This window comes from Cricetulus griseus (assembly GCF_003668045.3).
Source record: "Cricetulus griseus strain 17A/GY chromosome 1 unlocalized genomic scaffold, alternate assembly CriGri-PICRH-1.0 chr1_1, whole genome shotgun sequence".
Taxonomy (NCBI): domain Eukaryota; kingdom Metazoa; phylum Chordata; class Mammalia; order Rodentia; family Cricetidae; genus Cricetulus; species Cricetulus griseus.
The window spans coordinates 216,520,111-216,642,006 of NW_023276807.1; the positions used below are offsets into that span (position 1 = coordinate 216,520,111).

Genomic DNA, 121,896 nt, shown 5'->3' on the forward strand with positions numbered 1-121,896 from the left:
TAAACAGAGAACTCTCAGCAGAGGAATCTCAAATGGGCGAAAGACATTTAAGGAAATGCTCAACATCCTTAGCCATCAGAGAAATGCAAATCAAAATTACTCTGAGATTCCATCTTACACTGATAAGAATGGCTAAGATCAAAAACATTGTTGACAGCTTATGCTGGAGAGGATGTGGAGAAAGGGGAACACTCCTCCATTGCTGGTGGGAGTGCAAACTTGTGCAGCTGCTGTGGAAATCAGGATGGTGGTTTCCCAGAAAACTGGGAATAGATCTATCTCAAGACCCAGCAATACCACTTTCTGACATATACCCAAAGGATACACACTCATCACAAGGACATTTGCTCAACTATGCTCACAGCAACATTGTAATAGCCAGAAGCTGGAAACAATATAGATGCCCCTCAACTGAAGAATGGATAAGGAAATTGAGGTACATTTACACAACAGAATACTACTCAGCGGTACAAAACAGCAACATCCTAAAATTTGCAGGCAAATGGATATAACTAGAGAATGCCATCCTGAGTGAGGTAACCCAGACCCAGAAAGACAAATATAATATGTTCTCACTTATAAGTGGATATTAGACATAAAGCAAAGGACAACCAAACCACAGGCCACAACCCCAGAGAACCTAAGTAACAAAGGACCTTAAGAGAGGCATATATGGATCCTCCTAGGATGGGGAAAAAGACAAGATCTGAGTAAATTGAGAGCATGGAGGGCAGGGAGGAGGTGGGCTGGGAGAGGAGAGGAGGGGAGGGGAGTGGAGAGAAATGTATAGCTCAATAAAATAAATTAAAAAAAAAAAAAAAGCAGGCTGAGCAGATCATGGAAAACAAGCCAGTAAGCAGCACACCCCTTCATGGTCTCTGCATAAGCTCCTGCCTCTATCAGTTCCTTCCCTGTTTGAGTTCCTGTCCTTCAGTGATGAACTGTGTTGTAGAAGTGTAAGCCAAATAAACCCTTTCCTGCCCAGTTTGCTTTTGGTCATGCTATTTCATCACAGCAATAGTAATCCGAAGACAGGGGCTGAGAGGCAGCTCAGCAGTTAAGAGTGCTTATTGCTTTTCTAGTGGGCCTGAGTTTGGTTTTCAGAACCCATGTCAAGTGGCTCACAGTTGTCTGTAATTCCAGATCCAGGGGGTCCAACGCCCTGGCCTCTTCCAGCACCTGCAGACATGTACACTTACACACACACACACACACACACACACACACACAATTATAAATGAGATTTCTTTTAAAATATAGGGTTTTATTCTGTAGCCCTGGAGGGCCTGGAATTTTCTATGTAGGCTGGACTTGAGACTTACCTTGAACTGACAGAGATCTGCCTGCCTCTGCCTCCAGAGTGCTGGAATTAAAGGCTTACACCAGCCCTAAAAATGAGATCACTCTTTAAAAAAAGTAAATCACACACACATACACACATACACACACACACACACACACACACACACACACACTCATGCATGTGTGTATATGTGTGTGTGTGTGTATGTATGTGTCATGCATTCATGAACATATGTTTGTACTAAAGAACAGGAAAACATGCCTATGGCCAAAATGTAATACTAGCTTTTTTTTTTTTCCTCTGCAAACATCTCTACTTCTTTCTGGTTTTGGAATTTTATAAACAAAGTATTTCAGACAGCTCACTTTTCTAAAGCTAATGTGCAGGTGGGATCAACAACACAAATTTGCTTCTCTTGCATACACTCAGAAAACTGCTAGGCAGCTTCTCACAGGTAGCCCTGGAATACAGTCAGGCATGCCAAGGGCAGCTCACACCCAGGAGAAAAGGTTCCCAGGCCAGGAGCACTGAGCTGTCCCTGCTCTGCAATTCCAGGGCAGAAGTTTTTTTGTTTTGTTTTGTTTTTTTGTTTTGTTTTGTTTTTAATGCTAGGCAAAATGTTACAGGAAGAGAAAAATATGAGGTTTCCCAGATTTCTTCTCTCTTCTAAATAAAAGTTCAAATACATCACTTCAGGAAGTTTGCTTTTTCTCATTCTTGGAGAGTTTGTGGTAGGGACAATCATTGTTGCTGTTCACAGTAGATGTTCCCACCCTGCAAGTGAATCAGAAGTTTTCTCTGCTGAGGTCACTCTCCTGCTTTGCTTGTGAGTATTGCCTGTCTGGAGCTGAGCATTCTTCTGTCTGATTCCCTGGGAGCTCCTTCCAGCCGAGGCCAATGTGAAAGGCCTTTGCTCTTTAAGATACTTGCCCATTAGGGCAGTGCCAAGTATGCTTTGCTACTGAATTTGACTCTGATGGGTAAAGGCTCCAAGAATGTTGATAAAATAGAAGGAAAAGAAATCAGGCCTAAAAATTTTGAATGTGTACCCAAATTTAAGAGAAGGAAATTTATGGTGATATTGACAGTCCTCAAAGGAAAGATATGCATACTTGGATATTATTTAGGGAAGGGTCCAGGTCTTCCCTGGCTTCCATCCCTCCTGGGAGCACAACCCATGAGACACCAACTTGTCAGTGTCTTCTGTCATACTTCAAAATGAACAGATAGTCTTTATCATTAGGAAATATCACTCTATTGTGAACAAAGCCTGGAAAGTGGTCTAAAGATTACAGTTCTCACAGCTGCGGAGATGGCTCTGCAGTGAAGAGCACTGGCTGTTCTTCCAGAGGAGCCTAGTTAGAGTTCCAGCCCCACGTGGTGTCTCACAAACACCTGTACCTCCAGTCCCCAGGCATCTAATGCCCTTTTCTAGTCACCTTTGTACCAGATATGCATATGTTATAGCCATACATACAGGCTAAACATCTACACACAATAAATAAATAAGTTAATAAATAATTTAAAAAAGATTACAGCTCTCGTCTTACTGTTGTTTAGTTCCATCCCAGGCCCAGAAGTATTGCTCACTGCAGCAGAAGAAATGTCCTGAGCTGAGTAGCAGACATCCGTGGTTGTCCAGGAAGATAGCACAGCCTTGAACATCAGTGCATCTTCATGGGGATGGGACCTCAGGGTGGCAGGGCTAGCAGCTGTGGTCAAAGGTAAAGGGGATGCCTCTACTTTAAGGACAGCTTGGCTTACAGAGGTCTGTAAGGTGGTCTGTACAGTATCATGGTGTTCCTAAGAGTAAATGAAAGAGGTGCTTCTAGAATTTTGCCTGGTCTACTAAAAGAAACCCTTCAGGTCAAGTAGCCACACACCTGGCCCGAGTACAGTGGACAGTCCTGGCCTCTGCTCCAGATCAGACCAGAGGTCCCAAGTTCCTTGAGTAAAGAGGAATGGGGGCCTTCTAGGGAAGACCCTTATGACATCCCACAAAGGTAGAATCATGAGTTCAGAATCAAGGGGAAGTGGGTCCAGCTCTTGCTGCTATTGTAACCAATAACACTTAACAGAGGATTTTCGTGTCTCCTCCTGGCAACGATGAGCTCTGCTGAATGTTAATTTCCAAAGAGAAAAATCTCTCCACTCTGCCTCAAAATGGAATGAGGGGCAGCCACTTGGTCATTAAGGTTCCTTGTGCTACTGAACCAATAGGCAGAAAGGATTGGGCTGGACTGATTATCTTAGTCACCAAAGAGAAGTGTGCACAAAGAGAAGTATGTCTTCCTGGGGTTTCTTTTAATATTCCCATGCCCAGTGACCATCATAGAAACAAGCAAACAAAACCCCAAGACAACAGAGTCCCCAGTTCTTTGAGAGTGAGGGGTTGGGGAAATCCAAAATGGGTGATAGAGACAGCAGTGATGATCTCATGGTCAATTAAAGAAACGAAAACACATGTATATTGCATGTTTTCTCTGTGCTTGTTACATGTACATGCACATGGAGACCAGAGGCTGACATCTTCCTCAATCATCATCCACCTTTATTTTTTTAAATGTCTTTCAGTGAACAAGAAGCTCACTGATTCAGCTAACTGGATGGCCAATGAACTTCAGGGTTCCAGCTTCAGGCATTCATCTCTCTCCATTCCACCCAACTATCTTGTCCTTGGGTCTTACCTAGTATAAAAAAATGTTCATCACACAAACACTTGTGCAATATGTTCCTAGTATTTCTATTATAATAGTCCTATGGTAGTTTGAATTTAATTAGGCTCATAGGGAGTGGCACTATTAGGAGACGTGGCCTTGTAGAGTAGGTGTGGGCTTATGGGAGGAAGTGTGTCACAGCGGGGGTGGGGTGGGGTGGACTTTGATGTCTCCTATGCTCAAGCTACTCCCGGTGAGACAGACCATTTCCTGTTGCCTGCAAGACGTAGGACTCTCAGCAACTTCTCCAGCACCACCTCTGCCTGCACACCACCATGTCCCACCATGATGATGAAGGACTAAACCTCTGAACTGTAGGTGAGTCACCCCAGTTAAATGTTTTCCTTTGTAAGAGTTGCTGTGGTCATGGTGTCTCTGCACAGCAATAGAAATCCTAACTAAGACAGGCCCCAAAGTGGAAAAAACCCAGATACCTGACAAGTGGTTGAGCAAATTGTGACATAGCCACGTAATGGAACAAAGCTCGGAGTGGGGCGGAAAGGACATCCATGATGTCCACCAACAGAGAAATCTCAAAATAATTATGTAGACGAAAAGAAACCAGAAGTTATACTGTACTATTCCATTGATACTCAATCCTGGAAAACAGAAGCTAATGTATGCATGCAGACTACAGATCACTGGCTGTGTAGGGGTCAGGTTGTTTAGAAACAAGTGGAAGGAAGGGCTAGAAAAGAGATGGAGAAGACTTTAGGGGTTTTGGATACGTTCAGCAATCTCCTTTGTGGTAGTGGTTTATGGTAATATATATTTACCAAAACTTATCCAAAGGCCTGCTTTAAATCTGACCTCCAAAATCAAAACATAAGAAGACACTTTAGAGTTTGAATCTGAGTTGGCAAAATTCAGCAAATGGCAAACCTTTCCCTAAAGATCAGTTTAATGGAAGGAACAATCTAGGAGAAATTTCTAAACTACAGATGTGGAAATGTATTGTCACAGACTTATTTAAAGCTTCTGGATTGTAATATAGTTTCAGATACTGGACAGCTGGAGTATGGGAATACAAATACAAAACCCAAATATTTTCTTCTTACCTGCCTTTGGGCCATCCCTCTGACCAAAAATGACGGTGAATAATCAGCTGCGATGTATCTGTGCTGACAGAGAGAGGTCACATGGATAAAGCACAGGTTTGGTGACTCTGGGCACTTCTACAGGACCAGCGAGAGCATGAGTAACCAAGTGCCATCTCTGATGGTCTTTCCTGGCTCTGCTCTGGCACCAGTGTTGTGTGAGGGTTTGTTTTCTTAAGTTTATGAATCTGTCCAGCAGACTGTCGACATTCAAAAGAAGATACTCCCAACCTCCTAGTTTCTATGGAGACCCTGAAGGAGTTACAGATGGATTTATGTAATCACACAGCAAGGTCAGATGAACCCTAATGGTGCAGCAGATTTTATGTAATGAACATTGGAATTCCTGGAATTTGCTGTGTCACCTTGGCCAACATACCTAGCCTCACTCAAGTTACTTTCCTAATTTGTGAAGTAAAGATTTGGGACAAAGTAGCATGGCTTCTTGCTTCACCATACACTTTCAAAACTCTGAGACTAGAAGTGTAACTCAGTGGTGGGATGTTTGCTTAGCATGAGTGAGGCCTGAGTCTAGTCTCCAGCGTTCCAGACAAAACTATTGTCTTTCCCTGCCAGCCTTGGCTGGAACAGTTCTATCCCTTAACACACGTGAAAGTAACATCAGCCTCTTTTTCTCCAAACATTCGTTTGTATTTGGAGGGTGTGAGGGGTACATGAACATTTTTAGGTCTCAGAAACCCAGGACAAATGGCTAAGTGAGGTCCCCATTTATATAAGCCGCTGGCCAGCTCTCCCAACATCAGTATCTGGGGCTACTCCCAGCACTTCTCACCCCGCCCCCTACCCTAAGCCTCTCCCTCTCAGGAGCTGGGCTTCCACTTCCTTTCCCCAGCCAGATTCTATATAACTCAGCCACCTTTGGCTCTTAGTGGGTGGCTCCTATCTCCCTCTCCCTCTCCCTCTCCCTCTCCCTCTCCTCTCCCTCTCCCTCTCCCTCTCCCTCCCTCTCCCTCTCCCTCTCCCTCTCCCTCTCCCTCTCCCTCTCCCTCTTCTAGTCAGCTTTAGTCTGATGGCATTGTTCAGCTTGGACTCTTCCCCCATATTTACAATAAAAATCTTCTCCATACTTTAGCAATAGTCATGTTATCCTCATTTTATTTCATTTATTTCCTTCAAACATGAGTTTGTGTACATGTGGAGGCCAGAGGTCAACCTTGGGTGTCATTGCTCAGAAGCTCTCTCTCACTAGGACCAGGGGCTTCTTGATTCAGCTAAACTGGCTAGCCAGTGAATCTTAGGGATCCTCCAGTCTGTGCCTCCCCAGCGTGGGGATTACAGATGCTCTGCTTTGCTGTCTTTTACCCATGGGTGCTGGAGTGGGAACTCAGATCCCCATGCTTGCATGGAAAGCACTTTTACTAGTGGGCTATCTATCCATTAGCAGAGCTATAGCCTCTGAAAAAACATTTTATTTTATTGAGGCAGGGTCTCACTACATCGCCCCAACTGTCCTGGACTTGACTTTACTATGTAGACCAGGTTGCCTGATCTCCACAGGCATCAACCTGCTTCTGCCTCCTGAGTGCTAGGATTAAAGATGTATGGCACCACACCCAGCTCTTTTTATTCTATTTATTTATGCGAATATACGTATATAAATATATGTGAGTACAGGTGTCCATGGAGGCCAGAAGAGTGTTGGCTCCCCTAGAGTTGTTATTATAGGCCATTGTGAGTCACCCAACATAGGGGCTGAGAACCGAACTCCAATCCCCTGCAAGGACAGTGTGTGCTCTTAACCACTGAGCCATCTCTCTAGCCCCAAGATGTGGTGATATTTTGTTTATGATTTAACAAATAAAGCTTGCCTGAAGATCTGAGTGCAAAGCTAGCCACACTAGTTAGCTATAGAAGCCAGGCACTGGTGGTACACACCTTTAATCCCAGCACTCAGGAGACAGAGGCAGAGGGATCTCTGTTAGTTCAAGGCCACCCTGGGCTGCACAAAATTGATCCAGTCTAAAGGAGAAACAGAGCTCACACAAAGGTGATCCCAGCACTTGGAGTGACAGGCCTTTAATCCCAGAACTAAGGAGGTAGAGACAGGAGTGATATGCAGGGTAGAGAGAGGAATATGAGGTGGGAGAAGACAGGAGCTCATGGAAGTCTGAGGTTTCAGAGAAACAGATGCAGTAGTCTGTGGACAGGATCGCCCCGTTGTTCTGAGCACTGGTAGAGGTAAGAACTCTAGTGGCTGACTGCTTTTCTTCTCTGATTTTCAGAATAACTCCCTAATAGCTGATCCCAAGTTTTTATTATTAAGTACAATTAGAATTCATGGTACACCAAGATTTGTCATTTTATAGTTTCAGGATTTTTGTTTGTTTGTTTGTTTGTTTTTCAAGACAGCGTTTCTCTGTGTAGCTTTGGCGCCTATCCTGGCACTCCCTCTGAAGATCAGGCTGGTCTCAAACTCACAGAGATCCGCCTGCCTCTGCCTCGCCTCCCGAGTGCTGGGATTAAAGGCGTGCGCCACCAACGCTCGGCTAGTTTCAGGAATTTGATAATTCTAAATTCACTCATTCATCAACACGTAGTGGTTGAGTTCTGATTGTCAATCTGATTGGAATAAGGAAGGAACAACTAGGGCATTAATGCATTGTACTGTTTCTTGTGTCTCTCCAGAGAAGATTAGTCAAAGGAGAAGTGCCTTCCTTGAGTATGGGTGGCAATGTCCCATGGCTGGAGTCCCAGACTGGTGAAGAGAGAAAGATGACAGAGCCAGCCAAAGCACCAAGATTTCCCTTTGTTTCCTGACTCTCTAAAAGGTGAGAAGAGCTTGTGCTTGTATTCCATGGCGAGGAGCATCCTTGCCCCATATCTCCCTGCCAAGGTGGATTGCACCCTCAAATGTGAGCCACAACAAGCCCCTCCTTTCTTGTTTCTTGCCTGGTGTGTGGTCATAGCAACAGAAAAGGAACTAATGAACTCCTAGGTTGTCATAGGTCTGCTCAGAATCGTTTTGAGTCTCGACACTCAGACTGAAAGCTTTGCCTGCTTAATGGCACACACTTTTTTCAATCACTTTTGATATTTTCCCCCTGGGTTTTCACTGGAAATGTCATAAAAAAAAAAGTCCAGAAAAACAAAGGTGGGAAATGTTAGTTTATGTCTTGTTGCTTATAATGGTTAGTAAGATTTTCCACTTAATTTACAAACTTCCTTCCTAATTGGGTTCAATGGATACTTTGGATGATCATTACAAATTGTACTGGTAGTTTTGGGACCTCCCCCTGAAGTCAGAACACCCAGGAGATCATCTGTGTTACTTCTGCATTGCTCTAACAAAAATACTTCAAAGGAGGAAATTGCTGTAGAATAATCCTTCTATACACTGTGTGAATGTGTCACTGTGATTGGTTTCATAAACAAGCTGACCGACCAATAGGTAAACAGAATAAAGTTCATCGGGAAAGCCAAGTGGAGAATGATGGGATAAGGAAGGTTGGAGTCAGAGGAGTCACCAGTAAGATGAAGAACAAGTCAGACACATAAAATGGGATAGAGGTAAAAGCCACGAACCTTGGGGCAGCACATAGATGAATAGAAATGGGTTAAGTTGTAAGAGCTAGCAAGTAACAAGCCTGAGCTATTGACTGAGCATTTGTAATTAATATAAGACTCTGAGTGATTATTTGGGAAGCTGCTGTGGGACAGGAAAACACCAAAAGGGAATACTTATTTGGGCTCATTGTTTCAGAGGATTCTCATGCTGACGTAGCACACACTGTACCAACTGAGCTACCTTCCCAGCCCCTTTCATTTATTTAAAGTAATTTCCTAACTCAAAACAAGTGATTTAAGGGGGCTGGAGAGATGGCTTAGTGGTTAGAAGCACTGACTGCTCTTTCAGAGGACGTGGGTTCAATTTCCAGCACCCACATCATGGCTCACAACTGTCTGTAACTCCAGTTGCAGGGGACCTGACACCCTCACACTGACATACATGTAAGCAGAATAACAATGCACATAAAAATAAATAAAACAAAAAACAAATTAAAAACACCCAAGTGATCTAAAAAATGATCAGGTAACAAAGGAGAGATCAGCTAATAAATGAACCTGTAATCTCATCAAAGATAAAATATTTTGGGTCAAATTACTTCATACTATTTCCTATGCAAGAGGCTCTAGGTTTTCAACAAATGGTTCAGATTTTACATACTGATATTTAACAACTTGTACTTTCATATACTAATATAACTTGGAAACTACAGCCATATTTATGAATGAATTAGTTACCATGCTGTGGTAGTTTATGAAACACTGTGCATAGTTAATTGATAAATGACTTCATTGTGATGACTTATAAGGAGCTACAGATTACACATTTCAACTAATCATGGAACAAGTTTTCCTTTAAATTTCCACATTACTCTTAGATGTTGTGTGATTTATCTACACTGCTAATTATAGACAAGTCACTTTATGCTGTTACTGATTTAGTTCCAATTATTGACAAAAAGCAGGTTGAAAGGAAACTTCATATCTGATCCAGCAAATGGCAGAACAACGATTTACTATTGTTTTCATTTATTCATTTGAATAGTCCAGTCAGCTCTTACCAGTGTTTCCTGTAAGTTTCATAAATGTCAATTAACATAAGTGGCAGTTGATTATACTGTACTTATGACTCTGACAATTGGCTATATCTATATAAAATAAAATTCTACTTGGATTCTCCATCCTACAATGTGTTACTGTATTATATGTTAACAAAAGAAATTACCAGTTTAATGGCACATCAATTTCACTCACATTTCAAGGCAGGTGGTATTTGGGTCAGTGCTGAGAAGTGGCAAGAAAACATAAGCTGAAGGAGTTCCCTACTCCTCAAAAATAACTACCTAGGAAAGTGTATCTGTTGGGTCAATGAACAGCCGGAAGCTGATATAGCTGTGGTTCAAGGGTATTGGGCAACATCTACAATAGGCAGCAGAACTTAACCTGACAGTGTCTTAAGCATTCTGCACATGATGCTGGCTTTGAAGGCATGAAATATGAAAGGGAAAACAAACATAAGGATGATGGAAATGATAATGACAATCCAGGCCTTAAGAACGGAATTCAATAAGACAACAGAAACATTGAAGGGCAATCAAGCCAAAATGAAGATGGAATTGAAAAACCCAGTAACTCAATGAGAAAACTCAAGGAAAAGCCTTACAATTAGAATGAATTAAAAAGACAGAATGTCAGGACTGAAAGATATAGTATCTATGCCAAATAAGCAAGGAATGTGAAAAATTAAAACACACATGCAGGAAAAGAACATAACAGGAAATGTGGGACCCCTCATTAAAAACAACAAAATTCAAAACAAAATGAAAAATATTGAATTATAACTATAGATGAAGGAGAAATTCCCAAGTCAATGGCACTGAGCAGACAGACTATCAACATGATCATAGAAGAAAATTTCCACAAACTAAGGAAAAATATTAATCATACAGATACAAGAAGCACATAGAACACCAAATAGACAAGACCAGAAAAGAAAATTCTCATGGCATATCATAGTTAAAACACTAAGTATACAGAGCAAAGAAAGTGTATTAAAAGCTGTAAGAGGAACAAAAACATAAGTCATATATAAAAGAAAATCTTTAAGAGTAACATGATTTCTCAATGGAAACCTTGAAAGCCAGAACACATTGGAGCAATGTGTTACAAGTCCCAAAAGACTATGAAGACCATTTCAGACTAATATAGACAGCAAAACCTATCTAACACAAATGAAGGCGAAAGAAAAGCTTTCCATGGACATAAATACCATAAACATTTTATATACAACAAACTAAAACCCAAAGAAAACACAGGAAGCAGCATTTTCAGCTGAAAAGAGGAATGAACATAGCAGAGAGACTGTGAAAAGAAATATGAAGCCACAATTATTATAATTATTATAATACAAACAAACTACCACTGAGAACAGAAACACCACCAAAAATCAACACCACCATGACCACAATTAACACACATATTTCAATAACTTTGAATATCAATGGACTCAATTCTCTAATCAAAAGACACAGGCTTACTGAATGCATCAGGAAACAAAATCCATCAGTGTCTACAAGTAACGCATCTTAGCTTTAAAGAGAGGCACAACCTTAGAGTAAAATGATGGATCAGGAAGTAAGCAGGCATCGTTATCCAAATATCTGACAAAACATACTTCAAATTAAAGTAATAAGAAGACATGAAGAAAGATACTTCATTCTTATCAAGGGAACAGCTAGTCAAGAAGACATTGCTATCCTAAACATAAATGTACCAAACTCTGGTGCAGTCAGTTGCATAGAAAAATCTACTACTAAATTTAAAGACAGATTAGCATCAACTCTTTCTTCCACAAAACTTCTAGAATGATAAATACAGCAATGTGGCAGGATACACATTCAGCTTGCATAAATCAAAAGCTTTTCTACACATCACCAACAAGTATACAGAGAAGATCGTGGATACACCACCATTCACAAAAGCATCAAAATAAAATATTTAGGATATATATATAAAATATATATATATATAAACCTAACCAGGGAAGTGGTGGACCTCTATAATGAAAACTTTAAATCTCTGAAAAACGTGGTAGAGAAAGACACTAGAAATGGAAAGACATCTCATTTCCACATATCAGTAGAATAAATATTGTGAAAATGACCATCTTACCAAGAGCTGTTTACAAAATCAATGAAATCCCAAATCACCAAAATACTCTTTTCATTCTTCACAGAAATAGAAAAATCCACCATAAAATGCATATAGAACCACAAAAGACCCCAGAGAGTCAGAATGATCCTGAACAACAATAACAACAAAACAATGCTGGAGGGATTGCATTTCCAGATCCTAATATATATTACAGTGGGGCTGCTCTTCTAGAGGTCACGAGTTCAATTCCCAGCAGTCACGTGGTGGCTCACAACCATCTATAATGAGATCTGGTGCTGTCTTCTGGTGTGCAGGCAGGCACGCATGCAGGGAGAACATTGTATACATAATAAATAAATAAATAAATAATATCTTTAAAGAAAGATATTACAGAGCCATAGTAATAAAAGCAATATGGTATTGCACAGAAATATAGATCAATGGAATATCCAAACACAAGCACATGTTAATTTCAGCACTTAATTCCAAACACATAAGTTGGAGAAAAGAAAGCATCTATAACAAATGGTGCTGAGAGAACTGAAAGTCTACATACAGAATGAAATTAGACCAGCATCACACACAGAAACTAACTCCAATGGGATCAAAGTAAAACCTGACGCACGGAAACTGTTAGAAGAAAACAGGCAATACCCTCCATGTTACATGTAGGAAAGGGCTTCCTGGGTAGGACTCCATTTACCTAAGGATTAAGGCCAACAACTGACAGGACTTTATAAAACTATTATCCCAGTAGTCAGAATAGCAAAGATCAACAAAACAACCAATAGATGCTAAAGGGGATATGGGCAAAAGGGAAGCCTCATCTACTGTTGGTGGACGGCAAACTGGTGTAGCCACTATGGAAATCAGCATGGTGACCTCTCAAAAATAATCTAAAATAAATCTACCATATGACCCAGTTACACCACTCCTTGGCATGTGCCCAAAGGACTCTACATCCTACTCCACAGATAATTGCTCAGGCATGTTCATTCCTGCTCTATTTACAATAGCTAGTATATGGATACAACTTAAATGCCCTCAAACAATGAGTGCATAGTGAAAATGTGGTACACTATGGGAACACTATTCAGATGTAAATAAAATGAAATCATTAAGTTTGTAGGCTAAATGGATGGAAAGATCATATTGAGTAAGGTAACTCAGACCCAGAAAGACAAATGTTGCATGTTCTCACTTATTGGAGTCTCCTAGTTCTAAATCTTCAGATATGAGTATAGTCCTCATTCCTCAGCAGAACTTTTCTTTGAAATAGATGGATACCATTACAGAAAACTACAACAATGGAAATGCAGAGTTGTGGAATACAGTCCCAGTGGATATACATTTACAAGACAACTCACACACCTATGGCTTAGTGAACATTGTTCTCTGAGAGAGAAGGGAGTGAAAAGATTGTAAGTTGGAGGATCAGGGAGTTTGCTGTGAGACTGTGTCTCCTAGCAATGTCAGAAGCCACACCCTGAGAGTCTCATCAACATGACTTTGTGTTGAACAAAGACAACAGATATGCCAAAGTGGACAAGGGAAAGACCACATGGCCTCATCCCTACACAAAGAACTACAGACAACTAAGGAATGCTGAGACTGGGAGAAATAAGTATTCCCCAAGGGAGAGCACACTATTTGGTTATCCAGTTCCAAGTGGTCAGCCCTGAAAACATGCACAGATGAATTATATAGACTGAGGGGATTATATAGTTAGGAATATACATGTATATACATATATGCATGTAACAACAATTAATGAAAAAAAGGCCATGAATTTGAAAAAGCACAAAGAGGGTACACAGATTTGGAGGAACAGGAAGGGGGAAATGATGTGATTATATTACAATCTTAAAAATAAAACTGGTAACAAAGATACAATGTATATATACATGTATAAAATTGTCAAAGAATAAATACAGTATTAGAAAAAGAGACTAATGACCACATCAGGCTTCCAGAAGTCCAGGCTGGTACCTAGCTCAATCATCATTAAAGAGGCTTCCACAGACAGCTAATGGGGGCATTAGATGAAGAAAAAGCCAAAATTGGAGATCTCCCTCAGGTCTCTCCCCTTGGAGTTTGGGGAACCCCATGGAAGAGGGGGAGAAAGAATTGTAGGAGCCAGTGGGGTGGCAGACAGCAGGAGAACATGGCCCACAGACATCACCTAAGTAGGGCTTACAGGGGCTCACAGAGACTGAAGCAGTAATCACAGAGCCTGCATGGGTCTGCAGTAGGTCCTCTGTGTAGATGTTGTCAGCCTTATATTTTTGTGGGAGTAGGGGAATCTGCTCTTTTGCCTGCTCTTGGGACCATTTTCCTCCTACTGGGTTGCCTGGCCAAGCCTTGATATGAGGGTTTGTGCCCAGTCTTACTATTGTATCTTGTTAGGCCATGTTCAGTGACTATCCCTGGGAGGCCTGCTCTTTTCTGAAGGAAACCAAGGAGTAGATCTGGGGGGAAGGGTGGGAAGGACGGAAAACTGGTTGGGATATATTGAAAACAATAAATAAAACAAAAAGTAATACAGTAATTTTAAAAATTTAGCTTTTAAAAATATAACTAAAAGTTTGGGGGCTGGTCAGCTGGCTCAAGCCATTAAAAACACTAGATCCACAGCTAAGCACTGAGCCAAATTCCTGGAATCCAGTTGTAGAGAGGGAGGAGTGATGAGCAAAGGGGTCAAGACCATGCTGGGGAAACTCACAGAAACAGCTGACCTGAGCAAGGGGGAGCTCATGATCCCCAGATTGACAGCTCAGAAACCAGCATAGGGCAGAACCAAAGCCCCTGAACATAGGTGTCAGTTAGGAGGACTGGGCAGACTATGGGGCCTCTGGCAGTGGAACCAATATTTATCCCTAGTGCATGAATGGACTTACGGAGCCCATTCCCTGATGGAGGGTTACTCTCTCAGCACAGGGGGTGGGACTAGGTCCTGCCCCAAATGATGTGACAGACTTTGATGATCCCCCCTGGAAAGCCTCACCATCACTGGGGAGTGGATGGGGGGTGGGATGGGAGGGTCAGTGGGGGGGCATGGGAGGATGGGAGGGAGAGGGAACTGGGATTGATATGTAAATATATATATGCACTTGCTGCTCTTGCAGAGAACTGGAATCTGGTTGCCTTGATCCATACTGGGCAACTCACAACTGCATGTAACTTCAGCTTGAGGGAGTCTGTTGCACTCTTTGGACTATTGTGGGTACCTGACTGCAAGTGCATATATACACAGGTAGACAAACATAAATCAAAAGACATGTAAAAACATAACTAGAAGTGGATACATTAGGACCACAGAAAGTAGTATACAAAGTAGAGAATTCTCTTTTCCATATACCCCCTTTTTTTGGGGGGGGGGTGTCTTTTGAGACAGGGAGCATTACATAGTCTAGTCTGGCCTTAAATTTGTGAGCCTCCTTCCTTAGTTTCCCAAGTTCTGGGTTACTGTCCTGTGTCACTATATCCAGTTAAACGTGTTCTTTGGGATTTTTTGTTTGTTTTGTGAATCAAATTATTAAAACAGGAAGTCAGATGAAAATGAATACATAACATGTACCAATCTGAATTCTATATATCTTCAGAGATAAAATGTGGGTTTAGTAAATACATGTTTACAAAGCACATTGCCAACTGTTTGTCTGGCAAATAACAAATATACACTGTTCATAACTCAATAGCTTCTGGGATACAGGCTACCTTACATGTTTGGAAATTTTACATCATGTAAACCCTCTCAAATCTAGTATGTTCCTGAATGCCTACCCTAAGTCTCTGCTTTAGGAGGCTGGGTTGCTTCTGAGAATGTCCTCTATTCTAATGCATTCCCCAGTGATACTTCTGGTCTGAGACACCATGAAAACCACTGCTTCACAGCAAAGGCAGCTATGGTTTATTAACTGTCCAATAATTAAAGCATTTTACACAACTATCAACTAGTTACAGGTTCTCAGCAAATCAGCATGATTACCCATTGTGTAAGGTGGGAAAACTGAAGACCCAAGGCTCTAAGAAATTCAGCAGAGGACAAGAGATTGGGCAGCTGTGCTTTGCATTCCAGCACTCATGTGTTCCTTGTTCCATGCACATGCCATACCACTTGTTGCAATGCATGGGGACTCTGCTCATCAGAAAAAGAATGTACCTGGAGATGTGGTTAGTTCAGTCAGGGTGTTGACTAAGGACAGGGACTTACTGAAGATCAAAGGCTCAGGGTTATCAGGACTCATTCATCTCAAAACTTCTAAAATTATCACCATGTAATTAATGAAGCAGGAAGAATGTTTTAAATACAATGCTGAATAACCCTTATTAAGTGTTTATTATTCCTTACAGCAAACATACAATTAGATTTTTTTTTGGTAGGGTTTCCCTACATAGCCCTGGTTGTCCTGGTACTCATACCCGCTATACAGACCAGGCTAGCCTCAAAATTACAGATATCTGCCTGCCTATCTCCCAAGTGCTGTGTGCTGCCACACTTTAGATTTAAAGCATCACAACTCTGTGAATGTATGTCAGTGTATTATGCACAATCAACCGTTAGCTTAATGGTCTTCAACAAGATGGTCTGATAACTAGAGTCTCTCACCTTTCAAAATGGCAACAGAAAGCAGTGATATAACACAACAAAAGAAGCAGTTTAAGTTTTAAGAAAAGTGGTCCATGAACAGAGGAAATATGTTAGCAAAACTAAGCTGCCAGGTATATAATAAGTTCCTGCCAGTTCAATTTATCAAAAAGGACAAGGAACACAAAATTATTGGCTTACAGATGTGATGACAAGTTCAAAATGACAAAAAATAAAATTATAAAAAGAACCAAAACACCCAATTACACATCACTGTCAAACAAATACTTTATATAAGAAAAATTCCCTTTAAATATTTATATACATGTTAGCATGTAATACTGTTAATCAAAACCATGGTTTGTTTGTTTAAATAAGATTAAATAAGTGGCCACAAATGCTGATTTTTCTATCACAATGCCCAGCTATTTTAAACCAAACTACATTATGGTATAATGAATACATGGGTTCCTTAGACAACAATAAGAAGAGCAATTTTCAGAATGTGTTCTCATGTCTAGATAAGGGAGAGCTTTATTAAGAGGCAAACACTTGTGTAATGGTGCAGAAGTGCAAGTTTTGAAAACAAACACACTCAGAAGATCTGCTGCTCAAATAATATTTTTTCAAAACCAGGTGGAGGAGTATGATAAAATTCACTGAACTGGCAATCCAAAATTGCACTGTCATCAACTAGAAGGGAGAAAAAGAAAGAAATTAAATTAGAAGGATATTCAAATGCACACATAATTATAAATCATACTGTTTTCAGGCAGGGGTGTAACTCAGTGATAGAGCACCTGCTTAGCAATATTGTTGAGTTCTAGCACCACGAAGAATTTAATTATAAACTATTTTCCTAATATAATATTTTAATTAAAAAACTTATGTGCATGGGTATTGGCTTACATGTATGTCTGTGTACCACCATGCATGCCTGGTGCCTGCGGAGGCCAGAAGAGGGCACTGGGTCCCCTGGAACTGGAGTTACAGATGGTTGTGAGCTGCCATATAGGTGCTGGGAACTGAACCAGGTCCTAGCATGAGCAGCAGTTAGTGCTCTTAAACCCCAAACGATCTATGCAGTCCTTAATATCATATTGTCAATAAGAGTAAAAACACCTGCCATCTGGGTTATAAAGTCTTCAAAAATTGTTTTTTTTTTTTTTTTTTTTCAGTGTGTGTGTGTGTGTGTGTGTGTGTGTGTGTGTGTGTGTGTGTGTATTCATGTGTGCATTCCATGGTACACACTCAGAGGTCAGAGGAAACTTGCTGGAGTCAGGTTCTCTCCTTGCATCATGTGGGTCCTGAGGATCTAACGTCGCTGTCAGGGTTGGCAGCAAATGTTTTCATCCACTGAGCCATCTAGCTGGCCTTGGGTTGTAAAATCTTTAGGTAAAAATACCCACAAAATCTGCCAAAAACATATGAAGGAGGTTATCAAAACATTATTAATAATGATCCCAGCCATATACGGTGGATATGTCTGCAGTCTCAACTATGTGGAAGGCTGAGGCAGGACAATCTCCTGAGTTCAGGAGGTTGAGGCCATCTGAGACAATGTGATAGGACTTCATCTCTCCTCTCCCCCTGCCCCTTCAGGATTTCTCTGTGTAACAGCCCTGGCTGTCCTGTGGTCCTGGAACTCACTCTCTAGACCAGGCTGGCCTTGAACTCACAGAGATCTGCCTGCCTTTGCCTCCTGAGTACTGGAATTAAAGGTAGGTGCCATGACTGCCTGGCGGACACTCCATCTTAAATATAAACAATAATAATGGTCTCTCAAAGTTATAAATATCAATAATCTGAATTTTTCACTTGCCTATGTTTTTCTCCATTTTATATGGTGAACATGTATTAGTTTATTTGAAATTTTTAATTTTATTATTATTATTATTTTTCTTGTGGCTCAGTTGGCAAAGTTCTTGCCTACTATGCACAAAACCCTGGATCTGGGTTCATGTAAAACCAGGAGTGGTGGTACACACAGGATCTGGGTTCATGTAAAACCAGGAGTGGTGGTATACACACACATCTGTAATCTCAGCACTGAGAAGGTGGATGAAGGAAAATCAGATTGAGGACACCCTGGGCTACAAGAGATCAACCTGGGCTACAAGAGATCAATCTGGACTACAAGAGATCAACCAACAAAACAAATAAAAGCAAGCAAGCAAACAAAAACAAAACATTGGTCCAGAAAGATGTATCAGTGGGTAAAGACACTTGCAGCTACATCTGATATCTTGAGTTTGAATCCCATAATCAAATGATTCCCAGATGTGGCTGCGTGTGTGTGTGTGTGTGTGTGTGTGTGTGTGTGTGTGTGTGTGTGCTGCGTGTGTGTGTGGTGTGTGTGTGTGTGTGTGTGTGTGTGTGTGTGTGTGTGTGTGTGTGTGTGCACCAGATCCTGTGATACTGCAGTTACAGTTGTGAGCACCTAATATAGGTGCTAAGAACATAACCTGTGTCCTCTGCAAGAACAGAAAGCACTCTTCATAGCTGAGCCAATTCTCTAGCCCCTGGAAGTACTTTTGAATAACTATTTTATACACTCACTTGTATTAATTAGCTATTCATTTTTAATTTCCCAGGCTAACTTGTTTAAGATATTAAGCTACATTTACATTTATTTAAGCAAATAAAAGATTTTTTAAGCTTATTTAATATGTAAGAACACTAACCTACGTTGAATTTAAAAACACACTTTTTGTTTTGTTTTTCAAGACAGGGTCTCTCTATATAGTCCTGGTTGTTCTGAAACTCATTATACCTTGAGCTCAGAGAGATCTGCCACCCTGTACCTCTCAAGTGCCAGGATTAAGAGTTTATGCCACCATGTCCAGTTCATCTCTCCTCCCCTCTCCTCTCCTCTCCTCTCTCCTTCCCCCTCCCCTCTCCTCTCTTCTCCCCTCCCCTCTCCTCCTCTTCTCTCCCTCCTTCCCCTTCAGGATTTCTCTGTGTGACAGCCCTGGCTGTCCTGCGGTCCTGGAACTCACTCTCTAGACCAGGCTGGCCTTGAACTCACAGAGATCTGCCTGCCTCTGCCTCGTGAGTGCTGGGATTAAAGGGAGGTGCCATGTACTCAGGTAGTACTCATACTAAAATTGGATGGATACAGAGATTAGAATGGCCCCTGTGAAAAGACAATATGCAAATTCTGAAGCACTCCATTCTCCTTAAGATGGGGCCACATATGGAAAGGGATCATGAGTCCCCCATCTCTCCCTGAATGGTGAGGAAGGGGAGGTCATTCTTCAGTGGTGTTCCACTGGCAAGTTCTAACTTACCCAGTCACTAACCCACATCCCATGCTCATGTGAGCCACCCTAATGAAACTCAGTGGGTCACAAAACAGCAGAGGCAAGTGGATCTCTGTGCATTCAAGGCCAGTCTGATCTACAGAGTGAGTTCTAGGACAGGCTCCAAAGCTATAGAGAAACTCTGTCTCAAAAAACCAAAAAAAAAAAAAAAAAAAAAAAGGAATCAACTTTTACAGAAATGATAGTTCTTGTATGTATACATACCCAGCTATCAAAAACAAAGAAGTTAATCTGAAACTATTCTAATTTATAATTTCTCTCAGAAAAGTGATAATGTTTAGGTAATTTTATAAAGACAATGATGCTCAATTCACATAAAATTCCCTAGTTCCAAAATATTTGTTACAATTTTATTTCTTTGTCATCTAATCTTCACTAGTAATTAGTAGAAAAACCTTTGTAAATTCAGTGAAGTTTGAACTTTCTATAATACAAAACTACACCATAAGGGGCTGGAGAGATGGCTTGGTGGTTAAGAGTACTAGCTGCTCATCCAAAGAACCAGGGTTCATTCAGTTCCCAGCACCCAACTGGCAGCTCACAACCATCTGTAACTCCAATTCTTCTGGTATCCTCTAGCACCAGGCACACAGGTGGTACACAGACACACACACACAGGCAAAACACACATCACATAAAATTATAAACAAATGATGTGATAAAAGAGGACATGGTCATGGATAGTTAACTACAACCATTTTATTTAACCAATTTTGTTAATATGTAGGGAATAAAGCTGGGTGGTGTTGGCACACACCTTTAACCCAGCATTTGGGAGGCAAAAGCAGGTGGATCCCTGAGAGTTTGAGGCCAGCCTGGTTTACAAAAGTGAATCCCAAGCATAGGTTGTTACACAGAGAAATGCTAACTTGAAAAAAAACAACACACACACACGTATATGAACTAAATATTTAATACTGCAGAGATAATGTAACAGTCTGAGTACACTCTACTCGAAATATCCTCATCAGCAAATCGTTCAGACTTCTGAATGATAACTACAAAATTAACATAAATGCCAAATAACAATTAATATGTATCTATTGATAGATGAATAACATATTAGCTTACCATATACAACTGGATACACTGTCCCTCGTATACCTGATGCTGGACAATGCATGTTTTTTCCATTCAAATACACATTTAATTCTACATGGTCATACGTGATACCCTAGGAAGGAAAGAAAAAAATTTTAAAGGATCAAAATAGAAATGTTGTACAAAAACCTGAATAAGCCAAAGCACTGATTGAGAAGCAAGCAAATAGAAACGAAGTGTGGGGTCACAGCAGCTTTTATCAGGCCTGACAATCTGGCAGACCACTTTAACTAAAACATCACTAGAGATTACTGGGGAGGGGGGCTTACAATGTAAAATCCCACTTAGAGGCAAAACAAAGAGTTTAAATCATAGTATTATATTTGGATAACCTGGATTTTATTATTTAAATAATAAAAATAAGCCCATATGTCATAAAGACTATTTTAAATTCATAAAGAACTTTTAAACCCTGGTCTTTCTCTAGAATGTTATCTAATGGGAAAAACACTCTTCCCCATTAGGGACTACCTGTCACTCTTTTCAAGCTATGAAGAGATGAGATGACACTTATTATTTATTTTTTATACTTTAATCTTTTTTGTTTTTTTTTTTTTTTTTTGAGACAGGTTTTCTTTGTGGCTTTGGAGACTGTCCTGGAACTAGCTCTTGTAGACCAGGCTGATCTCGAACTCACAGAGATCTGCCTACCTCTGCCTCCCAAGTGCTGGGACTAAAGGCGTGCACCACCAATGCCCAGAAACTTTAATCATTTTTTAAACTTAGAAACATTATTATTTTTGTATCTGCTTGTGAATGCTCACACATGCAGGTAGGTATCCAAGAAGGCCAGAAAAGGGTGTTGAATCCCTTGGGGCTGGAGTAGTTGTAAACCCCCCAACATGGGTACTAGGAACTGAACTCAGGTCTCTAGAAGGACAAGTACTCTTACCCACAAAACCATCCCCAGACAAGTTGTTCCTAAGAAATCATACATTTCTCTTTCTTTACCCTGGTTTCATGGTAAAACCAATGTGTATAATTCAATATGAATGACACTGAGTGTCCAGTTAAAAAGAATAGGTTAAAAGTTAAAAAAAAAAAAAAACAGAATAAAATGCATTGCTGAATACACAAATGACAGCTAAAAAGTGACATTAATCATATTGTTAAGGTGCTGGAGGTCACTTGAGACAGCCTGCACTGTGAAACATTATTGTAGGCATTTAATACTTAGTTATTTAATGCTCACAAGAAAGTTATATCCACTTAACAGATGAAGCAGCTGCAGTGGAGAAAGGTTCAGTAACTTATCTAAGGTTGCACAGCAGAAAGTGGCAGAACTGAAACTTAACCCATAAGGTTGTCTTCAGAACACCATATACTACTTTTCTTTAAAATTTTGTACAATACAGGTTGGAATCCCTAGTCAGAAATACGAAATTCTCCAAAATCTGAGACCTTCTGAGCTCTGAGATTACACTATTATACCACACAGGGAAAATCCAGAAACTGATCCCATATGATGGATCACAGTGAAAATAAAGGTACACTAAAAATATATATATTGTGCAAATTAGGACAGCAAAATGGCTCAGCACGGGAAACATACTTGCCATAAAACCTGCATCTGACCCTGGGCCCAAATGGTAGGAGGAGAGAACTCTTACATGTTGTCCTCTGATGGCCAACAGTTCCATGTGACCTGAAAGTCACCCCATAATACAATGTAAATAAAGTTCTAAAAACCTTACATTGGCTGGGAATGGTGGCACACGCCTTTAATCCCAGCACTTGGGAGGCAGAGGCAGGGGGATCTGAGTTCGAGGCCAGTCTACAGAGTGACTCCAGGGCTACACAGTAGGATCCTGTCTCAAACAAAACAAAACAAAACAAAACAAAACAAACAAAGCCACTTTATACTGCAAAGATGCTCAGTGGTCACACTGGCTGCTCTTGCAGAGGACTGGGTTTGGTTCCCAGCACCCACATGGTAGCTTTAACTCCAGACCCAGGGGATCTGACACCCTCTTCTGATCTCCATGGGTAACAGGAATGTATGTATACATACACGCAGGAAAAACACTCAGACACATAATAAAATGAAACAAACTATATAATACAAATAATCTCTCAGCTGAGTATATAGGTTAGTTCCATGCTTACCCTTCCTTGGGTCCAGACATATCAAGAACTCTCACTGTGTATATATAAAAATTACAACATCAAAAAATACTTCTGGTCCCAAGTATTTCAGATAAGGCATATTGACCCTATAGTTACTAACTAGTGGCAACATCAGATCTTTCTCTTGAAGAATTAAGAACATAAATACCAGGGGCAGGGAGGTAGCCTAGCATATGTGAGACCTGAGGTTTGAGACCCAGTACAACAATAACAGTCATTTTTAAAATGAAAGAGTAAATAGAGGCCAAATAGCTTAATAAACCACACACACACACACACACCAAAAACAAACAAACAAACAAACAAACAAACAAACAAAAACAAAAGACAAGGAGCAGACTGCTTTTGTAGATTTCTGGATAACTAAATGTGGATTAACTATAGCAATGGACCAACAACTTCACAGATACATTACCTAGCCTTAACTCCCTTTCTTTCTAGGTAAGTCTGAAAAGGTTCAGGAGAGTAGGTGTGGTAAGGGCTGTAAGGATAGCAAAGCTAGAGTTAAACAATGGCTTCAGAACTAGGAATGTAGCTCAGTTGACAGAATGCTTTCCAGTATGCCCAAAGCTCTAAGTTTGATCCCTGATACCACTGAAGCTGGGTGTGGCAGCATACGCCTGTAAGTCTAGAACATGGGGTGAGACAGTCTCTCAGGAGCTAAAGGTCATTCTATGTAGCTACCTAAGTAAGTTTGTGGACAGCCTGCGCTATATGAGACCCTCTGTCAATAAACAAACAAATATACACTGAATGATTGATTTGAGGCAGAGTCTCACCCAGTAGCTCTAGCTGATCTGGAACTCAGTATATAGAGCTCAGGCTGACCTTGAATTTGAGGTGATCATCTTATTCTGTCCCTCCAGTGCTGTGCTTATAGGCATGAACCATCAATCCTAGCTTAAACAATGACCTAGTGATAGCTTCTGTTTCATTCTAGTTTAAAAACACTGAAAACACATTTGTCACGTTTTTAGTAAAGAGGTCTGTTTTAATCTTTAAAAAAAATCAAAGCATAATTACATTAAAAAATAATGTGTGTGATCCTCTTTATGGGACTGTAGTCCAGGTACCCTTCACCACCTTATGGTACCATAATCTACTGCAGCTTAAGTTATAAACCAGACATCTATCAGGATAACAGAACTTAAAAAACTTGGAAGGATATAAGAATCCCCATTTCCTTCTATAAAACACAAGAGTAGTTTTCTGTTTTATAATCGGCCCTTCTGCTGTCACTGTTGACAGTCAGTTAGTTCATCTGCAAGTGTTCAGATCAGAAAGATTATATGCACAGCTTTCTTGATTCTTCATAGACTTCATGTTTTTAGGTCTTTTTTTGTTTTTTAATCAGAATGGGCTGAAAACTCAGTCTAATAATAATGTTGATAGACTACAAGTGTCATTCTTAGATCTGTTAATTTGTGATATCAGTCATCTTTATGAATGAAATGGGACAGGAAGACAAAATATACATCAGTTCAATATCACAATGAAGAAAATACATCTGTTTCAATTTCATCTTTTATTATAACTAGGTTGACAGCTTCAACTTGAAAGCAAAATTCTCTTTTAAGAAATAATTAGTTAGCTGGGCATAGTAGCATACTTCTTTGATGTGTGCTAGCACTTAGAAGGCAGAGAAGCAGGTGGACCTCTGTGATTTTTAGGCTACACAGTGAGTTTCAGGTCAATTAAGACTGCATCGTGAGACCCTACCCCCAAAAAATATTATATGAGGATGCTCTATATTATGGATATCTGGTAATGACTTAACCATACAAAATCAACTAGTCTTAGTTTGCTTTTTATTGCTGTGATTAACAACATGACCAAAAGCAACTTGAAGACAAAAGGGTTTATTTTATCTTACAGCTTACTGAATCATAATGGGAAGTCAGGGCAGGAATTGAAGTAGAGGCATGGATGAATGTTGCTTACTGGCTTGTTTTCCATGGCTCACTCAGCTTGCATTTTTATATGATATACGACCCAGGAACAATTGTGTTGTGGCACCACTGTCCACAGTGGGCTGGACCCTTACACACCCTCAATTGAGGTGTTCTCTTCCCAGATGACCTTGCTTGTGTCAAGTTGACAAAACAACAAAAAACCAACCAGCACACAACTACTTTAAAAAAGAAACACAGATTTTGAAATAGTTTATGCTTTTTGTTTCCTTTTCTTTAGCAGGTAACTTTTTTTCTCTTTTGAGACAGGATTTTGCTATATAAGCCAGGCTTATGAAACTTGCTGAAACTTGCTAAAACTACAGCACCACCAACAACAAAACCTGAAACAAAAAAAAGCTTCTGTAAAGCCTGGCGTTGGTGGCACATGCCTTTAATCCCAGCACTTGGGAGGCAGAGGCAGGCGGATCTCTGTGAGTTTGAGGCCATCCTGGTCTACAGAGTGAGCTCCAGGACAGCCTCCAAAACAATACAGAGAAACCCTGTCTTGAAAAAGAAAAGAAAACAAAACAACAACAACAAAAAAACAAAACAAAAGCTTCCAAAAGCAAGTTTTAAGGTTAATTGTTTTTGGACAAGTTCTTACTATGTACTCCTGGTTGGCCTGGAACTCACTATATAGAGTAGGCTGTCCTTGAACTCAGAGACGCCCGTCCCTGCCTCTCTCTGCCTCTGCCTGAGTGCTGGGATTAAAGGAGTGTGTCACCATGTTCTGTTCTAACCTTGGGATTTTTGAGTCCAGTTCTTTGAAAGGTTCTAAAAGTAGAGGCATTTAGTAAGATTAACTTTAATAAGAATCAGTACTTGCAGTAAAACGCTGTAAACATTTAATTTGGGTGGCTTACATTTTTCAGAGATTTAGTCCATTATCATTATGGTGCAACATGGTGGTGTGTAGGCAGACATGGTGCTGAAGACTCTGAGGGTCCTGCATCTTGACTCAAAGGCAACAGGAAGTGGTCTGAGACACTGGGTGTGGCTTGAGCACATATAAGACCTCAAAGCCCACCTCCACAGTGACACACTTCCTCCAACAAGACCATACCTATTCCAACAAAGCTACACCTCCTAATAGTGTCACCCCCAATGAGCTTATGGGGGTAATAACATTCAAACTATCACAGTTCCTAACATTAATAAAAGTGAAATATTTTGAGAGATCTCTGGCTTCAAAAATACCTAATAATATGATCAGAAAAACTTTAAAAAATTGTATGTAAAGATTTGCCTGTGACAGTAGGATATTGCTTAGAAGCCAATCTGTAAATGATCTTGCCATATGGAGATATAGGGCCAATCACCCTCATGTCCTAGTCTGCTAGCTATTCCAGAAAGGACAGGGCAATGAAGTGAGGTAGCAGTATTCGACGAGTGTTCTCTATGGAAATGGTACTACCTCACTAGATTCAATCCCAGGGCTTTGGAATAAAAATTACAACCCAGAATGTAAAACCATGTCTAGTCAAAACAGCTCAAGTTTAATAATTGACAGTGGATAGGAGCTCTACCAGGAGACTCACCACTACATCTCCTTCCTGAGGAAGGTTGTTTGCTGGCAGCCTGTTTTTTTCTTCGTTGTTGTGGTATAGGGCTCCATCATTTCTCATCACCAAACTGTGCATGTCTCGGCCAAGAGGAATCTGGTTCAAGTTAACTTTCTGAGTTGCAACACCTATACCCCAGATTCCTAAAAATACAAATGTAAATACATCATAAATTTGAAGAACACAAATATAAAAATTTTTAATTATTTCCCCCCCACCCTCTCTCTCTCTCTCTCTCTCTCTCTCTCTCTCTCTCCCAGTCAGCTCTCACTCTGTAGCTCTGTTGGCTTGGATTTAGAACTCACTATTTGTAATGACCAGGTTAGCCTCAAATTCAGAGAACTACCAGCCTTGGATTCATGAGTGCTGGGATTAAAGATATATCCTTAATCCTTAATTAAGGTATATCCTTGTTTTTGTTTTGTAAAACAAACTTTTAAAAAAGTAGATTACAGGGCCAGTGTGATGGCTCAGCAGATAAAGTGACAAGCTTTGATCCTCAGAACCCAAGTGAAAGTGGAAGGATAGACCCACAGATCCTATAAAAGCTGAACTTTGATGTTCACACACCCCACCAGAATCATATACACACACAATAATAACAAAGTTTCTCCGAAGTAAGCTGAAAGTATACAATGTTCTCTGTAAGTAAACTAGGAGGTTAAAAGTTGTATTTCTGGTGTTTAAACAATCATAGCTATGTTATTTTGGGCAAAGTACTTAACTTCCCTATTTCCTCATCTGTTGGGTCTAATAGTACTTACAAGGTGTGGTGGTTTAAATGAGAAGGGCCCCCATAGGCTCATATATTTGAATGCTTGGTCTGCAGTTGGTAGACTGTTAAGGCAGGATTAGGAGGTGTGACCTTGTTGGAGGAGGTGTGTCACTGGGGGCAGGCTTTGAGGTTTCAAAAGCCCACACAGGCCCAGTCTCTCTCTGTCTTTGCCTCCTGCCTGTGGATAAGATGTAAGCTCTCAGTACTGCTCCGGCACCATACCTGCCTGCCTGCCACCATGCTCCACTCCATGATCACCCTCCAAAACTGTAAGCAAGTCCCCAATTAAACACCTGCTTTTATAAGTTACCTTGGTCATAGTGTCTCTTCACAGCAATAGAACAGTAGCTAAGACACAAGGTAAGGAAAAGACATGGGACTACCCAAAAACAGCAATTAGGATAGGTCAAGAAGTTTTTAAAAATGAGCAAGTAAAGCACACACTGAGAATTTTAAAAATGCTAGCTATTACCATTACTACTTTCTCTTAAGGTTTTTTTTTTTTTTTTTTTAAAGCACTGTAGGGCTAGGGGTAGGAGTACATACAGCTTTGTGGTAGTCTTGGCCTTGGGCCCAATTCCAAGCAAAACTATCTCTCTCTCTCTCTCTCTCTCTCTCTCTGCTCTGGTTCTGAGAAATGGGAGGATACTGTCTTTAGTTATATTTATAATGAGTAACAAGTAACAAGAAGATTGATACTGGGGATCTAAATTCAGCACTTCATGCTAGGTAAGTGCTCTACCACCAGCCTGTATCTTCAGAAGCAGGGATTCTCTTCTCCAGCCAAACAAAATATCTAGTGTCCTGGACTTGTTCTCAAGATGCTACTTTTTCAGTCTTCATTAAAATCAAAAGAAATGCTACACATGGAAGGAGGTTTGAATTCTATGCTGTTAATACTCTTTCTGGATTGGCTGAATCCATCAGAAAGTTGCACGCATGTCTGGATTTGACTATCTTGACATCAGAAATACTTTGACCTATGTATAGTTCATCTCCCCTAAGAGACAACTATGACAATGATAGTAGGTGACAATAATAATTTCATAACATTTGCAGATAGGGTTCTGCAGTTTCCCTACCACGAAAGAATTGTGTACAGGATTACTAACACTCCAATAACCCATATGTCCTAGGGATAGCATTGAGGAGTATCCATGACAGAAAAAGCTACATCTAATTTTTTATTAAGTTTAAGGCTCAAACACTATTTTCTCCTTTTAAGAAGAAAATAGGGGCTGGAGAGATGGCTCAGCCATTAAGAGCACTGGCTGTTCTTCCAGAGATCCTGAGTTCAATTCCCAGCAACCACATGGTGGCTCACAACCAACTACAGTGGGATCTGATGCCTTCTTCTGTCATAAAGGCATGCATGCAGACAAAGTACTGGTATGCACTAAGTAAATAAATAAATCTTTAAAAAAATAGGAAGAAAATATATATTTGAGAAGACAACAGTAATTAGGACAGTAATTAACCAGTGAGGTAACTTACAATAGCACAGTGGACAGACGTGGATTTATGCTTCACTTAAAACACAAAACAAAATAAAACCAGTATTAAACCACTTTAAGAAACCAGCTTTGGAAGTACCATATTGTCCGGGGAACAGGATTCACTTATTTCATTATAGTCTTGAGTACTTATAAGATTTCACAGCTTTTTCTAAAAACAAAAATCCATTGATCTCTTCATATGTAATACTGCTACAAAGTTATGATCCTGATAGACAGACTTGCCATATAATTCAAGAAACTCCATAAAATTGCAACAGAGAAGTCTACGGTTTAGATGTGAAATGTCCCTCCCAAAGGCCAATGGGGATCCCTGGTGGATTCAATCATGGAGAGGTGACTGCATCTGCAGGGTTCTACTTTCATCAAGAGGTTGATCCCTTGGTGTATTCACAGTATGATGGGATTATTAAAAACTGATAAAAAAAAAAAGTAGTAAGTGGGACTTGTTTGGGAGGAAGGAGGCTATTGGGAACAAGCCTTAGCAGAGTATATCTTGTCCCCTGCCTCTTCCATATCATTACTGTTTCCTGACTCTCGTGAGGTGGGTAACTTTGCAACACCATGGTCTTCCCCCCATGACTTTGTGCCTCACTGTGGCTGGAAAACAACAGAGCCACTGACCATGAACCTCAGAAATGAGAACCAAAATAAACCCTTCCTCTTTAACCTGTTTTCTGGGGTGGGGTGTTGCAAAGTTACAACTTAGCAAACTGACTAATTTAACTTGGATCACAAGAGGGATGACTCGGCCCTGTATATAAGAGTTTGGGACTTTTCCTTAATCATCTCCTGAATTTTTTTCATAATCAAAATTATCTTTGGTAATAGTTAAGTACAATTATAAATTATACTAACCAGTAGACTGGATTTTGAACTCAAAGTAGCTTTTGTTCTGATGTAAAGGTGCACTGGCTAAACAACCTCCAGTGCCACAGATTCTTCTTCCATTCTTCACAATGACAACATCTGTTCCTAAACAAAACACACAGACACATTAACACATTAACATCATGGTTAATTTGTGTATTAACTGTGTATGTGTAGAACAGGGGCCAGGAGTGGAGAGAGGGAAGATATGTGCACAGGTGTGGTTATTAAAGATCAGTATCAATATCAGTATCCATAGCTTCCCACCTTATTTTTTGAGATGGAACCTGGAGGTCACTGATTAGTAAGACTAGCTGGCCAGTGAGCCCCTTGGACCTTCTTGTTTTGGGCTATCAGTGCCTAAATTATAGACATGTACTGTCATGCTCAGCTTGTTGTGTGGGTGCTGGGGAATGCAAACACAGCAAGCACTTTACCCATGAAGCCCCAGGCTCTGTTCAATAATTCAGTCAACAACAACAAAAAAACAGGAACATTTTAAGTCTTTTCAGATATGGTAATATTGATAGATCATTTTAAATATTTAATTTTCTACTTTTTAAGATACTGATTATATATAATATTCATTTGAATCAAAAAGTCTTTGTGGTAAAAATAAAGATTGCCTGAAGATAAGAATGCAAAGCTAGCCACACTAGTTAGCCATAGAGGCCAGGCAGTAGTAGCACACACCTTTTATCCCAGCAGTCACACAAGTTAGCCATACAAGAGGCCAGGCAGTGGTGGTACACACCTTTAATCCCAGCACTCAGGAGAAAGAGGCAGATGGATCTCTGTGAGTTCAAGGCTACCCTGGGCTACATGAGAGTGAATCAGCCTAAAAGAGAAACAGAACTCATGTCTTTGATTTCAGCACTTTGGATGACAGGCCTTTAATCCCAGTACTAAGGAGGTGGAGACAGGAATGATATGGCTAGGCTAGAGAGGAATGCAAGGTGGGAGGAGACAGGAACTCATTGCAGTCTAGGCAGTCTGAGGAGCATTGCGGTTTGGAGAGGACACAATGCACCCACGGAGCATTGGTAGAGGTAAGAACTCTCAAGTGGCTGGCCATTTTGCTTTTCTAGTCTTCAGCTTTAACTGCAATATCTGTTTCTGGGTTTTTATTATTCATATTACAAGTCTTTTTCAATTAAGTTGTTCCAAATAAACCAAATTATGTTGAATATTTAAATTATTTGTAAGGGGTCAATGAGATGGCTTATGTGGCAAAGGCACTTTCCACCAAGCTTGATGATCACCTGGGTTTGATTTCAGGAACCCAGAAAGTGAACTGACTCCCAGAAGTTCTCCTTGGACTTGATATGTAAGTCATGGCATGTGTGCCCTCATAAATGCATGCAAAATAAATAAAATGTAAAACATTTATAAGGTAAAAGGAGACTAACTTTTAACCAACAAACAGATTAGATAAATTAACAATTTTCACTTAAGTCAAGCCATAAACACTTAAGAAACTTAGTATAGTGGTACAATTTCAATTCTAATCAAATGGATTAAGACAATCTATTAAAAGACAGTTGAGGGTCTATTAGATAGTAGCCATTACCACCAGTCTTATACTTACTACTACTCATACTGGAGTGGTCAAGTAAGTACATGTTTTCTTTGTTTGTTTTGAGACAGGGTCTCTCTGTATTGACTGTACTAGTCTCATCTCCTAAAGGGGATTACAGATGTGTGCCAAAATGACCCATTCTAAATAAGATCTTAATATCATTAAACACACTTTATTTTCATAAAAAATTTAGTTTCATCTCAAACAACTTCATAGATGACTGCAAGAAAAATACTACTTTTGAAATGTGAACCTATTAGTACTTTGTTTCTGAATTTTGGCTTAGGAAAGCAAGTCCATCACAAATCATGAAGAGCCAGCTCAATTCCTATATGTAAGAAAGATTTAACATTATTAATACACATGACTCCCAAAGTCTATGGCCATTATTATCTCCTCACCTGTAATAAAGTCATAAGGCAAGCAGACACAAACATTAGGACTAGGTGGCAGTCCTCCAGAAGGGGCTAATAAAGCTAGGCAATAGTAATAAAAAACAATCACTCTAAAATGGTCCTTTTAAAATCCTACACTGTTAAGGTTAAGTACATTTTTATTTGTTTAAAGATTTCAAGGGCTGACACTTTGTGACAGGCTTGTCACAAAGATTGAGGAGACATGAGTTTAGCCCCTGGAACATACATGAAAGGAGAAAGCTAATTCCTTTAAGTAGTCCTCTGACCTCCATGTACACACACACACTTTTATAAAATGTTAAAACCCAATTTCTGAGCTGGGCATTGGTGGCGCATGCCTTTAATCCCAGCACTCGGGAGGCAGAGGCAGGCGGATCTCTGTGAGTTCGAGGCCAGCCTGGTCAGAGCCAGTGCCAGGATAGGTTCCAAAGCTACACAGAGAAACCCTGTCTCGAAAAACCAAAAAAAAACCCCAAAAAACAAAAAACAAACAACAACAACAACAAAAAAAAACACCAAAAAACCAAAACCAAAACAAAAAAACAATAATTTCTGGGCTGGAGAGATGACTCAGCAGTTTCAGACACTTGCCACCAAGTCTAACAACCTTCCATGTGTGGGAAGAATATACTTCCACATCACAATGCACATAAAAGGAAGACAGGCAGGTCCTTCAGGCAGGAACCTGGAGGCAGGAACTGAAGTAGAGGCCATGGAGGAGCTCTGCTTACTGGCCTGCTCCTACCTATTTGCTCAACCTGCTTTCTTATGCAACTTGGGATAACCTGCCCAGGGATGGCATCACCTTGTCATGGGCTACGCCCATCCACAACAATCATTGGTCAAACAAACAAACAAAAACCCTACAGGCAATCTGGATGGAAGCATTTTCTCAACTAAGGGTCTTCCCAAGTAACTTTAGCTTATGTCAAGCTGCCAAAAATAAGTAACAACGTTAACAAAACACAAACAGAACAAGTGCTGTCCCTTTCAAAATAGCTACCTTGAAAGGCATCTGTTTCTAAAAGACTAATTTACAATTAAGAGAAACAATGAAAATATTTACAAAACTCCAACATGGTTTTAAGTAATACAATATCATTGCTTGTATATTTTCTTTAAAAAAAAAAAAAAAAGGAAAGCAAGTTGGACATGGCTGAAGTATAGGGTGGCTGGAGTCCAGGAATTGTACACAATCTGAGCAATATAGAGACTACCCTCTTTAATAACAAAACAACAACAAACCAAAAGAAAAGGCATGAATCAAACAAAAAAGCCCAAATATATTCTTTAGATTGTATCATATCATTTTGCCATATCCAAATACACACAGTATGTTTCTCATGTTTTCAATTTAAGATCAACTCATATTTGAATCACCCTTCTAAACTCAGCACTCCTTTCTTTTCTTGTGGTTCTCATATGGAGCTTTTCTGTGTTTGAAGAATTTGAATTTATTAGAAGAGTTAAAAAAACTTCCATGGAAGGAAAGAAATTGGGAGATGCTACCACTGTACTACACTCACTACCTGAGGGTGCTAGCTAGACAGTACTGGACAAAGAGAAACAGAAGAATGATGATACAAGGTATTAGTTAGTTCTTCCTACAGAAGACAGAGACCAAAGATCAAGAATGTTCTACAGAACCCACAGCACAGCAGGGGCTCAAAAGTCCACTATAGTCCTCTACTGTTATCACAAAACACTGTCTTGTCGCCGTATTTGTTCAGTGAGTAAGTAAATTAAATTGAAATGTTTCCTGAAAGAAAGTACAATATCTGAACACCCACTGTCTATAGTGATGGGTAAGAAAGAATTTGTCAGGGAAGTAGTGTTGCACACTTTCGATCCCACCATCTGGGAGGCAGAGGCAGCTGGGTCTCTATGAGTTCAATGCCAGCCTCCTCTAAAGATAGAGTTCCAGGACAGCCAAGGCTACACAGAGAGACTGTCTGGAAAAAAAAGAAACAAACAAAAGGAGTTTAAAGGTATTTATTTAAGTACTGAGGATCTGTACAACACTAGAGACTTAGGAATTAAAGCACTGTAAATTTGTATTGGTATTGTACGAGGTACTAAACAATGATTGCATATAGTATTGCAATAGAAAGTAGAATGGGCAATGTTTCCATAATTGTAGATTATCTGCGCAGAAGAGAGCTTTGCTATAAATCTTAAGAATGCATGTGTTACTTAAATACACTGTCCTTTAGACAATGAGGTATTTGGGTAAATCAAAAGTACAGTAGTTTATTGTATAACCCACAAAAAGACAGTACTCTGATATAATTATATGAGAAATCTCTCCGGCCTGGACAATATTCCAGAAGCTTGGAAATGTATAGGAGGGAGGGATCTAAAAGTGAAGTAATGGTGTGTGGGAAAAGATGCAACAGAGGGCGTGGATGAGAAATTATTAAGTCATTGGGAACTGGGAAGAAAAAAATGTGGAGAAGGAGCAAAGAGCTGTTCTATTTTGCAATCGCTTGATCCGATGGCAAGAGGAGAGTCAGATGAAATTACAGCGATCCCAACAGTGACTAAGGAGTCCAGCAATGGAGATTTTCGTGGAAGCAGTGTGTTAGGATCTGAGGTGCTACCCCTGGTTTCTGCGACCGGCCTTGTTCGGACTTCAGGAAGTGAGGGGGAAATGACTGCCTCAGAACAAGCTTCAGCCTGTATCTGATAGTGCTGAAGACAGGATTCTGCAAACAGTGACACTCGACACCCGGACACGGAGGGCGGGCGCCCCCGCGTTCCTCACCTGGGAACACCTGACTCCTCAGGAGGCGATGGAGTCAACCACCCTCTGACGCTGACACGGCCCCGGCCTAGTGGCCGCAGCCAGCCAGGCCACAGGGTGTCGGGCGGCTGCGTGGTCACGTGGTCCCCGCCCCCTTCCCTCGGCCCCCGGGGGCCGTTGGGTCCAGTCGAGAGGCCCTTACCCATGTGCTGCGTGTCCAGCTGTACGGCCGGCATCTCCTTGAGAGGAATGTGGCCGGTCCCGCCGTCCCTGCAGCAACGCAGGCAACACCACGCCGACGCGGACATGGCGCAGCTCCACAGCCCCGCCACGCCGCCCGCGCCCGAGTGTTTTGGGGTCGCGGGAGCTCCGCAACCCGCACACAAATGCCGAGGCGGAGAGGCGAAGCCGAAGCTGAGGCAAAATCCCCGGCGAAGAAGCGAGGACCGCCCGCTGGGGCGGGGCGGGGCGGTGTCGGGGGTGGGCGGGGCCAGCTGCTGACTGATTAACAGAGGGCGTGGCGGGCGGCGGGCGGGCGGCAGGGCGGTGTCGGGAGCTGAGCGGCAGTGGCCTGACTTACTGGGAGAGGGCGGGGCCCGTGGCCTGACGGATGGGAGAGGGCGGGGGCTGCCGTAGTTCCGGAGGGAGGCGGGGCCAGTGGCCTGACGGACTTAGGGCGGGAGGGGCGGCGTGCGCCTGCGTATTGCGGCGCTACCCTCTCCGCGGCCGCCCCTAACACTAACAGGTGAGTCGATGTGAGTCGCTCCGGTTCTCCGGGTTCTCCGGGCTCTCAGAGGCTGTGATTCTGTTGGTTTTTTTTTTTTTTTTTTTTTAGAAGGAGCCTTGCTGTTCGGACCAGGGTCTGGAACTCGCGGCCACCATTGTAGCTCCATACATAGTAGCTCCGTGCTGACTCGGTGTTCAGTACTGGTAGCTGCCCAAGTCTGGGGGGAGGGGGGTCGCGCCCAGGGTGTGCGTGCGTGCATGTGTGTGTGCGCGCGCGCGCGCGCGTGTGTGTGTGTGTGTAATACTCGGCGAGCGCTCGGCTCTCTCGCCTACCACGCTGACGGGCACACGGTCCTAGTCCTGTGCACTGCACTGTGCTTGTGCGGCTGGGGTCTTCGTTGGTGTCGTAGCACTTTATAGCACTTTCCGTGCAAAGGCACTCATGTCTGAGCTTGTTGCCTTGCGGACCCGGGATTCGCAGGCGGCCACCCTTATGAAGGGACCACGGAGGGCTGGGGACAGGGCCGGAGGACGACTTTTTTAAAAACTCGCAAGACGTGTGTGTGAGTTCAGGCGCTCTCGTGCCAAGGCGAGGTCAGAGAACAACTTTGGGAAATAGGTTTTCTTTTCCCGCCTTGAGGATCCGGGGATGGAATTCAGGCCTTCGGGCGGGCTTGTCTGAGCCGCAGAGCCATCTCGCCAGCCCCTGATAGGCCACTGCCACGCTCAGATCTCTTGTGCGCCGAGGGTTACTAAACGTGGGAAAGGAATACCGGGACGCTGTAAAGGAAACCCGGAGTTCTTCCTAGGGTTTGCTGCTTTCTGATGCCACATAGAAGGCCCCGGTGGTGGTCACTTGTCATCTCCATCATCATTTAGATCATCCTGCAGACACCGTCAGGTGTCCAAAAGAATCTCGCTCAAACTCCTCTTACCAGATAACATTTCCACCCTGAAAGTTTTCCCAGGCACTCTCAAATCCCGGGAAACTGAACATAAGTTCTCATTTTTATTTATTTGTTTGTTTGTTTTTATTGGTTTTTGAGACAGAGTTTCTCTGTGTAACAGTTCTGGCTGTCTCTGGAACTCACTTTGTAGACCATGCTGGCCCGAAACTCAAAGAAATCCGCCTGCCTCTGCCTCTGAATGCTGGGATTAAAGGCTTGAAGTCGTCCCCCACCCCCCACCCCACCCCCGGCAAATTCCCCATTGTTTTTTTTGGTTTTTCAGACAGGGTTTCTCTGTGGCTTTGGAGGCTGTCCTGGAACTAGCTCTTGTAGACCAGCCTCTGCCTCCCGAGTGCTGGGATTAAAGGCGTGAGACAACAATGCCTGGCCCAAAATTCCCCATTCTTAAGAAACGGTTTCCCATACATAACTTTTTAGTCACCTGAGTATAAATATCCTTTATGGATATTTTTAGTCGTAGAATGAGGGGAATTTTTAGGCTTTGGTCTGTTTTCATTATAACATTAAGGAAACTATCCAAGGCTTGTACTTTGAGATTTAGTTACCACAGAATTAATATCCAGAGTAATTGCTAAAATTATTTATTGAGGGCTATCCCTGCCCATCACTGCCCATGTGTCTTTGAAGTTCTCTCTTGGTAATCAACCCCCCCCCCCACAACACACACACATACATATGTGTGATAGAATCCTTGCAAGATTTCAAGGCAGGTACTGCCCCCACTTTACAGTTGAAGAAACTGAGTTAGATTAAATGACTGCAATTTCACAGGGGTAGAAAATATACACAGTATTGTTCAAAACCCTGGGGTCTGACTCCAAGCCTGTATTTACTTCTCCAGATCTTGTTGCTTCTGGAATTATGAAATTTGAACTTACAATTCAAATACAACCTTCTGAAAATGTTCATTTTAAAAAGCAAATTTGCACTTCATCTTTTGTGTGTTTTATTAGTCTCCACTTTAGCTAATCTGCTATAACTTAAGTGTAAGGAATAAAATTGTTTTATAAACTAAACCTGTTGCTTAGAAGTGTTATTAAAAGTTGTACCCCGGGCGGTGGTGTTGCACGCCTTTAGTCCCAGCACTCGGGAGGCAGAGGCAAGAGGATCTCTGTCAGTTCAAAACCAGCCTGGTCTACAAGAGCTAGTTCCAGGACAGCCTCCAAAGCCACAGAGAAACCCTGCCTCGAAACTGCTCCCTCCCATAAAGTAAAATAAAAGTAGTACATTTACAGAGAAACCCTGTCTCAAAAAACCCCCCAAGACACCTCACCCCCAAAGTAGTACATGTATTAGATATGTAATCACCTGCCACATCTTCAATTAAAGACTGTTAACTAGCTGTGAATAGTCCACTAATGTAGAGAGGCGGAAATCCAATAGTCTTCCCTGGTTGGAAAAAAATTTGTTAGGGTGTTGCCCAACATACTTTGCCCTTAACTATCGAAACTCAGGTGTACTCAGTAGAATGAAGCAAGCAAAACTGGTTAGTGCCTGGAGCAGACTTTCCAGTCTTGGTAGATTGAATGACGATGAGCTCATAGACTTTCTTATGTCTGGCTTCTGTTCTTTTCATTACTTTCAAAGGTATTACTAGTTCTTTTTGAAAAACAGGTGTTTTGACAGTCTTCACCATCACTTTAAATAATAATCACAAATAAAAACCTACAAAAGTTTTTCCAGCAGTTAGAAAGTTGTTTATCTAAGTCAAAAGCAGAAACAGAGAATGATAACCAGGCAAAAAATTCTGCCTGTCTCTCTGATGTGTGCTCCGAACAGGTGAACTGATAGGATAATAGTGTACAGCATGTGGCTAAAAGTCAAATTTAAACATGCTCAGGGTTTTCTCTGATGGTTTTTGTGGAAGGCAAACAGACATCTGCTGAGTTTCACACTCTGTACTGATTCATACAAAATATTTTCACCATTTATCAGTTTTTAACTTTGTGGAGTAATCCAAACCATGTTTTAGATTCTTAAAACTTATGAATAGTAACAAACAAACCCCTTCTTCTGTAAACTAGTATGTTTCTGGTGTCTGTGACCTATTCACAGATATGTTTTAGAGTAAGGTTAGCTGACCTTTCCTGCTTCGATTGTTAGGCATTGATGAAATGCTTTCTGTAAACTAACCCTTATAACAGCCCCCTATGGGGGAAGTTATTCTTTGTTATAGAGATGAGGAGTCTGGGAAGCACACCCAAAGGCCCATCCCCAAAGGGACAGCACTGCATTCAAACCATGCAGTGTGGTTTTCATGCCTTTATTCCTAGTATCTTTGCAGACTGTCTCCCCTAGGGTACTTACTATGTTTAAAGATACATTCTGTCACTGGGCGGTGGTGGCACATGTCTTTAATCCCAGCAGCTGGGAGGCGGAAGCAAAGGCAGGTGAATCTCTGAGTTCAAAGCCAGCCTGGTGTACAAAGTGAGTTTCAGGACAGCGAGGGCTACACAGAGAAACTCTGTTTCAAAAAAGAAAAAAAATACATTCTATCATGGTTTGAATATGAAATGTACCCCCACAGTCTTACATGTTTGGACACTCACCCCTGCCCCCAAATTGGTCACTCCATTTTAGGAGTGTGTAGAGCCTTCGAGACTTGACCTAGCTAGCAGAGGTGGGCTGCTGTGGGAGGCACTTGAAGGTTCCATCTAGATCTGTCCTTTTCCTCATCTGTATCCTCAGACTCCTGCCACCACAAATGGAACTGCCCAGGCCTATACCCTCTGTACCCTCCTGAACAATTAGCAAACTAAATCCTTTCTTCCTGTGTTGTGCCTGTCAGATATCTTGTCACAGCAACACAAGAGGTGGTGAAAATGACATTTTTTTCTCTTCAAGTCTTTACCCCAAATGTTGACATTTAAATTTATCTGGTTAATTATTCACATTTAATTCAAATATATATATATGTATATATATATATACATATATATATATTTGAATTTGGTTGTGAGCCTAGCCTTTATTGGCTGAGTCATCTCTCCAGTCCCAAAATATAAATTTTAAAATGAATATTTTTTTAAAGATTTATTTATTATGTATACAGTGTTCTGCCTCCATGCCAGAAGAGGGCACCAGATCTCATAACAGATGGTTGTGAGCCACCATGTGGTTGCTGGGAATTGAACTCAAGACCTGTGAAAGAGTAGCCATTGCTCTTAACCAATGAAAATTTTTGCTGCAGTGCATTACTATCATTAATTGGCTTGAAAGTTCTCTATTAGCAGAGCCATTGGACATTACTCATTCCTCACAGGATGTCTTTAAAGGTTACTTAGATTTTTTAAAATGCTAAAACCATTAAGCAAGATTGGTGACTTAGAAAACCCAAAGATTAATCACTAGGAATAAAAGAGAAGATTGGGTAAAAATAAAGGATTTTGAAAAGGGTACAGAAAAATTAGAGGGTACAGCAAAATGTTTTTAGTATAAAAAATAAGAAAGCAATTGGTGGGGGATGTCCTTCTGAATATATGTTTCTCTTATTGTTGATGAATAAAACACTGACTGGCCAGTAGAGGAAGGATAGGCGAGGCTAGGAGATAAGGAGAATGTTGGAGAGAGAGAAGAAAGAGGCCAAGAAGAGATGCCATGCTGCCCAAGGAGTAACATGCCTGATGATGGGTAAACTACAGCCTCATGGCAACCCATAGACTAATAGAAATGAGTTAATATTTAAGACAGAGCTAGCCAATAAGAAGCCCTAGCCATCAACCAACAGTTTTATAATTATAATTAATATAGTGTCTGTGCATTTATTTGGGCCAAAGAGGCCATGGGACCAGGCCAGACAGAAACCTCCATCTTCAAGCAATAGCAAAGGCTCTTTAAGGAAGGCCCTATGAAGTTTTTTATAGTATCATTTACTCAAGACCTTAAACCATATTCCCTCCAGTAGAAGGTAAAGCAGGCTATTACAAATCAAAGAGAGCTGTGACATCCCTGCCCAGCCACCAGTGACCTTATTCTAAATCGGCTACCACTTTTGGTAAATCCTTACCATTTTTTGCTGAGCACTGCTTCTAGAATAAGATTCATGAACAGGCTATTGAGGAGACAGAAGGGAAGTGTGGTGGCTAGTCTTGATTGTTAGCTTGACTACATCTAGAATGGACTACAGTCCAGAAATGAGGGCATACCTGCAAGAGATTTTTTGCTTGGTTAAAAGTGATGAATCCACTTCTAGTCCAGACCTTTGAGATGGAAAACACAGTTTGAAGTAGATGAATCCACATCTAGTCCAGACCTTTGAGGTGGAAGACACAGGCCTTTAATCCAGATCTTGAAGCAGAAAGACATGCTTTTAATCTGAGCCATACCTTCTGCTGATATAAGGAATAGAAGAAAGAAGCTTTTGTTCTTGCCTTGCTAACACATCCATTCCTTCACCTGCATTGGAGCCTACTTCTTTGGGATCCCAGCATATACATGAAGACCAGCCTTGTGGACTGAGCAACTACTAGATTATTGGACTTTCTGTTCATAGCCATTGTTGGATTAGCTGGACTGCAGTCGTAAGATGTTCCAATAAATCCCCTTTATATATATATATAGACAGAGATTCAATCTATAAGTTTTGTTACTCTAAAGAACCCTGACTAGGGGCTGGAGAGATGGCTCAGAGGTTAAGAGCACTGGCTGCTCTTCCAGAGGTCCTGAATTCAATTCCTAGCAAACACATGGTGGTTCACAACCATCCATTATGAGATATGGTGCTCTCTTCTGGTGTGCAGATATACATGGAAGCAGAATGTTGTATACATAATAAATAAATAAAATCCTAAAAAAAAAAAAAAAGAAAAGAAAAAAAGAACCCTGACTAGTACAGGAAGCAAAGCAAAGTAATTCCAGAGTTGGTTTTACATCCATAGAAGGGATAAAGGTGATTAGGTGGGGCTCAGTAACACTGATTCTCAGATCCGCACTCCCTGTCTATGGGTAGAGGGCCTTTCAACCTGTGGCTTGCCTGCAAAGGTCAGATAATGTTCTGGACAGCATTTATAACAGGTAAGACAACATACATCATCTAGTATTTCAGGAAAATCTACAAATGTGCCAAATAATCAAAGGCTTCCCAAAGTAACTCAAATATTCAAGTGACATGTGTCTTTGACCCACATTAGGGCCAGTGAGCAAGAGGTCACTATGTCCATGTGTGTAACCTAGTACTTAGAAAGCTGAGGCAGCCTGGGCTACATAGCAAGATCCTCTCTCAAAATTTTTTCTTTTGAATTTGCAAGCCAAAACCAACCAAACAAACAAAAAAACCTTCTTAGTGTATATATAATATTTACTACAAAACAAAATTATGTATAGGTGATTGAGATTGGGAAAAAAACTTAAAATGTTTCTAATAACAAGGAAGGGCACATGTATTATAAGTTAAAAGCATATTAAACATAACTAATTTAAGATATGTAACAATGTCATCATCTATAATTCTATTTTGGAAATGTAAAAAATACAGATTATCCAAATTTTGAGGGTTATCAGAAGCCTGATTTTGTTCTGAGAAGAAACTGTCATATGTTAGTGAAGACACTTGTCTGTGTTGTAGATGTGCTTGGTAGGGAAGTGTAGTTTTGTGGAACTGTGTGATCACTACATTTTTATAGCCTGAGTCAGAGAATGTGAGACTACTGGAAATTGCTTAATGTGTATTAAACTGTTTTAATGCACAAGGCCCTAGGTTTGACCTGTAGTATCCCAAAAGCAGAACACAACAGAACCATAACTCTTAACATGTTTGAAGCACCCTGGGACTACCAACAGTGAAAAGATGCTCTGGGGATTGGCCAAGAGAACTTTAATGTGGTGAGTGGACCTGCCAAGAATGAATGCTATTAAAGCTTTTTATTTTTCTCATCCTTGTCCTCATCCTCTTCTTCTTCATTGCTGTTGGTTTGGGGTTTTAGTTGTTTTGTTGTTGTTGTTGTTTCTTTCTTTGTTTTTGAGGAGGTCTCTTGCTATAGCCCTGGTTCACCTGGAACTCACCTCACAACTATCTGCTTGCGCTGTGTCCCAAATACGAAGAACTTTTTCAGTGGCAGAGAGCTTGCCCAGCATGCTCTTGGTCCAATTTCCAGTAACACAATTTTTTCCTATTCTAAAATTTAATCACATGCTTTAGTAATTATTGTATAGCCTGAGTGTAGATGTAGCTCAGTGGTCAAGTTCTTGCCAATCATGGTTGGAGCCCTTGTAACAAAACTGTATACAAGGGGGGGGGGGGCAATAAAGAAACTGCCTACATGACCACTTTGTAACACGAATTAATAAAAGACCCAGAGACTGATATTGGGGTTCAAACTTCAAGCTGACCATCAGAAAGGCAAAGCAGGTGACCACTAGCTTCTTACCTCTACCTCAGGCTGAATGGGCTGATCCTGTCTCAACTAGCTCTCACCAAGAGTTGCTGGAGAATGAATGCCTCCTACTAACTACTTGCTCCTGTCTTTTCATACCCCTCTAGTGCTGGGATTAAAGGTGTGAGCTATAATTCTCTTTTAGACTGATTCACTCTTGTGTAGATCTGGGTGGCCTTGGACTCACAGAGATCCATCTGCCACTTAATCCTGAGTCCTAGGGTTAAAGGTGTGTACCACCACCACCTGATCTCCATAGCTTGAGGCTGACTTTGCTTCTCTGAATCCTCAGTCAAGTTTTAATAAATCATAAATAATATATCACTACACCACTCCATTAGGGGGAAGGTTTTTATTGTAAGAGAGAGAAAATATCCAGAGGCACCTGGAGGAGTCCAGAGCACAGAAAGAAAGTCAGACTGGACATAGCTAGGGAAAAAGGAGAGAAGAGTGGAGAGAGCAAGAGACAGCACAGTAAGAGCAGGGATGACAAATCATGTGAATTATAAGGAGGATGAGTAGCTGGGCAGAGGACTCCTTTGGGGACAAAAAACCCATTTCATAAGTTTCTGAGGAATGCTGGCTTTTATCTAACTTCGAGAAATCCTTCCATAGTCCAGCTAGAGCTCATTTCTGAATACATGGACTTCCTGAGACCTAACAGAAACCCCAGGACTTCTTATTTTTAGAAATAATGACTAGTAGTTAATGTAGACATCAGTTTCCATTAAACGTGTAGTCTATAAAAAGAGAAGGGAAGAGAAAGGAAGACACTTGAAATTTCCTACTTTTTGAGGAAAAAAAAAGAACTGCATTTTATCTATCTTGATTCATTGTTGCCTACTGTAGTGATCACTCGGTAAATTATTTATTTTAGAAGGAAAACATGGAGTACTTTGTGAGGGGGCAGCAGGCTGAGCAGTAACTAGAGTGCCCAGCTGTAGTAATGGTAAGTATTAAATGAAGTCATGAAGCCCTTGATAACTAAACAGATAGTCATGTTTCGTTTCATCTTGTATAGCAAAGTAGCATGTGAGCAGATTCTTAGAGACTATATTCAATGCACTGAGACAGGTTGCAGTATAAGGGGATCCTGTATACAGAAAATTGTTAACAAAAAAACCGATTTCATTGAGATTCAGTTCTCATGCTACAGAATTGAACCAGATTTCCAGTATAGTCATAGAGTAGCATAGGTACTCTCAGCCTCCAAAAGACTCTGTGCTCATTAGTAGCTACTCCCTATTTTTCCAGCTCTAGCCCCAAGTAACCACCAATATACTTCCAAACTCAGAGGTTTATGTCTTTCTTGGACATTTCATATAGTGTGTGGTCTTTTGAATACTTGCTTACTTAGTATGGTTTCATGTTCTTTTCTGCGTTGTAACATGGCTTCTTCCTATATATACTCAAGTAATATTCTACTGCATGTAAAGACCACTTTTTTGTTTCTCTGTTGTACATTCAAGTTTCTACTTTGGGGTTAACTATGAATAATATTGCTATGAACATTCATTGTATAGGTTTTTAAGTAGACATATTTGTAAGTTTTCTGGATTATACACATAAAGATCTGAATTGCTGAGTCATGGTATTTCATATATAAATGTTTGGAGATCTGCAGAGCTATTTTTCTAGTGTAGTTCCATTATCTATAATCCCCCCAATTATGGGGTTTCACTCTCACTGTATCTGCTAATGCTTATTATCATCTTTTTACAATTTCAGCTGCCCTGATAGCTATATAAGAGTATCTCATTGTGGATTTGCCTTTCCCAAGTGACCAATAACACTAAGTAGCTTTCCATGTACCAACCAGCTATTCATATATGTTTGGAATAATCTCTATGTGGGCCTTTATTTATTTATTTATTTATTTTGAGAGGGTCTCACTATGTAGCTCTTGCTGGCCTGGAACTTGCTACAGGTGTGTACCACCACACTGGCTATTCAGATCTTTAGCCATTTAAAAACTGGATTAAATTTTGTTCTTAAGTGGCAGTAGTATTTTTGTTTTGTTTTGTTTTTGAAACAGGATCTTATGGATCTGTGGCTAGCTTCTAACAATATGTAGCTAAGGCTAACCTTGAACTTATGATCATCCTGCTTCCAACCCTCAAGTGCTAGGACTACACGTGTATACCACCATTCCCAACTAAAATGACACTGTTAGAGTAGGCTCTAATTCATGCTAAATGATTTTTTTTTTAATGTTTTGGGTTGAACTTTGTAATACCAGGGATGGAATCCAGGGCCTTGGGCATGTTGAGCAAGCACTATGCCACTGAGTAGCATCCCCGTCTTGGGATATAGCAGTTCTTACACAATTCTTTTCTGTTGTGGGGTCTTCACTATGCATTCCAGGCTTACCTGGAGCTCTCTGTTTAGCCCAACCTGGCTTTGAACTCATATTTTCCTGCCTTGGCCTCCTGTGTGCTGGAATTGTCACTGTGAACCACCGTGCCCAGCTATAATTCTAGTGGATGTATTAAAAACCTTAGTCCTTTCATCAGATAGATAATTTGCAAACGTTTGGTCCATTCAGTCAATTATCTCTTCACCTTCTTGGTGGTGTTCTTTGAAGCACAAAAAAATAATTATAATGTAGCTTTATGTATTTATTTTCTTTTGTCACCTGTGCTTTTGGTGTTTGTGACAGTTTTTTTGTTTTTTGATTTTTTTGTTTTGTTTTGTTTTGTTTTTTTGGTTTTTCGAGACAGGGTTTCTGTGTGTAGCTTTGGAGCCTATCCTGGCACTTGCTCTGGAGACCAGGCTGGCCTCGAACTCACAGAGATCCGCCTGCCTCTGCCTCCCGAGTGCTGGGATTAAAGGCGTGCGCCACCAACGCCCGGCTGTTTGTGACAGTTTTATATCTCAGATTGACTGGAATAAGGGATGCCCAGACAGCCAGAACATTTTTTTCCAGATGTGTTTAGGAGGGTGTTACTGGAAGAGATGATGTGCCCTCACCAAGAGGCTGGGCATTATCAATATGTGGTTGGATGCAAATAGGTCTAAAAGGTGGAGGAATGGTAAGTTTTCTTCTGATCTATACTTTCTTTTGCCTTTAGACTCCAGGATTGTCCTGGCTAGTCTTTTGTCAACTTGATACAAGCTGGAATCATCTGGGAAAAGGGACCCTCAGTTGAGAAATGCCTCCATCGGATTTGCCTGTGAGCAACTCTGTAGGGCATTTTCTTGATTAAATGATTGTGGGAAGGCCCAGCTCACTGTGGGCAGTGCCACCTTTGAGCTGGTGGCTCTGGGTATAAGAAAATAGGCTGAGGAAACCGTGGCAAGCAGGCCAGTAAAACAGCATTTCTCCATGGCCTCTCCACCAGTTCCTGTCCTGACTGGTTCCTGTTCTGTGTATGTTCCTGCTTTAGCTTCTCTCAGTGATGAATTGTGATTAGGATGTGTAAGTCAAATAAATGCTTCCCTCTCTAAGATGTGTTTGTTCAGTGTTTTATCACAATAGGAAGCAAAGGAGGACAGAAATTGATGCTGGGATTATTGCTGTGACAGACCTGACCATGTTGTTATGGTTGAATTGCAAAGGATTTTAGAATGTTGGGCTGGAAAGGCCCATGAGGGTTCAGAGTTTAATGAACTTTAGTGGGAACTTGAAAGATAGGAACACTGAACGCACTGGAAATGATGGAACCCTGGCTTGTGAAGTTTCAGAGAGAAGTTTGAGAGTCTTTTAAAGACTCTGTTGGGTCCTTCATGTGATATTTTGAATTAAGATTCTATGATTCTCGTCAACTGAGGCTGAAGAATCAGCCAGGCTGTGGTGGCACATGCCCTTAATCCCAGCACTCCAGAGGCAGAGGTAGGCAGATCTACAAATTCTAGGCCAGCCTGGGCTACAGAGCAAGTTCCAGGACACCCAGGGTTACATGGAGAAACCCTGTCTTGAGAAACAAAAACAAAACAAGCAAGCAAACAAACAAATAAACAAACAAAAAGAGTTCAGTATCACTGAGGTAAAAACTTGTGGGAATGTTTCCTTAAGGTCAGCACACAGAAGCTGTGGTCCAGAGTAGGCCAAGGCTGCAGCTCAAGCTCATACGTAGCTTGCTGATGTATAAGAGTCTCATACATGGTACTGATTTGGGTACTGATTTTAAAAGCATGAAGGGGTCTTGAATAGTAACTGAGGCTTGGCCCTCTGAGGGTCCAAAAGAGGCCTATAGCCAGAGGCTTTTATGTGTCTCTCCCAATCCTGAAGCCACTTATAAAATAATCACTCAGGGCTTAATATTAATTATAATTGTTTGGCTGGTGACTCAGGCTTATTTCTGGCTAGCTCTTACATTTAAATTAACCCATTTCTATTATTCTATGTATTGCCACATGCCCCCTGGCTTACCGGTAATGCTCAGACATCTTTCTCCTTTGGTGGATGGATGGCATCTCCTCAACTCTGCTTTCTTTCTTTTTGCATCTCTGCTTGGATTTCCTGTCTAGCTATATTCTGCCTTGCCATAGGCCAAAGCAGCTTTATTCATCAACCAATAATAGCAACACATATTTGCAGTGTACAAAAGGACTTCCCACATCAGAGGCCACTTGTGAAGATAGCAAACTCAGTTGTAGTGGAAATACAGGATTTAAGGTATCAAAGAGAGAAGTTAAGGATTGGCACCATCTGGCAGAGTCAAAGTCCCTGAAGAGAACCTAGGAGAGGCTATTGGCAAATTGCAAAACCTGTTTTAGATATTTAAGATAAATTCATCCTTACAATTTTGTTTCTCTAGAACCACTCCTGGTACCACAACTGTATTAATCAAGTAATAGCAAAATGTAAGGTGAGTCTAAGACCATAAGACAAATTCAGGTAATGAACCTGCTTTTATGCACAACTATAGTAATCAAAAGTGACACTTCTTTTTTAAATTTAAATTAAAAACAATCTTATTTTAAATACCAATCCCAGTTCTCTCTCCCTCCAGTCTTCCAATTCCTTTCACCATCTCCCCATCCACTCCTCAGGAGGGTGAGGCCTCCCTGTGGGGGATCATCAAAGTCTGTCACATCATTTGGGGCAGGACAGAGGCCCTCCTCCCTGTATCTAGGCTGAGAGAGTATCCCTCCGCAGGGAATAGGCTCCGAAAGTCCATTTGTGCACTAGGGATTAATACTGGTCCCACTGCCAGTGGCTCCAACTGACACCCATGTTCAGGGGGCCTGGTTCGGTCCTATGCTGGTTCCCCAGCTAAAAAGTTATACTTCTAAAGCAGCATTAAGTTTTGTATGTATGGCTGGGCTTTGGTAGCGCATGCCTTTAATCCCAGCACTCGGGAGGCAGAGGCAGGCGGATGAATCTCTGTGAGTTGGAGGCCAGCCTGGTCTCCAGATCAGAGTGCCAGGATAGGCTCCAAAGCTACACAGAGAAACCCTGTCTCGAAAAACCAAAAAAAAAAAAAAAAAAAAAAAAAAAAAAAAAGTTTTGTATGTATGTATATACATATATATGTATATGTATGTATGTGTGTATATGCATTATGTATAATTATGTGTGGTGTGTGTTCTATAATCTGTAAGAGATGAGATAATTTTATTGGCTTTTTCCACCACCCACCCCCATACTAGGGAGTGAATCCACATTCAAGGTGGGTTTTCCTTTTTCAGTTAATCCTTTCTAAAAATGTTGTCATAGTTAGATCTGTGTGTTTTCATGGTGAGACTAAACAAGCCAAGATGGCAAAGAAGGTTAACCACTAAAGGAGCTGTTTCAGTTACTGTTTTATTGCTGTGTAGATTCCAGGACCATGACAGTTTAGAGAAGAGCTTATTGAGCTTACAGTTTCAGAAGGTGAGTGAGTTCATGACCATCATGGCAGTGAGCATGGAAGCAGACAGGCAGGAATGGGACTGGACCAATAGCTAAGAGCTTACACGTAAAGACAACAACCATTAAGCAGACAGAGAACTAACTAAAGCTCTTGAAACCTTAAAGCTCACCCCCAGAGACACACCTCCTCCAATAAGGCCACACCTCCTAATCCTCCCAAATAGTTTACCAACTGTTGACCAAGCATCCAATACATGAGCCTATGAGAGCTATTCTCATTTAAACCACCACAGTGGCATTTCAGATTCACAAAAATTCCCACCGATGTAACAATTTGAACATAAAAAGGGGTGAATGAGAGAAATTGATGGAAACATGAAGTTTATAAAGTCCTGTTTGTTACTGTTCAGAATGATACTGAAAAAAAGTCACTACTCACAAAGACTATTGCTAGGGTTTCAGCTTGTTATTTGTTTTGCTGTTGCTGGATTTTTGTTTGTTTGTTTTTGGTGTATACTAGGCAAGTACACTTCTACTGGGCAACCTCCCCAGTCCTCACTACTGTTGAAGAAGCCATGTTTCCTGCCTTTCTATTAAAATGTTTTTCAGGCAGGGTTAACTCCAGAGGATGTGAGGCTCTGGGTAAACACTTTTATGGGACCCTGTCTATATAACATAGAACATATAATACAAAATTCATGGGCACCCATGAGGGATAGCAATGTATTTATGAAGATGAAAAACAATTGATAGGTACTTATATATTTTATTCCATATATATATATATATATATATATATATATATATATATATATGAAGAAATTGGGGGTGGGACTTTCAGACAGGATCTTGTTATAAAGATCTTCCAACTCACTAGTCCAGGCTGGCCTCAACCATGTAATCCTCCTGCCTCAGTCTCCCAATTGCTGGGATTGTAGGTATGCCACCATACTGAGCTTTCTTGTAGATACTCTGGTTAGAGGCCAAATGATACTTTAATAATTCATTAAAATATTTTCTATAAAGAAACATTAATAAAACAATAGCTCTTTTTATAATTGCATGAAGGATATTCTGTGCTTACTTATAAATATTACTCAATATAAAATAGTATTATTACATCAATACACACATTTGCATAGTGTAGATATTCACTTAAGAGTCAAAAATAAGGAAGAAGTGTCAAGCTGGGAGGAGCAAGGAGTTGCATTTCTACCAGTGCACTGAGCTATCTGGCTTAGGGTCACAAAAAACATAAATTCTTCCAAAAGAAACACTCAGTGTTTACATGGAAACTGGTAATCCATACAGACTATTAACTGGCAGTGAAGAGACAGATTAATTCATCTGGTATAGGTGAATCTTAAAGATATCAAGACTATTTTGGGGGCTGGAGATGGAAATATGGGGGTTCATTATTGTCCTATTTTTTATGTGATTGAAATTTTTTAAAATAAAAATATTAAAAAGGTATTTTAATGACATCACAATGTCTAGGGGCAGCACAGATGGAACAACTGGAGTTCCATGTTCTAAAGCCAGAAACTGCAACGTAAATGAAGACAAGTATGTTAGTGTAAATAATTTTGTTATTTTATGAGGGATGATTATAAAATATTTTTGAATGATTTCTAATACAACATTAGGAGAAATGACCCATTGGTCTTGAGAATTTAACTTGCCTGAGTAGTAGAAAAAGAATTGCAGAAAACAGCCCTACCCAGAAGCCAGCCCCCATGCAACCTGAGTGGGCTAGAGGAAGATGGGAGCACAGGAGTATGTTTCCTTCTGAGTGTTGGTCAGTGGAGAGTGAAAGGGAAGGGAAGGGCTCTGCTAAAGCTGTGTGCTCACATTTGTCTTTTCTGTAATCTGACACTCTCTGAGGTCTGAGAACAGCATTCAGCTATTTGCCTTGATCTAGTGACTTCAGGTTATTTCCTACGACAATGTTGTATAGTTTTGTTTACCTCTAATGTGACACTAACTGTGAATTCCCCTAGATGTTTCACGCTGTACTCCAAGCACACTGGAATTTCAAAACTTTGTTGTCCTCCTCCCACACAAAAGCATACCTTCTTAAAGTTAGGCAAGAGTTGGGTTGTAGTTCTATGGAAGAGCACTAGCCTAGCCAACTCTAGGTTTGATCTTTAGCATTGCCCAAATGAATGGATGGATGGATGGATGGATGGATGGATGGATGGATGAATAAAATTACAGGGATTTTTTGATGTGATAGTAATAACATTCAGTGTCTTAGCAGGAATTTGGAATACACAGATACAAAAGTTTATTATGAGTTACACAATTAAGTATATATAAATATAATTTCAGAAGAAATAATTAGCATATGTTTAGCTCTAGTTTATAACATACATAATTATTTAGGGAAATGTCTTCTGGTGACTATAATTTACTTTTGAATGCATAAAAATAATATGAATTGATGAATACAGAGGAAAATTAATAGATATGATAATTCAAGAAGAATTACATTTATAGGCTAGATGGTATGTACAATAAAAATCCTTCAGCTTTGCCTATATTTGTAACTTTCTGTTTGTTGGTCTTGAGACAGGGTCTTGTGTAGTCCAGCCTGGTCTTGAACTTACTATGTAGCCAAGGATAACCTTGAATTCCTGATCCTGTTGCCTGTGCTGTCCAGGTATTGGATGACATGTGTGCATGACTGAGCCTGACTTGTGTTTGCAAATTTTCATTAAAATGTTGGGAAAAGACCTAGAAATATGATTTCACCTTGGATGAGCAGGAAGAAGAGGTCATGGAAGCTTGTAGATTGTCTTCTGCTTACAAGGGCTCTGGACATTCTGTACTTTGTGAATTGCAAGTGCTGATCTCTTACAACAAGTCTAGTTACCTTCTCCCCTTTTTTCTTTGGGTTTTCTGGCTTATCTACTGATTGTTAATGGTCAAGAACTACTTGACCATTAACAGGGTCTTGGGTATATATTAGGAGTATGGTTCTCTTTGTATTCCCATAGAGCCTCTGTCTATGGTTAATCCAGTGACTAGTACCACTGAGTCCTTAGAACTGGAAGAATGCTGGTTTCTACATCTTTGAATGAAGCTGTTTGACAGACAGAGCCATTTTTTAATTAAATTTATTTTTATTTGGGGCTGGAGTGATGTCTCAGTGGACAAGAGCACATTCTGTTTTTGCAGAGGACCCGAGTTCAATCCTCAGCGTTTAGTTGTGTACTTACAACATCCTGTAATGCCAGCTCCAGCATATCCAACGCCCTCTTCTGACCTCTACCTGCATCTGCACATATTTGTGTTTATGTGTGTGTGCCTGCTTGTCTGTATGTGTACCATCTGATTACCTGTTCACCAACCAAGAGCTCCTCTGATTCCCAGGATGCTCTCAGAAAAGGAACATGGTATTTCTGGTCTCTACTATGGTGGTTTCTCAGGTAGCTAATAAAGTCTCTGTGACTAACTGCTTTGTGAACTACAGAGGTCTAGCTCTAGGAAGAACAGTTCTGGTATCCTTTCCCTGTATAAAGGAGACTAATGACAGTGCCTTAAAATGCCAAATTGACTCTGAGTCTTCATGAACCTTTCCACCTCTATTCTGCTGTACTCATTTGAATGGCGATGAAGACAATGTGACGTTTCTCTGATGGAGTTCCACACATCTCACAGCACAGGGCCCACCCCATTTCAAGCCTGGATAAAATGAAAGGTTTGGTTTCACCACCAAAGGAAAATAGAAAGGTGTCTTTGGTATTTTGGATGGAGAGTTTTGTTTTTGTTTGGCAATATGTCTCAGCTTTGCTAAGGGATAGGTTAAGTGTTTTTAGGGGCAGGAAGCCAGTGGCTGCAAACACTTGGTTTTAGCCACACATGCACAGCTGCTCTGGGGCTGATCAGTGTGCAGGGTTCTTCACTGAGTGTTGTAGTTTGAATGTAATTGAGCCTCATAATCTCATAGCGAGTGGCACTATCGGAAGGTGGGGCTTTGTTGGAGGAAGTGTGTCACTGTGGAGGTGCGCTTTGAGGTTTCCTACACTCAGGATACTGCCCAGTGTTTCAGTCTGCAAGATATAGGGCTCTCAGCTACTACTCCAGTACCACATCTGCCTGCATGCCACCATGCTCCCCACCATGATGATAATGGACTGAACCTCTGAATCTGGAAGTGATTAAATGTTTTCCTTATAAGAGTTGCTGTGGTTATGGTGTCTCTTCACAGCAATAGAAACCCTACGACAGGTGTGTTCCACCTCCTCCTTCTGCTGACCCTGACCTCTGTGCATCTGCTAGTGGGTGTGCTGTGGGAGTCTCTGACAGACTACTTTATGTTTTACCCTACACTCTTTCATAATGTCTGCCTTCTTAAATATATGCATTTCTTACATTTGAATTGTAAATTTAAGATGTTTTGGATAGTGCAAGCCCTGCCCCATAAACTTATGTATCTTCACTCTTCTATTTTCCAACACTCTCCCTCTTTCCTTTTTTCCTTCTTACTTTAGCTATCTATATTTACCACTCCTATTTTTCCAGCCCTCTCCTTCCTTCCTACTTTAACTATTCATTTCCCTACCCTTCTATTTTCTAACCCTCTCCTTTTTTTTTTTTTTTTTTTTTTTTACTCTGCTTTTTAAAAAAAGAAAGTGTTAAGCCGGGTGTTGGCGGCGCATGCCTTTAATTCCAGCACTCAGGAGACAGAGGCAGGCGGATCTCTGTGATTTCAAAGCCAGCCTGGTCTACACAGTGAGCTCCAGGACAGGCTCCAAAGCAATACCAAGAAACCCTGTCTCAAAAAAACCAAAAAGAAAAGAAAAAAAGGAAAAAAAAGAAAGAAAGTGTTAGGGTTCTTTGTTTGTTTGCTTCTTTGTTTTCAGACAGGTCTCACTGTGGCCCTGGCTGGCCTGGAAATCTCTTGCTTTGTAGACTAGGCTGGCCTTGAACTCATAGAGACCCACCTATTCCTGCTTCTGGAGTGCTGGGGTTAAAGGTGTAAACCACCACACCCAGCTATTCTCTCCCTTTTATGAGTGTGTTAGCCAGGGTCCTCTAGAGGAACAGAACTGATAGAGGAATTCCTTAGGTTGGCTTACACAATATGGTCTAGGTAGTTGTGCAATGATTGTTTCACACTGGGGAGGCCATGAAGCCTCGGCCAGTGAGGCTGAAAAATCCCAGTATGGTACTCATGACATGGAGGATCCTTGGAGAGCTCTTATCTTTAGTCTATGCTAGAAGCCCAAAGAAGTTGGTTCTGCTATCTGTGGAAGCACGCAGCAGCAACAAGATAGCAAGAGTGAGGACAAGCAGGCTAAAAGCGACATTTTCCCTCTTCCATCAGAAAGTGCCACCCACATTTAGGGAATGTCTTCCCACTTCAAGTAATCTGATCAAGATTTTAGTTTACACCAGACATTATCAGGTTGACACCAAGATTAATATCACCCCCATACACAACTCTTTAACAGCTGGATTATCTCCCTAGTCCCTATGGACATCTAACCTTTCTCTGCAGTGCTTGTGTCTGTCCTAGGGGGCTGACTACCGGGACTGCTCCCAGGTAACCTGGCTCTGCAGGCTAGCACCTATGAGCTGTGTTGCTCTTGGGCAGCATGAGTCATCATTCCTAGCAAGAGAGCCCTGTATTGAGCTGTATGGTTCTTGTGTAAACTTAGGGTAGAAAACTAATGGGAATATGAGAGTCATTGCTTGCCCTAACTCTCAAGTGGCATGATGTTTGGATTGGGTGTGTCCCAATACACTGTGAGTCCTTTTAGGGCTGGGGAGCTTTCATTTGTCTTTGTATGCTCAGCCCTAAACCTGCCTCCCTAGCTTTGGGAGTGATAAGTCACTCACTGTTGCTTGAAGGCAAAGTGAAAATTCTTTGTTCTCTGGAGCCAGGCCCCTTGCTGGTTGAATGTGGCCGGCAGAGGGCGTGCTTGCACCAGTAGCAGAGGATCTACTTGAGCATGTTAAACCCAACCAACTGAAGCTGCCCAGAAATCTAATGTAAACCTTCACAAATGCATTAGAATATCGTCAGTGTACATAGCAAACACAAATTATGGTTAGTCTAAAAGACACAAGATCCTTACAGGATTGATTATCTTAGAGACAGAAAGCCATGACATCTCACAAAGTGCAATATAAAGTTTCCAGGTCACTCTCCCTGGAGATTTTAATTTTTAAATTGGAAAGTTCTTGACATTGTCTTGATGAGCCCCTTCATCTTACTGGGGTTTGTGAAGCTTGTCCTTTAAAGTCAAAAGGATGTGGCTACAAAAAGAAGGAGAAGGAGGAAGAAGTGGAGGAGAAGGAAGAAGAAGGCTGTTCTCTGAAGTAGGGAGAGGTGGTTAGCAGGAGAAAAAGGCAACTGAGTTCCCCATTGCTGTTCTCTGTATATGTGCATTTACGTGGAAAGATTTAGGACCTGGGTGTTGAAATACGAATTTGTGTGTGTGTTATACATTCAAATGTGTAATTTTCAGGACCTTATCCAGGGGTTCCCAGCCTTCCTACCACTGTGATCCTTTAATACAGTTCCTCCTTATGGTGACACTCAATCATAAATTATTTTGTTGCTACTTCATAATTGTAATTTTGCTACTGTTATGAATCATAGTGTAAATATTTTTGGAGATAGAGGTTTGTTGAAGGGGGGTCACGATCCACAGGTCGAGAAGCCATTCACACTGTCTGGGCTACAGTTGAAATTTGTCTTAAAACTTTCTGTGCCTTTATCTCCTTCCTATCTATGAAGTTAATAATTACCCACTTCATTGGATTATTTTTAAAGGTTAAATGAGTTAGTCTTTGTAAAACTGTGGCTTGTGACAAGACTTCCTGGAGAGATGCCACACTCGTGTCTACTCACCCTAGATAGGCAGCCCATGACAGCCCAAAGCATGGATACTGCCAAAGTCCAACTTGGTGAATCAATGAGTTTTATTGGGGTTACTCACAGGAATGTGTGAGAGGGGTTATGTAAAGGAGAAGCTACCACTCAAAGACAGATTAGCACCAAAGGCTACCCCAGCATGGGTGACAGCTCACAAAGCTGGGAACTTGGAACAGGTAGCTCAACAGATTGGAGAGTGTTCCAGGCGACTTGGTCTAACCCTCATCCAGGCTGCTTGGAGGGTTCTCTGCTTCTTCAGACAGCTGGACTCTTGGATAGAGACTCTAAGTTTGTCTTTATTGTTTATTCTTGGGAGAGAGGGGCCTAGTGAATCTGGTCATTTTCAAGGACTTCCTGAAGCAATTTTGAGTTATTTACTTTCTGAGTTATGGAGCTTTCATGAAGGATAGAGTATTTCAGTTTTGGAGGAAAATGGTTACACAAGAGCTATCAGGACAGTGATATTATTATCATCATTATTATTAATTGACTATCAAATAAAACACACAAAACTTTGGGAAGACACTATTTTAATCAATATAGGCATTATTCCAAGGATACTGTTTAACTTGAATATATGGTCAAGGGAGTGCATCAGATCAGAGTCAGCCATAGGAATTCAGCCCATGAGAGACTCATGAGAGCACACATCCTAGAACTTGGGGCTTCACAGTCAGGGGCTCAGCTCCAAGGCTCTCCTAATCAGACTGAAGTAGCTCAGAGATAGGCCACAGAGGCAGTGATTTGGTTGGTATTAGAAGTCCTACTTGGGAAGAAACACAGCAAAAACTCAGTCCTTAAAGAAATGCTACTGTCAAGAGATGAGTTTTAGCCTGCGTGGGGGAGTCAGAAGCAGCCTGGTGGAAGGGAATGGGGCAGGACAGAGAGGGTGCTAGAAGGAAATGACTTGGAATTCATTGGAAAGCAAGGGCAGTGAGGTTGGAGATGAACAGGACTTAAATAGGACAGGTGTGGTGGATTGTATAGGAATGGCCCCCATAGACTCAAGTGTTTGAATGCTTGACCCAAAGGGAGTGGCACTATTAGGAGGTGTGTCCTTGTTGGAAGAAGTGTGTTAATGTGGAGACAGGCTTTGTGGTCTCATATAGGCTCAAGCCATTCTCAGTGTGACAGTTTACTTCCTGCTGCCTGTAGGTCAAGATGTAGGAGTCTCAGCTTCTCCACCACCTGTGTACCTGCTTGCTGCCATGGTTCCCACCATGATGATAATGGACTAAACTCTGAACCTGTAAGTCAGTCCAAATTAAATGTTTTCCTTTATAAGAGTTGCCATGGTTATGGTGTCTCTTCATAGCAATAGAAACCCCAAGACAACAGGTTATAAGAACCCTTTTCTGCCAGATGGTGGCAATGCACACCTTTAATCCAAAAGTACTTGGGAGACAGAGGCAGGTGGATCTCTGTGAGTTCAAGGCTAGCCTGGTCTACAGAGGGAGTAGTTCCAGGACAGGCTCCAAAACAATACAGAGAAACCCTGTCTCAAAAAACCAAAAAAAAAAAGTTGAAGAATAAACTAGAGGCATTCAGTATTCACTGGATTGTTCTGACTCTATTCTGTGTCTTTGTCTGTCTCTTAATGTCTATACTTACCCTTTCTCTCAGGTATGAACTGGGCAAGTCGGTTGGCTCCGACTGTAGCACCACAAACAGCATCCCAGTTTCCCCTTTCTGGGTCTTGACCCTTTGCTCATATTATTGCTCCTCCCTCTCTTCTACTGGTCTCTAAGAGCTCAGCCCAGTGGTTAGTTGTAGATCTCTGCATCTGCTTCCATCGGTTACTGGACGAAGGTTCTATGATGACAATTACAGTAGTGCTCAATCTGACTATAGTGGAAGGCCAGTTCAGGCACCCTCTGCACTATTGCTTAGAGTTTTATCTGGGTTCATCCTAGTGCCAGGTTTCTCCCTAATCCTATAATGGCTCCCTCTATCAAGATATTTCTTTCCTTGCTCTCCCTCTCTGTTTTTTACCCAACTTGACCATCCCATTCCCTCAAGTTCTCCTCCCCACTCCTCTTCTTTCCTCCCCTCTCCTCTTCCTCCCTTCTTCCCTTAAACCTTCCCCCTCCCTCCCACACTTGCAATTTTCTCTGGAGATCTTGTCTATTTCCCCTTCCTAGGCAGATCCATATATCTCTTAGGGTCCTCTTTGTTTCCTAGTTTCTCTGGGGTTGTGGACTCTAGGCTGGTTATCCTTTGCATTTTGCCTAATATTCACTTATGACTAAGTACATACCATATTTCTGGGTCTGGGTTACTTCACTCAGGATGTTTTTTCTACTTTTGTCCATTTGCCTGAAAATTTCAAGATGTCTTTTTTTTTTTTAACAGCTGAGTAGTACTCCATTTGTAAATGTACCACATTTTCTTTATTCATTCTTCAGTTGAGTTGCATCTAGGTTGTTTCCAGATTCTGGCTATTATGAAGAATGCTGCTATGAACATTGTTGAGCAAATGTCCTTGTGGTGTGAGTGTGCATCCTTTGGGTAAATGCCCAAAAGTGGTATTGCTGGGTCTTGAGGTAGATTGATTCCCAATTTTCTGGGAAACCACCATACTGATTTCCAAAATGGCTGTATAAGTTTGCATTCCCACCAGCAATGGAGGAGTGTTCCCCTTTCTCCACATCCTCTCCAGCATAAACTGTCATCAGTGTTTTTTATTTTAGTAATTCTGACAGGTATAAGATGGTATCTCAGAGTTGTTTTGATTTGCTTTTCCCTGATGGCTAAGGATATTGAGTAATTCCTTAAATATCTTTCAGCCATTTGAGTTTATTCTGTTGAGAATTCTTGGTTTAGCTCTGTGCCCCCATTTTTAAATTGTATTATTTGGTATTTTGATTTCTAATTTCTTGAGTTTTTTGTATAATTTGGAAATTAGCCCTTTGTCAGATGTGGGTGAAGATCTTTTCCCATTCTGTAGGGAGCTGTTTTGTCTTGTTGACCATGTCAAGCTTCTCAGTTTCAGGAGGTTCCATTTATTAATTATCGATCTCAGTGTCTGTGCTACTGGTGTTTTATTTAGGAAGTTGTCTCCTGTTCAAATGTATTATTTCCCACTTTCTCTTCTATGAGGTTCAGTGTGATTGGATTTATGTTGAGGTATTTGATCCATTTGGAATTGAGTTTTGTGCATGGCAATAGATATGGATCTACCTGCATTTTTCTACAGTCCACCTCCACCAATTGGAGCTTTTAAATAGAGAAGAGGGTCAGGGCAAGAAGTGTCCATAAGTGAGCAGTCTTGCTGAAGGTGTGGCCCATGGATCCTTGGCAGGTGGTCCAAAGAGGTTGTCTCTGTCATCACTTGGGGCCAGTTTAGTTCCCATAGGATCACTGCTGCTGTTTGGGGCTGATATAATAGGGTGATCTGTCTGTGAGGCTGTGCTACTCCAGATTCCCGAGGTAGGTGCAGGCCTGAAGACCCTGAGGCACCTTCTCAGTGTCTGGAGTAGGACCTTGTAAAACAGATGTAAGAGGTCTGATTTACTCTCTGCACAGTCAGCCTTGAAGAAGGATGAGCTAGGACAGGCAGTCCAGCTTTCAGAAGCACACATCAATGGTCAGGTGACTGACCCTAAATAGAGATAGAAAATGAAGGCAGTCATGTCAGGTTTTCAGCCTTGTGGGTTCCTGTGAGGAATCAGCACTTTCCAATCAAAGCTGTTGTAACTGGCTGTTTTCAAAGGATTTGAAAGGGCAGGGCAAGTACAGGAAGGGATCCTGGATTTATTGACTCCCTCTGTTACCTCTCTAGGGCTGAAAAGAAAAATGACTGCTTTTGTTGTAGGGGAGCCCAGATCTGCAATAGTTAGGGAGCTCTGGTGAAGCAGAGAAAAATTCTAAGCCACCAGACATGGTGGCTGGTGTCTGTAATCCTGGCTGGGAGAAGAGAGAGGAACTGAGGCAGGAGGATCAAGAGTTTGAGGACAGCCTGGACAGTAATGTGAGACCCTGTCTCAGAAAGAGGGGGAGGGGAAGCCTTTCAAGGATCTGCTCTCAGAAAGAAAGAATGGAAGAGAAAGTAGGTCTCTCAAGGGCCCAAATACTGCTGAAAGTCCATACAGGCAACAATGGGGAGGTTTGAAACTTTCAGGGTTACCCCAATCAAGCTCTTGCCAAGTCAGATGGCCTTCTAAGAAGCAGCTAATGGCAACGCAGACTGCAAGTTATTGCACTAACTTTAGAACAGTGTTCAGGGGGAAATGAGGACAAGCCAGTGCAGCCAGGCAGGCTGGGTGATGGAGCGCAGAAGGCTGACATATACTCAGGAGCAGGGCAGCCAGCCATCCTGAAGTGAGCTGGACAATGTGCTGTTTTAGCTTTTAGCTTACTCAATGCAGTCGATGCCTGTTTTAAAGTCTCATTATCATTTCAGATGTACTTTATCTTATGTTTTGGTTGATTATTTTTTTAGTCAGCAGAAGTTTGTAATTTCAGCTTTTAGTTATTCCTCCTAAGAGCTGAATGAACAAACATGACCTGAAAGAGCCTGCAGAGCCTTCCGAAATGTGAGGAGGCCTTTTATTTATCTGTGTGAAAGTTAAATGTTGCAAAACTACCGTTGAATACAGTAGAAATATACTCTTGAGGAGGAGAGGGCACACAAAACAGCAGAGAGCTACTCTCCCCTCAGCTAGCTTGGGATGAATATTTCTGTTCTGTTTACTGAAGAAGCAGGGAAGACACATTTCTTGTTGGGGCAACAGTGGCTATGGAAGGTTTTCTACCTCCTTTCCCACAGCAACCAAGCTCATCAAGATTCAGGACTAAGGCCCAACCTGGAAGATGTTAACTCTTCTCCTCTTAGGCCCCAACCAACTTCCTAACAAGTCCTGTCAGTTGTTACCTCAAAATACAACTTGAAAACTTGACCTTTCTCTCACTTCGGATCAATCCTTCCTTCTTTTTCTTGCTGTTCTCCAAGCTGCTCCTCCATGCTGCCCTCAGCAGCATCTGCTCTCCGATGTGGTCAGAGAGGTCTTTCAAACTGTAAATCTGATCAGATGCCCTGATGTCTTCCTTCAAACGCACAATAAAACCAGTCACTAGTAACAGGATGGCAGGGCAAGAAACACCCCCTCTGCTGTCTGTTGACCTGAGACACTCATGTAATCTTTTAGGCCCTCCAATCAAGTAGAACTGGATCTGTGGCTTGAACACAGAAAAAAAATCTTCAAGTGTAGAGTGTGAATTGTGTTGGGGTTTATTAAGATTTTTTTTTGGTATTTATTTTTATTTTCCTTATATGTATGTTTGGCCTGATGTGTCTGCATACCACATGTGTGCAGGATCCCAAAGAAGTCAGAAATCCCTGGAACTGGAGTTACAGAGGGTTCTGAGCTGTCAAGAGGGTGCTGGGAAGCAAACCTAGGTCTTATGCAAGGGCATTAGTTGCTCTTAACTGCTAAGCCATCTCTCTGGCCCCCTTAAAATGTTTTAAATATAGATTTTAAGCATGAGGATTAGGAAAAAGAAGCCTTGGGAAGAAGGTGAAATGTGGGAACCTGGGTGTGGGCCTCTCTGGCTTATAAAGCATTTGAATGGGTTTTGAGGCTGTTGTCTTCAGCGATTTGTTAGGAACCTAAATGAGATCACAGGGTGGTTCCAGAGGCATGCCTGATAGAGTTACAACTGCTAGAGCAATACTCTGGGTCTCAGGGATGCAAAAAGGAGACACAGCTCCACTGGAAGCAGTCTCGGGCCTCACAGTGGCTCAGCAGGTAAAGGTACTTGCCACATAAGCCTGGCAGCCCAAGTCCATCCCTAGAACTTGTATGAAGCTGCAATGAGAAAACTGACTACACAGTTGCAAAATTGCCAGAAAATCCCTGGGGAAAGAAGGCTGCATGCATGTAGGCATTAAGCCTGGTTCGTTGGTATTTTAATATAAAACACCTATATATGAAAGAAATATCTGTCAGCAACCTTTACAACAAATGATAATTGTATGATTATATGGAATTTTTCTGATCTACTACTATTCTTTTTTTAATTGACAAAGTTTTCCGTTCAATGTACTTTGATTACGTTTCCCCTCCCCAAAGTTGCTCCCAGATCTCCCTCATCTTTCTACCCACCCAACTTTATATTGTTTTTCTCCTCTCTTAAAAGCCAGATATATCAAACAAACACATAAAATCACCAGGAGAACTCAAAAACAGAAATCGAAAGAAATAAGTAAAAGAACAATAAGATAAAAAATGTCCAAACAATGCATATGAGACAAAAAGTCTACAGAAATACCATTGAGTTCATTTTGTGTTGGCCACTTCCTGCAGGGCATGAGGTCTGCCCTCAAGTCTGGTCAATATACCCAGTGAGACTCCATTGCAGAAAAGTGAGTTTTCCTTTGTCAGTAGGTGTCAATTGCAGATAGCTTCTTGGTTGGGGTGGGAACCCATGTCTACTTCCCGCTCAGTGCTAGGACCCTATCTGGATTGAACCATTACCTTTGATGGTTTTTCTCTCTCTCTCTCCCTGTCTCTCTCTCTCTTTCACTCTGTCTCTTGTTTTTTTTTTTTTTTTTTTTTTTTTGAGACAGGGTTTCACTGTGTAGCCCTCATAGTCCTGGAACTCACTCACCTTTGGCTCTTACAGTCTTTCCACCTCTTCTGCATAGACCCCTGTGCTTTGGGCGGGCTTTGATGAAAATGTTCCATTTAGGATTGAGTGCTCCAAAGCCCCTCACTCTCCACATTGTCCAGCTGTGGGTCTCTGTGTTAGTTGCTATCCTTTAGTAGAATAATAGTATCATGCTTTCCCCTAGGCCTATGATCTGTCTAGTCTTAGGGTCTTGGCCATGTTAGCAGTGTCAGGTATGGGTTCTATCTCATGAAGTAGGCCTTAAATCCAATCAGAAAGTAGTTGGTTACTCCATTAACATTTCTGTCACTATTGCACTGGTATATCTATCTGGCTAGTCACTATTGCAGGTTACAGGGCTTGTAACTGAAGATTACCTTTTCCTCTCATTAGTCTGAAGAGTGCCTTCCAGGACCATGAACACTAGTCAGTAGGGGTGAAGCTTCTAGTTAGACACTAGCTCTACTGACCCATATTCATTGACATATGCGAGTTTTGTATTCAGCAATAGGGCCTTCCCATCAGCTTGTAGAGAGTAACCAAAAGGCTTGGCAATAGCCTGTGTTATGTGGGAGTCTCTGTATTGGCTCCTTTGGCCAGCACCTCAACAAGATGTAACTCCAGGTACTGGAGGTTTTACTTAGTGCTATAAAATAGCTAATTGGCATGTTGTTGCCCATATTATTTGGTGACTCCATTTAGATTCCTATCATATATGTATATGTTTTAGGAAACTGCTAGAGTAGTAGGTTTTAAAAATGGCCTTTAATGTCAGTTGTCTCCCTCCTTTACCCTTCTCTTCCATTCCCTACCCTATTTAATCCTCGTATTCTAGCTTCCCGTTGCCTCTCTATAACAATATTATTCTATTTCCACTTCATTGGGAGATTCTTTCATTCCCTGCAGTCCCTTACAAGGTATCTAACCCCCATGGTTATTTGTGTTGTAACACACATGTCTAATGCTTAAAACCTATCATCCAAATATAAAAGAAAACATGCAATATTTGTCTCTCTGGCTCTGTGTTACCTCACTAAGGATGATTTTCTCTAGTTCCTACCATTTACCTGCAGATTTCATAATCCCATTTTTCTTAGCAGATGAATAATATTTTATTACATAAATGTACCAGTTTCTCATTAGCCATTCCTCAGTTGGTGATCTAGGCTGCAATGAACATGGATGAACACGTGTCTCTAAAATAGATTGTAGAGTCCTTTGGGTGCTCAAAAGTGGTACAGCTGGATCTTGAGGTAGATTGATTCCCAGCTTCCTAAGGAACCACCATACTGATTTCCATAGTGGCTGTACATGTTTGTACTCCCACCAGCAATGGATAAGTGTTGTTCCCTTTTCCCCACATCCTCAGCAGGATGTGATATCATTTGTTTTAGTGACCTTGACCATTCTGACTGGTGTGAGATGAAATCCCAAACTAGTTTTAATTTACATTTCTATGATGATAATGATGTGGAACATTTCCTTAAGTGTTTTTCTGCTATTTGTGTTTCATCTTTTGAGAATTCTGTTTAGTTCTGTACCCCATTAATTGGTAAAGCTCTTTTCTCATTCTGTAGGCTGCTGTTTTGCCTGAATGATGGTGTTCTTTGCCATGCAGAAGCTTTTCAGTTTCATGAGGTCTTAGTGTCTGGGCTACCAGTGTCCTGCTAAGAAACCCTTTCTTGTGCCAGTGAGTTCAAGACTGTTCCCTACTTTCTCTTCTGTCATATTCAGGGTATCTTGTCTTATGTTGAAGATTGATCCATTTGGAGTTGAGTTTTGTGCAAGGTGATAAGTATGCATTTTTTTTCAGATACTTCTGCATGCAGCTGTCCAGGTTGCATTAAACAAAAAAGAAAACACACAGGTTGTGACTTTAAATTATCCCTTCTGGGAGAGAACCTAAATTAGAAGATTAATGTAGCATGAATTCTAATTAGTCTTAATAATAAAAACTCAGAGTCATCGATCAGGCGGTGAAAGCTAAAGGCTCAGAGAAGCAGAGTGGCTAGCCACTAGAGTTCTTACCTCTACCAATGCTCAGACTGCTTTAGTCTCTACGAATCCTCAGACTGGCTTTTCTCTATAAAACCTCAGACTGCCCCTGAGCTCCTGTCTTCTCCCGTCCTATATTTTTGTGTCTGCCCAGCTATATCACTCCTGTCTCCACCTCCCTAGTGCTGGGATTAAAGGTATTTCTTTTTTTCTTTTTAAGATTTTATTTATTATGTATACAACTTTCCTCTTCCATGTATATCTGCACACCAGAAGAGGGCACCAGATCTCATTACAGATGGTTGTGAGCCACCATGTGGTTGCTGGGAATTGAATTCAGGACCTCTGGAAGAGCAGCTGGTACTCTTAACCTCTGAGCCCTCTCTCCAGCCCCCAGATTAAAGCTATTTCATCCCAAGTGCTGGGCTCACTTTTGTGTGAGCTTTGTTTCTCTTTTAGACAGACTGAATCTTGTGTAGCCCGGAGTGGCCTTGAACTAACAGAAATCCCTCTACCTTTCTCTCCTGAGTACTGAGATTAAAGGTGTGTGCCATCACTGCCTGGCCTCTGTGGCTAACAAATGTGGCTAGCTCTGTACTCTGATCTTCAGGCAAGCTTTATTTGTTATAGCAAAAACAAAATACCAAAAGATTAAGGCTCCAACCACCCCTGCTCCCTGGTCTGTTAGGACATCTTCAGCTTCCTCTGGGGTGGGGGGTGACTTGAAGGCTACTCTTACTGCAGTGCAAAGCCTACTCCAAGTTCTATTTTCCATGTGCCATCAGCTGGATGCACTCCAGTCCTGTCTCTGTAGACTTGCTTGCTTCTTTTGGAAGTGTTTCTTCCTGAAGTTTCAGAGACCAGAGCCGAGTGCTACAGCTGCAGAAAGCACATTTCTCCTTCCAGATTGAAGATGAAAACCATGACTATTCAGAGGATTGCTTCCATATTGAAACTGACCAACTTGGTTAAGTTCTATTTCTTAACACAGCAAACTGGGGGTAGAGTGTCCACATATCCCAAGGAGTCAGGGAGGTCCCATTAAGATCAGGAAGGCAGAGAGATACTTGGCCTGTTAACTTTCCTATTCTGTGATGTTTGTGTCTCCCAAATGAGGGATCCTTGTGATTAACTGGAAGGCTGTGTTGTGTTACAGGGTGGCTTGCTGGTGAAAGTCATTGGCAGAGCTCATCTTGCTTTGCTCTCACTGTTGTTTAAAGCCTGGGTCCTGACTCTAACTTACTCTCCATTAGGACTGAATGAAAGAGAATGGCAGACACAAGCCACAGTGCTAGCTGGGCAAAGAGGACAGGACTCTGTCTATGTGAAACTGGTAGTATGGTCACTCCTGAAGACTAACTGCTGGCTGCTCTCATGAACCCACACAGCTGGAGGACAAGAAAGAAGCAGATGGGTTGGATAAGTTGTAGCTGTGTTGTAACTTGCTGTTGGCTAGTTAGTAAATGTGGTAGTTAAGAACTAAGAACTTCCTCTTTGAAAAATACTGGGAATGGAAAGTGTTTTTTTTTTTTTTTTTTTTTTTTTTTTTCCTTTCTTCTAATTCTCTTCCTCCACCTTGTAATTTGGTAACAGGCCTCTCTGTGGGGTCCAAGTTTTTCCTGAGGAGATAAGTATAGCTGGCAGGTGCCAAGATGACATGAATCCCCAGGGCTAGGCTGAGATCCCAGCATGGAGTTATAGGAAGGCCTTTTCTTGTGAGCCAGACCACAGAGGTTCATATGGCCATGCTTATTTCTTTTTGTTACTTTCCAACCTAGTGAAATTCAAACTTAACAGGAATCTAAAGATAATTGGCATTATTTTAAAATACATATTCCAAGGCCCCCACTGCAGATCTTCTGACTCCCAAGTTCTCAGGAATTCTGTTTATTCAAATGTATCAAGGACAACCCTGTATGACTTTGCAAGGTTGAGAGGATGTTGCCTTAGTGTGTGTGTTTGTGTGTGTGTGTGTGTGTGTGTGTGTGTGTGTGTGTGTGTGTGTGTGTGTGTATTTATGTGTCTGTGTGTACATGTGCCTATGTGTACATGTGGAGGCCAGAGGTTGATGTGGGATGTCTTTCTTGATCACTTTCCACCTTATAAACTGTTGACACAAAGAGTAAAACTCTACCTTAAAGGGGCTAAGAGAGTTTATTTCGGAGTTAAATATGAGTAACCCTGGCCCGGGAACATAGGTTACCCAAAATTCCATATTTTAATATGGTAACAATTTGATCAAGTTTTTACTGTAATAGGACAAGTTTTTGCCATAATAGAACAAGGAAATCAAGGTACTTTTCAAATACATTTGTGGAAATATTAATTAGATGGTTACAGCACAGCAGAGAAACTCTCAGATATAGCCTCAGATGCTGTCTGATTACATTCTTAGCTGTTTGGTGGGTGGAAATTAGGGTTTGTTAACATTCCAAACAGTTTTCTTAAAGGCACAGGCTGTTAACTGAAGAGCAGACAGAGTGGATAGGGATGGCTTTGAGGATGAGGACCTGCTGCAGAATTTATTAGTCCAGTGCCCTTCCTTTCTTAGGACTTACATTCACATTCCCTGACTCCCAGTGGACATCACATTTTGTGCTGCAGGGCCAGGGAGAAACACATAATATTTGTCAAATATTAATATTCCATTTACAAGGAAAGGCTTCCTAGGATCTGATACAGATGAAGCTAAGTGGCAGGTGGGAAAGTGGTCTTTAGGAGGGAAGAATAACTGGTAAAATCATTAAGGAAGAAACTTCTGGATCATATCATTAAAATCTACTAGCCTTTATGATCCAGATCTTTTTAATTCTTTTTATTTGATACAACATGACATACATTAAGAGTAAAATATTAAAAGTTAATCAAGAATACTGCCTAATGCATTGAAGGTAAAAAAAAAATAAAGGAAACAGGCATTTAAAGAACTACAATTTACACTAAAAAAATAAATAAAACAACTAGATTGAGAAGCTAGAGAGAGTTTTGTTCCCAGTGCCCACACAAGGCCAGTCAGGCCTATATAATGAGCTCTAGACTGAATGAGACTTTGTCTAAATCAATCAATCAATCAACCAATCAAAAAGTAGACTCCTTAAGAGACTAGACTGTGTGTCCCCTGTGTGTATTAGAGTCACATGCACTCCATGACTTCATCACCATGCTATGGAAATAAAAGCTGAAATATACCCTTTTCCAACCCAAGTCTTGTTTGGTCATGGTGTTTACCACAGCAATAGAAATACAACTAAGGCCAGGTGCTGGTGGTATACACCTTTAATCCCACACTTGAGGAGGCAGAGGCAGGCGGATCTCTGTGAGTTCGGGGCCAGCCTGATCTACAAAGCAAGTTCCAGGACAGACTGCAAAGCTACAGAGAAACCCTGTCTTGAAAAACAAAACAAAAACAAAACAAAAAAAGAAATGCAACTAAGACACATAGTTAAGGATGTGGAATTTTGTTGTTGTTTTGTTTTTTTTTCTTAATTTTCCAAATGTTTTTGTATCTTGGAATTAGTTTTTTTTTACTAATTTCTGTACCTCAGAGGCAGAAGGCCCTTGAGCTCAGTGGCCTTCTCCTTCCTCTTCTTTTACCCTGAGGGCAACTAACAAGAGATCATCTTGCTTATACAGGAGTATGTAAACAACCAGTTAGCTTTTCATTTTAGTTTTTCTTTTGTCCTGCTTGATCTTATAGTTATAACTACATGTGGAATGGCTAGCTCTAACTGTTAGGAAAAAAATTAGTCTTTAAATTTTAAATTATCTTAATTCTTATCTGTGGATACTGATTTGATTTGTTGTTTTATGTTGGTATTATACCGGGTTTAATTTGGAAAAGTGGAAAACTACATTGTAGAAGAAATTAGAGAAGAATATAGTATTCTTTAAATTTCTTCAAACAAGGTTGTGTTTTATACTATGACAATACAAATACCAGTGATAGAAACAAGAGCTCAGCCTGTTAGAACTTTATAGTGCTTAGAGACACAACCAAAACTTATTTCTTATTTTAGCGCTTAGAATTGAAAATGGGGTTTGAGAAGGAGTCACTTCATGCCTGGTCCCTGAGAAGTTCAAAAATGGGCATCAGATACCCCTGGAATTGAAGTTACAGATGGTTATGAGCCACCATGTGGATGCTAAGAATCAAACCTGGTCCTCTGCAAGAGCAATAGTGCTCTAAACTGCTGAGCCATCTCTCCACCTATGTATCACATAAAAAAGATTTTTAAAATTTAAATTTAAGAACTCGTGTTAATTCCCCCAAAGGATGTTCTAAGACTATTACTTCTACTGGTTTTTACCAAAGTTGTCATTGATTATTGTGATGGCTATTCTTAGTTGTCACTTGACTATATCTGGAATGAACTGCATTCCAGAGATGGAGGGCTCACCTGTGATCTGGATTTTGAGACAGGAAGACAATACACCTTTGATCCAGATCTTGAGATAGGAAGACACACCTTTAATCTGAGCCATCCTTCTGTTGGAATTCTGTATAAGGACAATTCCTGCTTGCCCTCACCTTGACAGCACATCTATTACTTCACTAGTGTTGAAGCCTACCAGGATATACAGAAGACCAGCTGAGACACCCAGCTTCATGGAACTAAGCAACTACTAGATTCTTGGACTTTATATTCACAGTTAGCCATTGGTGGATTAGTTGAACTGTAACTTGTAAGTCATTCCAATAAATTCCATACACAGACTATAGAGAACCCTGACTAATACAATTATCTTTAGCTGTTATTTTATCCCTTTAATTGGCATATTGGACATGTGGCCAAGCTACTGAGTCTGTTTGGACAATTGGGGTTGGAATTTTTTTTCCCTTAAAATTTTACTTTACTATAAACCAAAAGGAAGCAAGGATAATTTAACAACTTTTGTTTACATGGCACTTACAAGCCAATTTAGCATTGAGTAGATATAAAAAAACAAACACATATAGACAGTCCAAATATGCACAATCATATATAAGGATAGTTTTTTTTTTACATTATCAGTTATATATGAGGAATATATATATTGAAGCCTCAGCCACCACTGAGATTATTAAGGAAAGGACAGTACTGTGGGCTGGGTCAGGGTGGTTGGCTCTATTGTTGACCTGTGCAGTCACTTGGGAATACTTTTCCAAGTGCTACCTTGGAGCCAGCCTCAACTATAAACATTATGATGTCCCTATATGTCACCATATGTTGCTGTCTCTCTCCTGCTATTCTCCCAGGAAGGGCATTCATATTCTGTGTCTTGCTTCTATGTCCTTAATCTTCCTTTGCCTATCACAGTGGAATAAAGAAAGACTGGCCTGTGTGACTGAGTAGGTCAAGAGGCCTTCCAAACTGTTTCCCCCTGCTGCGATCTCTACCCAAGCACAGCCTCCACTACAGTCCTTGTCTGTAGTAAGCTTGTCATATTAATACTTCATAGTCACAAACCTACTTGTAGTCTCAGTTCTAGATACGGATTTTGCTTCTTCTAAAGCCACCAGTAACATAACTGGAAAGTTTTAGTCACTTTTAAGGCTCAATTTCCTTTTCTTCTTTTTGTATTTTTAAATTTTAATTAAAAAAGAATAGATCTGTGTATGTACATATTCCTGTGGCTCCATCAGGTAACTATACCATTTTCCCTAAGCATTTATGGCAATAGTCTCCACCCTTTGAAGTTCACTCTGCATCGTTGTTAACTGTAGTCACAGACAAGATGACAGAGCTCAGCTCCTTCTTGACAACATTTAATACTACACTCAGCCCTGGGCACTCTGGTTCTTTCCCTACTTTATGCTGCCTTCTCCCGTTTCTTCTCCCAGGTTCCAAGACTATTCCCAAGCCTACTCAGCAGATCACTCATTATAACTTTTAAATCTTTTGCCACATGAGTTTTAAAAGGCTATATCAATGCTTTGTTTTGCACATGATTATCAGGGATAAAGAACTGCTTTCCTCATGATTTTTGGTGATTTATATTTTTATAGGCTTTGTGTGATTGATTTATTTTTCAAAACTTGGCCTTTATTTTGTCAACCATTTAGCAAAGTTTTAATATATAATATATATTTATTCCATTTGAATTTGTCCTTTTTCTTTTACAAATTTACCTTCCTTTTTTGTTTACATTGCAAAAGTAGTAGATTCTTTTTTTGTTTTTTGGGTTTTTTTTGCTTTTTTTTGTTTTTTTGTTTTTCAAGACAGGGTTTCTCTGTGGCTTTGGAGGCTGTCCTGGAACTAGTTCTTGTAGACAAGGCTGGTCTCAGACTCACAGAGATCGGCCTGCCTCTGACTCTGAGTGCTGGGATTAAAGGCGTGTGCCACCACTGCCCAGCAAAAGTAAGATTCTGAATGCAAATTTTTGTTTATTTGTTTGAGACAGTGTTTCACAATACAGATCTGACAGGCCTTAAACTCAGAATTGTGCCTGCCTCTGCCTCCTGAGTGCGGGGATTAAAGGAGTGTACTGCCATGACCATATTTAAAGATAAAAACAACAACAACAAAACAGGTCAGGCTAGTAGTAGTGCACACTTTTAATCCCAGCGCTCAGCAGAAGCAAGCAGATGTCTGTAAGTTCAAGGACGGCTTGGTCTACAGAGTGAGTTCCAGGACAGCCAGGTCTACACAGAAAAACCCTGTCTCAAAATACTGAATGGATATTGAAACTGTCCCACATTTAGTATAATTTTTTAAGGTTTAGCATATATTCCTATATAAGTTTTTTACCACCCACATTCTACCAATTACATTTCTTTTCAAAAATGGAATTACAGTATAGCTTTTAACTTGAATCTTCACTGTCTCATCTATCTCTGATTTGTGGAGCTATGCCTTGTTTCTTTTGTTTTGTTTTTTTGTTTTTTGAGACAGGGTTTCTCTGTATTGTTTTGGAGGCTGCCCTGGAACTCCTTCTGTAGACCAGGCTGACCTGGAACTCACAGAGATCCACCTGCCTCAGCCTCTGAGTGCTGTGTGTCACCACCGCCTTGGCTCATCTTGTTTATTTAAATATGATTACTAATGTGTGCATGAGTGTGTGCCATGGTACAAGTGTGGAGGTCAGAAGACTTTCTTTTCCATTTTTTTATTTGAATTAGAAACAAGATTGTTTTACATGTCAGTTCCAGTTCTCTCTCCCTCCCCTCCTCCCCAACCACCCCCCCTCAACTAAAACCCTACCTGTCACATACTCTTTCTGCTCCCCAGGGAGGGTGAGGCCTTCCATAGGGGTCTTCAGAGTCATATCCTTTGGGATAGGGCCTAGCTTCCCCACCCCACCCCACCCCCACTGTCTTGGCTCAGGGAGTTTCCTCTATGTGGAATGGGCTCCCAAAGTCCACACCCATGCTTGGGATAAGTACCAATCTACTAGAGAAGGTCCTGTAGATTTCCGTGGTCTCCTCACTGACACCCATGCACATGGGGTCTGGATCAGTCCTATGCTGGTTTCCCAGCTATCAACCTGTTAGGTCAGCTGTTTCTGTGGGTTTCACCAGCCTGGTCTGGACCCTTTGCTCATCACTCGTCCTTCTCTGCAACTGGATTCCAGTTCAGTTCAGTGATTAGTTGTGGGTGTCTGCTTCTACTTCTACCAGCTGCTGGATGAAGGGTATAGGATGGCATATAAGTTACTCATCAATCTCATTATCAGGGAAGAACATTTAAGGTAGCCTCTCCTTTGTTGCTTAGATTGTTAGTTGGTGTCATCTTTGTAGATCTCCAGACATTTCCCTAATGCCTGATTTCTCTTTAAACCTAAAATGTCTCCCTATATTATGGTATCTCTTATCTTGTTTTCTTCTATTCTCGCCCCCCCACTCAACCTTTCTGCTTGATCATGTCCTCCTCATCCCTCCTCTCCTCATTCTTCTAGCTCCCTCTCCCCTCCCCCCATGCTCCCAATTTGCTCAGATTTTGTCCCTTTCCCCTTCTCCAGGGGACCATGTATGTTTCTCTTAAGAGTCCTCCTTGTTACCTAGCTTCACTGGCTGTGTGGATTGTGGGCTGGTAATATTTTGCTCTATGTCTAAGATCCCTATATGAGTGAGTACATACCGGTTGTCTTTATGTGATTGGGTTACCTCGCTCAGAATGGTTTCTTCTAGTTCCATCCATTTGCCTACGAATTTCAAGATTTCATTGTTTTTTTCTGCTGAGGAGTACTCCATTGTATAAATGTGCCACATTTTCTCTATCCATTTTTCAGTTGAGGGGCATCTAGACTGCTTCCAGTTTCTGGCTATTACAAATAATGCTGCTATGAACATCATTGAACAGATGTCCTTATTGTATGAATGTGCTTCTTTTGGGTATATACCTAAGAGTGGAATTGCTGGATCTTGTGGTAGACTGATTCCCATTTTCCTGAGGAGTCACCATACTGATTTTCAAAGTGGCTGTACAACTTGGCACTCCCACCAGCAGTGGAGGAGTGATCCCCTTTCTCTACATCCTCTCCAGCATAAACTGTCATTGGTGTTTTTTATTTTAGTCATTCTGACAGGAGTAAGATGAGATCAAGGGGATACAAATTGGAAAGGAAGAAGTCAAACTTTCACTATTTGCAGATGATATGATAGTCTGCATAAGTGACCCGAAAAACTCTACCAGGGAACTCCTACAGCTGATAAACACCTTCATCAAAGTGGCAGGATACAAGATTAACTCAAAAAATATCAGTAGCCCTACTATATACAGATGATACATTCTCGGAGAAAGAGAGAAACATCACCCTTTACCATTGTCCCAAACAAGATAAAATACCTTGGGGAAACACTAACCAAAAAAGTGAAAGACCTGTACCGTAAGAATTTTGAGTCTTTAAAGAAAGAAATTAAAGAAGATACCAGAAAATGAAAAGATCTCCCATGTTCTTGGATAGTTAGGATCAACATAGTAAAAATGCCAATCTTGCCAAAAAGCAATCTACAGATTCAATGCAATCCCCATAAAAATCCCAGCACAATTCTTCACAGACCTTGAAAGAACAATTCTCAACTTTATATGAAAAAACAAAAGACCCAGGATAGCCAAAACAACCCTGTACAATAAAGGAACTTATGGAGGCATCACCGTCCCTGACTTCAAAGCTCTATTACAGAGCTATAGTCCTGAAAACAGCTTGGTATTGGCACAAAAATAGACAGGTAGACCAATGGAATAGAGTTGAAAACCCTGATATTAACCCACACACCTACGAACACCTGATTTTTGACAAGCTAAATTTATACGATGGAATAAAGAAAGCATCTTCAATAAATGGTGATGGCATAATTGGATGCAGGCATGTAGAAGACTGCAGATAGATCCATGTCTACCGCCATGCACAAAACTTAAGTCCAAATTGATCAAAGATCTCAAGGTATATCCAGCCACACTGAACCTATTAGAAGACAAAGTGGGAAATACCCTTGAATTAATTGGTACAGGAGACCGCTTTCTGAACGTTACACCAGTAGCACAGTCATTGAGATCAACAATTGGTAAATGGGACCTCCTGAAACTGAGAAGCTTCTGCAAGGGAAAGGACACAGCAATACAAAACATCAACCCACAGACTGGGAAAAGATATTCACCAACCCCACATCTGACAGAGGGCTGATTTCCAAAATATACAAAGAACTCAAGAAGCTAGTCTCCAAAATACCAAACAAGCTAATTAAAAAGTGGGGTACAGAATTAAATAGACAATTTTCAATAGAGGAATCTAAAATGGCTGAAAGACACATAAGAAAGTTTCAACCTCCTTAGCCATCAGGGAAATGCAGATCAGAAAACTTTTAATAACTGATTCTCCATACTGTGGTTTCTAGGGAATGGACTCAGGTCAGCATCCTTAGTGGCAAGTACTCTTAACCTGAAGAGTCAGTCACCTCATGGACCCTTTATATTCTTTTTAATGGTTGTATACTATTATATGATATATTGTAGTTTTTTGTTTGTTTTTTGTTTTTTTTTGTTTTTTTTTTTTGTTTTTTTGAGACAGTGTTTCTCTGTACCTTTGGAGTAGACAAGGCTGGCCTCTAACTCACAGAGATCCACCTGTCTCTGCTTCCTGAGTGCCATCAACACCCGGCTTTGTGGTTGGGTTGTTTTTTTTTGTTGTTTGTTTGTTTGTTTGTTTTTTCAAGACAGGGTTTCTCTGTGTAGCTTTGGAGCCTATCCTGGCACTTGCTCTGGAGACCAGGCTGGCCTCGAACTCAGAGATCGCCTACCTCTGCCTCCTGAGTGCTGGGATTAAAGGCGTGAGCCATCAACGCCCGGCGGTTGGGTTGTTTTTTGTTTATTTGTTTTTGTTTTTTGCTGTTGAGAAAAAGTCTCCAGTATCCCTAACTAGCCTTGAACTGTATGTTGGAGAGTGACCTTGAACGTCAGAGCATCCTTTACCTCCCTAGTACTGGAATTACAAGCCTGTGCTACCTACATTAGGTGTAGGTGATGCTAGGATCAAACCCAAAGCTCTGCATTCTAGGCAAGAACTCTGCCAATTAAGTGATATCCCAAGGCCGGTTAAGGATTCTCTCTACCTAGCTGTTAAGTGTGCAGTCTCATTGCTGGCTTTGTGACTAGCATCAGTAAGAACTCTTAGAAATGTTCTATAGAGGGTCACACACAGCACAAACCATATACCCGGAAGGCAACAGGTTTCTGTCTCCTGACTCTTTGCCCTTTGAACCTCTCCCATAGGGTACCATGACTACACACTGACATGACTTAAAGGCTATGGCTCTTAAGTCACATAGTCTGGCTACTTGGAAGACCTCAGACATCAGTCACCAAGCTTCTAGCCCAGACCACTATGGCCATTGCTCTATATCCCATCCATCTCATCCTAGAGGCCCCAGTGGTTTCTCTGAAATGTGACATGTTCTTTCCAACCAAACTAAGATTTGTTGTTGTTGTTGTTGTTGAGACAGGGTTTCTCTGTATTGTTTTGGAGGCTGTCCTAGAACTCCATCTGTAGACCAGGCTGGCCTTGAACTCAGAGATCCACCTGCCTCTGCCTCCCAGCACTCCAAACTAAGATTTTTGTCCTTATCTCCCACCTGAGACCTAAGCAGCTATTCCAGTAAAAAGCCTCCCTCCTCCCTCCCCTAGGCAATGCTACAGATTTGAATCTTCTAGATGTTTTTCTAATCTGCCCTGTCTCTTTCTCAGTCCCCACCCTAGCCCCTCTACTTGGAGACTAGCTATATTGTAGTTTTTAACATGTTTTTTATATTTTACCTCATTATGTCATTCAGTGTTCATGTCATTCAGGAGATCAATTCAGGGCCTGAAATCCCTGGAAGCACTCATTCAGCCTTTTTTGTTTTGTATTTTGAGACAGGGTCTCACTTAGGTAATTCTGGCTGTCCTGGAACTCTATGTAGACCAGGCTGGCCTCAAACTCAGAGATGTGCCTGCCTCTGCCTGCCTTTGCCTCCCAGCCCTGGGATCTAAGGCATGTGCCACTATGCGCTTCTGCCAGCATATGTGTAGTGACTCCAGTTTTGTGCTGGTCTGGGATGAAGTTTTCTTTTTGTACTGACATTTTTGATACTGTAGAAAAGAACGTGTGCATGGAATTTGATGTCCTCCGAGCTGCCTCTTGTTTTTCCGCCTTGTAGAAAATGTTCGTTTAAAGGATAAACTCTTGATTCCATTGTACAGTGCTCTCATGAGGACTAAGCTAGAAATTACAGGGATTGCTCTGCGAAGTGGTGCTGCCTGGGATCCATGCAACGGCGTGGGCGGGGAGTGAGAGGGCCTTTTTATTGACTCAAAAACGCACTTTTCCCAAATTTGCCCTCCTAAAAGCCCAACAGGAGTGGACGTGCTCCTCTGGCATACTCACTCTACGTTACCTCATTTCCTCAGGCTTTCAAGTTTGGATAGGAGCCATTTTTTTCATTCTTTGTAACCACAATGACGTCCCCACACTGGAGGTGGACGTCAAAATAGTCAGGGCAGTTGCTACCTACAGATATTTAAAAAACAAAAGTTCTTTCTTGTCTCCGAGGGGAACGGCAGTAGTGCTTTTTTCCTACAGTTGGGCCCGCGGGTCCTGAGAAGCAGGCAAAGTGGAGTGAACGGTTGGGCCTTGTTTTTGTTGCCCCCCTCCCCCCAAAGCAAGGAACAGCAACAAAAACCACAACAATCCAAGCCCACCACCTGTCGGGTGGGTCACTGGAGCGCTTCCCGGTGGCCGGGCGACCAGGACGCTGCGCAGGCGCGGGGCGGAGTGCGACAGAGGGCGTGGCCGCCGAGTCCATTTTACAGCCTCGCTGCCGGGCCGCAGCCCGCCGAGGTGAGCGCGCGCGCTGAATTCGCGGCTGGATCCGCTGAGCCGCGCGCCGGCCGCGGCGGACACCTGCGTGGGCGGAGGCAGGCAGCACGGCGTGGCCGCGGTGGCCCGGTGTGCGGCCAGGAAGGTCCGCGCGCCGCAGGGGAGGCGCCCTGCCTAGGAAGCGGAGGCACCGCAAGCTGGCTCTTTTGGTGGGGTTGTTGGGAGGGGAGATTGCGAAAAAAATTTTTTAAATGGAGGTTAACAAAGCAGATCTCTGTGTATAACACCCTTTCTCCTTTCTCTACAGCATTCTCTAGTTTTACAGTCAAAACGTGGAGGAAAAACAACAACCGGCTTTTCCCAGAGAAATAGTAACCTTGCCAAAAGCACCTGCTTGCCGGGGACAGAGGTAAACATTAGTATATTCCTTTATGTTCTGGCATTTATGGGAAAAATGTCCGATTTTACTAGTCTTGGGACCATTCCAGATCCGACTACAGAGAATATGTCCATATCCACGCTCCATCAGTAATAGGTGGTCTTTGTTCTTTTTATATTTCAAAACTCAAGACAGAATCCATGCTGGCCGTTCCTTTCTTTGGCAATTGTTATACATAATTTAATACAATTATGCTGTAAAGGAAGAAAAGGGATTGGACAGCATTTTCTTTGGTAGGATTTGTCTAAGTTGTCCTGTAGTGGGGCGGGAGAAGGGCGAGTTCCCTGCAGCTCCCTAGACCTTTGCATGTCAGACATTTTAAAAACAATGCCATTATATAGGCATTGGTTCTGCTTAGAACTGGATGAGCTGTTGGCAAATTATGCCTCTTTCATAGTTTTTTGTTGTTGTTGTTTGTTTTAAAATTATGTGGTGCTGGGGAAATAACCCAGGACATCTTGGGGGATGCTAGCTAGCCAAGTACTCTACCCCTGAAGCACACCTCTACCCTACTTATTACTGAGTATCAGTTTGACACAGCCTAGGATCACCTGAAAACAACCTCAATTTAATTGTTTTTTTTCGGTTGGTCTGCGGATATATCTGTCTTAATTTACATCGAAGGGGAGGGCCCAGCACATTGTGGGCAGCCCTATCCTTAGGTAGATTAACTTGGGCACTATAAGAAAGCCAGCTAATTATGAGCCTGTTATGGGCCAGAGCACAGCCAGCAGTCCACTGGATTTTTGATGGTGTCTGTTGTACTTTATTGAATGTGAGTGAGTTACAAGGTAGAAGGCAGTGTTGTGTGGAATAAATAACATGCAGTTTCGCCTTGAGTGCCTGCCCTGATTTACCTCATTGATGGGTTGTGACCTGGAAGTGGTTATTTGCTTTTAGTCAGTGTTTTATCATAGTGATAGACATGGCAAGCCCCAGAAGATACATTTCTTCAGGCCTCCTTCCTCCCCTAGTACTTCCTTAATTTATGTATTTCTTTATCTACTTTGGTACCAATTAGCTTAATTACAGTTACATCTTTCAGTAATAACCAGATTGTTCTTTTCATCTGTGTGCTTATTTTTGGTGGTGCTGGAAATTTCTCACATTATGCAGGTACTTTCCTCAGCCTCAGCCCCCTCCTGAGGTCATGCTTCTCTATATCTGGTGCCCAATGATTTTGCTTTGGAATCATTGTCCAGGAGAATTAAACTCATTTGAGCTTATTCTCATCTTCTAATATAGCCCCTTAAATGTGTATTTATAATTTCCATAGTATTTGTAATAGTTTAAGTTTATATTATGGTTTATGTAAATTTATGAAATTTGTACTTTTCAGAAATATAAAGATCCTCATTTTATGAAAGATAAAACAGTTGTTTATGAAAACCAGAATTTTAGAAGAGATTTTTAGAAGTTTATGAAATAAAATTTGTTTTTTCTGGATAGTGCTTCATCCTACAACTTTGAAAACTCAATGCTTGTGCTTTAGTGGTGGAAGAGCAAAGTAAATTGGGCTCCATGTTTTTACTTATGAAGTTAGGGGCCTAGCTACTTTGGTTTTGAATCTATAACTTTCATTTCATTCCTACCCTTTTGTTCTCAAGATATAGAATACTTAGATGCATACTAATGGCAACTTATTTAAATTGTTTTAAATTTTAAATCCAGGTGAGTAATCTAAGTGCTGGGATTAAAGACATGTACCATCATGCCCAGCTATACACACCCTCTTTAGAAAGACTCTTGGCCATCTTTAGAGTTTTAAACTGACTCAGCCAGGTAAAGGGCTTGCTAACACTGACAGGACCTGAGTTCCAACTACAGGACTCACATGCTAGATGAGGAGAACCAACTCCCATATAAATTGCCCTCTTACCTTGGTACATATGCAACATACATACACACACACACTTTAAAGATAGGTTCATTCCTTGATCTAGTATTGCCTCTAAGGGAACTATTTAAGGAAATGGTTAGAAATTAAGAGGTTTTAATTAAAACTTTGCTATAAAGCTGTTACATAAACAGTACCATTCTAAAAACAGACAAAATGACAGATAAACAATTTGGAAGCCTATCCCTAAGGTGAACTATCATGTGTTTGAAGAACAACTACTGATAGGGAAAATGTATATTTGTAATTAAATTTATCATTCAGGAGAGGATCTTGGAAAATAACTAAGTCAATAAAGTGCTTGGCTTATAGAATAAAGGACTGAGTAGAATTCCCAGAACACATTGATAAACAAAAAGCCACTTGTAGTGATATGTACTTGTAATCCTAGGACTACAGAAGCCAGCCGATCTGGCCTACTTAGCCTAGCTCTAAGCCAGTGAGAAATTCTGGCCCCCCCAAGACAAAACAAAAAAAACATAAACATAAAATAAAAAAGCTAAGACAGTGAATAATAAACTCTTCACAGCCCCCAACTCATGGTAAGCCTACTGGTCTAAGAACCACTAGTCTTACCTTGGCATGCTTACAAGAAAAGTTTACATTTTTTTAAAGATTATTGTTATATTTAATTATGTGTCCGTGTGTGCATAAATGAAGGTGCCTTCAGACACCAGAAGTCCTAGTTCCCTCTGGAGCTAGAGTTCCCTGAAGTTGTAAGCTGATATGGGTCTTCTGCAAGAGCATTATGTGCTCTTCACTGCTGTGCCACCTCTCCTGCCCAAGTGTACTTTTATTTTAAAAGGCTACAGGCCAGGCGTGATGGTTCTTAACTTTAATCCCAGGACTGGGTAGGCAGAGGCAGGAGCATATCTGTGAGTTCAAGGTCAGTCTAGTCTACATAGCAAGTTCAGGACAGCTAGGACTACATATGGAGACACTATTTTAAAAAACAAATAAAATGTAAAATTATAAACATAAAGGCAACTTCTCAATTCATTAGTTAATCTTATTTTCAAATCACATACTATATACTTGCTACTTAGTATGAGATTGTCCTAATACATACTAGCTATTGAATCTACTTGGGGGCATGCCAATACAATACCTGCTATCCCAACATTCAGTAGCCTGAAGCAAGAGGATTTTTGTGGCTACCATACTATGTAGCAATATCCTGCCTCAAAAATGCAAAAAAGTCAAGCTGGGAGGCAGAGGCAGGAAGATCTCTGAGTTTGGGGCCTGCCTAGTCTACAGAGTGAGTTCTAGGACAGCCAAGACTACACACACTAAGAAAAGAAAAAAGAAATTGAACAGTCCCCAGTCAGCCCAGCTGAGTCAATGAGTTTCAGCTTCAGTAAGTCCAGTGCAAAAAAATAAAGGTGGAGGACCAAGGAAAGACACCTAGTGTTGACTTTGACCTGTAGCAAGGCTTTCTCTGTCCTACCAACCAGCTCCCAAATAATGGCATAGAGACTTAATAAAAAGGAAAGCTTGGCCTTAGTTTAGGCTTGTTTTTAACTAGCTCTTATAACTTAAATAACATTTCTATTCATCTCTGTTCTGTTAAATGCTGTATGTATATCCTTCTGCGTCTCCTGGTGCCTGCGTACTGAGTGCCTAGATTCATCTCCAACTTCCTCTTTTCTGTCCAGAAGTCCCGCCTCTACCTCCTCCTAGCTGCTGACTATTCACATCTTTATTAAATCAACCACAGCAATATATCTTCGTCCAGTGTACAAATATCCCACAACATTGGCCCTTGACAGGCATGTGGGTGTGTACCTGCGCACATACCCACAGAGAGAACTACTGAGGCTGGGCATGCGTGCAGCTCACTGATAGACTCTGCTCAGCATGTCCTTACCGACAACCCCAAATTATTATCTGATGGCCACAGAGTACAGAGTGTTCCATCCTATTTTATTATTTTGGTAGTATTTATGTATCCTGAATAAACTTGAATAAAGAAATACTGATTAGCTGGGTGGTGTTTGCCCACTCCTTTAATCCCAGCACTTGGGAGGCAGAGGCAGATGGATCTCTGAGTTCAAGGCCAGGTTTACAGGGTGAGTTCCAGTATAGCTAGGGCTATACAGGAAAAGGAAAGAAAGACTGCTTATTTTGGTTTTAAGTCTTTAGGGATTAAGGTTCATTAGCAAATTTTCACTGAGAAATAGTGTTTTCTGCATTAGTGATCAACACCCTCAAGACTGAGGATGCCAAGAGCTTTGAGATGTATGTATGTATATATGTATGTATGCATGCATGATGCATTCATTCTACTTAGAAATGAAAACTGAGGACTTTAAAACACATTAACTCATCTAAAATAACACTGATAAAATCATTGTATGTTACCAAATAATTCAGTAAAAATACCCCTCCTACATTGTGATAGAAGTGGCATTCAATCTATAGCTTTCTGTCTTTAGGGGAGTCCCTGGGGGGCTGCACTAAAATAGCCTAGGGCCTTGTATATGTCAAGTGTGCTTTTTACCAACTTCTGAGCTATATTCCTGGCCCTGTTCTAGTTACTTTGACATATACAAAAAAATTGGCATTACCTGGATTTGTGGTTGGTAAAGGAGGTAGATAATATTTTAGTAGCTTTTTGACATAACTTGCTCTTCAGTACTGTGCCACACCTCAACAAATGGTATTTTTTTTTATCATACTGTAGTACATGAGATCATATTTATTTTGAGCCTGTTTTTGTTACATTTTTATTTATTGCTTTTGTTTTGTTTTGTTTTTGAGACAGGGTTTCTCTGTATAACAGCCCTGACTGTCCTGGACCTCATTCTGTAGACCAGGCTGGCCTTGAACTCACAGAGATTTGTCTGCCTCTGCCTCCCAAGTGCTGGGATTAAAGGCATGCGCCACCACCGCCCCGCTTCTGTTACTTATGTTTTATTTCTGCAGTGTTGGGAATTGAACTCAGGGTCTTGGCAAGTGTTCTACCAGTGAGCTACACTTGAGCCCATTCTAATATTTTAAGAGTCTTCTATGAACGATTTATAATATTGACTTGAAAAACAGTTTATTGTTTTGTAGACCTCCAAATATTGACATTTCATTTTATAGTAGCCTTCACATTTATTAACTTCACCATTTATCAGAATCTTTAATGGGAAGCTTACAAGTGGTAGATACAATTTGCAAAAATACAAATTTTAACACTTTTCATTGTCAGGAAGTACTGTGTTCTGGAAGTAGCAAGCTCATTTTTACTTGTTTTCAAGATGTCTGTGAGCTACCTAAATCTGCATAGTGCTGGCTTACATTGTTTTCCTAATAAAACAGCTGGCTTCTCCTGTAGCTTAGTCACGTGAGTCTGCTGCTCCCTTAGATAACATTTGCTGGCCTGCATGAGTGCTTCTTGTAGTTCTTATTTTACCACACATATTTAAAAGGCATGTATACAAGAATCAGGATTTGACCAAACGAGTAATCTTTGCTGTTTCATCGGGATTTTATTATTTATTTGTTTTTGAAATAGGGTCTCATAGTCCAGACTGGGGTGGAATTTGCTTTGTAGCCATGTTGCTTTGAATTCATATCCTTCCTTCTCTGAGTATTGAGGGATTGTGGGTGTGTGCTTTAGTCAGCTTGGCTAAGGGCACTTCTCACTGAAAGTGGCTCCTTCCCCTTCCCCTCTTGTGTGCTAAAGAACACTGAGTAGTGTGGTACAGCTCAGTGCTTCTTACAGCCTTGCTTGATTCCTGTTAAAAAGTTCCAGCAGAATATACCTTCTGTTGCTTTGGCAGTTGGTGCAAATATCAGTCAGCATGGCAGGCACATCATTATGAAATGCTTTTGGCTTCACCAATTCTCTGAAAAAGGGACATTTAGGTTTCTGCCCGTCATAGAGAGAATTACCGTGGTAGTGTAAAGGATATAGGATGAATTTAATTGTTTAAAAACTATCAACCACCCGGGCTCGAGAGATGGCTCAGGGGTTAAGAGCACTGACTGTTCTTCCAGAGGTCCCGAGTTCAATTCCCAGCAACCACGTGGTGGCTCACAACCATCTGTAATGAGATCTGGTGCCCTCTTCTGGCAAGCACTGTATACATGATAAGTAAATCTTTAAAAAAAAAAAAAAAGAGTTCTTCCAAACAGCAAAAATCTAGCTCATTTAATTCCCTAGGCAGGCAAGGTTGAATTACAGTTCTTTGGTGCTTTTTAAACTATGATTCTGTTAAATAATTGTAATTGTGTCTTTGAAATTGGAAAAAATGCCAATTTCCAGTAATAGTTGGACTAGAATCCATGCTTGGATTTATGTTGTGTGCTTCTGTCTTTAAGTAGCATACCATTTCATAGTTGTGGGCCCAAAGTAAAGAGACCATTCTGTTACAGACACTGGGACTCTTTGTTTCTGACATCTAGTAGTCAGCTCTGTTTAAAACAATGTTGGGTCCTGTTGGCTCAGTTTGCAGTTGTCCCAGTGCTAACCCTGTCTTAGCAAAGGCTGTTGTTGGGAAGCCCTCACAAAGGCTTTGTGTACAGGAGTGTGTTCTTGTCCCAGAGTTAAATATGCGTTAGTATGCATTTCTTCCCTATATGCTTTGATTATGTCAACAGGAGATGATTCTATTGGGAAGATGGTGTCTTGTTATTAGAGAGGCTTACCAGAGCTAAACATTTCTTTCTCTGTGGCAGGATGTGATGGAGCTGCTTGAGGAAGACCTCACGTGCCCAATTTGTTGCAGTTTGTTTGATGATCCCCGAGTTTTGCCCTGCTCACACAACTTCTGCAAAAAATGTTTAGAAGGGCTCTTAGAGGGGAATGTGCGGAATTCATTGTGGAGACCATCTCCATTCAAATGTCCTACTTGCCGTAAGGAAACTTCAGCAACTGGAGTCAATAGTCTACAAGTTAATTACTCCCTAAAGGGCATTGTAGAGAAATATAACAAAATCAAGATTTCTCCCAAAATGCCAGTGTGCAAAGGACACTTGGGACAACCTCTCAACATTTTCTGTGTGACTGATAGGCAGCTGATTTGTGGGATGTGCGCTACTTGTGGCGATCACACTAAGCATGTCTTCTCTTCTATTGAAGATGCCTATGCTCAGGAAAGGGATGCCTTTGAGTCCCTCTTTCAGAGTTTTGAGACTTGGCATCGGGGAGATGCTCTTTCCCGCTTGGATACTTTGGAAACAAACAAAAGGAAATCCCTACAGTTACTCACTAAAGATTCAGATAAAGTAAAGGAGTTTTTTGAGAAGTTACAACACACATTAGATCAAAAGAAGAATGAAATCCTGTCAGACTTTGAGACGATGAAGCTTGCAGTTATGCAATCCTATGACCCAGAGATCAACAAACTCAACACTATTTTACAGGAGCAGCGGATGGCCTTTAACATTGCTGAGGCTTTTAAAGACGTGTCAGAACCTATTATATTTTTGCAACAGATGCAGGAGTTCAGGGAGAAAATCAAAGTAATCAAGGAAACTCCTTTGCTACCCTCTAATTTGCCCACAAGCCCTTTAATGAAGAACTTTGATACCAGTCAGTGGGAAGACATTAAACTAGTCGATGTGGATAAACTTTCTTTGCCTCAAGACACAGGTGTGTTCATTAGCAAGATTCCCTGGCACTCCTACCAGTTGTTCATGGTGGCAGTTCTGCTGGGTCTCCTCATATTCTTTGGTCCTACCATATTCCTGGAGTGGTCTCCATTTGCTGAATTGGCAGCTTGGAAAGACTATCTTTCAAGTGTCAGTTCTTATCTGCCTAAATCAGCTGATTTTGTAGAACAGTCTGTTTTTTTCTGGGAACAGATGACAGATGGGTTTTTCATTTTTAGTGAAAAGGTAAAAAATTTTAGTTTGGTGACACTGAACACTGTGGCAGAATTTGTGTGCAAATATAAACTACTATAAAATCTTTCAACTACACAGTTTTGTTTCTTGATGGGATTGTTGGGGAACACAGTAATGATTCAGATTTGGTTAAGATTCCAGTCCAGTGTTTCTTTTAAGAGTATTCCTTTAATAATGCCTTTTATATATTACCCAAATATCAGCATAAAAATAAAAGTGATGTTTTACTAGTCCCAATTCTTCTCTTCCTTTGTAAAGGGAATTTTATGTACTTACCCCTTAGTATTCACCGAGTTTGTCTGTGATAAATGGCACATGCATTTATCTGTACCTCATTTACTCGGGGATCTCTTGAGCACAGGACTTTGAGACCAGCCTGGGCAAGAAGCAAGCAAACAAGCAAGCAAGCAAGCGAGGGAAGTGAGAGCACACATGATTTAACATTGCATCCATGGCTCGGGAAGCACATGAGCTAGGACCTCATTGGCCCAGGTAATGCAGTGCTTGAGTCAAGCACACTGTGAAAGGAGCAAAGCAACTTTGCTGACTGAACATACTAAAAAAGTAAAGACCACGAATACATTGGATTCCCAGGTTTGTTTAGAGGACTATTTCTCATGACAGTGTAAATCTTGTAATTTTGGAAACCAAATCTCTCCCTCCTATTTTTTTTGATAAACTCGACCTAGTAGTCCTACCTCAAGCCTCAAGTATTGTTATTATGGTGAGCTTGTTCTTGTGAACTTTTCACTAAAGGTGCCACGCTGTAGGTAGCTGTGTACACAGGATCGCAGGAATTGGGAGGGCCGTTCTTTTTAACTGGTACCTAATATTGTGTTTGTGCTCACAGCAATTATACAGCCAACCAGTTCACAAGTGTAGTGGAGTCTGACAGCAGAAGAGACAGATTGTTAGCCCACATAGATTATAAAGCCATCAGGTGAAGACTCACGTCCTCTCTGCTCATAAGAGAGAAAGATGGCCATAGGACATAATTTTCTCAAGAACCTTGCTTAGAATTCAAATGAGAACAAAGAAAACTTGCTTCTGTCATGGTAAAATGGGCCCTTGAAAGAAAGCCCATTAATTGAAATTGTGTTTTTTAGGGAGCAGTATCTTTACTTCACCCTTTGATCTGCTTGAGAAGAACTAAGGTGATCAGGGATGAGAAAAGCTGGTAACTCAGCTTCAAAGCACAGAAAATGTGGGCAGTGGTGGCACATGCCTTTAATCCCAGCATTTGGGAGGCGGAGATAGGTGGATCTCTGAGTCATCTTGGTTTACAGAGAGTTCCAGGGCAGCCAAGGCTACACACAGACTATGTCTTGGGATAAAAATGCTGAAGTGATGGCTCAGATTCTTAGCACCCACATGGCAGTTCACACTTCTGTTCAGGGTATCTGATATACTCTCATAAACAGATGTAGGCAAAACACCAATGTACATAAAATAAAAAAAATAAAGCAGAGTGTCTTCCTCAGCTACCAGCTATCAGATGGTCAAGCTGAAGGTGAGGTAAGGGCTGTTTATTCTTAGCATAATTCATGATTTTAGCTATTTCTGAGGGGATTCTAAAACCAGATCACGTTTTCTTTAAGTCTCTTTCCTCAGGCACGAGGGCTTGGTAAATATTTGTGGAAAGAGTGGTTTTCTGTTTGAAATACAGAGTTATGTTAGGGTTTCATTGAGAATGATTTCTTCAGTGCTGGAGACAGAACTCTGCCCCTCACAAAGGTTAGGCAAGTACTCTACCCCTGAACCACACACCTATTGTAAGAGTTTTTTTTTTTTTTTTTTTTTTTTTTTTTTTTTTAAGTGGATTACAGGAAAGGGATCTATCTGATATCATGAGCTACACTGACATTCTGTTTCACTTGGTGTTTTCATTTTATACACTGCAAGTTCAGTTCCCAAGCAACTCACATTTGCAAGCATAGCTATGGATACATTATTTGTCTTGACAATAGTTACCTTGGAATTTAGGTCTAGTTTTCTCTACTTCCCTATTTCTTAATCATATAAAACATTTACAGTTCCAAGGTTAGGGTTAGAGGGTTTCTACAAGTCTGTTAATGGTTTGTAGCCTCTAATGAGAAGCTAGGAAGAAAGAGTAGTCAGGACCTGGGAGGGAAGATATTCACAACAAGGCTATCTACCCTAAAGCAGTTCCCTACCTCTCTGTTGGCAGGCTTGTTAGATGGCAGAGACCAAGAATTCAAGACAGTTGATGGCCCAGATTTTTGTTGATAGAGATGGTGCTTTGTTTAGTTTCATTTTAGATTTTCTGAGAAATGAGCTTGTATTACTCTGACTTTTCAGAATATTTTAGGCTTCAGAGAGAAGCTCTTTTCTATGACTTGATTCTCTTGTTGATCTCTTAAGCCAGCACCTGCTACAATCAAGACCTGCTGTCATGGAGGTGCATTTCCTAAACCAAAATAATCCAGCCTTCTTCAGAGTGTTTAGCTTTTGTAGCAAAACAATTGAGCTGCTAACTAGGAGGATTACAGTGTTTGTAGAGCAACCTGCAGCACTGCCCCGGAGCAGTAACCCCTTCCCTCCTCAGATGACTTTACTTCCACTGCCTCCACAAAGACCTTCTCACCATGACCTGGTTTTCTACTGTGGCTCTGATGGCATTATTGAAAACCACACTGGAGTCAGGTATTTTGAATGCTGAAGCACCTCTTTTATTCCAGTTTTCTGACATTTTCTTTCCAAACTGAAAAGTTCTTTATGCCTAAAACTCTTCCTGGCAAAAAATGTTTATTCAGACTAATGTTTTGTTCAGCTAGAACAAGTAGTTATTTTCTAAACTTGGGCACTTTCAGACTAAGGAGGTATTGTGGGATAGGTAATAAACCAAGACTGCCCAGGGAAAATAGAAACTGTTGTAGTTGTAAGAGGAACTGATTCTGTAGATTATATTCCACTGCTAATGAATGGCTTAGAATGAATTAGCTTCTTTCTGGCTTGAACACAGGAGAGGTTCAGTGGTATGATGGATTCCCTCACACACTTTTGTTCTTCTAGACCTTAAAAACTATGGTTGCTTTTATTTTGTATTTATTAATTTTTTTTTTGTGACAAGGTCTAATTATGTAGTTGTGGCTCTCTCACCACCTCTGCCTCCCGAATGCTGGGATTGAAAGTGAGCACCACCATTGCACCTGGCTGGATCCTAAGGCTGATTTCTGCCCTGTAGTAAGGGACACACTACCTCATCCCGTTAAAAATTTCTTAATGCTGTGTGTGATTGTTACCAACTGTGAAAGCTGTTTTTAACTTTTAGGAGGAAAAAGAACTTTTTTGTCTTTACTTACAGCATTTAAAAGCAATCACTTTTGAGAGATAGACATATTTTAGAGTTCTTAGCCTTTACAGTAGCTATCAGGAAGGAGTCCAGTGATTATATCTCCCTCAACACATACCTTAGTCTCAGCTACCAACTGGAGGACAATGAGCTATAGCCAAGTATGCCAATAAATCTATATACTTATTTCCTGGTCTTCCAAAAAAGCTGAAATGTCATTTTAGAAATGGGTATCAATTAATTAAGCCATGAAGAACACCCAAGGTCCTGTTGTTACCAAACTGCTTTAAACTCTGTTCTTCATTTTCATTCGGGAAATAAGTACTTAAATAAGAGGAATAATGGAATTTTTATTGTTTCAAATTTCAATTAAATGATAATGATCTTTTTGGTGTTCCTTTTCAGAAAGTTAGAACCCTAAGGAAAAAATGGCATCCTCAATTTTCGGGAGACACATGATAGATAGAATACTAAATGTTCTTTTAAAATTTAGATTTTGGAGGAGCTAATTATAATCTTAGAAAATAGGGTTAGAAACTGAAATTGGATCATTCTTGTATATACACATCAGGTGTCCCCCCCCCCCCCTTTTGGTATATGTTTCAGAAACAGCATAGAATTTTTTTTTTTTTTTTTTGCAACTCTTAATCTGAGAAAGGCATATTTAATTTTCCTAACAGATAATTCTAAGTCCAGAGCTATTTCTTTAGTTTCTATTTTTTATAGGATCTCTGTGGCTCTGGCTAGCCTGGAACTTCTGATTCACTTGTATTTGCCTCCTGAATGCTAAGATTATAGGCATATATTACACCCAGCTACCATGTGGTGATATATTTGGTTAAGTTTGGAATTCTTCTTTATTTAAAGTGATATGAAAATAAATGGTGATTGGGTGAAAACTCTGGGCATAAATACTTTTGATTTGTAATTGTTGCTAGTCTTTGGTGTGAATCTGTCCATTCAGATGTTTTGGATGCTGGATATGGTGGAATAGGCCTGGCTGGCTTCCAAGCTTCTTCAGTGTGTTCTTAGCCTTCTAAGTTGCTTGGTTATTCTCTCTCAGGTCCCTGGCTTGCATCTTCAGATGCCCATTCATGTGACAGCACACTGCTTAGTTCAAGTTATGGTCTCAGGATTCTAGAGTTTCATTTGTACCCGTTTTCTGATTTTTCCTTTTTATGTTAAACTAGATGGAAAAGAATAGTTGACCTTAACTTTTTAAAATAAGGTGTGATGATGGAACTCACTGGAGAAGTCCTTGCCTGGCATGCACTGGGGAAGGCCCTGGGTTCTACCTGCAACACTAGAAAGAAGTACAGGTTTTCTGTTAGTTCATCTTTTTCTTATGTCTTGAAATCCCTTTTCAGTTTGGCATCACAGGGAGTCAGGAGTAGTAGTTTTTGCTCAGTGGTTTATTGAAGTACATTCTTTTTTTTAAACCACCTATTACTTTCTATTTGCATCTTAATACTTTCATGATATTCTGTAACTGTGTGACAACTGTTACTAGACTGTATAATTTAGATACAGACTTGGGAATAGATGAAATGCTTTACTACTGTTAAAAATTTGTATCAAACACAATAAACTTTTTTTTGAGATATGCTTTGTAGATTGATAATTTTTAAACTATTAACTGTTTTCTTTTCCAGTAATGATTTCCTGAACGTGACCTCCAGGGAACATTTCAGCATGACCTCAGTTAATAATGATTAGAAGCCAGGCAGGGGTGGCCCATGCCTTTAGTCCCAGCACCCGGGAGGCAGAGACAGGCGGATCACTGTGAGTTCCAGGCCAGCCTGGTCTACAAAACTATACAGAGAAACCCTGTCTCAAAGAAAAAAAAAAAAAAAAAAAGACTAGGGCTGTGCTCAAATATTGTTTTACACTCATGAAACTATGCATAACTTTGGTGTCTGCCTGGAACCAACCTAAGCCTGTTTTAACATTTTTTAGAACAAACTGCGGGAAGACACAAAAATATCTTTGATGGCAGATATTCTTTGTGCTATATTGCCATAACTAAAGCAAATATGGGTGTTATTTTCTGGAGCCATGTTCTGGCTTTGTGGAGTACTTAGTGAGTAAAGGGTTTTGCTTTCTTTTTTTTTTTTTTTTTTGAGACAGGGTTTCTTTGTGTAGCCTTGGCTATCCTGGAAATCACTAGGTAGACCAGGCTGGTCTCAAACTCACAGAGATCTGCCTTGATCCTCTTGAATGCTGGGATTAAAGGTGTGAACCACCACCCCCCTTGTGGGGTTTTTCATTTTCAATCTTGTTTTTGACTACCATATTTTGCTTTCCAGTAACAGGCAATTATTGATGAAAAGGTAGCAATAAAATGGAGTCTTTACATTTTATATCTTTAAATTTTGACATGAAAAGGCTGGTTAGACAGGAATAAACCACAAGTTATAATGGTAGTACTAAAAAATTAGATATAGTGGAAAACTGTGAAAGTACAGTGTTAATAAAACAATTTAATAATCATTTAGGTCAAACTGGGTAAAAGCAAACTGAAAAAGAAACTGGAAATAACATACTATATCAAAAATTAGGCCAGTTTAGTTCTTTGATAGAATTGTCCCAGAAAATAAATGATAAGTTAACAATTTTGATTATAATCATAAGTGTAATTGGGATGATTTTGTATCACAGTCTCTGTTTTAATATCTAGAGTTATTGATTTGAATTTCAAGATGAAATCTCCAAAGGAAATCTGTTTTTAAAAAGTTATGAGCCAGGCATGGAGGCACAGGTCTGAGGCCAGCCTGGTCTACAAAATGAGTTCCAGGACAGCCAGGGATAAGACTCTGTCTCCAAAAAAAAAAAAAAAAAAAGTTGCTAAGCCACACCTGTAATCCTAGCATTTTGTCTGAGGCAGAGGATCATGAGTTTGAGGCCTGGAACAAATAGTTTAGGTATCTATTTAACATATCAAAATGGATGCTGGCCAATAGGTTCTCCCAGCAACCTTCAGTCCTACCTGTTACAGGGTCCTTCTGGCTGGCATACCTGCCCCACTACCCTAAACTTCTCCAGCCCAGGGATTGGGCTCCCCTTCCCTAAATAATCCAACCATTTTGGTTACCCGTTCCTTTTTTGTCTACTTTTTTTGGGCCTCCTGGCTGCAGTGCCTGGTTCCTCTCTGTCCACTCTCCCTTCTTCTCCCCCTTCTCACATGGCTAAGGGTCATGTGCACTCTGGATTCTCCCAGATGTCCCTGCATGTAACAATAAGTGTTTATGCCAAGTTGCCCAAGCCCCGAGGCCACATTGGTGGTTAAAATAACACACACACTTTTATTAGGTACAGTGCTGCTGGCCAATGACTAGGATTTCTTATCTGCTAGCTCAGTCTTAATTATCAACCATAACTATTAATTTATATATTTATAAGACTTATAGAGGACACCAGCCTTGTGTCCTGTCTTCCTGGGATCATATGGTGGCTCCAGAGAGGAGGAGGAAGAGGAAGAGGAAGAGGAAGAGAGCAACTTCCTGCTTGTCCCTGCTTATATTCTTGAGTCAGCCTGCTATGTCACTTCCTGCCTGGATCATAAGACTTCTTTTTACTACATTTCCCAGAATCCTCCTCAACTCCTAGTCCCACCTATCTTGCTTCCATATTGGCCAACAGTACTTTATTCAGCAACCAATAAGATAAATATACACAGAAGGACTTCCCCTATCATCTCCTCTTTTCTGCCTAAAAAAGAAGGGTTTTAACATTAACATAGTAAAGATATATAACAAAACAATTATCACGTAAGAACTATAGTTATGATATATAGTCCATTAACATTTAGCAAGATTTAAAGAAAATATTCTATTATCTATCCTATTTTTGTTAGTCTAAGGTCTTACATGTAACTTCTCTTTTATAGTAACTAAAGAAAACTATAATCCTAACTATCTGTCTTCAACTCCATCAAAGACCACAGAAAGATAATATGTAAACTCTAGATCTGTCAGAGGCATCTTGCTACCTGGACAGGTACCCAAAGTTCCTCTGTAACGTTGGGGCATCCATCTTCAGCCCATAGGCTGCAGTGTGTCTGGCAGACTTCTCCATGAAGCCGGGACCCTTCAGGACTGACTTGTTTTGCAAGTTCAGCAGTCACTTTCTTGTGGGTCCTGCATGTCCAGTTTATTCTGCAACAAACAGTACAGGCAAGAGTAGTTTCTTGCCCAAATGGCTAATGTTGCCATGTTGAAGGCAAGCTCCATAATGAGTTTCTTCGATGCCCATCCTCCTTTCTGATGTAATTAGTGTGCCTGGAGCAGTTAAGCCCTAAACCATTTAAATGCCATTTTTCTGTAGATCTTTGAAAGGTTTGAAGAATATCTATCCATCTCAAATACATCTTTGTATATCTAGAAAGCCTAACTAACCTAATTATAAGTTCTGACTATCATAGGTGACTATATAACCTGGATTTAATTATGCGTATCATTTTAAAAGATCTGTATAAACACAATACCTAAACAAGGGGAGACATACATATCACAATATTGACCTTAAAAATTGTATCAATAAATGAAAATCCATACCAATGCAAAGTATTCATTCCTATACCCTACTCCTGCCTTTTTTTCCTTTGAAAAGATTGACTATGCTCATTACCATATATAACCAACCCATTTAAATGAAACAAACATTTATAAACAATATTTGGGAATTCGGACGTCGTTCATTCCAAATTGCTTCCTGCTGTTTGGGGGAGATGTCCATACCATGGGGATCATGATAAAACACAGAAATCCTGGCTGTAGTGGTCTTTGACTGCATCATCTCAGATGTTTTGGATGTAGGATCAGTTGGGCCACTGCTTCAGAGGGTCTTGCTTGATCAAACCATGTTAGTCTGGAAGAAATTCACAACCTTTCATGTCCTGTGTAAACAAAAGCAGAAATTCTTTTGCCAAGTAGCCTGTCCTTAGACTTAAATTTTGAAGTCAAAGCATTTTTAAAATGTATAAATTGGATTAATTTAGCAGTACCTATAATCAAATGTATTTTAGCAGTCGTAGCTTTTTCCTCAGCAATCAAACAATTTAAAGACAACAATATAGCATATAGTATCCAGACTCTCTGTGTATTTTCCATCTTTACATGGCTTTTTCATTACTCTATTTCTTTTACTTTTATGTTTTCCTTTTATGAGACAGGGTTTCTCTGTGTAACTTTGGTTGCCCTTGAACTCACTCTGTAGACCAGGTTGGCCTTGAAGTCACAGAGATCTGCTTGCCTCTGCCTCACAAGTGCTGAGATTAAAGGTCCCACCACATCCAGCTGCTCTCTTTTTTTTTTTTTTTAAGTTTATCCTGTTTCCTTTTCTTTCACAAGCCTATATATGTTTTTAAACACATTGTTAACCTTTAGAGGTTTTTTCTTCATCTCAATATGTCATATGTCTTTACTGTAAATCTGTGTCTTTTTCTGGCCATGCAATCTTTTAAACAACAGTGCTAAATGAAAGCAGTGGCTGTATTAGCCAATGTCTTTCCAAGATGGCGGGGTACCTATACCACCAGCACCGAGAACTGTGCTCAGTGCCTTGGTCTATGCTGCAATCAAGCAGCATGCTGCCAGCTTGGAGATGTGGTCATTGCCACTGCCTGCTTCGTGGGGCACGAACCCATGAACCCATGGCCCTGAGATTAAGAGTCTCAAGCTCTACTGACTGAGCTAGCTGGGCCTCTTTAAAACGAGCCCTGTGGGTTTTTCCACTTATGCTGAGCCAGGAATCGCTCGAGTCTCTGCTTGTCTCTGGCAAAACAGGACCACCTGAGAAAATGCTGTTACCAAGAAGTCAAGTTTGTCTCTGTTCTTTTGCTGCTAAAATCCCTTGTTAAGCTTTTGTGAAGTCTACGTGGAAGTTCGTAAAACCACGTTCTGACACCATTTTCTCGACCTATGTTCTCCCTTTTATGTATAATAAACTTTCTCAGCCAAAGGGCCTTTGATCCCAGCACTCGGGAGGCAGAGGCAGGCAGATCTCTGTGAGTTCGAGGCCAGCCTAGTCTACAGAGCGAGTGCCAGGATAGGCTCCAAAGCTACACAGAGAAAACCTGTCTGGAAAAACCAATAAAATAAAATAAACTTTCTCCTCTATTGTTCCTAGGAGCAGTCATGTTCCTTTCCTTTTTATTTATTTTTTTCATTCAAGGCCCTCATGGGTCTTTGTGTAGAAACCCTGTCTTAAAAAACCAAAGAGAGGGGCTGAGGAGATGGGTCAGTGGTTAAGATCAGGGCTGTTCTTCCAGAGGATATGGGTTCAATTCCCAGTACCTACGTGGCAGCTCACAGCTGCCTGTAACTCTACCTCCAGGGAATCTGACACCCTCACACAGACATGCATGTGTGCAAAATACCAATGCACATGAAAATAAATAAACCATTTAAAAAAAAACAAGAGAGGTATGATGCCTTTATCTGAGGTTGTAAACAAGTTTATATGTGTAGATTTATTAGTTATTAAAGGAATGCTTTGTAATAAAATACTTATTTGTATGTCTCAGGTACATATCCATAAAGCCTGATAACCAAAAAAATGACTAATGGAACAAATGTCTTTGTCTTGCTGATTGATACTTTATTAAAGGAAGGCTTTCATCTGGTCAGCACTAGAACCTCAGCCTCTGGAGACAAAAGTGAATGCTATGTCTTTGAAGGGATCCCTGGGGGCAATAAAACACCCAAACCAGAAACTACTACCATACCAGCATCATCTCAGAAATGACTGTTAAAGAGACAGTGAGGGGAAAATGCTCTTTGTTTGGAAGCTTCATACTTGGAGCATGTATGTTAGTCAGAGTTGTACTTAGTTTGACTTTGGATGTTCTCTCCTATCTGCCTTCTTGCTGCTGGGCAAACCAGGCCCCAGCAGTGCTTAAAGCCACCCTGCATGCTCTTTCAAAACAACACTGTACCTGTGCTTTAGCACTTGCTCCTTTAAAGCCTTTTGCCATGAAATCTCATAACTTCTAAAAATGGGCTCTGGACTTGGACTGTGTCTGATCCTAGTTTGGTCATTTATTAGCTAGGTGACTTAAGGCATTTAACATTTTTGTGTTTCAGCTTTATCTATTAACTAGGAACTCCCTCATAGGTTATGTGTGTGGTGGTTAAGGGGAACAAAGTTCTTATTGTTGCCTGGCATGTGGTAGGTACTCAGTAACTGTTAATAATGATAATGATCATGGGTCACTTACTTTCAAGCCCATCTCTTTTCTGAGGCCTCCTTTTCTTCTTGCCCTTTTGTTTACCTGCAGTGTCAGGGATTGAACCCTCATGCATGCAATGTGTGCATATGACGACTTGTACCCCTCAGCAGCTGATCATTCTGCATAGATTTATATGTCATTATAAAACCATGTTCCCCGGGCATTGGTGGCACATGCCTTTCATCCCAGCACTTGGGAGACAGAGGCAGGTGGATCTCTGTGAGTTCGAGGCCAGCCTGGTCTCCAGAGCGAGTGCCAGGATAGGCTCCAAAGCTACACAGAGAAACCCTGTCCCAAAAAACCAAATAAATAAATAAATAAAAATAAAAAATAAAACTATGTTTTCCTCATTTAAATGTAAGTTCTTTGAAAAGTTTCTAATGCTACTATATATACAGTATCGCACTAAATTTATCAATCATACAGTATCTAAATTTGGTGAAAAGTTTTGGAATAGCATTTAAAATACACATAATAACTTAGTTTCTCTCTTTACATTTGTGTTATTTTAAACTCTAGGATAAACACCTAAAAGAGAAATCATTTCATCAAAAGGCTTCTAGTATTTGTTTATAGTTGAATGAAAAGCTGTTGTGTAGCAACACTTCAAAGTTTGCAATTCATTCAAGAATATCTTTTAGATATTTGTCTTAGTTAGGGTTTCTATTGCTGTGTTGAAATACCAGAACCAAAAGCAAGTTGAGGAAGAAAGGGCTTATTCAATTTACACTTCTGTGAGGGGTCTCTGTAAACATCAGGGCCTGCAGAGTAACCATCCTTGTAAGTCAAGAAGGAAATCCAATTCAACACAACTTAGCCTGCGTTGGTTCAAACTTGAATCTGACACTGGGTTATTTTAGTTATATTTAAGTACAGTACAACATTAGAAAAAGTTTCCTGGTGACGGTTATCACAAAGCTTAAAGCTTAAGGGGTGACTACATTGATACTCTTTTGTAAAAAAAAAAATGTTGCCTCTTCAGTAAGGATAGGTTCTATAGCTTAAGGTCTCAGGGGAGGATTGGGTGTGATCTAAGTCATCATAGAGGTCACCAAACTGCAACGTACCTGTGACATCTCTCCAAAGGATGAGTTCTATTGACTGAGAAACAAAGCTAAAGATAAAGGTCTAGGGAGGAAATGTTTGTAATAAAGATAATAGTCTGGGGGATTCAGGTGTGGTCTGGCCCTACAGACAGCATCCACTCCCAGACTTCTGGGTGGTAAACAGGTACACATCTCCTTAATTGAGGAGATGTGTTTAACATTCCTGATTTTCCTAGTGCTTATTTGTGAGCATACTTCAATATTTTAGCCCATCATTAAATGAAGTCAGGACAGGAGCTCAAACTGGGCAGGAACCTGGAGGCAGAAGCTAATGCAGAGGCCATGGAACGGTGCTGCTTATTGGCTTGCACCTCATGGCTTGCTTGTCCTGCTTTTTTATAGAACTCAGGACCACCAGCCTATGGATGACATTGCCAACAATGGACTCGGCCCTCCCTCATAGATCACTAAGAAAATGTGATATAGGCTTGCCTATAGCCTGATCTTATGGAAGCATGTTTTCCAGTTGAGGTTCCCTCCTTTCAAATGACTAACCTGTGTCAATTTAACATAAAATTAGTCAGCACATTATACTAAATTCTAAGTATTAAACATAGAGTAGGACAAAAATCCTTATTCCCAAACAGCATACATTCAAATAAAGAAATTCATCACCACAGCAGAAAATAAACTCAAAGTTCATCAATATGGAATAAGCAATAGAAGGAATTATGTAGATTCTTAAAAAGTATGAGTTCCTGTGAAAGCCAAAGTTACATTTTAAGTTTTAATTACTATGCCTCTGGTCTGCAATCCCCTTGCTGAAGGACAGATAGTTCCTGAAATGCTGGAGGCTATTGTTTATAGGAGATAGCAAGTCACATGTTTTCACTCCCCTACACAAATTTGTTTGACCCATCTGCACCTGATATGCTTTGATCACATGTGGGTGGGAAGTTTACAGGCAGGAAATACATCAGGATGTACACTTGCCCCCAATTAGATATAGGCTGGAGGGACATCAGGATATATGCTTGCCCCTGATTATATCTGACAGGAAATACTTAAACCACTGTAAACCATAACTCTGGGGCCATCTTTTGGAAACCCAGAGATGGACTTGGCCACTATTAAAGCATGCTTCAAATTTGGCTTTAAACTGTGGTAGTGGTCTCATTTTCCATCAGTGGGATTAGCATTCAATTCTGAGAAACCACCTGGTAGATGGAGAAAACTGATTCAGGAAAGCTGTTCTTTGATTTACACATGTTCCATGATGTGCACGCCCATGCATATGTATACATATGTATACATGGGCAATTTCATAAAAACAAAAAACAAAACCATGAAGCAGAGCTGGTGTGGCACACACCTTTAATCCTAGTACCTAGGAGGCAGAAGCAGGTGGGTTTCTGTAAGTTCAAGGCCAGCCTAGTCTACATTCCTAGTTTCAAAGGCTAGCTAGGGCTAGGTACTGAGACACTGTCTCAAATGAAATAAAACAAGTATGCAGTAGTTTATAAGCTTAGGAGAAAGGGATGTCAAAAGTGGAAAAAAATTCCAGTACACAGGGTTGGTGAAAGTGATGCACACCTTTAATCATAGTACTTGGGAACTAGAGACAGGTAGAGCTCCTTGAGTTCCAGGCCAGCCTGGGAGACATAGTGAGATTGTTTCGCCAAACAAAAACTGTAGGGTACATATATGTATATATAGTTTCCATTTATCTTTAGTAAAAGGTGAAAGATTTATGTGATCTGAAGAGAAACTAGAGTATACATTTTCCATTTATAGAAAAATACCCATATACATTTAATGGATAGAATTTTTAGCAAAAATGCAAATCACTTGTGGAGATGAAATTAAGTAAGGAAGAATTTTCACTAGACCATGTGGATATATGTCTATTGAAACTATACATTCATCAATATCTTCCAGCTACAAATCCTGTAGCCTGTAATAATGACCTACCTGCAAGATACACTGGTGCAATAGTGACAAAATGTTATTGGAATAAGCAGCCACTTTCTGATTGGATTTAAGGCCCCACTTCATGAGATGGAACTCATATTTGGCAAGTGCTAAGAACCTGAGACTATACAGATCACTGGTCTCGGAGAAAACCTAATACTATTATTTTACTAAAGGAACATCACAATAGAATGACTCCTAAAGACATTCTGATATATCCAGAGATCAGTGCTCTCCTCAGCTCTCCTCAGAGAAGCTTCTTCTTGCAATAGATGGCAACTAACACAGAGACCCACAGCTGGACAATGTGGAGAGTGAGGGACTTTGGAGCACTCTGTCCTAAATGGGATGTTTTCATCAAAGCCCGCCCAAAGCGCAGGGGTCTATGCAGAAGAGGAAGTGGAAAGACTATAACAGCCAAAGGTGAGTGAGTTCCAGGATCGTGAGGGCTACACAGTGAAACCCTGTCTTAAAAAACCAGAGCACCAGAGGTAATGCATGACTCCAAGAAGTCCGTATCTTCCACACACAACAAGATTCATACACATATGAACTCCCCAGGTTCAAGCCAGATAGGGTCCTAGCACTGAGCGGGAAGTAGACATGGATTCTCACCCCAACCAAGAAGCTATCTGCAATTGACACCCACTGACAAAGGAAAACTCATTTTTCTGCAGTGGAGTCTCACTGGGTATATTGACCAGACTTGAGGGCAGACCTCATGCCCTGCAGGAAGTGGCCAACACAAAATGAACTCAATGGTATTTCTGTAGACTTTTTGTCTCATATACTTTGTTTGGACATTTTTTGTTTGTTTTATTGGTCTTTGGCTTATTGGCTTTGCTTTTCATTTTGTGGGGAATTTTTGTTGTTTTAAAGAGAGAAAGAACATAAAATTGGATGGGTAGGGCCTATAGGGAGGTGGGAAGCATCTGGAAGGAACCTGGGGATGGGAAAACAAAAAGTATGAAAAATTTATTTCTATAGAATATTCAGGGGGTAAAACTATTCAGCATAAAACTATCAACTGCTGACACAAAATCATTTATAAAAAAGCAGAAGGAAAAATACATACATACATACATACATACATACATACACACATACATACATATGTACGTACACACACACACACACACACACACACACACACACACAAAGTATGCACATGACTGTAGCCCCAGCTCTGGGAAACTGACACAGAAAGGAGGACCCCAAGTTTAAGGGATCCTTGATCCTTGCTGGGCTAGAGTGATAAAAGAAAAAAAGTGAATCAAATATACACCAAAAATAAACATTGAGCAGTGACACAGAGTGGCCCTGGTGGTCCCCAGAACCTGCCCGTGCAGTCTTCCATAGCAATAGGATTGCGCTGTGGGCCTCAGCTCCAGCTCCACTGTGGCAGTTGAGGGGATTACAGCCATTACATTTGCTTCCTGAGCAACACTTGGTTACCTGGCTTCCAAAAAGTTTTATGTTAAAAGCCTGGCAGTGGTGGCACACACCCCCAATTTTAGCAGCCAAGAGGCAGAGGCTCTTTGAGTTCAAGGACAGTCTGATCTACAGAGCAAATTTCAAGATCGCCAAGGCTACACAGAGAAACCATCTTGAAAACCCAACAAAAAGTTGTATGTTAAAGACTATCACATGAAAGCTATGGTGAACCTTCAGTTCCAGAAAGACAACCCCAAGGTGGTGCAAGCCTTTTACATGAAGGATCTGGGAGATAAGGTCGAGTAATGATGCTGGAGGTCTGATGGGGAATCACATAAAAAACAAGGAAGAGACTGGACACAATGTGTAACCTCTGATCCTCAAGAAAAGAGAAACTTAATGGACAGTTTTGATGCTTCCCCCCAGCATGCTGTGATGTTACCGATCATTTAATTAGAATTGCACCCACTCTGATTGCGGCTTTTACATCCATGGCATCAGCCTTGCTATTGAAACATCATTGTGCACATTTCTTGAAAACATCGGGGGTGGGGAGAAGAAAAGCTAAACCAAAATAAGCAAAAATAAACAGGCATTGAAAAGGAAGAGGCTGGCCAGGTGTTGGTGGCTAACGCCGTTAATCCTAGCACTCGGGAGGCAGAGGCAGGCGATCTCTGTGGGTTCAAGGCCAGCCTGGTCTCCAGAGCGAGTGCCAGGATAGGCTCCAAAGCTACAGAGAAACCCTGTCTCGAAAAACCAAAAAAAAAAAAAAAAAAAAAAGAAGAAGAGGCCATACCTGAAAGACTGGGATTGTAGCCTCTCTCATGGCATAGTAAAGCCTATTGTTTGGTAGTGACATAAGTTTTACTGCACCACACCCTTCCTAGGCTACAGAGTGAGTTCCAGGACAGCTGGTGCTACACAGGACTCAGCAAAGGACTGTCTGAAAAATAAAATAAAATAAAAAAAAGAAAAATAAAACCCAAGAGCCCCCGCCCCCCCAAAAAAAAGAAAAGAAAAACTTGGTAAAAATGTTGACATTCCTAAGAGTTGCTTACTCATTTCTGAATTCTAGGTTGTGGGAACAAAGAAAAACTCCAACTTTTTCTAACAGTACCTCAAAAAGTTATGTATAAGGAAAAAAGTATAATACTTTTAGTAATTATTAGTAAGGTTAGTGACTGATAGGTAGTAATGGTCCAAAAAGATGAATGTTTTGTTTAAGTAGCATCCATCCTCTCATTTTTATAGAAATGGCAACTTTCTTATTTTAGTGCATTGTTTTAGTTTAGGGGAAAATGGGTTTAAAAAAAAAACAATAAACATGAATGATTAAAAAACAGAAAACTTTTAATCCCAACACTCAAGAGACAGAGGCAGGTGGACCTCTGTGAGTTCGAGGCTAGCCTGATCTACAGAGCAATTTCTGGACAGCCAGTACTGTTCCACAGAGAAACCTTGTCTCAAAAAAACAAAATGAAAACAGGAAAACAAAAGCAAAGCTTAATTATCCACATTGCTGTCTCCAGAGGTACTCTGGCTATAAGGAGGCTAAAAAATTTATTTATGAAACTTTCCATATAGTAACTTTTATATTACTAAACTTTGCTCTTGGCAAATCTTTTTTTTCTTTAACCCTGGTAGAATCTCTAGTCAAAGACACTTCTAATAATGTAACTGTTCCTGTTATTTATGAGAATTAGCACAAACAAAAAGCAAAGCTGAAGTTTGTCAGATGCAAATAGTACAGAAGAAAAGTCAGACACCAGCAAACTAGGTAATTCTCAAGTTTGCCCTAAACAGCTTTCTACTACTTGTTTACTTGGTCTCATATGTTGTTTTAAAGGCAGCTCAAATTAGTCCCTGTTTTATCACAAGGTAAGGACTCTGTAGATGTAGCGTTTATATTTAACTAAAAGGTAAAATTAAGTGCTAGTAGCATCTTTAAGAAAACTTTTACAGGAAGAATTTCCAATCAGTTTTATGTTATTGAGGTTCAAGAAAAATCAGAAGCTGAAACTATTCAGTGCCTGGTCAGAAATAAAACTGGGACGGGTGGTGGTAGCCACACCTTTAGTCCCAGCACTCGGGAGGAAGAGGCAGGCGGATCTCTGTTGAGTTTGAGACCAGCCTGGTCTACAAGAGTGAGTTCTGGGACAGCCTCCAAAGCCACAGAGAAACCCTGCCTCAAACTCCCCCCTCCCCCAAAACTTACTGCTTTCCAAGTGGACCCAGAACCCAGTCACTACCTGTGACTTCAATTCCAGGGAATTCAACACCATTCCTCTTACCTCTGTGGGCACTGATGTATATAGAGACATGCACATAAATAAAAACAAATATTTAAAATGTAAAATAAGCACATTAATTCAATGAAGAGCTGATTGGTCCCCATATTAATGTTTTTGAAATCTTTTGTTTCTACACAAGAATATTGACTTTCCTGTAATATCTGTAACTACCTATTTTATTAAAACTGCAGTGTCTGTCTCTTTCTGAAAGACCCATACCTAGATATTCCAGTTAGTGTCCCATTCAATAGAGTGAATCAAAGGAGTTCACTGAGATGACAGATGTTTCCAGATGGGATAAATGCTAAAATAATTAATGAATTCTGCTCATGTTGAAAATACATTTTCCCTAATGAATAACAACATGGAATACTCCTTTACTCTGTGTGAATATGTCATTGTGATTGGTTTAATAAAAAGCTGACTGACCAATAGCTGGACAGGATATGGTTATTCAGAGAACCAGACTAAGGAGACTGGGAAGGGCAGAGTCAGGGGAGTCATAAGCAGATGCAGAGAGAAGCAAGATGATTGTGCTGTGTTGAAAGAAGGTATATGTGGCAGAGGGTAGATAAAAAATATGGGTTAATTTAAAATGTAAGAGTTAAGCTAATAATAGGCCTAGGCTACTAGCCTAGCTTTTTGTTTTTTTGTCTTTTGGAGACAGGGTTTCTCTGTGTAGTTTTGGAGCCTATCCTGGCACTTGCTCTGGAGACCAGGCTGGCCTCGAACTCATAGAGATCTGCTTGCCTCTGCCTCCCAAGTGCTGGGATTAAAGTCGTGTGCCACCAACGCACCACTAGCCTAGCTTTTTATTAATATTAAATCTCTGCCTTTATTGGGCAGCTGATGGTCCTGACAAAAACTCCACCTACAAATAATATGTATTTTAAAATTATGGTCATCTCTCCTTTTTAAAAGTACTGTTTTATAATCCCATGAATTTAGAGAAATTATTTGAAATGTTTAACCCACTGTTCATATTATGAATTGTGCTGGCAACTACAGAGGACAGCAATTTTGTCCTGTACAGTCAGGTTCTTCAATGCTGAGAATAGTACTTAGCACACAGTAGATAATATTTATTGAACAAACGACTATTATATATATTGTATATTTCCATAGATATTATATCAGATCATTAAAATTCTATTTCTAATCTCAAAATTGTCATTTGCAAATATGAATAAGAACACATTAATAACAGCTTAAATATTTCCTGTTTTAGTCCTTGCTAAATTGAGAGAGAATATTGTCTCTTAGGTTTTTTTTTTTTTTAAAGATTTATTATGTATAGTGTTCTGCCTGCACACCAGAAGGTACCAGAACTCATTATAGATAATTGTGAGCCATCATGTGGTTGCTGGGAATTGAACTCAGGACCTCTGGAAGAACAGCCAGTGCTCTTAACCTCTGACTCATCTCTCCAGCCCTGTCTCTTAGTTTTTAAGTCTAATCAGCAAACACCATAAAAAAATTAAACGCATTATATGCATGAACTTAGGCCAACTAGCCAAATCACATGCATAGCAAAAATGTATCAAAGTTAGTGTACTGTTAGCAAGAAAAGTACACCAAACCATTCTTCCCTAAACTAAGACAGAGAAAACTAGATTGGCTGTCCAACATTTGATTTCTGATAAGACATTTATTTTGGTTATACTGTTTGTTTGTTTTGGGTTTTTGAGGCAGGGTCAAACATATGAGACTGATGCTCCTGCCTTCATCTTCCAAGTGGTAGGGAAGTTATATTAGTAATGGGATAAGAATTTGTTTTTATGTGTCATTAGTTTTTATATAATACATTTTTTGGTAGTGCAAGAGTTCTCCACTATGTACGGTATCATCCCCAGGGTTCTTTATTCTGTGTTACCTGTCTACATTCAGGCCACAAGTCTCACATACCTTAAATGTGAATTAAAAACAAAACCCAAGCCAGGAATACATGCCTTTAATCCCAGCACATGGAGGCAGAGGTATATTGGATCTAAGTTTGTGGCCAGCCTGGCCTACAGAGTGAGTTTTTGGACAGTCAGGAATACATAGAGAAACCCTGTCTTGTGAAGCCAAAACCTGAAACCTTACAGTCAAGTGTGCTTATATAGTATTTACACCTATATATTATGCAATGTGGAGGATTGCTGGTAGTCAGCTCTAAGTTATCAGGTATTTTAGGAAAACTTTCTATATCTGAGCAGCACCACATCCCATGATTATATATACATATTTAAAAGCCTATTCATGATGGTTTAGGTTGGATATTAAAAGTGTTTGACATAGAGCCAAGTGTCAAACCAATAAATAATAGTTTCTGTGGCAAAAAAGTTCCCTTGCTATCTTGATTTGCTTTGTAAATTGTTCTATAGGTGTGAATTTTGAAACCATGGATGCCACACACCCCTCCCCACAAAAAGTGCAGGGGGAAGAACTGACCAAACTGCTTAGACCATGTGGAGAAGGAATTAAAACTGTAAACAAAAAGACACTGTACAAGACAATGTCTGACAACAGCCCACTTGGTATACAGAATAAGTGCCACTTGAGATAATCCCCTCAGTAGAAAACTGCAAGTACTCTGAAGCACTTTTATGGAGATTGGACAGTTACCAGCAGAATGCCTTTGGGGCTAGGAATGCGACTCAGTTGGTAAAATGCCTAACAAACACAAAGCCCCTAGTTTGATCACTACCACCATATAAAACTGGGTGTGTTGGTATAGGCCTGTAATTCTGGCACTTGAAAAGGTAGAGGGAAGATTGGTTCATCCTCAGCTATATGAGTTTGAACTGGATTATAGGAGACCCTGCCACACACACAAACACAAAGGCTTTGTTTTATAATTTGTGGTAAGAGGGTTTCACTTTATATCTTTGGTTGGTCTGGGACTCGGTTATGTCAACAAAGCTGTCCTGAATTCGGTCTTATGGCAAAGAAATTTGGCATGACTATTGTTACCTAGGAGTGAAGAAAATCTAAACCAAACAGTAGCAGTAAGAATGGAAATGACCATGAGGCACGGTGATGCTTGCCTGTAATCCTAGCCATTAGGAAGGAGAGAGGCAGGCAGGAGTACCACATGTTTGAAGCCCACATGGATTATATAGTGAGATCTGGTATCCAAAAAGAAAATTCATTGTAAAAGAATAAATGTAACATTTCAAGTAAAAAAAAAAAAGTGGAACATATGATTGCTAAGATAAAAGGGAAGTATAAAAATCATATTTTTATTCTGGACGCTGGTGGTAATATTACTGAAGGGTAACAAGCTTATGAGGAACCATCTGAAAGACTGTGAGCTCCTTTTTTTACAATATTACATTTGAACCAATAGGCATTTAGTCAAAATGCTTTGATTAAAAGTCATTGGCTTGAGGCTGGAGAGATGGCTCAGAGGTTGATCTTCCAGAGGTCCTGAGTTCAATTCCCAGCACCCACATGGTGGCTCACAATCATCTGTAATGAGATCTTGTGCCCTCTTCTTGCTTGCATGGATACATGCAGACAGAAAGCTGTACATATAATAAGTAAACCCTAAAAAAAAAAAAAAAAAATCATTGGCTTTACCAAGATAAGACTATGTGAAATTGAGGCTAAAGAGACAAATTTGGCAATTATTCACATAAATCCATTTCATGAGGCTCTTTAGTGAGGACAATGAATTATTTTCTTTAAAAAAAATGTATAGAGCTAAAAGGGATGGCTCAGAGGTTTAGAGCTCTTGTTATTCTTGCAGAAGATCAGGGTTCAGTTCCCAACACTCACATGGTGGCTCATAACCATCTGTAACTCTAGCTCCAGGGGATTTGATGCCCTTTTCTGACCTCTGAGGGCACCAGACCAACATGTGATACAGACATACATACATCCTCATAAAATAATAAATCTAAAAAAATTTTGAATAAAATTTAAGTTATATTTATATAAATAAGCTATCTTATTTGGCATAACATACCATTTAGTATTCCCCAAACTGAATTAAAATGCCTCCTTTTTTCCTAAGAGTGTCACATCTCAAAGTCCATATTTGTAGAAAAATCCCTACCCTTGTGTTAGTTTGGAGGATCAGTGACTAAAATGTGCTAATACTATAGAACTTTACCTTCTTCAATAAAACAAATGTTTTCCCAATATTAGACAGAGGGAATGAAATTGAGGAATAAAAGTCTAATTTTGCTCAGTTCAAACGCTACAAAATTGCATAGTATTAATTTCTCAAATGGAAAGCCAAATAATGGAAACTGGGGGAAGTGTACCAATCTCCAGTTTCATTAAAACACAAAGATCTGGCATCCTGACTGAAGAGCTATAATAAAAAACAGAGATTTAGCTGGACATAGTAGCTCACACTTTTAATCCCAGTACTCAGGAGGCAGAGGCAAGTGCAGCTCTGTGAGTTCAAGTCCAGCCTGTTATACAAAGCAAGTACCAGGGCAGCCAGGGTTGTTACAAAGAGAAACCCTGGTTTACAAACAAACAGAAATTTGAAAACCAGGAAGAGAAGTTGTTTAAGACCACAACTGTGGCATTTCAAAGGAGATTTAGCAAGAAATTCCAGAAGATGGCCAAAAATAGATTAATAGACTTGTTCTTATGTATTTTTTCTATCAAAAACAAGTTTTACAAAAGCATAATTATCTAAAACAAGATGCAAGATTTTTGTGACTGAAAAGATGACTCAGTAGTTAACTCCAGTTCCAGGGGATGTCTTCTTCTGACCTCATGGCACTAGGAAAGCACATGGTACCCAGACATACCTGCAAACAAAAACACTCATAGACATAAAATAAAAAATAAATCATGCGCTTTAGCCTCCCAAGAAGCTAGGGTGATAGGCTGGTGACACTAGACTTGGCAATGCTTTTTTTCTTTCTTTCTTTTTTTCTTTTGTTTTTTTTGAGACAGGGTTTCTGTGTGTAGACCTGGCTGTCCTGGAACTTACTTTGGAGACCAGACTGGATCAGAGATCCACCTGCCTCTGCCTCCCAAGTGCTGGGATTAAAGTTATGAGCCACCATTGCCCAGGATTTCAACCACTTCTTATAAGCTGTTTTTTCTTTTTTATTCAAAGCATCACATCTTGGCTCCTGAAGGGTTGCATGCAGTCCTGAAATGAGGGCATCGTATGCAAACGGTAAACAGTCTCAAAGTGCCAATCCTCATTTCTCTACCTACTTCCCAGGGCCCACTTTCTTTGTTCAAACTGCAGTATAAGCTGTGCCTTCATCATGCCTTGATCCCTGTTTAAACTTCGCCTATTATTGTCTCATTTCAGTCACTGCTTATCTTCCACCTGCTTTAAGTTATTTGAGTTTAAATCTGATTTCCCTTGAGCTACTAGTTAGCAACAGTTTACATTCCATTAATCTGTTTTTGATATGTCCTTCTTTATTAGTGCAGTCTTAAAACTTCTCATACATGCTCAATTCCTTTCCTAATGAAATACATCCTGGTGACATTAAAGAGACTAGTAACAAAGACAACTGCCTTTGAACAAAGTAACTTGTTAGATCAATGAATAATATACATATTGATGAGTGAAAATGGAAGTTACATTATCTGAGACCTTAAAAATGAAGACAAAAAATGAAAAGTAACTTACTGATCCTTATGTATAGAATTATTGAAAAAATTTAATGGGCATCTATTGTTTCACTTTACGTATTATTCTGTGGATTCTTTAATTAATTTAACTCCAGTTTTCTCTAAACCTAGAATGGCTTTTCCCCCCCAAAGGAACAACAGGCTGAAAAACAGTACGAAATAGCTGGGTGTTGGTGTCACACGCCTTTAATCCCAGTACTCGGGAGGCAGAGGCAGGTGAATCTCTGTGAGTTCGAGGCCAGTTTGGTCTACAGAGTTGAGTGCCAGGATGGACTCCAAAGCTACACAGAGAAACCCTATCTCAAAAAAAAAAAAAAAAAAAACAAAAAACAAAATAGTATGAAACAAATTAATCTAAAACAATCATTTTAATATTTCTGTAAGAAATCTCATGTTTTCAGTTATGAGTAAGTAAAAGCAAAAATACCAATAAAAGTAAATTTGAAAAGCTATGGTTATGACTTCTAATACAATTTCAAAACTCATGACTTGCCTTTTAAAGTTAAACATTTGAGTATTAGGTATTAATATCTGCTATGTAACAAATACAAAATATATTCAATTTTCCCTATGCATTAAAGAATTGTTAAAATTACTATATAGTAATTTATAGAGTGAATCTATTATACACATGAAAATCAAAGCAGAACATCATCTTAATACAATGATTACAATATTAATCACTGTACTCAGGAGGCTTGGGCAGGACTTGCCTAGTTTAGAGTGAAACCTGGTCCTAAAAGAAACAAACAAAAACAGAAAATGGAAATGCAAATAAAAAAAGTAATTTTATTTAGTTTCTTTTTTTTTCCCCCCAGACAGGGTTTCTCTGCATAGCTGTCCGGGAACTTGCTTTGTAGACCAGGTTTGCCTCTGCTTACAGATTAAAGACCTGTACCACCACCACCCAGCAAAAAGTAATTTTAGATAAAAGAATTCTCAACAAAGATCTCTCCATGGCAGCTGGGTGGTGGTGGTGCACACCTTTAATCCCAGCACTCGGGTTTCTCTATGGCTTTGGAGGCTGTCCTGGAACTAGCTCTTGTAGACCAGGCTGGTCTCTAACTCACAGAGATCTACCTGCCTCTGCCTCCCGAGTGCTGGGATTAAAGGCATGCGCCACCAACGCCCGGTGAATATATATTTTCTTGATAGCTGCAACTGTTAGTATCTAGGCATCTGTACTGGCCTGGCCTTGGGGTTCTGACAGGATATAGACCCCGGGCTGCAGCCACCTGTGCATATTCACAATGTTCCCTTTTAAAAGGGTCTTCCCACCTCCTATCCCCCTCCCTTTCCTTGTCTGTTCACTTCTCTCTCCCACTCTTTCTCCTCTGTCCTGCTGCTCTTATCTTCAGAAGCTGGTATCCCCTGCTTCCCTTTCCCCTTTTATGATCCCCTTCCCTTATTTAAAAAAAAAAAAAAAAAAACAAAAACAAAAAACCTCTATTTGAACCCTGTTGCATGGAATCTTTTTCTCTCGAGCTGCCTTTAAATTACAACAATAACAAGTATAATTTGGGAGTAATCAACTATAAAGAAAACAAAGGCCATGATATGAAATCAAACCAAGAGATTTCATTTATAAGTGGAGTGAGCCTTTTTTCATAATAAAGTTTACAAAATGAAAAATAAAAAAAAGTAAGGTTAGAGCATCAGTGAATTTATACAGCTGGGTCCTAAAAAGTAGAGTCCAGAAATGAGATGATTTCCAAATGCAGGGCAAACATGAGTGATATGTACGGATTAAGGCTTGTAAGAGCCAAACTTGGTACTTTGGGGTTGGGCAAGCAGGTTAAAATTCAGTATAAAGAACATAAATGTGTTAAGGAGTCATACTGTACTGCTGCAAAACTGTTTCTTGGTGAGGCAAAAAGAATTTCTGGTTTCACTGTTATGAAAAAGTTCATTAGCCTAAGCAAGCTTGACTCAAGAGTTTAAAGCTGTTTTTAATAGAGAAACCACAAAGTCAATCATGATGAAATGAAAAACTCCAGTCTATTTAAATATATTAATACTTTAAAGACATTTAATCTTGAGGTGGTAGAAAAACTGTCATTCCTTATCTTCAAGGTGCTTTAATATTTTAGAAAGAGCATCTGGGAATACATTTTATTCTGCAACACTTTTCTGAAGGATTAAAATAGATACATACTGTCATAGATCCTCTTAGTTCTGTAAACTTTATCCAACTACTATGCTATTTCTATGAAAAATAAAGAACTCCTTGTAAGGCTTAGACCATACATGAAATACTGTTCCACAAGTTTCATGCTTGTCATTTCATCTTGTCTTTCAGTTAAACCATGATGTTGGTCACCTATAAATTTTACTTAGCCGAGGCCTGATAATTTTACTGAAAAGATATTTTTCAGGCAATCTGATCAACAAGTTGTCTTTATTTGGCTAGCCACACTAATACTGTTATCACTATATTCTATGGAATAACAGAATGAACATATTTTCTGATAATATACAGAATTAAAAGCCCTTTTTACAACACTGATCATCAAATGAACTAAGACACCTAGGCTCAAGATAATTCCACTAACAGGCTAGTAGGAGAGCAATACAGAAGCATATTATCATATTATGACATATACACAGGATTAAAAGTAGTTACAAAATAGGTAAGGTAGCCTTTCTGAATCAACACCCAAGAAAATTTCTATAGGTTATGTAGGACTTAACATAGTAATAGAATTACTATAAAAGGCAGAATGAAAGCAGCAATTAAGCTTTTTTAGAAAATGATTTGTAAGTGCAGATTCATTTATTTATTATGTATACACTGTTCTACCCGCACTCCAGAAGAGGGCACCAGATCTCACTATAGATGGCTGTGAGCCGCCATGTGGTTGCTGGTAATTGAACTCAGGATCTCTGGAAGAGCAGCCAGTGCTGTTAACCTCTTAGCCATCTCTCCAGGCCCAACATGCTCTAGGCACCACAGCTAGCCTTTTTTGCCCAGTTTCTTTTGGACCTGGCAACACGCATTTAAAACCCTTAAGAAAGTTTTCTTGAGTTATAAAACAGAAGTTCTAGAGAGAACAAGTTATTGTATTTAAAACCATTGCAAAGTTCTTTTCAGTTACACCAACAGAGCACTTTCTAGAAAGAACAAGTTAGTGATTGTATTTTCCTTCTTCAGAACTCAGCCCGAACTTAAACCTGTGCTCTTCCTGCTAAGTACATTCAAATGCTAGGATTACAGATGTGCACCAAGGTGGCTAAGTTATTAATTTATAAAACTACAAAGTACTTACAAATTTTGGGGGCTTCTAAGAAAGTAAGAATCACTAATTGAACAACTTATGCTATTAAGGATTGCAAAACTTTACTTTTGGGGTCTTTTCTCTAACTTGAAATTCAATTTAAAATTTTAAAAGTGAGAAAGTGGAGGTTAGAGAAGAACCCTGTGAATCCCTGAAATCAAACTCAGGTTGTCAGGCTTGGCATCAGTTGCTTTTGCCCACTTTCTCACTGGCATGTGAGCAAGAGGATGCTTTGAGAACTTTTAGAAAAAAAAAAAAAAGCTAATTTTAGAATTATCTAACTTTGAAGGTATTTGTCTAGTTCTGATAGTTAATTCTTAATTATCACTTAAAATTCCTCCACAGTAATTCCCTTTCTATAAATTTCCAAAGTTGAGTGACTGTGTGGTAACAACACTTCAAATGATTGTTTTTTTCTGAGTATCACAAAGGTTTTTTTAGCAAAAAGTTTCTTATGAAAATGTACATGACCCAATTCTACACCCCAGTCAAACAGTCCTTTGGGGAAGGATGTGAACTCCTCTGTGGAGCAGCCATTGTTTAGACTCTTCAAGGCTTCTAACATGATGATGCTGTTGCCCACTAGTTGCCATCTATCTCCACACACTCATTAATCACAAGATCCATAAGGGGATCAAAGCTCCATAGTATTGCTTGTATGTGTCTGCCACCATTTAACTTCAATGATAACTTCTTGTCCATACATTTCTTCAGTTCGGGAGGGCAGGCCTTGCTCACGGTGACTCTTCGGCGGGCTTGGCATGATGGAAAAGAGCAGGCTGCCTCACCAACGCACTCGCAGCAGGCTGGGAGCTAATCTCAAAGGATTTTTTAAAGTTTCAAGGATTTCTCTCTTCCTTTCAAAAATGAAACATATACTATTTATAAAAATAAGACCCTTTTCACTCCTAATAAAAAATTCTCTTACCCATAGTAAACCAGTGATAAACTTAATGAATCTGTATCTACTGTTTCATAGTCTTAATTTACCAACAATTTGTTCATTTATTTACCTGTACTTTAAAAAGGTGCACAGTATGTTAACTAACTTGATACGAATAACTTTACAGATGTTTCCAATTGTTCCATTAAAACAAAACAAACACACAGGAATCACTTGAGATAACTTATTTACTTAGCTAAAATTCGAAAACTATACTACCATAGCTGGTTGATAACTATCCGAGAAATAAACATTAGCTATCTCACTTGTTAAAATAGATTGACTGTTAGGATTTAATGTTTATGCTAGTGTTTTACATTTCTTGATGTATTAATTTTGTACCTTAAAGTTAAAAAATTTCATTTATATTGCTCATGTCTTTAAAAGAGTAATACATGTAAGTAAAGGAGGTGTAAATATTGACAGAAATGCTGTAATTCTCAGATGCATTAAGGTAAGGAAAAAGGTTTAAGAATTATATAAAGCTAGCAAGATGGCACTCTCCTGTGATTCCATCTATTCACTCAGAGGCTGACTCTGGAGGACTGCAATTTAGAGAGCTATCTGGTCAACAGAGCAAAATCCTGTCTCAACACCAAACCTAACCCACCACACATTCAGATAGCAATTTGTTCAGTCCGTGAGAGTAATAGTTAACAGCATGGTAATAAAAGAAATACTTGGACAGACACAAGAGAGTTGGCTTAAATTTTAAAATGTACCAGACAGGAGACTAGCAAGATGGCATATCTAGTAAACGTATTTGCTGTATGACCTTGGTGACCCGAGTTTGATCCCTGGAACTTCTGTAAACACTGAAGGAGTGAGCTGATGGCACAAAGTTTGTCCCCTGATGTCCACATAGATGCTGTGGTATACATGCCCACACATAATGAGAGGGAGAGGGGGAGCTTTAAAAGTAAAAAGCTTAGAATTAATCATCTGAGGAAAAAAATGTAACAACTTAGGGTGACGCAAGATCATGATGTAGACTTTGAATTCCACTTTGTAGGAAAGAGCAGTGTTTTAGAAAAATCAAATCAGTGGTATATATTGGAGATGATAAATTTTTTTAGATTAAAATAGATGCAAAGAAATACTTGGTTAAGATGCTGCTGAAAAGGGGGTGAGAAATAACCAGGAACTTAACTACAACAGCAATTCCAATATTGGAGGAATCAAAGGTGACTACAAACATGAATAAATTTTGGCTGTTGATAAACATGAACAAATTTAATGTTTCTTGGAACCATTTACTTTGACTGTTGCTAAACTGATGAAGAAGAAAACAATTTGAGAGCCAACAAAGTACTGTTAATAAAAACCTGATTAATCACCCATTTAAATACCAACCCTCTTCTCTTACTGGTCTTAGACAGAGGGGACGCCACCAACGCCCGGCTAAGACAGAAATTCTTGAGTCAGAATAAAAACATTCTCTCCTTGCTCAGCAGTTAAGAGCAATGGCTGCTCTTCCAGAGGACCTAGGTTCAATTCCCAGCAACCACATGCCTGCTCAAAACTGTAACTCCAGTTCCAGGGGATCTGACACCCTCACACTCACATACATGCAAGCAAGCAAAAACACCAATGCACATAAAATGTATAAAACAAAACAAGCAAACAAAAAACATTCTCTTCCATCTGCAAAATCCAAACAGGCTGGGGCAAACACAATTGTCTAGGTTGTATTACTAAAAGCTGAATTTTCTATTAAGCTAAAAACTTCCAACTACTGTGACACCAGACTTCTAAATATATCACAAGTTTTATTTTATGAGTATGTGGTGGGGGCACATGCAGGCCATAGTTTGAATGTGGCCAGGTGACTTGTTTGTTCTTTTTCTACCTAGAAGGTAGGTCCTGGGAACTGAACTCACTCAGGTCTATCAGGCTCGGCTTTGCAGGAAGCTTTAGTAACAGAACCATCGCACCAGTCCCAACTTCTAAAATGCTTGTTAATTATAACTCTCCATTTTGTCTTATATATTCTTCTGTTCATGTACACACCACAAATGTGTTAGTTTCAAAAAGCTTTACATTTGCTATTTCAACTACTCAGAGGCTCTTTTCCGGGATATCTTATATGGTTTTACTATTCAAATGTCAGGGCTGGAGAGGTGGCTCAGAGGTTAAGAGCACTTGATTGCTCTTCCAGAGATCCTGAGTTCAATTCTCAAATATCACCTGTAGGAGGCATCCCTCAAGCATACTTTTAAAAGTATATTTGAAAATATACCTCGAAATAACAGTAATTATACCACTTCTAGCTTGCCTACTTCACTTTTTCCACAGAACACTGAATTGTCATTTTTTTTCTTCATCCCAGTTTTCATCCACTATCCACTAGCACTGTAAAACTCCATGAAAGCAAGGGATTTTATCTGGTTTTGTGATGATCTTCGTTTATATCTCAGTACATAAATCTCACTATACCACCTAGGCTGTATTTGAACTCACAGAATTCTACTTGTGCCTTGAGAGCCAACTTTAAAGGTGTGTGCAACCATGCCTGGCTATTTTTTTTTTTTTGGCTTAATGAGACAAAGCTGGGAATACATGTGGATACCACATCTGGTTTCAAATACATTTTTAGTGCTATTTGATAAACATTTAACATTTTTATACCTCCACGAATGAAAATACAAAAAAAATCAACATAAAAACTTATAATTATTAAAATTCACAAATTCTCTAAAGAAACAATTTAAAATTTCTCCATATTTTAGCATACTAGACTTCATTGATTCACACAAAAATGGCATTTTAAACTTTGCATATGTAAAGTTTACATATAAGCATTCCTAAATATAAGACTAAATGACTAAGTAAATGAAACTGTAATTTTCTAGAGGTATTATTTAATAGAATCACCAAAGGCAAATGGGGGAGTGGGAAGAAACCTCATTAAAGGATGATCCTTAGGACACATTAATAATTTAAGGCTGAGGAAAACTTAGCACAAAAATAGCTTCAATAGGGCTGGAGAGATGGCTCAGAGATTAAGAGCACTGGCTGCTCTTCCAGAGGTCCTGAGTTCAATTCCCAGCAACCACATGGTGGTTCACAACCATCCATAGTGAGATCTGGTGCCCTTTTCTGGCACACAGGCATACATGGAGGCAGAATGTTGTATACATAATAAATAAATTTAAAAAATAGTTTCAATAGTTTTCTTTTTTGGTACTGGGATGTTTTAGTAGTAGAGCCCTTTTGGAGGTCCTGAGTTCAACTCCCAAGCACCAGAACAAGCAAACAGACAAACAAACAAGGAAAAAGAACAGAGAAAAGTGAAATGCCTGCGATATATTTTATAAATATATAAGGTAAGAACACAATCCCTTAAGTTTTTGATGGAGGAGCAATCTGTGTATTATAAAGGGTTTAAGGTATTAGAAACAAACATGTTCTAAGCTATCCCCTAACCCTTTGGTAGATGGAATGTATTGATGGTCATTCATTTGTTCTCCAAAATATATAAGTAGCTAAATCTACCTGAAAAAAAATTAGGACACTATTTTCTTCCCTTTTTCTCTATTTAATGAAACAACAATTAAAAAAAAAAAAGTTTTCCACAAGGGGAATAGTATCCCTCTACAAAAGAGGAAAAAAAAAACCCAAACAAACAAAAAAATTTTTAAATAGAGTTAACTTGTAAACTTGTGTGTGCAAAACCTCAGAGCACAAAATACCTATATGTAATTATTTCTTTTTTGAAAGATGACTATATTATTAATATAAATGGGTGTAACTTTAATTTTGCTACCTCTGGTGATATTTTGTTCATGATCTAACAAAGCTTGCCTGAAGATCAGAGTGCAAAGCTAGCCACACTAGTTAGCCATAGGGCCAGGCAGTGATGGCACACACCTTTAATCCCAGCACTTGGGAGACAGAAGCAGAGGGATCTCTATTAGTTCAAGCTACCCTGGGCTACATGAGGTTGAATTTGTCTAAAAGAGAAATATAGCTCATACCTTTGATTCCAGCCTTTAATCCCAGCACTAAGGAAGTAGAGACTGGAGTGATATAGCTGGGCAGAGAGAGGAATATTAGGCAGGAGGAGACGAGAGAGGTGCAGTCTGAGAACAGTGCAGTCTAGGCAGTCTGAGGATGTAGTCTGACGACAGGATCACTCTTTGGTCTGAGCATTGGTAGAGGTAAGAACTGTCTAGTAGCTTGCTATTGTGCTTCTCTGATCTTTAACTCCAATATCTGACCCTGAGCTTTTATTATTAAAAACAATTAGAATTCATGCTACCGCTACTAACTATTTTTGTCTCAAAATTAGTTACAAAGATGGAAATTAACTCTAGATTTCCAAGCAAGTACAAATAAATTTAAAATATATGCTTAAATGTATATTTTAGTATATAGTGGCTAGTTCTTCTCTATGAAAAGTTAAGTACTATTAAAGTAACACTTAGTGATGGTTCTTTTTTTTAAATTTTTATTTGTTTATTATGTATACACTTGTCATAGGAGGGCACCAGGATCTCATTAGAGATGGTTGTGAGCCATCATGTGGTTGCTGGGAATTGAACTGAGGACCTCTGGAAGAGCAGCCAGTGCTCTTAACCTGAGCCATCTTTCTAGCCCTCTTTTTTTTTTTTTTTTTTTTTTTTTTTGGAGACAAGTTTCTCTGTAGCTTTGGAGCCTGCCCCCAAACCCATATTGTAGAACAGACCAGGCTAGCCTTGAACTCTCAGAGATCCACCTGTCACTGCCTCCTGAGTGCTGGGATTAAAGGCGTGTGCCACCACCACCCAGGGCTTAGTGGCTTTTCTACTGCTATGAAGGGACACCAAGACCAAGACAAACTTATACAAGAAAGTGTTTAATTTGTGGCTTACAATTTCAGAGGGTTAGAGTCTATGACAATCACAACAGCAAGCAGACTGGCAGGGCACTGGAACAGCAGCTGATAACTCACATCTTTATGTGTAAGCAGCAGACAAAGAGGGAGCTAACCAGGAAGTGTTGTTTCAGACTTCAAAGCCAGGCCCCTAGTAACACACCTCCTCCTATGCCACACCTATACTTCCAAACAGTTACACCAAGTGAGGACCAAGTATTCAAACACATGAACCTATGGGGGCCATTCTTGCTCAAAACACAAGTCCCCCACCACCCCCTGGATCAAGGATCAAACAAACAGCACATGTTATATCACAGGTAACAACCTAATATGATTGCACTAAGATTATTTTGGTTCTTGTTGGTTTGTTGCTTAGGCTGGGTTAGAGCTGAGGATGACTTTCAACTCCTGATGGTCTCCTCGCCTCCACTTCCCGAGTTCTGATATCATAGGGATGTGTCACTATTTTCTTTCTGGCCATATTATTTAAAAATTTCTTTAACCATTTTTAGAACTGAAAACAAGAATTAAAAATTGAATGTAAATATACTAGCCACAAACAGTCCTTTTTTACATCTGAATTATAAATATGCATTGGCAAATGTAAAATGCAGGTTTTTTTTTTTGCCATTTAGAAGAAATCTTCATCTCTGACACTTTTAGGATTATACCTATGCAAAAGAAATCTAATTTTAGGATTGTTGTGGAAAAAATTGGACAAACTATATAAGTGAATACTTCCAAGCATGTTTTAATAGAATAAATTATGTATCTGTAATTACTTCATAATTGTTTCTCATATAATAGTCAAAATAAAAAAAGTTGAGTTCAGTGATTAAGATAAAACTTTTATTATGATTTCTATGGAGACCAGAGAATAATTTTGTAGAGTTCGTTCTCTCATTTCATCTTTATGTTGATTACAAGGATCACACTCCGATTTTCATGCTTACCTCAATGCTCCACAATGATGTGCAAAAGAACCAACAACATTATTTTCATGTAAAAGGTAGTATTTAAATTCTAGCCACAATATGTATCTCTTACTGCTTTAGTTACGGACAGCCCCACTAGAAAAAAGTGATTGCTCTCAAATGTGGGACTTATAATTAATTAAATGAGTTAAAACTAATTTAATTTTACTTTTAAATTAGAATTGAGTAAGTAGTTCCTTTGAATACAATTTCTGAAAAATATCTCTGAAATACTTTTAGGATCCCCACAGCATATAATAGTTAGAATCCATTAAGAACCTTTAATCTGAAAAGGTAAGATGCTCCTTGTAAGAAAGTAATGACAGTTAACATTTTTAATAATGACTTAAACACTCCAAATAAGGAATACATGATAGTAAAAAGAACATTTCCTGTGAACTGTAATTAAAATATTCTGAACATATTTACATTTATAAAATTAATAACTAAATTACAACCTGGCTTAAATCTGAAGTTAAATATTAATAAGGTACAGAAGCCCTTCATACGTTGATTTACTAAAAAAACTTCTAACAGCCGGGCAGTCAGTGGTGGCGCACATCCTCAGCACTCGTGAGGCAGGGGCAGGCAGATCTCTGTTAGTCCAAGGCCAGCCTGGTCTACAGAGTAAGTGCCAGGACAGGCTGCAAAACTACACAGAAAAAAAACCCTGTCTTGAAAAACCAAACCAAACCAAACAAACCAAACTTCTGCTAAGAACTTAAGAAAATATTTTAGTAAAAATAAGAAAAACAGTAGATTATTGTAAAGTTAGAAGACATAAGAACTTATTATGTCATCTTTTGCAAACTAAACTTTGGGTTGTTTCCTCAGTTACCCAATGAAAAGATTGGTAATCTCTTAGGATTTTCCTACATTTAAAATTTAGAAGTTCAACACATTATTTTAATGTTTTTCCTCCTTCATTTAAAATGAAATATTTAGACACATTATACTAAAGATTATCTTCTAAATTCTGTTCAAAATCTGTAATATTTTATACTTTATCTAAGATAAAGAAAACTTCAAGAGAAATTAATATTTATTTTCTATCTGAAGTAATAATCTGAATTCAAATTCATATAGAATATAAAAACACATTAAAAATAAGGTCTATAGTGCTTCTAAACTCTTTCAAGAAACTTTTAATGGAAATGCTGGGGAGAGATCTCAGGACTTGTCTGTACTAGATATATATATATACTCTACCACTGTAGTTCAGAGACTCTTGAAGATATCCAACAATTAAAATACATTCTGAAACCAGTTACAGTCATTGCTCCATCTGTGGATTCAACCAACCACAGATTCAAACTATTTCAGCGGTCAGGTGTGGTGTCACACTTCTAGTTAAAGCACTTGAGAAGCAGTGGTGGGTGGATGTGAGTTCCAGGCCAGCCTTGTCCATAGAGTAAGACCCTATCTCAAAACATCAAACCAATTAAAAATTTTTTTGGGGTGGGGTGCTGCCTTTATACAGGTTTTTTCTTGTCATTATGGGAATAAGCTAAATAATACAATTTATCTGTGTAACATAACATTGCGTTACACATTAAAAGCAATTAGAGATGAGTCTAAATATAAGGATGTATGCACTAGTCAGAAGCAGACATTATACCATTTTACATAGTGCACTCAAGCATTTGCAAATCTAAGTATCCATAGAAGTCCTAGAACTAATTCCTTATAGATACAGAATTAATTACATGCTTTTTTTTAAAGACAAGATTCTCATATAGGTCTTACTTGCTTTGTGGCTGAGGATGACCTTAAATCTCTGGTATGCAGTGGTGAGGCTGGAACCCATGACTTTGACTTTGTGCATGCTAGGCAGAAGCATTCTACCAACTGAGCTACATTCCCATCCCCCAGTTACACAACATTAACAGATATAATACATGTGGAAAGCTATTATTAACATTATTATACTAAACAAAATCACAAATACAGAAAATGCAATCATAAAAACTTGAAAACACACCAGTAATATCCACATACATTAAATTACAGTTGTAGAGTATGGCCAACCTTACTTCAGCAGCACAGTTAATACTGGAGATAATTTCAGAATCTTAACGCCAATATTTACGTGCTGCTAAGGCACTGCTGACATTGCTATCACAGAAGCTATGAATAAAAAACATTTATTTTCTTCAGAAGATCAGATCCTTGTATTTTGAGGCAGCACAATATGGCCTGCACCTTTTCAAAATCCACAAACCATTATGTGCTGCTACTTTACTCCAAGGTTTTTTTGTTTTTGAAAACACAATAGCACCTAAATAGCAATTTACAAAGAATCTTCTTAGGAAAAAGCAGAATATATAAAATCCATGTTTGAAAATGTAACACTGGTAAACGCACAATTTTATAAGCTTTGAGTAGAATAAAATTTATGTTCATATCATAAATAAAAGCCTACTATGTACTTAATACAGTGCTATAATTTATAGTCATCATAAAAATGAGGAAATCAAGCCATTTTCTGGGCCAACTTAATAAGAATATGATTTATTAACTAGACAAACTTTTCAATGTATTTAACAAATGAAGCTGTTATAAAAGTTGGTTTTTACCTTATTCAGAACAGTACATCTTTCAAAGCTCAAGTCATATGATAAGGCTTTTATGTTTAAGGAAAAACACACAAAAATTCAGTTTCAAGAAATTTATACCAATACTTAGAAAAAGACTAAAAGTGACTTCATACTAAATGCAATTATGTGTGTATGTCTACACACACACATATATATCCTCAAAATATATTATATAGATCCCCCCAATTAATACACAAATACTCAAGATTTATCTCCATATTGGAATGGTTACTGTAAATTCAGTGTCATTTAATAAATATTACCCAGAATAACATGTCAATTTGGTTTCCTAAAAGGATATAGAACAGGAATCCTGTAGCTCAAGCCTAAGTGACCATTTGTTTGTTTCTCATTAAAATGGCTATTCCTTTAAAGGTACACTGTTTTCTATTATAGGACAAATTTGTACAAACAAACCATGAAACTTCCATCTCTACTTGTTTGAAGGAATCACAGTCATATTCCATTCATTCTAATTGTTTATAAGCACAGTCATATTCCATTAAGTTTTATTACTCTACTATTAAAATGTATACAGATCACTTTTGTGCATAAGCAACTATTGTTTCAACCATTTCTCTATTATTGCCTGAAGTTTTAACATGATTTTAAGCATCTATTCAAGATATAGCTACACATGCTTCAGTTTATCAGTGTCCTAGTTTGCTTTCCATCATTGTGAAAAACAACTTGGGAAGGAAAGGGTTTCTTTTACCTTACAACCTAATGCCCATCATGAATTTAGGGCAGGAACACAAATCAGGAAACAGGAAGCAGGAACTGAAACCAAAGGCCATAGAGAATGCTACATACTGGCGTGCCCTGCTTTCTTTCTTATACCACTCAGGACCATCTTCCCAGGGGTGAGGCTGCCAACAGTGGGTTCGGCCAAGCCACATCAAGCATTAATGAAGAAAATGCTCACTAGACATGTCCAGAGGACAATCTGATGTAGGCAATTCCTTGATGGAGATTCCCTCTTTCTAGATGTCAGTTTGTAAGTTGCCAAACTAACCAGAACAATCAGTTACATGAAATTTTAGGTTCTCCTCAAACCTACTACCTCATTAAATTTTAAACATACATGGCTATTTTTCACTTAAATATTTTATTGAGCACCTACTCATGTTACCATTATCCCAATTGTTATACTATAGTTGGTACAGTAAAATAGTGCACAAAATATAGTTTCTCTTTAGAAAAGATTTAGAATGACCTAAATTATAAGACACAACATGAACTAACTGTTCAAAATCACATGCTGATTTAAGGCAATGGTAACTCATCTTTAAAATTCCAGCACTTGGAAGATAAAGGAATGATAAAGATTTCAAGGTCACGCCGGTCATTGGTGGCACACACCTTTAATTCCAGCACTCGGGAGGCAGAGGCAGGCGGATCTCTGTGAGTTCGAGGCCAGCCTGGTCTCCAGATCGAGCGCCAGGATAGGCTCCAAAGCTACACAGAGAAACCCAGTCTCGAAAAACCAAAAAAAAAAAAAAAAGATTTCAAGGTCATCCTTGGCTTTGTAGTAAGTCTGAGGGCATCCTGAGCTACATGAGTCATTGTTACTTACACACACACACACACACACACACACACACACACACACACACACACACACACAACACCACCATCTATATATTGTTCTTTGTCCCTGTATAGTACATACATTAAGTGTTTATTCCAATATTAAATGAATAATTTCAAAATCAAGTCAATCTTTTTGCGTAAAATCTATTTTTAAACCAAGAGTGTCAAACTTGAAACAGAATGAGTATACACATTCATGCTTGTATTTCATAAATAATAAAAAAATTCACAGCAAGAAATGCCCTTTATTTCTAAAAACTGATCAAATATATGTAACAAAATTTAGCACTTTATGCATTTTTAGGATTTCAGTTTTGTGGTATTAAGTGCATTCATATTCCAAACATCACCAACTCTATTACTTGAAAATTTTCACTTCCAACTGATATACCTTACTCATTAAACACCAACTGTCCATTCTTCCTATTCTTAGTCCTAAGAAATTAACTTTCTATCCTGTCTCCTGAATTTTCCATATCCTATAATTGAAGTTGAGAGGAATTTATATACGAGTTGCTTCACTTATACAAATTTTAAAAGATTTATTCTAAAGCCATGTAGTAGAATAGAATCTCTTTGTAATTCTTGGGTATAAAGGTATGTGTTATCATAACCAATTTACCATGAT

General features: G+C 39.9%; 3 protein-coding genes, 2 non-coding genes and 1 pseudogene across 12 annotated transcripts; 3 read left to right on the forward strand and 3 right to left on the reverse strand.

Annotated features, from left to right (window-relative positions):
• Positions 1-16,111: 16,111 nt before the first annotated feature.
• Positions 16,112-34,790, reverse strand: Spryd7 (SPRY domain containing 7). Of its 2 annotated transcripts, XR_004772562.1 has the most exons (6): positions 34,548-34,790; positions 29,596-29,712; positions 26,425-26,591; positions 20,778-20,880; positions 17,635-17,797; positions 16,112-17,076 (listed from the first exon to the last, which is right to left on the reverse strand). XR_004772562.1 is itself a non-coding variant. In XM_027390379.2 (5 exons), exons 1-5 carry the CDS (start codon positions 34,651-34,653, stop codon positions 16,979-16,981), a joined length of 591 nt encoding a protein of 196 aa, XP_027246180.1. In that variant the 5' UTR covers positions 34,654-34,787; the 3' UTR covers positions 16,116-16,978. The 2 variants fall into 2 exon arrangements, 1 of the variants encoding a protein (XP_027246180.1); XM_027390379.2 differs by lacking the exon at positions 17,635-17,797 and having other exon boundaries at positions 16,116-17,076; positions 34,548-34,787.
• On the forward strand, positions 19,465-19,563 carry LOC113832730 (annotated as a pseudogene).
• Positions 34,791-35,009: 219 nt separating the features above from the next.
• Trim13 (tripartite motif containing 13) lies at positions 35,010-84,378 on the forward strand. Of its 7 annotated transcripts, none has more exons than XM_027390376.2 (4): positions 35,069-35,090; positions 56,252-56,345; positions 76,278-76,379; positions 82,975-84,378. In XM_027390376.2, exon 4 carries the CDS (start codon positions 82,981-82,983, stop codon positions 84,202-84,204), a length of 1,224 nt encoding a protein of 407 aa, XP_027246177.1. In that variant the 5' UTR covers positions 35,069-35,090; positions 56,252-56,345; positions 76,278-76,379; positions 82,975-82,980; the 3' UTR covers positions 84,205-84,378. The 7 variants fall into 7 exon arrangements, with proteins under 7 accessions (XP_027246174.1, XP_027246177.1, XP_027246172.1 ...); XM_027390371.2 differs by lacking the exons at positions 35,069-35,090; positions 56,252-56,345 and adding exons at positions 41,397-41,859; positions 43,288-43,359; XM_027390373.2 differs by lacking the exon at positions 56,252-56,345 and having other exon boundaries at positions 35,010-35,090.
• A 1,261-nt stretch (positions 84,379-85,639) lies between these two features.
• On the forward strand, positions 85,640-94,805 carry Kcnrg (potassium channel regulator). The gene is given in 8 exon segments (XM_027390684.2): positions 85,640-85,654; positions 85,756-85,768; positions 86,228-86,376; positions 86,378-86,448; positions 86,450-86,496; positions 86,499-86,808; positions 93,981-94,005; positions 94,007-94,805. Coding segments are annotated over 8 exon segments (825 nt in total). The 3' UTR covers positions 94,202-94,805.
• Positions 94,806-119,101: 24,296 nt separating this feature from the next.
• Mir16 (microRNA mir-16) lies at positions 119,102-119,185 on the reverse strand. Its single transcript, NR_105135.1, has one exon. It is a non-coding gene; the product is annotated as a microRNA mir-16 (primary transcript).
• Positions 119,186-119,245: 60 nt separating this feature from the next.
• On the reverse strand, positions 119,246-119,323 carry Mir15a (microRNA mir-15a). The gene has a single exon (NR_105133.1). It is a non-coding gene; the product is annotated as a microRNA mir-15a (primary transcript).
• Positions 119,324-121,896: the final 2,573 nt, after the last annotated feature.

What these genes read in the sequence shown, in the direction of transcription:
- Spryd7 (XM_027390379.2), bottom strand. Translation starts at nt 34,653, where the DNA reads ATGTCCGCGTCGGCGTGGTGTTGCCTGCGTTGCTGCAGGGACGGCGGG. An exon ending in GCTGGACACGCAGCACATGG is followed by an intron (nt 29,713 to 34,547) that starts GTAAGGGCCTCT and finishes TGTTTTGTTTAG; the next exon opens with GAACAGATGTTGTCATTGTG. An exon ending in GTTCAAAATCCAGTCTACTG is followed by an intron (nt 26,592 to 29,595) that starts GTTAGTATAATT and finishes TTGTATTTTTAG; the next exon opens with GAATCTGGGGTATAGGTGTT.
- Trim13 (XM_027390371.2), top strand. An exon ending in CCTGCTTGCCGGGGACAGAG is followed by an intron (nt 76,380 to 82,974) that starts GTAAACATTAGT and finishes TCTCTGTGGCAG; the next exon opens with GATGTGATGGAGCTGCTTGA.